Below are 144,179 nucleotides of genomic sequence, written 5' to 3'. Positions count from 1 at the left end.
CTAAACTCCTCCTTGGGAGTGTCTTCCGTGTGCTCCAATGAAGGGAATAAATTAGCAAGTCAGGCCAAGAGTACACGAGGTCCCTTCTTCCCAGTGAGGAGCTTCTCCCATAAGCAGTGTCTGGTCTTCAGGAGCATAAATGAGGACCCCTCCCTTGCCTCCCGGCTGTTGAGTTGAAGGTTGGCTGCACGGAGCCAACTCCAAGTCCATGTTCCAGCAGTTTCAGGAAAAGGGGTTGGACCTGAGGGTCTGTGGATGGCCTATTTCAAAGGCAGTGGAGAAAAGGAACCCCTCTTACACTGTTGCTGGGAATGTAAATTGATACAGTCACTATGGAGAACAGTATGGAGGTTCCTTAAAAAACTCAGCATAGAGCTACCATATGACTCAGCCATCTCACTCTGCGGCATGTACCCAGAGACATAATTCATATATTCATAATATATGATTATAATTCATATGAATTATAATGAATATATGAAAAAAATTTTCATATATGAAAATATGTGGAAAAATATATGAAAAAATATATGAATATAATTCATCATAATTCAAAAACATACCTGTACCCCAGTGTTCATTGCAGCACTAGTTATAGTAGCCAAGACCTCTAGAAAAATGGTACGAATGACCTTATCTGCAAAGCAGAAGTAGAGACACAGAAACAGAGGACAAATGTATGAATACTGAGGAGGGAAAAGTAGGGGGGTGGGGTGGATTGGGAGGTTGGGATTGCCTTATATACAGTACTATGTGTAAAATTGATAAGTAAGGAGAATTTCCTGTCTAGCACAGGGAATTCGACTCAGTGCTCGGTGGTGACCTCAAGAGGGGATATATGTATATATAGAGCTGGTTCACTTTGCTGTACAACAGAAACTAACACAGCATTTTAAAGCCACTATACTCCAATAAAAAGTAAATTTAAGAAAACAATCAACCCACAGACAAAGGCAGGGAACACGAAAGTTTTATTCACCACTCTCTCCCCAGGGCCAGGCATAACATGTAGGTGTCCAGCGGTTGCAGACTAAACCAAGGCTCAAATGGTGCTTTATGAACCAATAAACTCTTATTCTATGTCAAGGGAAAATGTAGCATTGCTGCTTCTTAGGCTAACCATAAATAACTAGACATATGTGCTCACTGCATTTAAATCACAGCCACTCCAAAAGTAATTTTAATTTTGTAAGCCTTTTCCCTTTAAGTCATAAAAATTTCTTTCTTATAAAAATTATTTTTCTAGAACTCTAGGAGGTTACTGTACAGTAAGAACATTAACCAAGGAAACAAAACTGGGGCTACTATTAAAAAAAATGATCTTTGGATAAGCTCTATTTTCTTTTACCTAATAATTAGGTATTTCCAATGGAATGTTGATAGTCTAAAATACAAAATATTAAAATTTTAAATATGCAACTAGGAAATTTAAAACATGAAGAAACTTTGCTGCCATGTGAAGAAAAGGATTCTGAGAAATGTGCTCAGGTATTTGTATTTGATTGTCTTTAAGAACTGCTCAACCGTCAGGTATCTTAGTTGTATATCAGAATGCAAGTAAATTGATTTCTTGAAACCACTCTTAAGAAATAATGACAAGAAGTCAGCCATCAGTACGCCACGCATAACAGTGTAATTTATTCATGCCTGACTACCCATTTTGATGTAGAAGAATAGAAAAGGAAATTCAGTTTTGTCTTAAGACCGTTTACATTAGAAATCATGACTTCTCAAGGCTGCCTTCTGGTTCACGGGATATTTATATCTGTCAATCTACTTTTTTTCCTTAAGATTTTTTGTCTGTTTTCGAAAACAGAATATCTCTATCATTTCTAAGCATGTTAGAAAAAATTATGCTAACTATGCAGATAACTGAAATGAAAAGTTATATTATTCTTACTCCCCCAGGGTAATCACCATTAAGACTTTGATATATATCTTCCTTCTAGTCTTTTTTTTAAATACTTATTTGGCTGTGTCAGGTCTTAGTTATGGTATGTGGGATCTTTTGTTGTGTCACACAGACTCTCTAGCTGTGGCACTCAGACTCATTTTCTCTCCAGCTGATGGAATCTTAGTTCTCTGACCAGAGACTGAACCCACGTCCCCTGCATTGCAAGGTGGATTCTTAACTACTGGACTACCAGGGAAGTCCCTTTAATCTTTTTAGAAAGCATAATATAACCCATATTTTTAGGAAACAACATATTATACATACTGTACTTGCAATATTCTTCTTAAATTTGATATTTTTCCATGTCAATTATGTCTGGAATAAATGTATCACTCTAAATTGTTTTGCAAGATTCAGATTATTTATGGGCAATATTATGACATTTCGGGTGAATATCAGCAGGAAAAGTCTGGACACAGTAACATAAAAGACATAAAGATGAAATTAATGCTAATATTCCCTAATCTAAGAAGGGTGTATTTTTCTCCGACCCTGTGTGGTATAGTTTGGATTAAATAGAATGAATACATTAAAAATGACAATATTTTTGTTTAAGGTCTTGCTTTCTCTCCTTGGGCTTCCCTTAGTGGCTCAGCTGGTAAAGAATAGGCCTGCTATGCAGGAGACCTGGGTTTGATCCCTGGGTTGGGAAGATCCCCTAGAGAAGGGGATGGCTACCCCACTTCAGTATTCTGGCTTGGAGAATTCCATGGACTGTATAGTTCATGGGGTTGCAAAAAGTCCAACACAGTTGAGAGACTTTCACTTTCACTTTTCTCTCCTCTACTGGAGTTAAACAGGGTACATGCTAAGTTGCTTTTGTTGTGTCCACTCTCTGCGATCCTATGCACTGTAGCCTGTCAATCTCCTCTGTCCTCGGGGTACAGTAACTTTTACATGAGAGTTGATTCTATATATTTAATTTTCTAGCAATTATTGTTTTTTTAAATATAAAGGATTTCATTATTACTGATAATTTGTCTCTGGAAAGAACACACTTCCTATCAGTCCTTCATCATCATTTTTATTAGAATCATTTCTTTTGAATTTGTTTTCCTATGATCCAAATACGGTTGGATCATTTGGACAATTTGCTGGGTTGTGGGCAAAGAGGAATGACATGCTTTGACATTTAAAGTTAGTGTTTTGACGATGAGAATCCAAAGGAAAATCTAGAGACACACACACAGCAAAATATAAATCCTGGGAGGCTGTTTGTTCAAGAATGACTTCATCAGGGAATTGCCCTCTCTGACTGGTGCATCTGAGGCAATGCCAGGCCTCCCACCAGCTACAGACACAACAGTGGGCAGAGCCAGATTTTAATCTGTCTCTAGTGTGGAGATGGATTAGCATTGGTTGAAAGTGAAAGTGAAAGTTGCTTAGTCGTGTCCAGCTGTTTGTGACCCCATGGACTATATAGTCCATGGAATTCTCTAGTCTAGAATAATGGAGTGTGTGGCCTTTCCCTTCTCCAGGGGATCTTTCCAACCCAGGGATTGAATCCAGGTCTCTGCATTGCAGGTGGATTCTTTACCAGCTGAGTCATAAGGGAAGTCCAAGAATACTGGAGTGGGTAGCCTATCACTTCTCCAGAGGATCTTCCCAACCCAGGAATCGAACTGGGATCTCCTGCATTGCAGGTGGACTCTTTCCCAACTGAGCTATTAAGCATTAGTTGAAGGAATTGAGATTTTATTAATATTTTGAGATGTATGAATTATAACTTCCTTTTGTAGGTGCGGCATGAGGTGGACTCAGCAACTGCTGCTTCACCTTCAAAGCACCATCTGGAGACTTCCCTGGTGGTCCAGTGGTTAAGACTCCAAGCTCCCAATGCAGGGAACACAGGTTCCAACCCTGGTTGGGGAGCTAAGCTCCCACATTCCACCTTATATGGCCGAATAAATGAAGTGTGAAGTTTCAGTGGAGGTCTTTTTTTTTTTTTTTTTTTAAAGACTGTCTGCTGGTGAATATGTTTCCCTATGTCACTTGCCCGCATCCCCCTTTCTACTCACACCAGCAGACACATGGATGACAGTATGCAGTGCTGGCACCCTTACTTCGCTATTGTGAGCAGCGCCTTCCTTGTACACAAGCCTTGTACACAAGGAAACAGAACAGAGATTGAGGGCCACCCTCTCTGGAGCTCAGGAACATGTGCTTAGTGAATCCAGGTCATCAGTTCATTCACCACCACCCTCACCGCGCCCCCCTCCCCGACCCCTGCCACAAACACACACACACACACACGTCTTTGTATATTTCTGGCTGAACCTGAAGCTCCAATACTTTGGCCACCTGATGCGAAGAACTGACTCATTGGAAAAGACCCTATTGCTGGGAAAGACTGAGGGCAGGAGGAGAAGGGGGTGAAAGAGGACGAGGTAGTTGGATGGCATCATCGACTCAATGGACATGAGTTTGAGCAAACTATGGGAGATAGAGGAGGACAGGGAGGCCTGGTGTGCTGCAGTCCACGCGGTCACAAAGAGTTGGATACGACTTAGCGGCTGAACAACTTTTACCACCGTGCTGATGATCCCAAATGCAAACAGACTTCCTATTAGAACAAATAGGCACACCATTGGGATAGCTTAATAAAGCTGGCTGCCTAGGTAAAAATAAAGTGCTATGTATCTACATAATTAAGAACACTGTCCCAAGATTAAAATATGATGCTGCATGTGTATATTGGTTAAACAAATCTTATCAAATTAATATCCAGAACCAAGAAGTTCAGTGACAAATACATGGATACTTTAGCTTGGCCTAAACATTTTCTACCACTCCTCTTCCAGGTGAGAATTTTAATTAATTTTATATCTAACTAGGCTTCCCAGATAGCTCAGCTTGTAAAGAATCTGCCTGCAATGCAGGAGACAGAGACGCTGGTTCAATTCCTGGGTTGGGAAGATCCCCTGCAGAAGGGCTAGGCTACCCTTTCCAGTATTCTTGGGCTTCCCTGGTGGTTTAGACAATCCACCTGTAATGTGGGAAACCTGAATTTGATCCCTGGGTTGAAAATATCCCCTGGAGGAGGGCATGGCAACCCACTCCAATATTCTTGCCAGGCGAATCCCCATGGACAGAGGTGCCTGGTGGGCTACAGTCCATAACGTCACACACAATTGGACACGACTGAGCGACTAAACGCACAGTACATATGTCTAACTTCCCAGTGCGTCTTTATGGACAAGCAAAAAAGAAACATTTTAATTTTCCCCTTTTCCTACTCAAAATATTGTATAAGTTGACTGCTCCATGCTTTGCTCTTTTATTTAATATGTCTTAGCGTGCTTTCTGTATTAATATAAAGGGAACATACTTGTTCATTTATGAAGAACAGTTTATTAAGATATAATTCACAGACCACATGATTCACACATTTGAAGTGCACAATTCAATAGTTCTTAATAGAGTCACAGAATTGTGAATCCTTTACCATAGTCGGTTTTACAAAATTTTTATTGCCTGCAAATTAGTCTTGTACCCTTTAGCTGTCCCCCGTCAACCTTCCCACTGTCTCTTTGTCCAAGGCAACCACTAATCTACCTTCTATCTCTATAGATGTCTGTTCTGGACATTTCATACAAATGGAATCATACAACATGTGCTTTTTTGTGACTGATATTCTTTCATGAAATGTAGTGTTTTCAGTGTTCATCCGTGTGTAGCGCCACCTTTTTCTTTTTCTTTTAGGTAAGAGCTGCATCATACTTTAATGTGCAAAGGTACCACAGCCTGTTTAAGCATTCCCTTATTAGATGTGTATCTTTGCTCTTTCAAGCCCTGCTGCAGTGAGTTACCTTGAGCACATGTCATTTCCTGTGTGTGCTGGTGCATATGTTTCACCCATTCCCAGAACTGAGCTTTCTGGAGCAGGTAGTAAACACAATTGTTATTTTGTTACATGTTGCAACTCACTCTATTGCACTGCCACCAGCAATGTGTGAGCTCCCTACCAGCACATTCCTCCTGTCTTTACCAGCAGAGCTTATTGCCATACTCTGAATGTTTGCCAATCTGGTGGGTTTAAAAAAGAAAGCATCTAAGTCTGTGTGGTTTTCATGTGCATTTTTCTGAATATGGTTGACATTGATATCCATATATATTGACAACTCTTGTGATTTCCTTGTTGGAAATACATTTTCTTGGCTTCGTCACAGTGAAGGTTAGAGTCCGTCAGCTACATAACTTGGTTTCCTGCAAGCATTTGATTTTCACATCTTTTGCATCATCCAACAGAGACTTTGGAACAACAGAGAATTTTGCACACGTTATATGCATATTTTCCATGGAGGGAGTTGTTAAAGAAAGGCAGCCATTTGACTCTCAAAGAACACTAGTCCTTGAGAAGACTAATTCTCAAGAACTGCTAGTCCTTGAGGTTTAATCTGCATATCCACCTAAGACACCCTAGGGTGTGAAAACAGGACAGCAGAAATTCTCAGTGGGTGACCCTAGGTGTCCTGAAAGGAGCAATGGTGAAGGTAGGATTCCTGGGCAGGCCCCCAGGACTCTAACATTAATGTTCTCAAAACAAAACCAGAAGGAAGGCTGTGCTAACTTGTAAATGGATTGTCCTGTTGCTTCCAGAGAGCCAGGCATGACATAGGAGAGCTGGCTTTGGAATAATGACTAATTGCTAGCAGGGGCCAGCTGTGCTCTTGAGGGGGCCCAAGGGTGATAAGGAAGTCCCCCCGCCCCCAGAATCTGCAGTAGGAAGAAGTATAAACTAAAAGCCAGACCCTCTTTGGTCAGTCTCAAAAGTTAAATTGGAATTCTGTTAGAAATCACATCATTTATTGTCCGGCAATAACAACTACAATAACAGCCACAATAATAAGGCATTGATTCTACTTATTTGTGGTAGTCATGTTCTATGAAATCACTGCAAACAATAAATTAGCAAATACTGAAGCATTGCAGCTAAGTGTAATACATGGTTTGGTTCCTATAAGCCTTTGCTCACATCCCTGAATTCATAACTTTGTTTTATGTGTGAACTCATGGCCAAGGACACTAACTCATGTCTGAAGGAAGTATCACTAACATACACGCTTAGGAACACTAACTAGATTGCACTAGATAGTTCTTCAGTACTACATTTGGGGGCCATTTTAAGGAGCAAAGTCACCAACAAAAGCATGAAAATGCCAAAGACAGGACACTAAATAGACCACTAAAAAGACACTTGTTTCTAGTATGAAAGCTGACACAAGAAGATAAGGCATGACCTTGTTTGACATCAGCTGAGAACAGTGAATAGAAGATGACTTAAATCTTTGTTGCTGTGAGCACGTCTATAAGCAACATAAGCATAAAGAGTATTAACTTGGGGGTTACAACAAACTGCAGCTAGTAGGCAAACTTGCAAGTAGGGGAATCCTCGAGTAAGGAGCAATGACTATAACTGTTATTAGTGAGAGAAAACACTCCCCCCATATTAGTATTATAGGAACACTAAGCTGGTCTGAGAAGCAATGGAGAAGTTAAGCTGACCTGTGACATAGGAGGGGCCTTGAGCCAAAGGTGGAGCCAGTCTGGGGACTGATGCTAACTTTTTGGGGACCTCTGGACAGGTCATGAAAGTTCATTGTGCCTCAGTTTTCTCATCAGCAAAACTGACACAATTCCTGATCACTTCAAAGTGGTGGTTTGAAGCTAAAATGTATACGCGAAATCCAAGGGATTAAATGAATTAGAAAATTAAAAAAATCCAGGGGTGGTTATTTTTGTGTGAGAGTAGTAGAGGCCATTTTTATTTTCTTCCTTGTATCTCTGAATTATGTCACACCACCCTTATGGCAGAAAGTGAAGAGAAACTAAAAAGCCTCTTGATGAAAGTGAAAGAGGAGAGTGGAAAAGTTGGCTTAAAGCTTAACCTTCAGAAAACTAAGATCATGGCATCTGGTCCCATCACTTCAAGGGAAATAGATGGGGAAACAGTGACTGACTTTATTTTGGGGGGCTCACAAAATCACTGCAGATGGTTGCCGGAGCCTGCCGGCAAACGAACTGGTCGAGAACGCAATTACCAGAGTACCTAGGAAAATAAGACTCAGAAAGATGGGGTTGAGAGGGACAGAGTGCGCTTGCGTCTGACTCCGCCAACTTTATTGAAGAAAACCACGCCTATATATACGCTAACAGGAGTTACTAAGAATAGATCGAGGGTTTGCATACGTGCAGAGCTACAGATGTTTTAAATTCCCACACTCAAGATCAGTAAAGCATTAATTACCCTAGCGCCCAACATGATTAAGATCAATAGAACATTAGATAGAAAACAGGTTTCATCAATAGAACATTAACTAGATAGAAAACAGGTTCAGGCATGACGAGTTTATCAGCACCAGGAAAAACAGGCAAAAGGTCACCGGGGTGTTTTTTCCTCGAAGGAGACAAATGCCAGTCTATACTTTAACAAGAAGGGGTGGCAGGACAAAGAGAGACCCTTTGTTCTCTCTTAGGGCCGTAAGGGGCCTGTACGTTCAGGCCGGCTCTCTGCAGATGGTGATTGCAGCCATGAAATTAAAAGACACTTACTCATTGGAAGGAAAGTTATGACCAACTTAGATGGCATATTAAAAAGCAGGGACATTACTTTGCCAACAAAGGTCCGTCTAGTCAAGGCTATGGTTTTTCCAGTAGTCATGTATGGATGTGAGAGTTGGACTGTGAAGAAAGCTGAGTGCTGAAGAATTGATGCTTTTGAACTGTGGTGTTGGAGAAGACTCTTGAGAGTCCCTTGGACTGCAAGGAGATCCAACCAGTCCATCCTAAAGGAGATCAGTTCTAGGTGTTCATTGGAAGGACTGATGTTGAAGCTGAAACTCCAATACTTTGGCCACCTCATGCGAAGAGTTGATTCATTGGAAAAGACCCTGATGCTGGGAGGGGTTGGGGGCAGAAGGAGAAGGGGACAACAGAAGATGAGATGGCTGGATGGCATCACCACCTCAATGGATATGAGTTTGAGTAAACTCCGGGAGTTGGTAATGGACAGGGAGGCCTGGCGTGCTGTGATCCACGGGGTCACAGAGAGTCGGATATGACTGAGTGACTGAACTGAACTGAACTGAACTGAATCTCTAATAAAATCTCTGTGCAAAAAGGTAAAATGGTTGTTTGAGGAGGATTTACAAATAGCTTTGAAAAGAAGAGAAGTGAAAGGCAAAGGAGAAAAAGAAAGATATACCCATTTGAATGCAGAGTTCTAAAGAATAGCAAGGAGAGATAAGAAAGCCTTCATCAGTGATCAATGCAGAGAAATAGAGGAAAATGGTAGAATGGGAAAGACTAGAGATCTCTTCAAGAAAATTAGAGATACCAACGGAACATTTCATGCAAAGATAGGCTCAATAAAGTACAGAAATGGTATGGACCCAACAGAAGCAGAAGATATTAAGAAGAGGTGGCAAGAATACACAGAAAAACTATACAGAAAAGATCTTCGCAACCCAGATAATCATGATGGTGTGATCACTCAACTAGAGCCAGACATCCTGCAATGCGAAGTCAAGTGAACCTTGGGAAGCATCACTATGAACAAAGCTAGTGGAGATGATGGAATGCCATTGAGCTATTTGAAATCCTAGAAGATGATGCTGTGAAAGTGCTGCACTCAATATGCCAGCAAATTTGGAAAACTCAGCAGTGGCCACAGGATTGGAAATGATCAGTTTTCATTCCAATCCCTAAGAAAGGCAATCCCAAAGAATGCTCAAACTATTGCATAATTGCACTCATCTCACACTCTAGCAAAGTAATGCTCAAAATTCTCCAAGCCAGGCTTCAACAGTACATGAACCAAGAACTTCCAGATGTTCAAGCTGAATTTAAAAAAGGCAGAGGAACCAGACATCAAATGGCCAACATCCGTTGGATCATTGAAAAAGCAAGAGAGTTCCAAAAAAACATCTACTTCTGCTTTATTGACTATGCCAAAGCCTTTGACTGTATAGATCACAATAAACTGTGGAAAATGTTTAAAAAGATGGGAATACCAGACCACCTGACTTGGCTCCTGAGAAATCTGTAAGTAAATCAAGAAGCAACGGTTAGAACCGGACACTGAACAACAGACTGGTTCCAAATAGGGAAAGGAGTACGTTAAGTCTGTATATTGTCACCCTGCTTATTTAACTTGTATGCAGAGTACATCATGAGAAACGCTGGGCTGGGTGAAGCACAAGCTGGACACAAGATTGCCAGGAAAAATATCAATAACCTCAGATATGCAGATGACACCAGCCTTATGGCAGAAAGCAAAGAAGAACTAAAGAGCCTCTTGATGAAAGTGAAAAACGAGAGTGAAAAAGTTGGCTTAAAACTCAACATTCAGAAAACTAAGATCATGGCATCTGGTCCTATCACTTCATGGCAAATAGATGAGGAAACAGTGGAAACAATGACAGACTTTACTTTTTGGGGCCAAAATCACTGCAGACGGTTATCGTAGCCACGAAATTACAAGATGCTTGCTCCTTCAAAGAAAAGTTATGACCAACCTAGACAGTATATTAAAAAACAGAGACATTACTTTGCCAACAAAGGTCTGTCTAGTCAAAGCTACAGGTTTTCCCGTAGTAATGTATGGATGTGAGAGTTGGACTATAAAGAAAGATGAGCACTGAAGAATTGATGCTTTTGAACTGTGGTGTTGGAGAAGACTCTTGAGAGTCCCTTGGACTGCAAGGAGATCCAACCAGTCCATCCTGAAGGAGATCAGTCCTGGGTGTTCATTGGAAGGACTGATGTTAAAGCTGAAACTCCAATACTTTGGCCACCTGATGCGAAGAACTGACTCATTGGAAAAGACCCTGATGCTGGGGAAGATTGAGGGCAGGAGGAGAAGGAGATGACAGAGGATGAGATGGTTGTATGGCATCACCAACTCAATGGACATGGGTTTGGGTGGACTCTGGGAACTGGTGATGGACAGGGAGGCCTGGCGTGCTGCAGTCCATGGGATCGCAAAGAGTTGGACACGACTGGGACTGAACTGAACTGAATCTCTGGTATGTATAATATTTATAATAAAAAAAGGTAAAGAGGTAGTAACACCCATGAGTGTAACATACATTTATACAAAACTGCTTTGAATAAAGGTACTGTTTAAAAGTGTCATTTTCCATGCAATAAATCAACGGAAACAAAGGGCTAATAAACTGAAGTGAAATTCCGACTTGCTTTGTCATGCCCAGAAAAACAAGTTCCACCTGGTTTGTGTAGCAATCTTGTCAGAGCTGTTTGGCTCAGGCTTGTTTTTATAATATTAACGGGAGCCATCGTGCCCTCTGCCTGCCTGCCTTGTGGGGCTGCCAGAACCACCCTTGCCTTCATTTGTACTGAAAGAAAAACAGAGAGGGTGGGAGTTACTGGGTTCTTTCCCTCTGTAACAGCGCCGTGTAGTATAAAGGGGATCTAAGGGCCTGGAGAAGTCTGTGCTATCTTTCTCCCTGATTTAGTAAGGCAATCTACCCCCCTTGCAGTGGAAGCAAGAATCTTAACCACTGGACTGCCAGAGAAATCCAGTAATGCAGTTTTTAAAACGGAACACTGGTATATTCTTTCAATTCTAGGAACTAACTTGATCCACTGTTTTAGAAGCACACGTTCTTCTCGACTGAACAAAGAACAGGTCTGTCTGACTCAAAAGTGCACTGCCTTCCATAAACAGTTTTCACCCTGTTCTTTTGATAGGACATGTGATCCTCTTTGCTTTTCTAATCTAAACTGTCCTGTGTGGGGGCTGAGGGCAGTTCCCCAGCCTTGATGCGGTATGAGCGATTGTTGACTCTCCATGCTAGGTAATGTGATCCTAAAACAGATTAAAGAAAGCCTAAGCCTTTTGGTTCTGGCCCCGGCTTACATAAAGCACAAACCTGGTTAATACATTCTATTAATCACTAAGCAATTAGGCCCCTTGAAAAATTCATCAAAAGTATCACTGCTGAAAGATTTAAATCAGTTTTAGATACACCAGAATGGGGGAAAGAAAAGTGCAGAACCAACAAGGAATGATCTATGTGGTTATTACTATTTAATAATTGCATGTGTGCATGTGTGTTAAGGCTCTTTAGTCACGTCTGACTCTATGTGACCCTATGGACTGTAATCTGCCAGGCTCCTCTATCATGGGATTCTCCAGGGAATACTGGAGTGGGTTGTTGTTTCCTCCTCCAGGGGATCTTCCTGACCCAGGGATTGAACAGGCATCTTTTATGTCTCCTGCATTGGCAGGCAGGTTTTTTACCACTAGAGCCTGCTGGGAAGCCCCATTTAATAATTAAGTAATATGAAATTATTTATTATAATTGTTATAAATTATTTTATATAAGAATATATTTATATAGTATGAATTACTTTCTATATTACACATTACAATTATTATAAATTATTTTATTAGTAAGAGAAATAAAGTTACTGAAGTGAGCATTGTTTAACATTAATTCCATTAATACAACTGATATACTGTATTGGGTGGATTTAAAACCTGAACTAAGGGTGTTCATGCAGATTCTCTATGTAAAAATCTGCAGTGTCACAATAAGTTTTCAAAAGGTCACTTGAGAGGAACCCAGAAATGTTAGCCCACTTGATGTGGGAGTATATAAACAGCAAAAAGTTGGGGTAATTAACAGCCTACCTGGAATATTTTTGTAGCCCAGACAAATTACTTAGAGCAGTCCAGACAAGATCTTCTCCTAGTGTAACAGAAAACAAACCTGACTCCATACTAGATCTGTTCCTTCAGCTCTAACCTTTGTGCTCATTGCCTGTACTTAGTCCTGGGGCTCTGCACCTTTGTAAAAAGATGTTGCCTTTAGCCTGAAATAAACACAATAGCCCATTCTCAAGGCTCTGACCTTTAAATCACAGTCCAACTCTCACATCTATACATGACTACTGGAAAAACCATAGCCTTGACTAGACAGACCTTTGTTGGCAAAGTAATGTCTCTGCTTTTAAAAATGCTATTTAGGTTGGTCATAACTTTCCTTTCAAGGAGTAAGCATCTTTTAATTTCATGGCTGCAATCACCATCTGCAGTGATTTTGGAGCCCCCCAAAATAAAGTCTGACACTGTTTCCACTGTTTCCCCATCTATTTCTCATGACGTGATTGCTAAATACATAGATGGGGTTTATAGGAAGAGACAGTTCTGGCGCTGGATGACAATTAGAGGGAAATGTTTTCTGTAGCTGGGACTTTTTAATGAAACTTTACTCTTAGTGCCTTTGTGATAAGAACCTACACAATCACAGCCACCATCCCAACCTAGCCACCATGTGAAAGAATCCACCTTGTTCCTGTGTGTGTCTACACTGAGTTATAGGGCTTAAAGAATACAACTGAATACAGGGTAACCTCTGGAGGGGAGTGGTCAATAAAAGCCAGAAGATGTTATGCGTTTTCTATATTTTAATTTCTATAAGAAATATGCACTCATGTTTGCTTCCTAACTAAAAGTGAAGTCGCTCAGTCGTGTCCAACTCTTTGCAACCCCATGGACTGTTGCCTACCAGGCTCCTCTGTCCATAGGATTTTTCAGGCAAGAGTACTGGAGAGGGTTACCATTTTAGCTTAGTAACTAAAAATAAACATAAATCCAAAATAAATTTTGAAAAATTTCTTTGGGAGGAGATAAAATATATGTCTCCTCTAGTCCTGCCATAGCTTGAGATCTGCTGCACCCACTAGGGTAGTGGTCCCCAACATTTTTTGCACTAGGGACCAGTTTCATGGGAGTAAATTTTTCCACGGACGGGTTGGGTAGGGAAGGGGATGGTTTCACTCACTATTCACTTACTTCTGTGTGTCCTGGTTCCTAACAGGCCATGGACAGGTGCTGGTCTATGGTCTGGGGCTTGGTTGCTTCTGCTCCAGGGTATTCTTTCCTCTGCTACATGCCTAGAGGGTCAGTGGGCGCAATAACTTGGATGGAAGGAAGCACATTTTTGTCCCATGACCACAGACCCAGGGTCCTCTGTATTCACATTTTCTCTCTAGATTTGCTGACTACCCTAATTTCATTTATTTTCTTTTTTTTTTAGCTGCACTGGGTCTTCATTGCTATGTGTGGGCTTTTCTCCAGCTGTGGCCAGTGGGGGCTACTCTACCTTATCATTGAAGTGGCTTCTCTTGTGGAACATGGGCTTTAGGTACACCAGCTTCAATAATTGCAGCATGCAGGCTCAGTAATTATGACACACGGGCCTAGCTGCTCCTCAGCATTTGGACTCTTCCTGGACTAGGGATTGAGCTCTTGTCCCCTGCACTGCTAGGGGATTCCTATCCTCTGCATCACCAGGGAAGTCCCCCTAATTTCAGTATTAATAAACCTGTTTTGGTTGAAAGTGACAGAGACCCAAATTGAATCACTTTATTCAAAATTGGAAAATATTTTATCATTGCAACTGCAACAAAACAGGTTTGGCTTTATGCAAAGTTGGATTTGGCACTTAAACAGCAGCAGCAGCAATTTGTTTTTCTGCCTCTCAGCTCTTCCTTCATTGGCATGGATTTCATTCCCATATGGAGCCCAAGATGGCAGCCAGTCCCTGCAGGCATATAATTCTACCTTATACTTCCACCAAGCAACCTCAGTGGAAACAAAAAAATCTGTCTCTATTTAGCTACCGAGAAAGTCCAGGTGTTTAGTGTCATTTCTCTGGCTTGGGTTATGTACAATCTCTGAACCAGTTGCTCAGGGAAAGGGAATGGGTTGCTCTGATTGGACAGGTCCAAGGCACATGCCTACCAGTGGATTGGGAGCCTGGAAGAGGTAGTACCAATGGATTCATTAAAAGAAAGGAAAGGATTACTGGAAGGCACAAACAAGGAATGTTCACCAGTTTCCTTGACAAGTAACCACACCAAATAATTCAAGTTTATTATCATTACTGTTAATGATAAGTTTCTGTCTGCTGAACATGCTGACTGTCAGATCTCAAACAATTGGTCTTTTCTCTCCAAACTTGGGAGTCTCAGGGAGGCCTCAGAACACTACTGTCCATTCTGGGAGGAGTTATCTATCAACCCCATATGATTTGGGCTGAGAAGGAATGATTTCCCAGGCAGGGAGAATTCAACGTGTCTTTCATCCCTTCTATGTATCACACATGGGTTTGACCCAGATCCTGCCTACAATAATTAGCCTAGAGAGGGTACCCTAAGAGAAAGTCAATCTTAATACAGGTTGATAAGGGAAGACTATAAAAGAGTAGCCTCCAAGTCAGCTTAGGGCGATCAGGACATGGTTCAAAGAGAAGACAACAGTCTAGCTAGGTCCCTGTTGTTGTTCAGTCACTAAGTCATGTCCAACTATTTGTGGCCCCATGGACTGCAGCACTCTAGGCTTCCCTGTCCTTCACTATCTCCCAAAGTTTGCTCAAACTCAAGTCCATTGAGTCGGTGATGCCATCCAACCATCTCATCCTCTGACACCCTCTTCTCCTCCTGCCCTTGATCTTTCCCAGCCATCAGGCTTTTCCAATGTGTCAGTTCTTTGCATAAGGTGGCCAAATTATTGGAACTTCAGCTTCAGCATCAGTCCGTCCAGTAAATATTCAGGGTTGATGTCCTTTAGGATTGGCTGGTGTGTTCTCCTTGCTGTCCAAGGGACTCTCCAGAGTCTTCTCCAGAACCGCAATTCGAAAGCATCATTTCTTTGGTGCTCAGCCTTCTTTATGGTCCAACTCTCACATCCATACATGACTACTGGAAAACCTATAGCTTTGACTGTATAGACCTTTGTAGGCCAAGTGATGTCTCTGCTTTTTAAAACACTGTCTAGGTTTATCATAGCTTTTCTTCCAAGCAGCAAGCATCTTGTAATTTCATGGCTGCAGTCACCATCTGCAGTGACTTTGGAGCCCAAGAAAATAAAAGTACCTAAAAACAAGCAAAGATTATGCAGAGAATGTGTGGGTGGTATTCTAGGTGGAGAGAACAGTATGTGCCCAAGCATAAAGGCAAGGTGATCCATGGCACATTTTTGGAATTATAAGTAGGCCAGGTGAACCACAGCTCAGGGAGTGTGTAGGAAAGTGACCTGAGACAAGGCTATAAGGAACAGAAATGAGCTTGTCAGCCATGCCAAGTCTGGATGTTTGAAATTTACTTTGAAAGCAAACATTAGCTATTGACAGTTTTTAGGCGGAAGAAAAATATGACCAACTGTGGCTTTGTTTATTTGTTTAATCATTCCCTGGAGGGCAGATTACAAAAGAATAAGATGGGAGGTAGAGAGACCAATGCAGATTACTTCAATGCTCCTGGCAGGTTTTGATAAGAAGGACGAAAACAAAAGACTGTGGGGGTAGAGAAGGAGGAGTGGATGAGCACCGTACAGGAGATGGAGCTGATAAGGCAGAAAAACTAAGGAGCACAAAGGGAAAACAGAGAGAGGAGAAAGAGTCTGGGAGGGTTCTCAGTTTTCTGGTTTGGCTGACTGCTTGGTTGATGCTGTCTTTCCAACAGAAACCAAGGCTTCAGAGGAAGAAGATAAATACGGTTGGGGACATCCAGTTGGAGATGTGTAATAGATCCAAGGGCCCAAAGTTCAGCAGAGCCATCAGGCCTAGAAATGTAGATGTCATCAGGGACCAGGAGTAGCTGAAGCCATGTGTGGATGGTTCAGTCAAAGGGAGAGTGTAATATGAAAAGAGAAGTTCAAAGAACCCTGGACGTCACCAACATTTAGAAGTCCAAGAGAAAAAGAGGAGTCAAAAAAGAGGCAAAAATGAAAGGACCAAACATGAAAAGGAACAGTGAGGATGTTTGCCTCACCAGGGACAGAAGATGTTCTTCATTGTTGTTTAGTCACTCAGTCATGTCTGATTCTTTTGCCAACCCATGGACTGTAGGCCACTAGGCTCCTCTGTCCATGAGACTTCCCAGCTAAGAATACTGGAATGGAGTCCCATTTCCTTCTCTGGGGAATCTTCTTGACCCAGGGGTCGGACCCAGGGATCGAACCTCAACATAATGGCCAGTTGAATATAATTTCCCTTATTTTTTCTTTCCTATGGGTTGTTATTCGGTGATTTTTGCTCACTTCTGAATCTCTGACTGTCTTCTAGACAACTGAGATCACAAATACATAAAGCATTTCAGTGGCACTTTCAAGGTAAACCTTCTCTTTACAAATAATCCATTGGATTTGAGAAAACTACTCAATTTCCCTTCAGAGGCAGGAAGTGCTCCTTTACTTGGCCCACAGGGACCATCTTCCCTACTAACCTGGAACTACTGCAGTAAAGAAGAAATGGATATTTACATTTGGGCCATCTTGTTAGATTGTAGGTAAACTAATGTATTTATCATCTAATTAGCACTGGGGAAGGCCTTGGGCTTGACTCTACTCCCAGCTCTTCAGGTAGTAGCTATTTGGCCATGAGACCCTCTCTGCCTGAATTTTCCATTTTAGCTTTCTTAATATTCAAAAGAATGCTACAGGCAGTCTTATTAATGCTCTTATTTTACATCTGAGAAAATAGACTCAGAAAATTGTGTAAGTTGCCCAAATGAAAAGAGAGCAAGTACACCAAACTTCTGAGCTGCCTTCATGGAAGACTGTGTGAGCTGTCAGGGTGGCTTCCTGGGGCTTCAGTAATAAAGTTCCACCACTGAGAGGCTTAGGGCTTCACTGGTGTATCAGACGGTAAAGAATTTGCCTGCAATCCTGGAGACCACAGTTCGATCCCTGGGTCAGGATGATCCCCCTATAGAATGAAATGACAACCCACTCCAGTATTCTTACCTAGAAAATTCCATGGACCGAGGAGCCTGGCGGGCTACAGTCCATGGGGTCGCAAAGAGTCAGACATAGCTCAGCAACCAACACACTGAGGCTTAAACAACAAACAGTCATTGTCTCAGTTCTGGTGGCTCCAATGTTGAGTTGTTCGAACTTCCAAATGGGCTTGCATGTAACTTTATAAAGACACTAAAGGACTTTAGAATGTATTTAATTTTAGGGGGGGAAGTATTAATTTTTAATTGGATGCCTGCTCTGTATTCCCTAAACTACTTAAGAATCCTGCCACATACTCCAGGACATCTGGTATTGCAATCTTTTCAAATGTTAAACTCTTAAGAAGTTTGGTTCACAGTGCCTGTGGGCCTGCTTAACTTTTAGCATGGGTTCAAAAGGAAGGTCGTCTTTATTTTTAAATTGCTTCAAGGTTTATTCTTAAGGTTTTCCCCTTTCTTATGGAATTTACATAGTCTATCTGGAAAAGAAGGTCTTAGGTTTCAGAAATATAATTTGGAACATAAACCTTCTTTAAAATATTTTTTTAAAAAAAGATTTGATGTTTCAATTTTTCTTTGGTAAGAAATTAGACTACCTCGTACCACAACTTTTACAGGCTCTTTTGTTTGTTTTTTTAAGACATTGCTAAATCTTTGATTTTCTGATGCTGGGAAAGATTGAGGGCAGGAGGAGAATGGGATGAGATGTTTGGGTGGCATCATCAACACAATGGACATGAGTTTGAGCAAACTCCAGGAGTGGGTGCTGGGCAGGGAAGCCTGGTGTGCTATAGTCCATGGGGTCGCAAAGAGTCGGACATGACTCAGAGACTGAACAACAGCAAGATCTTTGATTTTCACCCAGAAGATCTGTAGACAGAGGGCTGCGGACATAGAGGATAAGGGTTAACTGGTGAAGAAATAAGGAAACAAGGATTGAAGAGAGGGTGATGCAGTCTCAGCTCCCTCCCCCGTTCCTTCAGGCAGAAGGATCTATTTCTTCAGCTCCTGGGAAGTTTGGCAAACAAGCAGCCCTCAGCTCTCACTCCTCTTCGGGAATTGCCTGGCCTGAGTCACCCATCCATGCCCAAGCACTGGTCCCTATACAGGTAATTGAGATATAGTTGATTTACAATATTACATTAGTTTTAGGGGTACAGCCTAGAGAGTCACAATTTTTACAAGTTATACTCCATTAAAAGTTATTATATGTAGGATATAAGTTTAATAAAAATTAATATAAATAGAAATCTATAATATTTAAATTATTAATGACATCATTCAAGATGCTCCTATTCTTATTTCTTCCGCACTTGATAAAATATTCTCAGAGAAATGTTAATATGTTTCAGTATGATTATATATTTTTTCTTTTCCCTTACATTTCTTCTGATTTTTGCTTTATGTATCTTTGCTTCTTCATTGTTAGGTGTCTAATGGTTTCCGATGTCTATCTTCTTCCTGAATTGTACCTGTTATCATTAAAATATGCATCTTTGTTTCATTTTAAAATAAATAAATTTAAAAAATAATGAAGTTATTATAAAATAATAGCTATATTCCCTGAGCTGTACAACATATCTCTGTAGCTTATTTACTTTGCACATGTTCCTGGGTTGTGCTCAGTCGTGCCCCACTCTTTGCAACCCCATGGTGGACTGTCGCCCACCAGGATTTTCTGTCCATGGGATTTCCCAGGCAAGAATACTGGAGTGGGTCACCATTTCCTTCTCCAACTTTCTGCATAGTAGCTTGTATCTCTTAATCCTCTGCCCCTGTCTTGCCCTTCTATGCTTCCTTCTCCCCACCAGTAACCACTAGTTTGTCCTCTGTATTTGTGTCTGTTTCTTTTTTGTTATATTCACTAGTTTGTATTGTTCTTTAGATTCCACGTGCAAGTGATAGCATACAGGAGTTGTCTTTCTCTGACCTGTTTCACTAGCATACCTTGCAAATCCATCCATGTTGTCGCCAGTGGCAAAATTTCATTCTATTGTGGGGCTGAACAGAATTCCATTGTATATACATACCACATCTTCTTTATCCATTCATCTCTTGATAAACACTTAGGTTGCTTCCATATCTTGAAGGTCAGATTTTTGCATCAACTCAAGAGGACCCCCCAAAAGCCTTCTTAGGTCATGACTCTTTGTGAGTTAAGGCCTTGTTGCACCTGCATTGCAGCCCATCTTCTCCTTCTGCCCCATTTTGCTCTTGTTTCTTACTCCTACCCTAGCTGTTGGCCTTAGGAATATTCCCTTAAAAATATACTGTATGGTAATTACAGTGTATGCTTCTGGGGAAACACAACCTGTCACAGGACCCCAAACATGGAGACTCCAAGAGAAAAAACCCACTATGGGGATACAAATGGAGTAGGATTCTAGACTATGGCTATAGTGAGACAGCAGGAAAGATTGTGTGGGAAGCTGCTTCTAAAGTAATCTTTTTATTCAGCATCTCAAGGAATAGTCCTGGAATCCAAGTAGAAGATTTGGTTTTTCTATCTATCTTCCTCCAAAAACCCCAAGGGGAACTAAATAGCTGTGATGCACACAAAAGAATGAAGATGGTCTAGGAAAAACTTAGGCATTAAGATCTAAAGGGAAAGCCTATTGGCTAAAATGGGGAAAGGAGAGCAAATGTATATAGTTTAACTGTTCCTAGCAAGGATAAGTCAACAAAAGAACTTGAAACTGTATTGTAATTCAGCTCAACTAAAACCTTGACATTTTCTCAGTTTTATAAGATGTTGTCTTGCCCTTGAGCCCGTGGCTTGGTTGTAGCAAACAAGACACAATAAGAAGATAGCTAGACAAGCCCAGGCTATGAGACAAGGCCAGCAATCCCAGGCATAGTTTGATGGAGAGATGATCTTTCTTTTTACCCTTAGGTAATGACATAAAGGGCTTCCCAGGTGGCACTAGCGGTAAAGAACCTGCCTGCCAATGCAGGAGACACAAGACATAAGAGATGAGGCTCGATCCCTGGATTGGGAAGATCTCCTGGAGGAGAAAATGGCAACTCACTCCAGTCTTCTTGCCTGGAGAATCCCATGGACAGAGGAGACTGCCAGACTGCAGTCCATAGGGTCATAAAGGGCTGGACATGATCCAAGTGACTTAGCCCGAAGTGATGTAAAACCTGACCTGAGACAATGATCAGGGCCTGCTCTGTGTGTGTCTGGGTGTGTGTTTCTGTGCGTCTGTCTCTGTATGTGTGTGTCTGTGTATATATATGTCTCTGTGTGTGTCTGAGTTTGTGTCACTGTGTATGTCTGTGTGTCTATCTCTGTGTGTATGTGTGCACACTTGTGGCTGAGTGTGTATGTATACACATGCATGTGTGTTCGGGGTCGGGGGGAGCAGTGTTCAGTGTTCCAGGTAGGTTGGGAAAGGATTACCCAGCATAAGGGAAGAGGCGTCTGCTCTTCCTGGACAGGTTATATCCTCTGGTCGTTGCTTCACTTGGAGTTTTCCCAAAGGCAGAACTACTGCAGGTAGTTGAACTGAGAGGTGATCCCTCAGGAGTCAGAGAGCAGAGACAGGAAAGAGGACACGCTTATGGGAGGGTGTGTGATCCATCACTTCTGTGGAGGAAAAGACATTCAGTTCCTTTGGCATCTCCTGCCAAGTGTTGCCAATGCCTCCCAGAATTATCCATGCATTTATTTGGTGGATACGGTGTCTGGAGCATTTATTTACTCACGGGCTCCCCTCCCACACTACCTGAGGGCTGCCCCTGTAGACACTGACTCCCCACCATTCCAGGATATTCTTGCAGGTTGTGTGAGCAGCTGTCCAGCTTGGGAGAAGACTCTGAGGTTGAAAATGGAGCAACACAGGGTATATCTCTGAGATAGGATGGTCTGAGTTCACAGGGAACCCTCCACCTCAGTGAGGTTGAAATCAGAGTGGGTGGTGGGCTGGGATACAGGCCACCACAGACCCCTTGTTAGTGTTACTTGCTCGGTCGTGTCCAACTCTTTGCGACCCCATGGACTGTAGCCCACCTGGCTCCTCTGTCCATGGAATTCTCCAAGCAAGAATACTGGAGTGGGTAGCCATTCCCTTCTCCAGGGGATCTTCCCAACTCAGGGACAGAACCTGAGTCTCCTTTGAGACTGAATCTGAATTGCAGGCAGATTCTTTACTGTCTGAGCCACTAGGGAAACCCATACCACAGACCCCTACTATAGTCAAATAAACTGCCATGGGCCCAAGGGAAAGGAGTTACATGTTTTTAAAAGGTACTTCTTCACAAATCATTGCTGAGCATTTATAATGCAAATTAAAACTGTATTAATAAAGAAGGTTTATGTTGCATTCTTTTCACTCCAGAATAAGCCACAATGGTTGCTGGGTTTTAAGTAAAGAAGAAAGTGGATGCTTTATATTTGGGAAGTTTGAAGAGATCAGTAAATAATAACACCTCTTTCTTCCCCTGTGGAGCTCTGGAGCAACTGAGAAATAAGAGCCAGGAGAGTAACAGATAAGAGATAAAAAGTGGAGATGGATTGGAGATCATGGAGTTAAGCCTGTGGCCAAAAGGGCAGGGCTGGTGAATGTTCTGTTTCTACACCATGTCTGAGCTGTGACACCAACCACCTGAGCAGATGCATGTATCTGGCGTCATTGCCTTGCACTGCTCTAGCAGAGACGAAAGAGGGTGAAGCGCCAGTCATTGCAGCCTTGCAGATTTTAAATAGGTTCATTTTCCTCGCTGGAGGAACTTGCGCCATAAAGGTCAGGATCCCGGCCATCCTCCAGTCAGATAACTCAATTCTACGCAGGCGTGTCCTGATGGCATTTCCTCCAGGTGGAACAGGAGGCGATGTGAGAGAAGATTTCTCTCAATAATCCTGAAAAGTAAAAGAGGTCTCAGCCAAGGGTAAGGTCATCTTCTGGAAGTCTTATTCTCTGACTCCAGCATTAGCTCAAGAGGGGTCTGGGTTATTTCTTTTGTGGGATCTAGGAAAGAACTCTGGGTTGTCAATCTGGAAACCGAGTTCTGGAAAATGTAGTTCTGTTGCTTGGTCTTGTTGGTCCATTCCAGGTCCAGATAGATATCAGTTTCAGAGTAGCTTAATTGAATTGAATAGACACTGGTATGATTGATGAGGTCGAGGAGGACTTAATAATGAAAATGACTTGTTATTTACTAACAGGGTGCGGTATACCTATATGAGAGAGAAGCCCACAGAAGTGCTGGCTTTGGCCTTCTACAGATACACTTTTGCATCCTGGATCTGTTGCTTTTTACCTTGGGAAATCTACCAGGCCTCTGTATGCCTTCATATTTTTGTGGGTAAGATTATAATTCCTACCTTGGAGTTTTGTTGTAAAGATTTGTTAAAACAATGTAACTAAAATGAATAAGTACTGCCTTGTAGGCGTCCAATAAATGGCAGTGATTACCTCTTTTACCTAAGAAGGGAATTTTAAAATACTGTTAAAAGACACTTGGTTTGAGAATAGGAGCTTTCCAAGGATTATCTTTGAGCAGTTAATTAACAACCCTTGAAATCTCCAGGTGTTTCTAGGTAAGCGTGGGAGTAGAGTTATAAACTCATCACAAAAAGCGCTCGCAGGCCTGCATATTTGGAAAAACATCACTCAAACCTTGTCCCCTCTGTTCCTGTCACCCCTGAGCACATTGGCTCTACCTGGATTCACCTCCTTCAACGAGGCCCAGCATCTTCACTCAGTCCTCAAGGAAGAGATGAGAAGAAAATCACCACACCAGGCAGACACGTGTGTGTGTGTCTATATTTAATAAGCAAATGAATGAGGAAAATAATGAGCTGATGGCTGACTAAATTGCATCAACAAGGAATACACGACTTCCCTAGTGGTCCAGTGGTTAAGAATCCACCTGCCATTGCAGGGGACACAGGTTGGATCCTAGTCCAGGAAGATCCCGAACACCTCAAGGCAACTAAGCCTGTACACTGCAACTACTGAGCCCTCGAGCCTAGACCCCATGCTTCTCAACAGGAGAAGCCACCACAGTGAGAGGCCCAGCCACGGTGACAAAGAGTAGTTCCTGCTCGCTGCAACTAGAGAAAGCCCGTGTGTACCAACAAAGACCCAGCGTAGGCAAAAATAAATAAACACATTAAAAAAAAAGTACAAAAAAATTTTTTTTTGCCCTATGGGAAGTTTACCCTAGAGGACATCCATCTGAAAACAGTCAGGTAAGCTGCCAACACCTTGGGTAGCTTTCCCTACGTTCACATGTGTCCCATTAAGAGGCAATGAGAAAGATAAAAGGATGGAGAGGAAGAGAGGATGGTGTCTGATGGTCGCCTGTTCTGTATCTGTGATCCCATTTCCTACCTACAGGGTGTAGCGGGAATTTCACCCCTGCCCAGGGATCAATCTCATCTCTGGGAAGGGGGTAAAGGCTGATTAAGATTATGAACGTCTTCCACTCTCCTGGCCATAGAGATTGGTGCAGGGATGGGCAAGTTACACAATTTCCATCAAGGAGATGGTAAACCCCACAGCTTGCGAAGTTACTCCAGAAGGTATATTATAAAAATGTGAGGTCTTAGGGGACTTCCCTGGTGGTCCAGTGGTTAAGATTTTGCACGTCCACTGAACGGAGCATAGGTTCAATCCCTGATCAGGAGAACTAAGATCCCACATGCCAAAAGTCCAAAAAAAAAAAAAAAAAATGGAGAGAATTTTTGAACTGAACAAAAATGAAAATACAACATATCAACTTTTAAAAGTAATATGGGAAAAGTAAAAATTTTTCTATGTGAGTTCTTAGACTGCTGCCATCATTTTGCCACTAGAGATGCTGGGCAGATTGGAGGATGCTGCTACCCTGGAGATCCTCTTCTTAATGAGACTGAAGTGTGAGTCGGAACCTTGTCGGAGAGGCTATCTATCTTGAGACTTTTAGTTACAGAAGTCAATAAATCCCCTTCACTGTCTAAATTAGAGGTATTTTTCTATCACTCGCAAAAAAGTCCTGATTAATACAAAGAATCTTCTTTCTTCCATGCCAGATAGAGGGTTGAAAGTGGACTGTGTTAAGTCACTTCAGTCACTTCTGATTCTTTGCGACCCCATGGACTGCAGCCCGCCAGGCTCCTCTGTCCATGGGATTCTCCAGGCAAGAATACTGGAGTGGGTTGCCACGCCCTCCTCCAGGCGTCTTCCAGACCCAGGACTGGGACCCGCGTCTCTTGCATCTCCTGCATTGGCAGGCGGGTTCTTTACCACTAGCACCACCTGGGAAGCCCCACTAATCAGCTAACTTTGACATAAAATTCAATAGAAGTCAATGTCTGAGAGTACCATACACATGGGGTTCTGACCTTGAAAATGAACTTCTAAACAATTTGAAAGAATTTGGTCAGGATAAACTTAGTTACCAGTGGCAAAAGTGTTACCCTGAGTGGTTTTCTGTGAAATCCTTCAAAAATTTTCAAGTCTGTGTGGCTCATTACTTAATAAGTTCTGCTTAACAAATCACTGGAAGTTAAAATAATCAGGATTACACATAAGGTATTTCAATCTTACATATTATGTTGCTGTGGTCCATGGGTTTGCAAAGAGTCAGTCACAACTGAACAACTGAACAAAAACTATATCGTTGAGTGACTGAACAACAACAACAATATCACATTGAAATCTGGGGGCATCTAGATATGACTGAGAAAAGTTTTTAAAAAGAGCTTTTCAAAAAATGTTTAACCCTTGAAAAACTCAAAAATTCTGGTCATAAATGACCAGAAAGAAAATCTTTGTTCCCAAACATAAGACTTTAAGTTGAAAGGTACAGGGTAAAAAAAATTCCAGTTCTGATGATTAAAGACTAGAAGTACAAGTATTAAAAGAAGAATAAAAACCACACATGTGTTTTTAAGAAAGTACATCTAAATGCTCAGACCATGAAGATACAGAATCTAAAAACACCATATTCAAAAACTGATTCAAAGATAGCTAAAGAGGTTTTTTTAATTTGTTTTATCTTATTTGATTCAGATATTAAGTCTACATCTGATTATGGTCAAACTGCCAAGGTCTGCTGAGCATGAGGGAAACAATAAAATTGGAATCCATCTGTAACAAATTCATATTATTTCTTGCTGTATTATAGTCGAATAACAGATCTGGTTCATAATTTTCCTCTAAGAAGAGAGCCTTTGAAGTTGAGTAAGGATTTCGAAAACAGAGGAAGTTAAACTAGGAGAAACAGAAAATTAAGAGCTATTTCCTGACTATATAGACCATGAAATATATATTTTAAAGCTGTAAAGGTGGCCCCATTCTTTGTCAATGTGTAAAGGAGTGGCAAGATAGATGAACCCAGAAATGATCATACCAAGTGAAGTAAGCCAGACAGAGAAAGACAAATATCATATGATATCACTTATATGTGGAATCTAAAAAACAAACTTATTTGCAAAACAGAAATAGACTCACAGACATAGAACAGAAACGTATGGCTACCAAAGGGGAAAGAGGGGGAGGATAAATTTAGGAATTTGGGGTTAAGAATATATATACTACTATATATGAAACAGATAACCAAAAAAGACCTACTGTATAGCCCAAGGAACTCTAAATTCAATATCTTGTAATAACCTATAATAGAAGAAAATGTGAATATATATGAAAATATGTATATTTATATACATATGTAAAACAAAGAAAAATAACAATTTTTTAAAAGCAGTTAGTGTAACCCTATTCCTGTTCGTATGTTATGGAGTGGTCTTTAAAAAGTTCTTCCATCCAAAAATAGAGATTAATTTACTCACAAGCTGGGAAGAAAGTAAGGTTGGTGTAAGAAGTAAAGTAATAAACTGAAAGCATGTTTTACAGATTGATGCTGAATTTAAATTTACCTGGAGATGGTGGTGTTGGTGGTTTAGTCGATAATTCATGTACGACACTTTCGACTCCATGGACTATAGCCCCCCAGGCTTCTCTGTCCATAGGATTTCCCAGGCAAGAAAACTCGAGGGGGTTGCTATTTCCTTCTCCAGGGGATCTTCCCAATCCAGGGGTTGAACCCTGGTCTCCTGCATTGCAGGTGGATTCTTTACTGACTGAGCCACTAGGGAAGCCCTACCTAGACATATTGCCATTTTAAAAATATTGGTTACTCTCATCCAGCAAAAAAAAAATCTGAAGCATCTCTTCTTGGTTTAAGGAAGCACTGCTTCATTTTAATTTTTACTTTTGGTTGGAACTGTTTTTGTTTTTGATCTATCAAAGTATGCTCTTTCCAATACTCCCTAGGAGACTGGACTAGTGGATTTTCAGGAGAAGGTGGGTAGATTTGCAAAGGGAACTGGGAGCCTGTAGGAACATAGAGAAGCTTACAATTCCCACCTTGGGGGCTTCTGATTCTCTCAAAAAGATTGAGGTTATCTGCAAGGGGAATGTTGCCAAGAAGCTGCCCAACCAGTGTGAGCTTCAAGTCCCAATATCAGGGCCTCTATCACTGGTTCCATCAGAGTGCATGGCCCATCCTGGCAAGGAATCTGCTTTGCGGGGGTGGGGGGTTCTGTTGTTGAACATGTAAGCATAAACTGGGGCATTCAAAGAAGCAGCAACCTCAGAAAACGAGATCCATCAGTAGACCAAACAGATTCTCCAGATTCTGTTGGCAAGATGTTTGGAAGCTGTGGCCCAGCTGGTCTATGTAATAACCCTTGAGTATTCTTGGTAGAGGCCCCAAGAGAGAAAGCAGACTTCCTGAACATCTGGGCTACTAAGTCCCAAGTGATTAACCTAGTTATTAAAGGAGGTTTGACCTCATTTGAACCTTAAACATGATAGAGCAAGTCATACTAATTAAAACAATATAATGCTCTGATCTCAGCAGGTACTAGATACTCTAGAGCTGTCATTATGTTAGACCCATAAATGGCCAAATGGGATATGTTTGCTTCAGTACAACTGTTCTCACTGTATTTGCAGCCAGGTCACAATGGTAGGACTACATGTAGATTTGGTCCAAATTAATCTTACATTGAGTTCTTTTTTCTCCGATAAAAACATGATATAAACTATCTTTCTATTGTTACTTAAACCTCAATGTTTATCCCACCTAATGTTTTAGTGTTTTAACTAAAGAAGCTAGAGGTTTAACATTTCTGATCAAACAGCCTTTAAAAATAAAAATCATTCATGTACTACTTATTTAAATTGACTTATTTAGCTTCTCTTGTCCATTTGCACGGGCAGTCTCCTTGAATAGAACCGTCTAGAAATCTATCCCTGTAGTATAAAACTATACATGAATTTTTAACGGGGAATATTAATTAATTTTTAATCATGAGTTGAAAATATGAAGAAAGGATAAATTAAACTTTATTAACAATATATTACATGATATATGTAAAACATGTAACTTTATTACATGATATATGTGGTATTGGAGAAGACTCTTGGGGGTCCCCTGGACTGCAAGGAGATCAAACCAGTCAGTGCTACAGAAAATCAGTCCTGAATATTCATTAGAAGGACTGATGCTGAAGCTGAAACTAGAATACTGCCTACCTGATGTGAGGAACTGACTCATTAGAAAAGACTCTGATGCTGGAAAAGATTGAAGGCAGGAGGAGAAGGGGACGACAGAGGATGAGATGGTTGGATGGCATCACTGACTCGATGGACATGAGTTTGAGCAAGTCCTGGAAGCTGTTGATGGATAGGAGACCTGGCGTGCTGCAGTCCATGAGGTCACAAAGAGTTGTACACGACTGAGTGACTGAACTGAACTAACTGAACATGATTTATTAATAGAATAAAGCCATACAATTAATCATATAACAACATAATTATTAACTTAAAAATTAGTTTATTTAAATAGTTTTAATTTTGTCTCTGGTTGCCTACATCTGCTATTCTATGTTATATGGCTACTATTTTCTAGCATTTGAAGTAATTGTTAAAATTTCTTGAACATTCTTACTTATTAAATTACATTTAATTAACACTTTAGGATAAATTGCTTCACACCATTTTTATTTCCCCTCACTTTTAAACATTTTGTGGCAATGATGCCTCATTTGATAACATTAGATAATCAGAGTGACAAATTCTATTTTGAAAGCTAATTGCACCCCTTTGCTGTAATTAAATACATTTCTTTCAAGTCACAGATTTGATTTCCTAAGAAACGACTCCAGCAATGACAGCCATATAACAGTTTGAACTCATGCAACATCATTATTAATATTTCATTTCTAATTTATAACCAATTTATCCAAGAGACTTATAACTGAGATCTTACTATATTTTACAAAGCATGCTAATGTGGGGTCTAGAAGATATTCAGACAGATAATAACAAGACACAATCTCTCCACAAAATACTGAAGTCCTATTTAGCACTTTTTGTACCAAGCTTGAGATGGGAGTGTGTGTGTGAAAGTAGCTCAGTTGTGTCCAACTCTTTTCCACCCCATGGACTGTAGCCTGCCAGGTTCCCTATCCATGGGATTCTCCAGGCAAGAATACTGGAGTGGGTTGCCATTCCCTTCTCCAGGGGATCTTCCCAACCCAGGGATCAAACCCAGGTTTCCCACATTGCAGGCAGATTCTTTACCAACTGAGCCACAAGGGAAGCCCAAGAAAACTGGAGTGGGTAGCCTATCCCTTCTCCAGGGGATCTTCCCAACCCAGGAATCAAACCAGGGTCTCCTGCATTGCAGGCAGATTCTTTACCAACTGAGTTATCAGGGAAGCATGGGTGAATAAAAAAGAAAACTGAAACAGGCACGAGAACAAGGGGAAATATTTCACTGAGGTTTCTAGGGAGGTTTCACTTTTCCCAACCCCTCAGACTCCCACACCCAATTAGAACTTCAGTGTAGATGGTTGTGGAATTGGGGAGGTGTTTCCCAGGTGGCACAGTTGGTAAAGAATCTGCCTGCCAATGCAAGGAAACTCAAGAGACCTGGGTTACATCAACGGGTTGTGGAGATCCTATGTAGTAGGAAATGGCAATCCACTCTATTCTTGTTGCCTGAAAAACTCCATGGACAGAGGACCCTGCTACAGTCCATAGGGTTGCAAAGAGTCAAGTACAACTGAGCGTGTAGATGGTGGGAAAAGATCAATCAAATTCTCGTTCAGCAAATGTTTATTGAGAACCCAGGACACACCAGGCACCCTGTGACATCTTGGCAGTACCACTTGTGAGCAAAACAAGGACACTCTTCTTTGTGACCTCAAGGCCCAGTGGAAGACACAATGAGCATGTGAAGAAAGATAAGACAGAAAATTAAGGATATTTTCAGTCTGGAGGAACAGGAGACGTTGCCGAGAGATGACTTTTAAACTAAGACAGAATGAAGACAATATTCCAAGCAAAAGGAGGGAGGCTGAGTTTCAGAAAATGAAGCAGATAGAATCCTGTGATTCTTTGCCAGCATTAGTATCTTTCACCCCATCTTTCAAATTTATTCTGAAGGACCTGCCCTCCCCTCTCTTTTCACTCTCCTTCCCTCCCTTTAGCTCCACGGAAAAAATGAAATTGCAAGGCAATTACATATATAAAATGAGTCATAATTTTAGCCAGAAGAGAATGAGGTTAAGAACCACTGTGAACTCCATTCAACCTGAAAAAAGTATGACTGTTATATAAGGCTGCCGAGAAAAAAAGCAGACCGAATTCATCCATCGTGCCAGCACAAATGAACACAAATATCCCCAAATCCCTCTTGTAATGACTCCCAAGTAACCACTGCAGGATTTCTTGGTAGCTTCTCTGCTCTCCTTGTTTTCTCTTATTTCTTGAAATTAGGTCTGTTGAAACTTAAAGGAGTCCCCTATTCACTTTTGGAAAGTGCACAATTGTTAATCTTGTTGATTAGCTGATCAATTGATCTTATTAATTTATTAAGGGAAATGGTCTCCTATTAACACGGTTTTTGTCTGATTCTAGGTCAGCGTTGCTTTTAGTGTGATAAACAGTCTTTTCTTCAATAACTACCCTAGAAGGCTCTTTTGCCCTTGATCTTGCATGAGACATGGATTGTAATTTGTACAACTAACCTAAGATGCAAAGAGACTGCAGAAATACAAAGATGGCAGCAACAAGCTCCATTCCAAGTAAGTTGGACCTCCAGGAGACAGGCTTTTTTTTTGTCCTTTGACCCTATTTATTCAAGTCTTTCTTTCTTTGTACTGGGAGGCAGAAGGAAAGTTTGATAAGGACTTCATTTAAGTATCTGCCCTGATATTCCAGTGGAAAATAAAATGACACCTATCATATAGATGCATCAATGTGCTGGAGTTGAAATTTTCCACTTCACTTGGTGATATATATATATATATATATATATATATATATATATATGAGGCATAAACTGTGAGCCAGCCTATACCAATAATATAAATAATTCCACAGGAAAAAGGTAATTCTTTATGCTTGGGATTGCTCTCTTTTACTTTTTCTAAGCAAAACACCAAAATTGCTTTGCTAAAAGAGTACTAAAAGCAATTTATTGCTTTACTAAAAATGAGAGGATTGATAATGGACATACTGTTTACCCACTTTGGGAGAGGTAATAATTTAAGATATGAAAAGTTAATATTAAACTTTAAAGGAATAGTTAAAAGACAGGGTCAGAAAATATATGCTTAATGTCATAGTTCATGTTTTGGAGCTGGAGCAAACTTTAAATCTGATCAATATCAGCAATTAATTGACATAGTCTTGGAAAACAAAAGAGTGCTTTCAGTGGACCAGAAAGCTGATCAAGAGGCCTAAGGGTCAGCACTGTGGATTAATCATCAGAGGAAAACAAAGCTTCATGTTGGGAGCAGTCCCAGAAGAGCTCCCAGGTGAAAGGCAATGGATCTAATGAGCAGCGTACAAAGAGGGTGGAAAATTAGAAAGACCTTCCAAGAAGGAGTTGGTTATTTGGAAAGCTGGGGGATTTACTTGCGGGAAGAACCTTGAGTGTGGACACTAATGCTGAAGAGGCAAGATCTGTGATTTACACATCCCCATGGGCCCTGGAGGGCTTCCCTGGTGGCTCAGATGGTAAAGAAACTGCCTGCAAAGCAGGAGACCTGGGCTCGATTCCCTGGGTTGGGAAGATCCCCTGGAGGAGGACATGGCAACCCGCTCCAGTATTCTTGCCTGGAGAATCCCATGGATAGGGAACCTGGCTGGCTACAGTCCCTGGTGTGGAAAAGAGTTGGACATGACTGAGCAACTTATGCGCGTGCACATGCACGCGCGAGCACACACACACAGACACACACAGGCCCTGTAAGCTTCCAGACTTAGAGAAGCTAAAGGAAGATTTCTCCTGCCGACAAGCCTTTTCCTATTCACTCTCATGTCTCTCTACAGCATTAGGTATAACTGACAGGTGGCCAGAGATTTTCAATACAAAGATCATCAGGAAACCAAATATTATCAAGTATTAAGGGAGAAGCACTACAGTAACAAGGGCTTCCTCGGTAGCTCAGCAATAAAGCATCTGCCTATCAATACAGAAGATGCAGGTTCAATCCCTGGGTCGGGAACATCTCCTGGAGAAGGAAATGGCAACCCACTCCAGTATTCTTACCTGGGAAATCCCAAAGACAGAGAGTCTGGTGGGCTATAGTCCATGGAGTCACAAAGAGTCAGACATGATTTGGTAACTAAACAAGAACAACTACTGTAACAAAGCACCAAATTCAACAACAACAAAAAAGAATGAACACCTGAGGAAATAGAGCAAATTAGGCAGAAAAAATATTAATTTTATAATAAATTAACATCCTCAGAAAGATTTGAGAGGATGTCATAGTTAAGAAATAACTACATATCCTGGACATTTTAAATGTAACAAGCAAACATTAACATTAGTAGAACAAAACTAAAAAGTGAAGTTTACCCATGAAGGAATGAAAATCCAGTTTGCAATAGACTTGAAATGCAATTGAGTCTTTGCTTGCAAGGACATGGAGCAGTCTTTCCCTTCATTTACATCTTGTATATACTTCAATTAAAATTTGTAGTTTTTTTCTAAATTAAATAAAAACGAGCTTTGACAAGAAAACCATTGTCTCATAAAAGAAAACTTACACGCGTTAACTCCCTGTTGAACAAAAGCAAATTATATTTAAAATGGAAGGAAAAAAACTAAAAAATGGCAGCCGCAGAGGCTGCTAACCTGCATACGCTGTCATTTTGGGGACAGGAGAGTAATTTTATAATACAAACTTTTTTTCATATTCTGGGTCATTGTGGAAAATAACAGCAATGACTTTCGCATATTTTGACAACAACCCACAGGAAGAAGGGAGAACAATTCAGAGCACACATACACATATGTATGTATAAGAAAAAGGTTTCATAGAAGAACACTTATCATGGATTATGAGCTCTGATGTTTACTATTTCACTACATTTGTAATAATTTATTTTTCATCTAAATGCACTTCCTAACCCTCCATGTATATAGCTATCAGTTTGAGAAGTGTAATATTAAGAAACTTTATAGAAAGGTATTTTCCTGTCCCCTCCGAAATCCTTCATCATTCATAAGGTAAGTGCTGGTTCCCTGGCTTCTTTAAGTTCCCTGGAACCTCTGGTGTATTCTACTGCGATCTCTGTATATCCCCTTTCTCCTGAAGGACAGATATTCTGGTTTCACATTTTATAGGCCTATTAGATTTTTAGGTATACAAGGCTTTTTATATATCTTTTGAAGATCATATACTCCAACACTTATGATACAAGAAAGCTGGTCTCTGGGTCTTACTCCTCTGCACTGGGGCAGAGAGCTGACCTGAGCATTAAACCTACCCCTTAACACAGGGGCCACTTTCCTGGTGGCTCAGATAGTAAAGAATATGCCTGCAATGCAGGAGACCTGGGTTCGATCCAGGTCAGGAAGATATCATGGAGAAAGGAATGGCAACCCACTCCAGTATTCTTGCCTGGAGAATCCCATGGACAGAGGAGCCTGGCAGGATCCATGTGGTCGCAAAGAATCAGGCAGGACTGAGTGACTAACACCACCACTACCCTAACATAGGGAAAGCTTCCTTCTCCAACCCATGATGCAGCTCTCTGGAACCATCTACATATGTGTTGCTAGAAAGAGGAGACAATGCAAAGTGACACAACCCTAACATAACTAATACTTTATCACCTAGATGTGGGAAGGGGAATGGAATTTTTTATCCATCCAAATGACCACACATAACCATAAAGACATGTCTCTCATTTCATAACATACAGTAATTTTATTTTACCTCTAATTTTTATTTTCAAAATTTTCAAACTTACAGAAATATTGAAAAAAAAGTACAATGAATACATATCCTCCACCTAGATCTATCAATTGTAAGCACTTTACCAATTTGCCCAACAGTTAGGTAGATAGATGGTTCAGACAGTAAAGAATCTACCTGCAACGCAGGAGACCCAGGTTCAATTCCTAGGTGGGGAAGATCCCCTGGATAAGGGAATGGCTACCCACTCCAGTGTTCTTGCCTGGAGACTCCCATGGAAAAAGGAGCCTGGAGGGCTATGTCCATAGGGTTGCAAAGAGTTAGACATGACTAAGCAACGAACCCTAGATAGATAGATAATGTATTTAAATGTGCACACATAAACATATATACTTATACATGATATATTTTATGTAGTAGGTTTTTTGCTAACCATTTGACACTCAGTTTCAGGTTTCATGAAACTTCAGCATGCATTTCTTAAGAATAAATATGTTCTTTTACATCACTGGTCCCCAATCTTTTTGACACCAGGGACCAACCAGTTTCATGGAAGACAATGGTTCAGACAGTAATGAGAGCAATAGGGAGCGATGGGGAGCAGCAATGAAGCTTCACTAGCTTCCCTGGTTCACCTCCTGCTGAGTTGCCCAGTTGCTAACAGTCTGAAGCCCAGGGGTTGAGGACCCCATCCTACATGATCCAAAATCATATGAAACACTTCAGAAAATTAGCAATACCACAAAAACAATATCTAATTTATATTCAATCACTTGTCAGGGTTAACATGCTTTCATCAGTGATGGTAGTGATGGTTTGGCATAAGGAACTACTGGTAGGATGGCAGGAGATCCAGCAGTCTTATTATTTTTAATTACTCCTAATAGGAAATAGATTGGAAGGGAGCAGAGGCTCACAGCATCAATTGGAGGGATAAGGATCAGATTTGGAGAAGAGTCCCGAAAACTGGGCAGCTCCAGAGAGCCATGAGGCAAGACATACAAGAATGTTCTTTGAGCAGAAATAATTGTGAAATCAGAGAGTTGCAGACCACCCCTCATAACCATGAATGAATTCAACCAGCTCCTCTTTGTCTTGAAAGTATGGAAGTGTTAGTGGCTCTGTCATACCCAATTCTTTGCGACCCCATGGACTGTAGCCCACCAGGCTCTTCTGTCCATGGGATACTCCAGGCAAGAATACTGGAGTGGGTTGCCCTGCCTTCCTCCAGGGGATCTTCCTGACCCAGGGATCAAACCCACGTCTTTTATGTCTCCTACATTGGCAGGCAGGTTCTTTACCACTAGTACCACCTGGGAAGCCTCCCCAACCCCTCGCCTTATTACCTAATAAGGTAATTACCTAACAAGGCCCCTTGCCTTATTACCTAACAACAACATAATATTCAGAATCCTTGGCAGAAGCAACTGCTGGCTGGGACTAGCTCTTGTCCTGAGCAGTGGCTGAGAGGAGGCAGAGGGAGAGAGGATCTGAATGTTTCTGGAGATGGGGCACCACTTCTACAAAGACAAGACACAATGTGAAATTCTCCTCATCTTGTGTGGGGGCAGACAGCTGGTCAGCCCAAGAAGGCAAACGGTCACCACTCTTCCTCCCACTCTGGTTCCAGCCAATCTATTCTCCTCACTTAAAGTATTTTTATTACTTCTGGGGTAGCCACAGGCCCCCAGATGTAAAATATGCTTTCTTCATGTTTGGGTCCACTACACTCCCTAACTCCAGGAGATGGTGAAGGACAGGGAAGCCTGGCATGCTGCGGTCCATGGGACGACAAAGTCAGCCATGACTTAGTGACTGAACCACAGCAACAGTTTCTAATAACTAGAACTCATAACTTCAATTCATAAAGTCATTCAAACTTTTCTTGAAAAAGAAAAACCTTTTCTTGTTCACGAGCATCTACTGGGTGGTGAGCAGCGTACTAGGAGCTGAGCAGGTGCTTAATGAACGTTCCTGAGTGCCTCAGGGATGACATTCATGCTGAGGACTTCTCTCCAGAGGTCAGTGATAGGACCCGATATGGATGGAGCATTTCCTACATACCAGGTGCTCTCCTAATCCTTGCATTTATCCTTCTCAATGACCCGCTGAAGGAAGTACTATTTGAGCTCCTTTCTCTGGTGAGGAAATCTGCCCACAAGCTAGTATGAAGTCACAAATCAAGAATTCCAATCCAGCTCTGACTCTAGAGACCTTTCTGTAAGCCTCTCCACTGTACACCTCAGTTTTGTAGTCAGCCTTTCCCAACTGGGGCTTCCCTGGTTGCTCACAGTGAAGAATCTGTCTGCAATGCAGGAGACCCAGGTTCAATCCCTGAGTCAGGAAGATCCCCTGGAGAAGGGAATGGCTACCCATTTCAGTATTCTTGGTTGGAGAATTCCATGGACAGAGGAGTGTGGTGGGCTATAGTCCATAGGGTCACAAAGAGTCAGACACAACTGAGTGACTAACAATTTCTCCAACTGGAGATGATGGCTGCGTCTGGGCTTCTGTTTTTGATCAGCTGCAGGATCGGCCTTGGAGGATTTTGGAGTGGTAGAATTGTAAACTCTCAGAGCTAGCAGAAAAACGCAAAGATCATCTAGTCCTACAACTGAATTTTACAGTGGAGACTGAGGTCCAATAGACGCTATGAAAGTGAGACTGCTTGTTACTAAGAACATTCCACATATTTCAGATCCCCTCCTTGAGAAATCAAGTTCTGAAAATGTTCTTTTGCACCAATTATTCAAGTTTAGATGTGCGCGTGCTAAGTCGCTTCACTTGTGTCCAACTCTATGCGACCCTATAGACTATAGCCCGCCAGGCTCCTCTGTCCATGGGCATTCTCTGGGCAAGAATATTGTAAAACATTGCCATTTCCTCCTCCAGAGGAGCTTTCTCACCCAGGGATCAAACCCGCGTCTTTTACATCTCCTGCATTGGCAGGCGGGTTCTTTATCACTGGCACCACCTGGGTATCTCACTAAAATAATGAACTTTGAAAATAAAGTGCAAAAGAAGTCACAGTTCATAAAAGTACTCATTATTTTTCTTGGGCAGATTGGTCTTTAGCTGTGAATGACATACTGCCAGTCCACATATCTGCTCCTCGTGTATTAGCAGTAACAGTAATTGAAACAACAAAGACATTACGTTTTTATACACTGCCTTCCATCTCACATGTGTAAGCCATCATCAACTCATTAATCTTCAGAACACTTCTTTCAGGTAACTTCGGCAGGTGATTTTATTATTCTTTTTATGGACTGAGAAGCTGCAACAAAAGTACAGTGACATGCCCAAGGTTAAACACATTTAAAGATAAAACTCAAGACTTCTAAATCTTTCTTCCAAGTTTACAAGCATCCATCCTCTGGTTAATTAATATTTGGGACATTTAGGTCATGGAGCATCTTTTATTAAGTTAGTAGATGATAAAGAATCTGCCTGCAATGCAGGGGACCCAGGTTCAACTGCTGGGTCTGGAAGATCACCTGGAAAAGGAAATGGCAATCCACTACAGTATTTAGCCTGGAGAATTCCATGGACACAGGAGCCTGCCAGGCTACAGACCATGAGTTCACAAAAAGTCAGATACAACTGAACAACTAACACTTCCATATACACCTTTCTAAATGATGCTGGGTTTTGGGTTTTTGGTTTTTTTTTTTTTGGTAAGACAATAGATTTATTGGGATTAAAATTTAAATAGCCAATTTATTCTTCATATGGATATATTATGTGATGTTTTTAAAATTTCCTTACATTCTAGCTTCAAATTCATTTCATTTTTAATTGGGCACAGAATTTCAGGAATTAGTGATGTTAGCAAAGATAACTCAGAGCAAGAGGGGCAAAGAAGAGGCAGCTTGAAATTTAAGAAAAATGTGTTTAAGGGGCTCTGGACTAGGCCATGGGAAGAATGACTTCCTCTTTGAACAAGGACCTTCCCTTTTTCCTTCTTCCCTTCCTTCTGTTCTTCCTCTTAGTCATGGAGGGATTCTATGAACTGTTGACATCGTTGTTCTGTATGCTAAGTCACTTCAGTCGTGTCCGACTCTTTGCGACCCCATGGACTGTAGCCGGCCAGGCTCCTCTGTCCTCGGGATTCTCCAAGTAAGAATACTGGAGTGGGTTGCCATGCCCTCCTCCAGGGGATCTTCCCCACCCAGGGATTGAACCCACGTCTCTTACGTCTCTGCATTGGCAGGCGAATTCTTTACACTAGCACCACCTGGGAAGCTCCGTTGGTGTCATTAGTGTGTTGCATTTCAGAAGTGAAGCGTGGAGGAAACAGCCTCAGCAGGGCAACTCCCCTAAGCTCTTGGGGCTTCACTGTCTCTGGCTGTAGGATGCGGTGGTTGGTAAAGTGATGTCAGGGATCCCTCTGAGTTCAGTCAAACCAAGATTCTTTCTCCATTTACCTCTTCTCGACACCTGCTCGTGTTGTATGGTTTCAAAGAAGGGCATATTGTGTACATGTCAGCAAAGATACTTTGCCTCTATATATATTTGAATGTTCCATGAAGCCAAGTCTTTGTCCAGTGGCCCATTATTTATTTTATTTTCCCTGTTTTCCTCTCTTTCTTTCCCTCTCTTCTGATCCTCACTCGTGGAATCCCGCCAGTCTGAGAATCCAACAACCTTCAAAACTCTTCTCAGATGTCTAAATTGTACCTTAATTGAATTAGATATTTTCAAATAGGGCTTTTTACATGAAATAATAGAAAGGCAAAATAGGCTGTTTTCCATCAGGTTTATTGTCATCAACTTTGCCCCTGTTTCAGATTCAGCTTCCCTCTAAGCATATTCTCACAAATGCCACAACCAAATTTCCTTCTTTTGAATTTGGATTAACTGCTTCACTCATGTAAGTAAGCACTTTATAGTGATTCTAATAGCAGTATAGTAATGGATTTTTTTTTCTCAAAAGAGAATTATAGACAGTAATATCCTCATAACAAATCCAGGATACACAATTATAAATGGATTAGCCCAAATCTCAAATATTTGAATAGTTTTAGTGTTATCAACTCCAAACTTGTTTCATAACAGGACAATGAATTGAGAGATGGGTTGTTGGGGCAAAGAATTAGCAACTTTATGTGGAAAACCAGCAGACTGAGTAGGTGGTAGGAAATTAGTTAGCATCCCAAAGAACCAACTTGTTTTTTTAATCTGTGATTTTGTTTTTAATTCTTAAGCCTTACGATCATCTATTTTACAAACCTAGTTCCTCTACTTTCATGCTTCTAATGAGTTGACTAAAGCACTATTACTAGTCACATAGTAGTTCTACAGTTGTGTTTCTGAATGCCTGTTTAAGAGAAAATCCTTTTGAACTCTGTGGGAGAAGGCGAGGGTGGGATGTTTCGAGAGAACAGCATTGAAACATGTATATTATCTACAGTGAAACAGATCACCAGCCCAGGTTGGATGCATGAGACAAGTGCTCGGGCCTGGTGCATTGGGAAGACCCAGAGGGATTGGGTAGAGAGGGAGGTGGGAGGGAGGATCGGGATGGGGAATACACGTAAATCCATGGGTGATTCATGTCAATGTATGGCAAAACCCACTACAATATTGTAAAGTAATTAGCCTTCAACTAATAAAAATAAATGAAAAAAAAAGATAAAATCCTGAATTATAACTTAGTCTGACTTTGTAAAGATCACACAAGCAAAGTGTACTAACAGATCTTGTCACAATGATTTTTAAAAGCATCTGATCTTAAAGATCCCCTATAAAATGTAGGAAGTGCTAAATATTCTTTATTTGATGCTATACACAAGCCACACTAAAATTCCTTTCATTAAGTAAAAGGTAATATTTTAGATAGAGAATTTTAATTACATTGGTACAGTTAAGATCATAAAGATAAAGTGGGCCTTGTTAGTGTATCTTTAGCCTTTACCTTAACAGACTAATTAAACACAGGTGAATCTTGCTCTGTTCTATGAGACAGCAAAGGAATCTTCTTAGTATTTAATACATTAATATAACCAGTTACAGAAATCTAAATAAAACCAATCTTCTACAGGTTTCGAGAAAGCATTCACCATCTCCCTAAAAAATTTAACAGTCCTTATTCAAGTTCAGTCATCTCTTTAGATGGGGAAAACAGTGATAGTACTTGTTGAACTGGAATTACTATCAATATTTTAAAAGCTGACCTTGTTCATTTAGCCACAAGCAAATCTTATTTAAATCAGGATTGCCCAACAGAAATATTCCATCAGCTCTTCATGATCTGAATTCTAGTATATGAGATCCATTTAAATACGGTACACATAAAAAGGGGCTTCCCTGGTGGCTCACACAAAGTCATGAGATATTTCTGGTTTGTAATAAATAAGGTAGTGGCTAACTATTACTCATTAGTAGCTCTTTAGAGCCGAGAAGGAAATGGCAACCCACTCCAGTATTCTTGCCTGGAGAATCCCAGGGACGGGGGCGCCTGGTGGGCTGCCGTCTATGGGGTCGCATAGAGTCAGACATGACTGAAGTGACTTAGCAGCAGCAGCAGCTCTTTTGAGATAAGCTATCAGGTCTGCCTTTTCCCCCTTCTTCTTAATGCCAGCAAAGATCATTTTTGTTCCAGGTATGTAGTTCCTGGGATCATCCAAGTATTCCATCGGCGTCTCCTCCCCCCAGGTGAAGTCTTTGTTCTTTTTGGCATCTGTGTAAGAGAATCCAACAGCCTGACCTGTTTGTCTTTCTGCTAAACAGATGACGGAGATTTGTGCTTGTCTTCCTTTCACAATTTGGCACTGGACACCCTTCTGAACAAAAATCTTCCTTCTCTTCTCAGCACCACCCATTTTAAAATCATCTTTCCCCATTTGTGACTGAGGGTTCCCGCTGGTAAGCCAAATGTCCCATTCTCTAAGCCCAAGGACACACCGGTCCATGCCCAACTGCACGTGTTGGTGCAACCTTCAAAGAACCATCTTAACCCAAGTTAGAATTCAGGCTTCTTTCATGCCTAAAGTGGAGGGAGTGTGGCTGGTTGTTGCAAACTAATTGGTGCATGAGTCCTTTGTTCTTGTGGCTGTCCAGGTAGGTCAGATCACAATATTGCTGTAAGTCTCCAACAAGGAAAAATGTTATTCTTCGTTCTGCAACCTTTTATCTCTGTATGGAAAAGTTTGTTGAAGAAGACTCTTGGGAGTCCCTTGGACTGAAAGGAGATCCAACCAGTCCATCCTAAAGGAGATCAGTCCTGGGTGTTCATTGGAAGGACTGATGTTGAAGCTGAAACTCCAGTACTTTGGCCACCTCATGAGAAGAGCTGACTCATTGGAAAAGACTCTGATGCTGGGAGGGATTGAGGGCAGGAGGAGAAGGGGACGACAGAAGATGAGATGGCTGGATGGCATCACTGACTCGATGGGCATGGGTTTGGGTGGACTCTGGGAGTTGGTGATGGACAGGGAGGCCTGGCGTGTTGCAATTCATGGGGTCACAAAGAGTCGGACACGACTGAGCGACTGAACTGAACTGACTGAATCTTTTCTAAAAGATTCTTTCTAATCTGGCACTAAAAATTTCCTGGATTGATACAGCCACTATGGAAGACTGTATGGAGATTCCTTTAAAAACTAAGAATAAAACCACCATACAAAGCAATACCACTTCTAGGTACATATCCTGAGGAAACCAAAACTGAAAAAGACACATGTACTCCAATGTTCATTGTAGCGCTGTTTACAATAGCTAGGTCATGGAAGCAATCTAGATGCCCATTGACAGGTGAATGGATAAAGAAGCTGTGGTACATTTATACAACGGAATACTACTCAGACATAAAAAGGAACACATTTGAGTCAGTTCTAATGAGGTGGGTGAACCTAGAGACTATTATACAGAAAGAAGAAAGTCAGAGAGAGAAAAACAAAGATCATATATTAATGCAGATATATGGAATCTAGAAAGATGGTACTGATGAATATATTCACAGGGCAGTAATGGAGACACAGGCAAAGAGAACAGACTCGCGGACGAGGGCAGAAGGAAGGAAGGAGAGGGTAAGATCAGTGGAGAGAGCAGCATGTAAGCATATACACTATCATATGTAAAATAGATAGCTAATGGAAATTTGCTGTGTGCCTCAGGGATCTCACACTGGGGTTCTGTAACAACCTAGAGGAGTGGGAAAGGGTAGGAGGTGGGAGGGAGGTTCAGGAGGGAGGGGACATATGTACACCTGTGGCTAACTCATGTGGACATATGCAGAAATCAAACCAATATTGTAAAGCAATCATCAATCATTTAAAAATAAATAAACATAATTTTTAAAAAAAGTTTCCTGGAAAAGAGAGTATGAGCTAAACTACATCTCTTCTCACTCATTTTGTAAAAATTATATATGAACACATGCTTAATGTGAAAGATTAAAAATATACAGAAATACATGGAATAAAGTGAAAATCTGCCCTCATCTCAAGATCCCACCTCACCATTCCCTTCCTCCCCATTATACGGTGTATTTTTCTAGTTCTGTTCCTCTGTATTTTCATATCATATATATACAGAGAGAGCAGCTATGTATTCTAGAAACTCTTCCATGTAAGTATAATAAGATTAAAGGATTAAGTTATGAGAAGCACTTAGGTAATAAGATACAGGGCAGAGTTTGAAGGAGGGGTCAGGAAATCTTTGTACAACAAGCCTGTAGAGGGAGGATTGGGCTGCTGAGGTGCTGAGAGCTTATATGGTGAGAAGCACTAGAAGGACTGTTTCAAAAGCAAACGTGACCAACTGCCCAATTTTTCCATCTTCTTTTTCAAATCTTGAGGCTGAGTGGTTGGTTGTATTTCTGGCAATAATTAGACTTTAATTTTTTTCTATTTTTAGCCAACTGCCACTTAAAACTCAGTAATTTTTTAAAACATAGTATCTATTCTTTCCTTTTTCAGACAAATCCAGCTAGATATGTCCTCAGGTGGCTCATATGGTAAAGAATCTGCCTGCAATTCAGGAAACACAGGTTTGATCCCTGAGTTGGAGAGATCCCTTCAAGAAGGAAATGGTAACCCACTTCAGTATTCTCATAAGAAGTCCATGGACAGAGGAGCCCGGTGGGCTACAGTCTATGGGGTCGCAAAAAGTCAGACACGACTGAACAACTAACACTAAACTCACTAAATAAAACTCAGTAATTTTTGAAGACACATTATCTGTTCTTTCCTTTTTCTGATAAATCAAGCTAGATTTTTTTTTTATACTACATATGAGTTTCAAGTATGGCTAAGTTGAGATGGATGGTCTTTGATGAATGATTCTTTTATTTATTTATTTGGCTGCCTTGGGTCTTAGCTGTGGCATACGGGATCTATACTGTGTCATGCGACCTGTGTTGGATCCTGTGGGATCTTTCGTTGCAGGGCACAGTCTCTCTAGTTGTGGTGTGTGGCCCATAGCGGTTTCAGAGTGTGGGCTTAACTGCTCCGAGGCAGGTGGGATCTAAATTCCCTGACCAGGGATTAAACCCACATTGAATGGCAAGGTGGATGCTTTTTATTTTTCTTATTATTCTTTAAATGAAGTATTTAAAAATTTTCTTTCTTTATTTATAGGCAGTGCTGGGTCTTCTTTGCTGCCCAGGTTTTCTCCGGTTGCAGAGAGGGTGGACTACTCTCTAGCTGTTGCGGGGCAAAGGCTTCCGATTATGGCGGGTTCTCTTGTGGAGCATGGACTCTGGGTGTGGGCTTCAGTAGTTGTGACTCCTTGCCTCTAGAGCACAGGCTCAGTAGTTGTGGCTCATGGGCTTAGTTGCTCAGTGGCATGTGGGATCTTCCTGAAGCAGGGATTGAACTCCCGTCTCCTGCATTGGCAGCTGAATTCTTTACCACTGAGCCACCAAGGAAGCCTGCAAGGTGGATTCTTAACCACTGGACCATCCGTGAAGTCCCAGAATGAATGATTCTTGTTTTGAGCTCTCTTTCTTTAACTGGTAGAAATTTCCTCTTCCTCAACCTCCCCTTGCTCTTTCTTCATTACTCTTCCTTCTCTTCCAGTATTCAACTTATTTTTTTTTTAGAGTAGGGGATGTGTTTTCTTTATTTTCTTTCCATTTTGGACTCTCATTCAATTCAAGCTCGGTCTTATTTAACCTGCTAAGTATTTTACACGGAAGCTTAGAGAATGCTGATCACACTTCCAAAATATTTGAGCACAAACCACCAGGATGACTGAAACTATTGCCCTCTTCCCTAAGAAGCAATATAGTGCCGTAGATAAAATCGTGAGCTGGGAGTCAGACCTGGGTATGTGTCCAAGTTCTGCCACACACTAATGTCAGGATCTCCAGGGGGTACCTAACAAAGTCTCAGTGTTTTCTTCCATAAAACAGGAAAATACTTCACTAGGGTATGTTGCTTTTTTAAATAAAATAATATATGCAAACCACTGATTCAATATACAAGTGCTATTTTTCCATTCTAACATTTTGATTTAGAGAATAGTCCAGCAAAAATTTCACACCATCCATTCAGTTAACCAGGACAGAGGAGGAGAGAGTGACACAGGCAGAAGGTCTGTCTAAAAGGAAACACTGTTTTATGTTTCTCTTTTATTCACCCAGAAACCTGAGCTTGCCTGACCTAGTGCAGGGAGAAAAGGAAGCCCTAGAAATATGACTCCTGCTTCACAGGCAAGGGATGATGGAATATATGGTAAATGACTCTGTTTGTTTACTAAAAGCATAACCACAGTTTCATAATAGTAACAAAATACCTTCCTGAACGTCAGTGAATATCATTTTGAAATCCTTCTTTCATTTTCCTGTTTGTATTCCAGTAAGCGCGTGCTGTGAATAAGTAAAAACTAGAGTAAGCTCTCTCTCTCTCTCTCTCTCTCTCTCTCTCTCTCACACACACACACACACACACACACACACACACACACACAGAAGTACTGACTTATTTAACTGGAAAGAATAGGAGTGGGCTCAAGCACCACTAGATTTGGGGTTTCTCACCATTGTCTCTTTCCTGAGCTGTATTGGGTTGTTTGATGGCCTCCAAGACAGAGCTGATCTGAATTCAGCAAACTTTATGCTTGTATCATCCCAACTCAGCTTCTTTCTGAGGATACAGGTGTAAAATGCCTAGAACAGACTCTGCTTGGGTCTTCGTTGGACCATATCATGGCCCTTGACCCAATGGCTGGGTATGGGGGAGATAGGATGTTCTGATAGACAGGTCCTGTGGCCAGTGTGGACAAGGATTAATGACCAGTAGTTCTGCCAGAAACACACAGAAATGAAGAGGGACTTTTTCCCAATGTCACAGTTAGGTTTTCCCCAGTTCTAAATACAGCTTGTTTATACACAGGTGTGATAAATGAGGTACTCACTTTAGTTAATGCTTTGACACTGCCACAATTTATATGAGCTTGAGAAATATGCTCCTAAGCAAGGTGTGACCCCATAAGGACTGCTAGGGTGGTGTGATTTAGAAATTATTTACAAAGTATATAAAATAGATAATACATAAAATATAGAAAATGTTTTTATATTTGTGTATGAATCCTAGTAATGTTCACAAGATCATTAGAGACTCAACATATAAATGAGAGTAAACTAGCAAGATGCAAAAATAAACAATCTTCACCAGAATTTTAAAAAATTGACTGTTCTTCATTAAATGAAGAATTTAATGACTTACTTCATTAAATGACTTACTTCATTAAATGACTTACTTCATTAATGACTTACTTCATTAAAAGTTTCTAGACAAAAAACTGTCTTTACTAAGATAAATACAAAAGATTAAGCTTTTCAAGATCTAGAGGAGAAACAGAGAAAAACTAAAAATGACTTCTCTTTTTTGACTTTGACCATAAGTCTCAATTCTGTTCACTTGATGCTTCTACCTTTGAAAGAGTGGAAAGAGGGAAAGAAAAGAAGGAAGAATTGGAGGGAAGATAAAGAGAAGAGTGGAGAGGAGGGTATTTGGGATTAATTTTTACCTTCTCAAAAGTGGGATAATGAAATGGAACAATGTAGGTCCTGGTGTAGATGTTATTGTGTTTTGAACACCAGCTTGCTCTCCCCCATCTGAAGCACGTTTACTCAAAGTCCTTCCTCACTCAAACCCTAGCTGGGGTTGACTGTTCATGGCTTCACTCTCAGCTCTGGGGATGGGCCGTGACCAACTTGAGTCAGAATATTTTGTCTCCCAACAGGTAAGGGATGTTTTAGAGGTAGTGATGGCAACTAAACCAGTATGGCCAACACGATGAAAGATGTTCCTAGCATTTTTGAAAAGATAATCATTCTTTCAGGCTTGATTTGGTGATTTGAGGCAGAGTAGCTTAGGGCGGGGGTATCCATGGATGATGAAGTCAATTCAGGAAGGAAGAGAGTTCCAGAGAGGCATAAAAATGGAGGAGCCTACTGACACCTGAATCTGGAGGAAGCTGCATGAGAAGCCAACTCTACCTGCAGAGTTTCAATCATATGACTAATAAATGTTGTTCTTTATATAAGTTTGGGCTTCCCTAGTGGATAAGGAATCCACCTGCAATACAGGAGACCCAGGTTCAATCCCTGCGTTGGGAAGATTCCCTGGAGAAGGAAATGGCAAACCACTCCAGTATTCTTGCCTGGAGAATCACACGGAAAGAGGAGCCTGGCGGGCTACAGTCTATGGAGATGCAGAGGTGGACATGACTGAGCGAATATCACATACACACAGAGTGATAGAAAAATTCTCTCAGGTTCAACTCTTTGCGACCCATGGACTGCACAGTCCATGGAATTCTCTGGGCTAGAATACTGGAGTGGGTAACCTTTTCCTTCTCTGGAGGATCTTCCCAACCCAGGGATCAAAGCCAGGTCTCCCAGATTGCAGGCGGATTCTTTACCAGCTGAGCCACACAGACACACATATAAATTAGTTTGAGTCGGGTTTCTGTTTCATTGAAAATGAAAATGACCTTAAATGGTTTTCTTGGAAACACATGAATATCATTCCTCTTTACATCTCTTCCCCACCGTGTCCAGCCTGATGCTTTTTCATGCAGTGGTTGTTCACTGAATGCATTAATATAACGGAAAGCTCTCTGGGTTGGAAGTTAAGACCTGCTTGTCTAAATTGTAGCGTATGTAATACAAAAATATGTGACCAAGTAGCCATCCAGGCTTCTTAAGTGGGTCAATGGGTAAAGTATCCTCCTGCAATACAGAGACCATCTGCAATGCGAGAGATGCAGGTTCGACCCCTGAGTCAGGAAGATCCTCTGGAGAAGTAAATGGCAGCCCACTCAGTATTTTTGCCTGGGAAATCCCATGGACAGAGGAGCCTGGTGGGCTACAGTCCATGGGGTTGCAAAACAGTTGGATACAAACTAGTGACTAAATCACCAAGCAGACACCACCCACCTGTTGGGTTCCATTTGAGATATGGAAGGATTGGACCAGTTCCCATACTGTTGGCCCTTGCTTTCTGTGAGTTTCTCTTCTGCGGATTCCACTAACTGCAGATACCAAGGGATTACTGTATGCACAATGCTACAGCATTTTATATAAGGCATTTGAGCATCCTTGGATTTGAGTATCCACGGAGGACTGCTGGAGCCAATCCCTTGCAGATACTGAGGGATGGCGGATATTATGCCACTCTCCTTCATTGTGGAAGTACTGATAGTTTATATCTTGGGTCCATTTTGATTTTATTTGGTCAATACTTTCATTGTACTAGTAAAGTATGTTAAATCTCTCTCTGTGCAAATGTAGAAAATGAAGAGGAACTGAAGAATCTCTTGATGAGGGTGAAGGAGGAGAGTGAAAAAGCTGCCTTAAAACTCAGCGTTCAAATAACTAAGATCATGGCACCTGGACCCATCACTTCATGGAAAATAGATGAGGAAAAAGTGGAAACAGTGACAGATTTTATTTTCTTGGGCTCCAAAATCACTGCGAACGGTGACTGCAGCCAGAAAATTAAAAGATGCTTGCTCCTTGGAAGGAAAGCTATGACAAACCTAGACAGTGTAAAAAGTAAAGACATTACTTTGCTGACAAAGATCCATATAGTCCAAGCTAAGGTTTTTCCAGTAGTCATGTACAGATGTGAGAGTTGGGCCATAAAGAAGGTTGAGTGACAAAGAATTGATGCTTTTGAACTGTGGTGCTGGAGAAGACTCTTGAGAGTCCCTTGGACTGCAAGGAGATCAAACCAGTCAAACCTAAAGGAGATCAACCCTGAATATTCACTGGAAGGACTGGTGCTGAAGCTGAAGCTCCAATACTTTGGCCACCTGATGGGAAAAGCTGACTCACTGGGAAAGACTCTGATGCTGGGAGAGATTGAGAGTAGGAGGGGAAGGGAGCAACAGAGAACGAGAAGGTTGGATGGCATCACTGACTCAATGAACATGAGTTTGAGCAGACTCTGGGAAATAATGAAGGACAGGGAAGCCTGAAGTGCGGCAGCCCATGGGGTCACAGAGAGACAGGACTAACTGACTGAACAACAACCACCATTCAAATGTATTAATTCAACTAACATTTATTGAGTGCCTGTTACTTGTCAGGCACTATATTTGGCACTGGATTACTGTGGAGAGTGAAATGACGTGGTCTATTGTTTCCATGCATCTTACAGTCCAGAGCTATGCTGATTAATGCAGTGGCCACCAACCATAGGTGGCTGTTGAGCACCTGAAAGGGGTCTAGTCCAAATTGAGATGTGCTGTAAGCATGAAATAAACACCAGGCTTAAACGAGTAACCCCAAAGAGTGTCTCCTTAATGATTTTTTAAGCTGATTACAAATTGAAATGATAATAATTGGAATAGATTGAGTTATAAAAAATATACTATTAAAATTAACTTGGCTTATTTGCTTTGTACTTTTTATTGTGGCTGCCAGAAAATTTTAAATTGCATACATGACAGTGCTAGTCTAGAGCAGGAGACTGGTGATTCTTCAATTTTAATGTTGTCTATGAATCCTCTGAAAAATCTCGTTAAAATGCAGATGTGGTTCAAGGAGGTCTGGGATTGGGCCTGATTGAGATTGTGTAATTTTTTTCTTTACAAGCAAGCAGGTAATGCTGATGCTACCTCCCACAGAGCACACCTTTAGTAGACTAGAAGTGATCTGTAGACTTACCAAGTGGGAAATTAAATGTGGATTGAAATACATGATTGAGGAAAAAATATCTATAGGAATGAACTCACTGTAGAAAGAATGACTATTAAGATAAAAGAGGGGGCTTCCATGGTGCCTTGGTGGTAGAGAATCCATCTGCCAATGCAGAAGACACAGGTTCGATCCCTGGTCTGGGAAGATCCCACATGCTATGGGGCAACTAAGTCTGTGTACCATGACTGCTGAGCTGGGGTCCTAGAGGCCAGGGAGGCACAACTACTGAGCCCCAGGTGCTGCAACTTCGGAAGCCCGAGAGCCCTAGACGAGGCTGTGTACAACAACCAGAGAGTAGCCCCCTCACCGCAACTAGAGAAAAGCCCTCACAGTAACTAAGACCCAGTACAGCCAAAAACAGTAATAAAATAAATGAGTAATTAATTAAAAAAAAAAAAGGTAAACTAGGTATCACAGAAGCAAGAACTGAAACAAATGTAGCGTGAGGACAGTCTCTCTGTCAAACTTTAAAAAATTAGAGCTTGATGTTTTGTGAGAGATTTAAATGTGCTATAAGTACCATGACTGGTGTATGTACCCCTCTACTCCTACGCACGCGTGTACAGGATTCAATAGTTGAATTTAGCAAATATCCGTTGAGCTCACTTGGTGCAGGTGTTGTCTGTCAGCACGTAGGGCAGACCTTAGGGAATAAGAAGATGAACATGTACTTCTCAAACAGCTCATCATGGAGTTAGAGAAAGATAAACACCGCTGACCTAACACAGCACAAGCGGCACTAATCTCATAGTAATGCAACCTGGTGCTTTTGTTTGCTTTCACCTTTCTCTTAATGGACACGCCCTGATTTCCCTGTGGGTCATCTACACCCACCTTCCAACACTTTCCCTCGTGACCTCCACCCTCGGAACCTGGGATGCAGCAAGTGAGTCAGGTCTGGACAGACAGCAGGTACTGTTGAGGACACCTTGGGCAAGGAGGGACATATAATGCCTCAAGAGGAAATGAGATTTCTGCAGCAGAGTTGGAATTTTCAGTGGGATAGGAGTCTTCCAGAACCTCCAGCCACCTTGCTGCCCTGGAGGTGGGGGGAGGGGAGGGTCAGGATGAAGCAAATGCCATCACCAAGGAAGTAGATCTGAGGAATGAAGACAGTCATTTGGAGTTCTGTGTCTTACTATCCCTGAAGGTGTATATGCTCCCTTTAATTCATAACCAATAAACTTTATTTGCTTAAGTAAGTTTAACGTGAATTTTCTGTTCCTTGTAACCCAAGGAGGCCTCACTGATTAACCAATAGCATGAACAAAGCAGAGAGAATGGGACAAGTAATTTTGCTTGGGAGCTTCCCAGAGCACTTGACATTGAGTTCAATGCCTTAAATGACAAAGTAAGATCTAATGGATGTTTGGGTGATGGGACTGTGCTCCTTGTTATAATATTTATGGATTCTGCAAACTGAGCAGGATTTCTAAAAATGCCAGGTCATGTCCACAAGAATATGTTCTTAGTTTCTGGGAGAGGCTCTCTGAGTGGCAAGATGACTTTCCTGCCAAAAATATCAGCCAGTTCCTCATGAGGGCTTAAATGTCACCTCTCGGAGTTGTCTTCCCTGACCTCCCTATCGAAAATTCTTTGTTCCTCTTTTCTCCCAGTCATCCTGTTTAAATGTTGGAAGAGCATTTCCAGCTTTGGAACTATCTTTTTGTTTATTTATTTACTGTTGTTATTCAGTCAGTAAGTCAAGCCCGACTCTTTGTGGCCCAATGGACTGCAGCATGCAAGCCTTCCCTGTCCTTCCCTATCTCCCGAAGTTTCCTCAAATGCATGTCCATTGAGTTGGTAATGATATCTAAACATCTCATCCTCTGTCACCCCTTTCTATTTATTATAATGTCTTATGTTATGGTATAAGCTTCCTGAAGGTCAGGACCACTTTTGTCTCAATACATGCTATAATTGTAGCATCTAGCACAGTACCTGTCCTCTGGTGGCTCTTAAATATCAGTCGAACTAATGTTCAATTAATTAGAGCATTAAATCCATGTTCAGTTTCCAAATATTTTATAATGATGTACAGAAAGTATAGCAGGTCCAGAGGGGAAAAAAAAAAAAACAAAAAGGATTCAAAGAGAGAGAGAAGTAAGTTCAATAAGGAACTCTAAAAAGTAATAATACAGTTCCTGAAAGGAGAAGGCTTAGGGGTCATTTGCTTATTTCCCAATTATATGAAGGTTCTTTATCAGAAAAATGCAGAAGTTTCTCTCTATTGTTAAAAATTCTCTATTGCCTTTTACATTCTTCTCTTCTTCCTTCTTGATGACTGCCATGTGGATGTGATGACTGGAACTGTAGCACCTATTTTATGACCTTGAATATGGAAGTCACATATGAAGAAGCCACACACTGAGAATAGCAGAACAGAAGGAGAGAAGCATTCTGGGTCCCTGGTGGCTCAGACGGTAAAGAATCCACCTACAGTGCAGGAGACCTGGGTTTGAGCCCTGGGTTGGGAAGATCACCTGGAGGAGGGCATGCCAACCCACTCCAGTATTCCTGCCTGGAGAATCCCCATGGACAGAGAAGCCTCGCGGGCTACAGTCCATGGGGTTGCAAAGAGTTGGACATGACCGAGCGACTAAGCACACACAATGATTTCATGGAGTGGTTGTACTAACCTTGGAGTATCTGGTTCATACTCCTTATTTGTAGAATATGTGTAACCTTCCCATTTTACAGCCACTATTATTTTGCATTTTCGGTTATATGCAGCCAAAATTAATTCTAGTTGATACTCTAGGTTTTTTCTCTCTTTTTTAAAAATCATATATATAGAGTCTCTATTCCAGAATATCTTTGAAAAACAACAGAAAACTAACTATGCTGGAGAGTTTAATATAACTGCCTGAATTCAGAATTCTTTACAGATATACTTAAAAGATGGATAGGAGAGTCATATGAGTTGGTAAATTACAGAGGTATAATAAAAGTATTATAATATAAAAGCTAAGTATTCAGAGACTCATTCTTAAAAAAGTAAACAAGTTCAAAAATGGATTTGAAAAGATTTTTAGGCATATAAGTATGTGTCAATCATAAAGGAAATCAGTTCTGAATATTCATCGGAAGGACTGATGCTGAGGCTGAAGCTCCAATACTTTGGCCACATGATGTGAAGAACTGACTCACTAGAAAGTAACCTGATGTTGGGAAAGATTGAAGGTAGGAGGAGAAGGGGATGACAAAGGATGAGATGCTTGGATGGCATCATTGACTTGATAGATATGAGTTTGAGCAAGCTCTGGGAGTTGGTGATGGACAGGGAAGCCTGGCATGCTGTAGTCCATGGGTTCTCAAAGAGTCGGACATGACTGAGTGACTGAACTGAACTGAAGTATGTATAGCTAAGCAATGTTCACTGCCTTAACTGGAAATTATCATTAATCAAAATGAACCGGGAATAAAAAGAAATATGTGATCACTTTAAAAAGTCAATTAATTTTAGGCTATTTTAATGAAATTCTGACAAGCAAGAACTTGGAATGGATTCTTTTAAGATATCTTACAATTTTCAGGCCCTTGCTATAGTTTAGGTATTCTGTTTTGTCTTCCAGGAAATGAAGAAGGGAGTAGAAAAATAAAAATGACTAAAGGGAGAGAAGACAGGTCATTTGGAAAACAATTTTTAAAAAAGATAGTCTAGCCTGGAAAAGAAAGAAGTAAAAGTGGAATTTAAAGTATTAAAGCATTTCATGAATATGAAAGCTGCTCAGTTGTGTCTGACTCTTTGTGAGCCCATGGGCTATAGAGTCCATGGAATTCTCTAGGCCAGAATTCTGGAATGGGTAGTTTTTCCTTTCTCCAGGGGATCTTCCCAACCCAGGGATCAAACCCAGGTCCCCCACATTGCAGGCAGATTCTTTACCAGCCTGAGCCACAAGGGAAGCCCAAGAATACTGGAGTTGTGTAGCCTATCCCTTCTCCAGGGGATCTTCCCGACCCAGGAATCAAACCAGGGTCTCCTCCATTGTAGGCAGATTCTTTAACACTGACATATCACGGAAGCCCTGATAGCTTCCCAACAGGAAGGTTCCCAATCACTGAAGTGGAACAAAGTTTAACTACCTTAAACTGAAGAAAGAATACATTACTAGAGTGTTTATAGAATCCTATGTCATGGAAAGAGTTTGAAAATGTCACTTCCTAGAGCTCTTTATGAAGTCTACAGTGGATGTGAAGGTTTCCCACTGTGATGTCTCAACCCATGATCAACCATATACATCCTTTCTGAGTTGATACCTGGGTAGCAAAGGACTTCCTAGAAGGACCATAGGATTGGGATACACAGGATCTCTTAGAATTCTGATTCTTTCCTTGAAACTCAGTAATTAGACAATTTCTTGAAATATATTCCAGCTTTTTTTTTAAAACAAACGGCAGACACTGTTGATTGTCCACCCGTAGCAGATTCTGCTGGTGCCCTGAACTTACCCTCAGGCATTCCCAAGTCCAGGATATGCTGACAGCATCTGCGGATCTCTATCTTAGGGCTTTCTCTCTACCAGAGTGTAAGGCAGTAGTTTGTCCCTATTGGGTTTAATATGTAACCCAGGCTCAAGTCTTCCAATTCTGCTTTCTGAGTCTTGCTAGCTCCACAATCTGAGGAGGGCTCACAGAGTATCTGATTTGCCTTCATGGCATCTTGCATAACTCTGATCTGCAAATAAGAAGCCCATTTTCCTGCAGAGTGGAAGCAATGGGCATGTGACTATAGGATCCTTGGGTACTACCATATGCATGCCACCGGGCAGAATTCTTAAAGAATTCTGAAAGGCCCAGCTAAGGAGTCAGCTTGAGGTTGATACTTTTCTGGGTGGGACCCTGTACTTCAAAATATGGGATATGCTTTAAACCAAAAGTCAAATGATGTTCTGTCCTCAGTTGTTAGAGGGAAAATTTAAAAATTCTTTTCAAATGACCTGTCTTCTCTCCCTTTAGTCATTCCCAGCCCTAGTGAATGAGCTATGATTGAGCTAAACTTATCAGGGCAATTTCATTTGATAGTTATTGGTTTAGGGAAAGTAGGCAGAGTACATCTTGGAAGATAAGAAACATGTACTGACATGTAGAAGCCAATTTTCCTCTCTGGCTTTGGATGGAGTATTGTGTAAAGATAACAGTGGAGGAAATTCCCTGGTGGTCCAGAGGTTAAGAAAATGCTTTGCAATGCAGGAGACACGGGTTCGATCCCTGGTTGGGAACTAAGATTCCACATGCAGTGTAGCAACTAAGCCCATGCTCTGGTGCCCACATGCCACAATTAGACAGTCCATACATTCCAACAAAAGATCCTGCATGACACAGTGAAGATCCTATGTTCTGCAGCTAAGACTTGACACAGCCAAATAAGTAAATAAATGCTTGGAGCAGTTGCAGCCATTCTGTAACCAGGAAGAGAAAGAAAATGAACACCGTGAGTGGCAGAGTAAAGAGACAGAAGGAGCTGGGTTCTGATGACACCAGTGAGCCCTTTGAAGAAATCCTGGAATTGCCTTCCTCTGGGCAGTTTCAGTGAGATAACAGATAATTTTATTGTTTTAGCCACTTTTAGTCAGAGATGGGTAATTTCCAGTGATGTCTGTAGTGGACACTGTTGATTAGGGCTTCTCACATTTATTCCTTTCCATGGCTACTTCTGTGTTGATGGTGTCCACCTTCCACTATACAGGCCAAAAATGCTGATATTTCCTGGCTTCCCTTGCAGCTAGGATATGACCTTATGACCCAATTCTGGCTGATAGGACTTCAGGAGCAGCCAGTTGTTGGCTTTCTGAGAAAGAATTTCCTCCTTAATTAGAAGTGACATTTAGGAAACATTCTCCTATTCTTTGGCCACACACTATTGTGTTCTCATGTGACATTTGAAACTGTGGTGGCCATCTGTGACTGTGATGATCTAAGGAGAAAGCCAGAGTGAAAGATGTAAAGACTCAGGTCCTCAGTGACCTGGCAGAGTCCTTGAACCCATCTTAGATCTGCCCTGCCTCTTGAGTTATATTTAAGTGAGGTACATAAATATCATAATCTAAGTTGATTGTTGTTGGATGTTCTGCTCCTTGAGGCCAGAGCCATCTTAACTCAGAGATCTAGGGCTGTTACATCGCTTCAATCACTGTCTTGTATGTGTGTGCATGCTCAGTCACTCCAGTTCTGTCTGACTCTGTGACCCTGAGGACTATAGCTCATCAGCCTCCTGTGTCCATGTGATTTTCCAGGCAAGAATACTGGAATGGGTTGCAATTCCCTCATCCAGGGGATCTTCCTGACTCAGGGATCGAACCTGTGACTCCGGCAGTCTTCTGCATTGCAGGCGGATTCTTTATCAGCTGCACTACCCTGAAAGCCCATCAATCACTGTCTTCCCCTCCTAATCCACCAGAAATGAAAGAACAAAAAAGTTTCTGTTGAACTTCTAAACATCAGCTGGTCCTTGTTTTACATTTTAATGATGATGAAAAATGCTAGTAGTATATAGCTTGCTATACAATCACAAACTATTTCTGGGACCCTCCACAGAAGACAATCATTAGGTATTCATGAAAATTACAAAGACATCTCCTCTCAACAGTCCTGTAATTTGGAGAAATAACAAAACTCTAAAAGGAACTGTTGGATGTTTTCATTCAGTTGGCCATTACAGCTTCTGAATTGAGTTTTCCTAAAAAAGAAGGGAAATACAACCAAATTCCCTTATTCTTTCAGATGCTGTAAATAAAAATATACTGAAAACCTGTCTAAAAGAAAAGCAGTTATGCATGTATTAATTTATTTAAAAAACAAAACATCATAGAGACTGGAGATATTACTGTTTACTGTAAGCAAACATGATGAGAATTTAGAATTTAGAAGGAACATTTTCTTTTAAAAGTATATATCATACCCACACAGCCACTTAGCCCCCACACACCTACATACTAGTAATATCAAAAGAGATAATGAAGATGTTAGGATGTTGCTGGAATTCTACAAGTCTGCTTTATGATTATCGATGGGGAATAAAAAAGATTCCTGCCTTGGAAATTACTTATTTTCCAGAGGCTTTTCCTGGTTCTAGAACTACCACTTTGATGGTATACTTTCCTCAGCATGCAGAATGATGGTGGTCTTTTCTTATGTAAATCTTCAGGATTTTATCCTTTGATAGGGCTTCGACAGATTAGGAAGCAACTGAACTTCTTCTAGCAAGAGCAGGTTTCCTGGGTCAGGGATCCTTTGCTTTAGGTAGTTAAATTGGCTTGGGGCCCAAGGTGAGTGAGCTTTCTTTGCTCCTCGCCTCATCACTCCAGACAGCTCAAGTTCAGGCGGCTTCACAGATCTTGAGCTTCTCTTGGGAAATCGAGCCCCTGCTTTTGCCCAAGGTTGGCTCTTGCACGTCACCTTTCACCTACTTTAAAGACAAGATTTGCATCGCATGGTGGTTTACTATTCAAGTAGCTATTTCTAGCTCCTTCATTACTTCAAAACAAAACGAAATCCTCCAAATGTTTTACTTCTTGTGGAATCGAGTCTGACTTAAAAGTTTTAACTTCGTTCACAGACCACTAAATAATATGTTGCATTAAAGAGAAAAAAAAAAAAAGCTCAACCCCACTACAGCTTGCATAATGAAAGCCATCTTTTTAATAGTGTATTTTAGTTGTTATTTTAGTGATTTGTATTTTGCTTTGTTGGCTTGCAAGAAGGCAGCCTACCTGCACTCTTTTCCCCATTCGTAGTGTCTAAAGTGAAATATAATGGCAAACTCTTCAAAATACAGAAACACGTTCAGTTTCATAAAAAGAAGTCCAAAAACAGTACTGAGGGGTCAACTTTATCCTTTAGAAAACAAGTATCAATCTTGTATATGCCTTCCCTGGTAGCTCAGACGGTAAAGCGTCTGCCTACAATGCGTATAAAGAGTGAGTGCACCGAGGTGAGATGGGCTATTTGCTGCGTTCGTTGAAGCCAAAGCAAGAATAAAAAACCTGCTTTGAATTCCTGAGCCCCTATCGCTTCAGACATTTCCCCAAATCATTTTATTTTGCAAAATCGGACAAATCGGTGCAAGAACGAAACACGTAATCCAGTTAAGAGGGAAGATAATGGCGCACTTTTTTCCAGATCTATATTAAGATTTATAGATTACAGCAACATCAGCGCTTGTAGTTTTTGGGAGGGGCGAGGCGGTGATCTTTCCAACCCCAGGGGAAGGGCCCTCCCGCAGACCGAGCCGGACGGCCCCTCCTCCGCCCACGTCGCGGCCGCACAGTCCGGCTCCCCTCCCCCGCCGCCGCGGTCCAGTGCTTCCCCGCCGACCGGTCGCCGCCCCGCGCAGGCTGCGGCTGGGTCCCGTCCGCCGCGGCTCGGGCGAATGACCCGTAGTAACCCCGCCCCGCCCCCGGCCGCCCGCCGCGCTCCCGGCCGGAATACGATAGGCCCAGCCCCGCACGCGCCACCGCCCGCGGGCCAATGGGCGGCGGCCTCTCTGCATATGCAACGAGCGCCGGCCGGGGGTGCGCGTCCCGGGCGGTTCGGCTCAACAGACGCTGGTCTGCCGGCGCCGGGGTGCGAGTCCGCGCTCGTCGCCGCGGCCGGGGCTGGGACGAGGCGGTGGCGGCGGACCGAGCCGCAGACGGCCGTCCCCTCGTAGTGCGACCGCGGCGGCAGCGTCAGGGTCCCCAGGAGGCGGCCCAGGGCGCGAGTGCTCTGGGGGCGCAACCCAGGCCTGCGTGGGCCCGAGGAACCGGGGCCCCGGCGTCGCGGTGAGTGCGGCGCCCGTTGTGGGCACGGCGGGGCCTCCGCGTGCGGCAGGGCTGCGCCCCGAGGGCGACCCTGGCCCGGGGGAAGGATGCGGCCGGCCTGGAGGCCCAGGATCCCCGACGTGGCCGCCTATCCCGGCGGTGCGGGGGTACCGGGCCGCCCCGCGGCGTGGGTGGGAGGTGCCGCCGTGGGATCCGGGAAGCGGGTGAGGTGGGGCCCGGGCCGCAGAGCCCATGTGAGCCCGGGGGGAACCGCAGCCCGAGCGGCCGAGCTGTCCGGGGGAGGAAGGATGCGCGGGGTTCCTTCCCGGCGCTTTGGGGGCGGGGTGGGCTGGGGGTTGGCCACTTTCACTAGCCGGGTCTGACGCGGTCCTCGGGAGGAAACACCCCTGCGGTTTCCGAAACGGTGCTGGAGGGGCGGGCGGGGGGTGTGTTGCTGCGGGCCGTGAGGAGAGATTGGGGGGTATGAGGTGGGTCGACCTTGGTATTTGTTCTGGTCGCGATCGGAGGCGATGGGCCTGGGATGAATCCTTCTGGTTTGGGGTTGGGAGTTGAAGGTTTACTTTTCCCTAGGTATATTTTAATTATGCACCGGTAATGGAATGGGTAATTCCGAGCAACCCGAGCGGGGTAGGAATGATCCAGCCCGTTTCACAGGTGGGGAACCCGAGGCCCAGAGACATTGAGCTGGTTTGTCCAGGCTGACTTTAGAAAATGTGCTCTAAGCTATTGTGTATTTTGTTGTCTAGTCGCTAAGTCGTGTCCGACTCTGCGACCCCATGGACTGTAGCCCACCAGGCTCCTCTGTCCACGGGATTCTCCAGGCAAGAACGCTGACGTGCCGTTTCCTCCTCCAGGGGATCTTCGCGACCCAGGGATTGAACCCCCATCTCTCCTGTCTCCTGATTGGCGAGCGGATTCTTTACCACTGAGTCAGCTAGGAATCGCAGAGAGAATCACAACTTCTCTTCTTATTTGCCATGATTTGGGGACAACTTGATGTGTCCAAACCGCAGTTCTCTCTACCTGTAAAATGGGAATAACCACCACCTTAGAGAGTTGTTAACAGTTTTAGAGATACTATGCAGAAACTCTTGGTAGGAAACCTGGAATGTTATAAAAGCTCAATAAGTGTCAGCTGAGAGGGAATAGGCCTTGTGAAATTGATTGTAGTGGAATAAGATGACAAACAGCTGACACTTACTGAGCCTTTATAACATTCCAGGTTTCCTACGAAGAGTTTCTGCGTAGTATCTCTAAAACTGTTAACCACTGTCTAAGTTGGTGGTTATTCCCATTTTACAGGTAGAGAGAACTGCTGTTTGGACCCACCAACTTGCCCCCAGAGGACTGCAAGTAAGAGGGGAAGCTGTGATCAGACCCGCCTGTTTGAAAATCTCGAGCTCTCTTACCCAAGCGTTATATTATGCTGCCTCTCTTTGGTGGCTGGCTGAATAGTTGTCACCGTGGAGTTCTGTTTGAGTGGGCAGGAGAGCAGTCATTTGATGATAACCTTTTCCGGTTCCCCAGGTTTGTTTCAGGAGTTGAGGGGTGCTGCCGAGTTGCTCCTAAAATTGTGTATTAGAAGGTTATTACTGGGAAGAAGTGTGGCGACACGGGAGTGTACTGTATAGACTTTTCTATCCTTTTGTGTTCTGGAGTGTTCTTGTGCAGGTCTTAAAACTTAGGAATGAGTAAGGCTTCTTCAGTCACTGGCATTTTCCTTTTAGTCTTTTCCTAGTTCATTCTTTCTCTGTAAAAAGAGTTGGTTCTGTAGTAGGATGGTGGTGTTGGGTGTAGGGCTGGATGTATGGGGATGTACGCTGGATGTATGGGGTTGAGGTGACAAGTCACCTAGTGTCCTTGGGTCTCAGTTACTGGGTTTGTGAGCTGTGTGCACTGGATAATTTAAAGTTGTCCTTCTTGAAGGAAGGATGGATGGGGAAAATCAATCCCTGCCTGGTTTGGGGAGTCAGAGCCCCCAAAAGTCCCAATGTTTTTCTCGTTGCTTATGTGCTCCTCTGCTGTCTGGTTCTGTTTAACAATTCCTTAGTTAGTTAATTGCTCCTTAGAGCCTTTAATTCCTATTCTATGTCAGGCAAGGTGCTGGGAATGAAGAAAACAGAATTGATGCCATTTTTGCCTTTTAGAGGAAAGAATATGAAACAGGTCATCATATGAATAATAGATAATTGGAAATTACATGTATAATGAAGGAAAAGTAGCATGTGAATGAGTATAATATAGACTGTTGTGATTTAGATGGAAATCTAGTCTAGGGAGGGTTTTTTTTTTTTTTAAATTGTGGGTGACAGGTGCTTGGGTGACTAGGTACTATTTAAAAAAAAGCTTTTAAATTTGGGCATGATTTTAGATTTATAGAAAAGTTGCAGATATGGAGTATTCCTGTAACCATAACCCGGCTCCCCTGCTCTAATATTAGCATGTCACATCACCTTGGTTCGTCAAAACAAAAGATTTATATTGATAGTATACTTTTAACTAAATTGTAAACTATGTTCAGATATCACCAATTTTTCCACGAATGCCCTTTTTTCTGTTCCAGGGTTGAGTCCATGATACCAGCTGGCATTTTGCATTCATGTTATTTTAGTCTCCTCTAGTATTAAATGGTAATTTTAAAATTTCCCTTTTATGAGTTTACTTTTAATAATTTGTAATAGTAAGTGGTATAGAACACTAAGGAAGTAGATATATGAATATGTAAAATAAACTACTAATATCAACCCTTTTAGTGGTTCCAGTTTTGTTTAAATTAGGATTGCCCAATATCACTAGGGTAGAAAATTTCTTTCTAAACCAATCATCGGTTGATGGGCACTTTGATTGCTTCCGTGTCTTGGCTGTTGTAAATAGTGCCGCTAATATACATGTACTCAAATGTTCATTTTGAATTACAGTTTTCATCTTTTCTGGAGTGGAATTGTTGGGTCTCATGGTAGCTCTATTTTTAGTCTTTTAAAGTATCTCCTTACTGTTTCTCTAGTGGCTACACCAAATTACATTATCACCAACAGTGTAGTAGGGTTCTTTTTTCTCCTGTAGTATTTATTATTTGTAGACTTTTTGATGGTAGCCACTCTGACAGGTGTGAACCTCATCACAACCTCATTGTGGTTTTGACTTTCGTTTTTCTTGATAATGATGTCGAACATCTTTTCATGTGTGTGTTGGCCATCTGTATATCTTTTTTGGAGAAATGTCCATTTAGGTCTTCTGCCTATTAAAAAAATCTTTTTTTGATAGAGTTATGTGAGCTGTTTGTATATTGTGAATATTAACTCTTTGTCAGTTGCATCATTTATAATAAATACTTCTCTCATAGGTTGTCTTTTCATTTTGCTTACTGTTCCTTTTGCTGTGCAAAAGCTTTTAAGTCTCGTTTGTAAATTAAAAGATTTCTGCTTCTTGGAAGAAAAGCTCTGACAAACCTAGACAGCATATTAAAAAAAGCAGAGACATTACTTTGCCGACAAAGGGTCTGTCTAGTCAGAGCTGTGGTTTTTCCAGTAGTCATGTATGGATGTGAGAATCGGACTATAAAGAAAGCTGAGTGCCGAAGAATTGATGCTTTTGAACTGTGGTGTTGGAGAAGGCTCTTGAGAGTCCATTGGACTGCAGGGAGATTAATCCAGTCAATTTTTTTTTTCCCAATTATTTTTATTAGCGGGAGGCTAATTACTTTACAATATTGTAGTGGTTTTTGCCATACATTGACATGAATCAACCATGGATTTACATGTGTTCCCCATCCTGGACCCCCCCCCTCCCACCTCCCTCCCAATCCCATCCCTCTGGGTCATCCCAGTGCACCAGCCCCGAGCACTTGTCTCATGCATCCAACCTGGACTGGCAATCTGTTTCACACTTGATAATATACATGTTTCGATGCTGTTCTCTCAGATCATCCCACCCTCGCCTTCTCCCATAGAGTCCAAAAGTCTGTTCTATACATCTGTGTGTCTTTTTCTGTCTTGCATATAGGGTTATCGTTACCATCTTTCTTAATTCCATATATATGCGTTAGTATACTGTATTGGTGTTTATCTTTCTGGCTTACTTCACTCTATAATGGGCTCCAGTTTTATCCATCTCATTAGAACTGATTCAAATGTATTCTTTTTAATGGCTGAGTAATATTCCACTGTGTATATGTACCACAGCTTCCTTATCCATTTGTCTGCTGATGGGCATCTAGGTTGGTTCCATGTCCTGGCTATTATAAACAGTGCTGCGATGAACATTGGGGTGCACGTGTCTCTTTCAGATCTGGTTTCCTCGGTGTGTATGCCCAGAAGTGGGATTGCTGGGTCATATGGCAGTTCTATTTCCAGTTTTTTAAGGAATTTCCACAGTGTTCTCCATAGTGGCTGTACTAGTTTGCATTCCCACCAACAGTGTAAGAGGGCTCCCTTTTCTCCACACCCTCTCCAGCATTTATTGCTTGTAGACTTTTGGATAGCAGCCATTCTGACTGCCGTGAAATGGTACCTCATTGTGGTTTTGATTTGCATTTCTCTGATAAAGAGTGATGTTGAGCATCTTTTCATGTGTTTGTTAGCCATCTGTATGTCTTCTTTGGAGAAATGTCTGTTTAGATCTTTGGCCCTTTCTTTGATTGGGTCATTTATTTTTCTGGAATTGAGCTGCAGGAGTTGCTTGTATATTTTTGTCTGTTTCTTCATTTGCTATTATATTCTCCTATTTTGAAGGCTATCTTTTCACCTAGCTTATAGTTTCCTTTGTTGTGCAAAAGCTTTTAAGTTTCATTGGGTCCCATTTGTTTATTTTTGCTTTTATTTCCAATATTCTGGGAGGTGGGTCATAGAGGATTTTGCTGTGATTTAATCAATTCTAAAGGAAATCATGATTCTTCATTGGAAGGACTGATGCTTAGGCTGAAGCGCCAGTACTTTGGCCACCTGGTGAGAAGAACTAACTCATTAGAAGAGACCCTGATGCTGGGAAGGATTGAAGGAGGGAGGAGAAGGGGACGACAGAGAATGCGATGCTTGGATGGCATCACTGACTTGACTGATAAGAGTTTGAGCAAACTCTGGGAGATAGCAAAGGACGGGGAAGCCTGGCGTGCTGCAGTCCATGGGATCGCAGAGTCAGACAGGACTGAGCAACTGAACTGAACTGAACTGTGTTTTTATTTCCTTTGCCTTGGGAGACTGATCTGAGAAAATACTGCTGTGATGTATGCAAAGAATGTTTGCCTGTGTCCTCTTCTAGGAGTTTTATGGTGTCATGTCTTATAGTGTTGCTCAGTCATGTCCATTTCTTTGCCACCCCGTGGGCTGTAGCACGCCAGGCTCTTCTGTCCATGGGATTTTCCAGGTACGAATACTGGAGTGGGTTGCCATTTCCTCCTCCAGGGGATCTTCTCAACCCAGGGATCGAACCCACATTAATCATCTCTCCTTTATTGGCAGGTGGATTCTTTACCACTACCGCCACCTGGGAAGCCTTGTCTTATATTAGATCTTTAAACAATTTGGAGTTTATTTTTGTATATGTTTGGAGGAATGTCCCAACTTGTTGTTTCCCCTGTAGCTGTCCAGCATTCCCAGCACCACTTACTGTAGAACCTGTCTTGTCTTCTGGGGAGATTTTTGAATTGATTTGGTGAGATACTACTAGATGACAGTCTTGCGTTCTGATGCTGTAGTTAAATGCGCCTATAGCCAGGAGTTGGGGAACTTTTTTGAGCAACAGTACTTTTTCCATCTCAGTGTCTGTTCCTCTTCAGAATGTCACTCCAGCTCACATTGCAAGATGTGAAAATGAGAGAAGGAATTTTTTTTTTCCAGGAAGTCATTCTGCCTGCCTTTTGAGTATTTACAGCTTATATATTCCTGTAATATTTTAACTTTCCCTTTCAAATGAGCAGTTGGGAAGCAAGAAACTTTATATGGGTTTTGGACTAAAAGCTGGGATTTGGATGTTTTCAGGAAAGCTAGGCCAAAAAAAGATGACAGTTTTTTCTAACTTTAGGTAAGTAGCATTATATTTATCAAAAGTATCTGATGTAGTTTACACTTTACAGAGTGACTTAAAATTCTGATCTCTTAGGAGTCAAATGATGACGTGGTTTGGGAAATACTTGCCATTAAATGTGTGACTATTTCAGTTGAATGTGTATTAAACCAGTACAAATAATTCATTGCAATACCTTTACTGATTGCCATTTGCAAAGTACTGTGCTAGATGTATGATGTGGAATAAATGAAAAGATGAACTTGTAAAGTCCTTGCTTTCAAGGAGATGTCAACTTAATGAATACTAATACTCAGATTTAATTTTTTTTTTTCCCTTTTTTGAGCTAACATGAAAGTGCTTTCATGTTAGCTTATTTGACTCTTAGATCCTTATATCGTTAGCGGAAATACTGAGAAAAGGGAGATTTACAGGCAAAATTGCCAGATGTGGTAATTAATAGTAGTATATGGATTGGGAGAAGGGGAACTTGAATGATGACTAGTTTACCATTTTGGTGCCATCAGTGGAGGGATGATGGGTGAGATTGCCTGTGGAGAGACTAGAAAGAGAACTGGAGGAGGCTGAGTTTGCCCGGGAGATGGGCACAGTGGCCAGTCATGTGAGATGGACGGCCTGAAGCAGGTGTCCCTGCTGCCGTGGAGAAGCACTCACCACTGTGGAATGCTCCTGTGAGAAAATTGGAGCACCATCTGTTGGATTTAGCAACTTGGAAGTCACAGCTGACCTTGGCAGGAGATACTGATATGGTGGTAGGGATGGGGTGGGGAGCAGAAGTAAGGGGAAGATGGGGAAAATGGGGATCGCAAGAATAGGAAACTGCTCCGGAGAGTGTTGATTGGTAGCATGATATATATGTGTGGCTGATTCATGTTGAAATTTGGCAGAAAACAAGAAAATTCTGTAAAGCAATTATCCTTCAATTAAAAAAATAGATAAACTTAATGAAAAACATGCTGATGGGAAAGTGTCTGAGTGGGGTAGGTTGAGCATAGATGAGGAAGCTGTTACTTGTTGGTGCAAAATGGAGCCTTGAGCAATTTCCAGAAAATTGCCAAGACCTGTTAAATTCCTAAAAATCAGCCACTTTTCACTGACTCATGACAGTCTTTTTAGAAAACCTTACTACACAGCATTGTGTGAATCTGATTTAACATGTGACTTAGTCTTGATTTTATTCACCTTAATATAGTATATACTTTCACCTGACTTTCAATCATAGTTTTTCTTTTATAAAGGAGGAGACATTATAAACATTAAATCTTGTGATTTCTTCTCTGTGCTATTTTTAGTTTCATAATAAATGTTTTCAGACTGCTTCTGTTCTCCTGACATTTAAAGTGCCTAAATTCTTTTTGTTTAAAACTGTAACTTCTATTTTTACTGAAATATGTTTACTTATGTTTCATGTTTCCCATTTTGAGGAATAAAGAATTGTCAGCTGATTCAGTCGGTTTAATTAATCTACTAATTTTTATTTGGAACTGAAGATACCAAAATAACCAATGTTTTGGAGAAACTGGCTAACTACAGTTATCCGCTTGTTTGTGAAGGTATTATGAGGATATGTAGGGGGCATTGATTTATTTATGTATGTATCTTTTTTTAAAATTTGTTTTCAATTGGAGGATGATAGCTTTACAATGTTGTGTTGGTTTCCGCCATACACAACTTGAATCCGCCATGAGTATATATGTACCCCCTCCCTCTCGAACCTGCCTCCCACCCGCACATCCCACTCCTCCAGCTTGTCGCAGAGCACCCTGTGGCCCCGTTGAGCCCCCGTGTCACCAGCAGCTTCCCACTGGCTGGCTGTCCTGCATATGGCGGTGTGTGTGTCTCAGTGCTGCTCTCTCAGTTCGTCCCACTGTCGTCTTCCCCTGCTGTGTCCACCAGTCTGCGTCTGTTCCTGCCCTGCGCATGGGGTCATTAGTTCTGTTTTTCTAGATTCCATATATATGCATTTAGTATACTACAATTGTTTCTCTCTTTCTGACTTGCTTCACTCTGTATAACAGACTCCAGGTTCATCCACCTCAGTTCAACTGACTAAATTTGTTCCTTTTTACGACTGAGTAGTATTCCATTGTATATATGTACCACAGCTTCTTTATCCCAGTCACCTGTCAGTAGACATCTAGGTTGTTTCCATGTCCTGGCTATTGTAAATAGTGCTGCAATGAACATTGGGAATACGTGTGTCTTTTTGAATTGTGGTTTTCTCAGGGTATATGCCCAGTAGTGGGATTGCTGGGTCATCTAGTAGTTTTAGTCCTAGTTTTTTTTTTTTTTTAAGGAATCTACTCAAATTAGTGCATATCTTGCAAGACACTGGGAATTTCAAAATGAGTAAGGATCGTCCCTGCTCTCAGAGAGCTCAGGATTCATGAAAGGAAATGTATGAACGTTATAAGGGAAGAAGGTATCCGAGCATATGTGTTACTGTGCAGTATAGCTCATACAGACAGAACAGGGCAGGAAAAAGGGGAGACTTGACGGGGGGGGGGGGTCTTGTTTTTTTCTCTCTTTCAGAAGTAGTTTATTGGCAGGAAGTAACAAGGTATTGTGAATCCAGCACGTGAGCAAACCCATCATGTAAGTAAAAGCATACAGTACTTAAAGGGGACTAGGAAATACTAATTCCTTAAGAATGAGAGTGTTCAAGCTGTCTGAAGATACATAAAAGGTATGGTTAATGTTAAGTGAGCCGTACAGAGGTCAGAGAGGTCCTATTGGCCAGGGTCTCCAGGAAAAGATCAGCTGAGCAATTGAGACATAGATTGGATTTGAAAAAAACAGTTGGGTTTAAGGTAGAGGTACTCTAATGGGGATGTCCAGGGCAATTGGGGAAGAGCAGGATTGACAAATCAAATTGAGGCATCCTCAGTTCTGGAGGACTAGAGAAGCTGTGAGCATAAGTCACATCCCGGGGGAGAAACAAAAACACTGGAGCCTTGGAGGATAAAGACTATTAAGACCTTGCCTAGGACTCATTTATTGATTCCTTCAACTCGCCAAGTACAGTTGAGCCTTGAACAACACGGGTTTGAACTGTGCAGGTCCACTTGTGGATTCCCCGCAATGCGACGTGTACTGCAGCACCACGCTGTCCGAGGTTGGGTGAATCCCTGGATGTGGGACCATGCCCGGAGGGCCGACTGTAAGATTACATGGTGATTTACAAAACCTTGTGTTGTAAGTGTCAAACGTATGGTAGCAAGGACGGGACTAGGAAGGGAGGCTGGGCAGCCGCTAAGTGCAGTCTGCATTTCGGGTCTGGCCCGCGTTGACTCTGACACTGCTGTGACGGTGGATGTGACGCTGCCCACACCGATCCGCGTTCACGGAGCGGTCCCCTCGTCTGTGAGCCGTTCTTGCTCAGCGCTCTTGTGAGCCGCTTTCCCATCAATGCCCTTGTGCTTTCACTTCCCTTCCCATCTCTCTCTTTCACTTGGCTCAGGACTTTTTCTGTTTCTGCCTTGTTTCTTTCTTCAGCTTCTTTGAACCTTTATCAGTTAATGTGTGTTTCCCCCTGTGCTTATGTCTTTGCTACTTGTAATTTACTAGGGTATTTGCATGTGTTTTATTAAATTCTGGGCTTCGCTTGTGACTCAGCTGATAAAGAACCTGCCTGGGTTCGATCCCTGGGTTGGGAAGATCTCCTGGAGAAGGGAAACGCTACCCACTCCAGTATTCTGGCCTGGAGAATTCCATGGACTGTATAGTTCATGGGGTCACAAAGAGTCGGACATGACTGAGTGTCTTTCACTTTGACTTATTAAATACTAGTTACACTGCTGCATAAATCTTTTTTAATGTGTATATTTTATTGAAGTCTAGTTGATTTACAGTATTTCAGCTGTACAGCAAGGTGGTTCAGCCCTACGTTTTGAATATTATTTTCTAAATTGGTTTTGTTAGCATAAAACAGTTTGTTTTTCTGCATCGCTGTTTCTGGGTTATAAAATATTCATTATCATTTTGGCCAGAATTATGAAAAGTTTCTACTTCGATCAGAGAAATTTCTTATTTTCACTTATTTTCATCATGGTTGAAGTGATCCTCATTCTGGTTCTTGACTTTGGCTTTTTTTTTTTAACCATAACATTAACAGTCAGAAATCTTCCTCTTCTCTTTGAAAACTGACTTGATCCCTGAAGTTATTGCCTCTTGTTTGGAAGAAGGTTGGGGTAATTGAGTTCCTTCTAAAATGAAGTAGGGAGTTAGTTTTAGTTCCATAGGAAACCAGAGTGAACCTGAGTGAATTCATCTTCGAGCTGTACTGGACATTTTTACAGAAAGATAATTGACCTCTGTTGCAATTATACCAGGAGTCATTTTTCTTTTGTACTGTAACTTGTCCTACTGCTAGTATGTTAGAGTTCAAGAACTGGAGTTCGTCATTGACTCTGAAACTGGGCCTGACTTCTGGACTGATGCCTGTGTACTCTCTGGCCTAGTGCCCGGGTAGTTCACTTCTTAGAGATGAAGAATATTTAGCTTGTATAACATTTTTTTGAGGTGTAAAAAGATGTTGTCTTCAGGAGCATCTTGAGGTGGAAGGGTTGTGAGAGGTAGTGGCTGATAGGGAGTGAGGTGAGAGTTCAGAGAAGGAGCTCAAGTATAAGGAATGAAATTGGCATGGCAGAGAGGAGGGACAGAGGGCATCCAGGTTGGAAAACACTATGGAAGTTCCTTGCAAAACTGGGGCTAGAACTACCATGTAATTCAGCAGTTCATCTGAAGAAAATGTTCCATATTAATTCAGAAAATATACGCATCCCCTTGTTCATTACAACACTGTTTGTCCCCACTTTTAATCCCCACTTTTAGCACAGAACTCCTAAGACTGTTGGAATTTCCTGATTGCTCAGAATCTTATTCAAAAAAGCTCCTTTGGCTCACACCTGAGTTTATGTTAATGAAGTGACTTAGGACCTGGTCCCTAGAGCACCTCAGGATGGGGCTGGTCACCAGAAAGACCCAGGGATTAGAGGGCTTGAACTTCAACCCTTCTCATTGAGGATTTGAACCCCTCTCCCCATCTCCTGCAAGGAGCGAGGGGGCTGGAGACTGAGCTCTGTAAAAACTCTTGAAAAGGGGATACTCAGTAAGCTTCCGGCCTGGTGAACATTTCTGTCCAGGTGCTGGGAAGGCTGCACCCCTGGAGGGAGGTTGGAAGCTGTGTGGTCCACTCCCCCACCCTGGTCCTTTGCCCTTTGCATCTCTTCCATTTGCCTGTTTCCATGTTGTATCCTTTATAACAAACTGATAAACATAAGAGTGTTCCTGAGTTCTGTGAGCCATCCTAGCAAATTCTTTTCTTGTTACTTTTTCAAATTTATTTTTAATTGGAGGCTAACAGATGACTGAACCCCAGGAGGAGTTTGTGGAAATCCTGATTTATAGCTGGCTGGAGACTTGTAACTACCAACCGGGGAACAGTCTTATGGGACTGACCTCTCTTATGAAATAGATTATAAAACTTAGACCAATTCTGGCTTAAAAATTATCTCCAAAACTTTTATCAAAGAAGTATATGTACACAGTGGCTAAGACTCTGCTCCCAGTGAAGGGGACCCAGGTTTGATCTCTGGCTTGAGTGTGAGATCCCACATGCTGCAATTAAGAGTCCACTTGTTGTAACTAAGACCCATCGCAGCCAAATAAATATATAAATAAACATTTAAAAAAAATTCCCACAAAACTTGGGAGGCGTTGTTCATGGCCTTGCAGTGTTGCGGAGCCATCTGCTGCCAGTGGGATTCTTACTCCTTTATTGGAAGGATGACTGTACACCCTCATTTGTCTAGAACGCCTTCAAATTCATCTTAAAATAGTACATGCTTTTACTCTCCAAATTATCCTTCTTTGCTGATTAATTATAGAATTACCTGATTTGTAAGTGACTTGGTGGTGGTATTTTGGAAGCTTTCTTACACCTGGTGGTCTGAGAATTCACAAGGCTGTGTCTGGAGTTCAGGTGCCCCCCGCACCCCCACCCCCCCAATTCATTGGCTCAGTACTTAGCAGGCCCTTTCAGTTTGAAGGCTAGTGTTCATCAGCTCTGGGATAGGTTATTGCAGAATGCTTCAGTAATTTCTGCCTCTTCACTCTCTTTGTTAGTGGAACTTGGCCTTTGGGATTAATTTGACACCTGATTAAAAAAAAATCTTCTTAACCTCCTGTTCTCTACCTTATTGCTTTTGCTTTCCTTTCTGGAAAAATATTCCCAGCTTCATTTTCTAATATACCTATTGACTTTCAAGCTGTAGGTGTTACTCAGTTACAAGGACTTCTTTTGTCTTCTGTATGCCATCCTATTCTTGTTTCATCCATAAGATGGTCTCTCTTATCCCTTTGAGGAAATTAATTACATACACATATTTGAAGTGTTTCCTGTGTTTTCCTACCTACATTTCATCCCTCTGCCCCTTTTTTTTTTTTTTTTTTTTTTAAATATTATTTTATTAGTTGGAGGCCAATCACTTTACAACATTTCAGTGGGTTTTGTCATACATTGACATGACCTCTGCCCCTTTTTTTGTCTTCACCTCTTTCATTGTGATTTTCTGTCCCTCAAGTACCTGGTGATTTAGAGCTTTATCTTCTGTTCAGATGTTTGTTTCTGATATATCTTTGTGTTTCTAGATTTTTTCCATGAACAAATCCTTAACGTTGGGGTTAGGTTTAACATTATGAGGCAGATTATGATTATGCTGTTCTGTTGCATAAAAATCTGAATGGCTCTTCAGAGACCTGAATAACGTCTAAACCATTTAGCATCTAACATGGCACACGGGATGGTGGACTGAGGTGCAGTGTTTGCTTCTCAGAACTGCTGTCATGCCACAAATCTGATAGCTTAAAACAACAGGGATTTATTCTCTGCTGCTGCTACTGCGAAGTCACGTCAGTCGTGTCCGACTCTGTGCGACCCCATGACTGCAGCCTACCAGGCTCCTCTGTCCATGGGATTTTCCAGGCAAGAGTACTGCAGTGGGGTGCCATTGCCTTCTCCGAATTTGTTCTCTAATAGAGGCCAAAAGTTTGAGTCAGCGTTGCTGAGCCGAAATCAAGGTGTTGCCAGGCCTGGGCGCCCCCCAGAGGCTCTGAGAGACGAATGAAGCTTGTCACTCTTCAGCGCCTGTGGCACCCCTCCAGGCTTCCAGGCCAGTGTCTTCACGGCCTTCATATCTCTGCTTTGTCTTCTCTTTGCTTTCACTGTCAAATCTACTGCCTCCGTCTCTCTCAAGGACACTTGATGGCATTTGAGGCCCAGGAGTGTCTCATCTCAAATGCCTTACTTTAATAACACTGGCAAAGACCCCTTTTCCAAGTAAAGTAATGTTCACCGCTTCCGGGAATTAGGACCCGATACCTCGAGGTGGTTAATCAGCCTATGGCAGATACTTTTCTTAAATGGCCCTTTTCTTGAATACCTCTGCCTTTGCTGATACCATTACTGTCTGCAGTTTCTTCTCTTCTTGTCTCCAGTTCAGTTCAGTCCCTCAGTTGTGTCCGACTCTTTGTGACCCCATGGATTGAAATATGCCAGCCTTCCCTGTCCATCGCCAACTCCCGGAGTTTACGCAAACCCATGTCCATCGAGTCGGTGATGCCATTCAACCATCTCATCCTCTGTCATCCCCTTCTCCTCCCACCTTCAGTCTTTCCCAGCATCAGGGTCTTTTCAAATGAGTCAGCTCATTGCATCAGGTGGCCAAAGTATTGGAGTTTCAGCTTCAACGCCAGTCCTTCCAGTGAATATTCAGGATTGGTTTCCTTCAGGATGGACTGGTTGGATCTCCTTGCAGTCCAAGGTACTCTCAAGAGTTTCCTCCCAGCACCACAGTTTAAAAGCATCAGTTATTCCGCACTCAGCTTTCTTTATAGTCCAACTCTCACATCCATACATGACTACTGGAAAAACCATAGCCTTAACTAGACAGACCTCTGTTGTCAAAGTAATATCTCTGCTTTTTAATATGCTATTTAGGTTGGTCATAACTTTCCTTCCAAGGAGTAAGCGTCTTTTAATTTCATGGCTGCAGTTAGCATATAAATTAAATAAGCAGGGTAACAATATACAACCTTGACAGACTCCTTTTCCTATTTGGAACCAGTCTGTTCTATGACCAGTTCTAACTGTTTCTTCCTGACCTACATACAGATTTCTCAAGAGGCAGGTATGTGGTCTGGTATTCCCATCTCTTTTAGAATTTTCCACAGTTTATTGTGATCCACACAGTCAAAGGCTTTGGCATAGTCAATAAAGCAGAAATAGATGTTTTTCTGGAACTCTTGCTTTTTCGATGATCCGGCGGATGTTGGCAGTTTGATCTCTGGTTCTCTTGGTTCCTTGGTGCATCCTGCGTAGCTCAGTCGGTAAAGCATCTGCCTGCAGTGGGGGAGTCCTGCGTTCAATTCCTGGGTTGGGAAGATCCCCTGGAGAAGGAAATGACAACCCACTCCAGTATTCTTTCCTGGAGAATCCCAAGGACAGAGGAGCCTGGTTGGCTACAGTTTGTGGGATTGTAAGAGTTGGACACAACTTAGCTCTATCTTTCTTTTCTTTCCCCTGCCTTTTCTAAAACCAGCTTGAACATCTGGAAGTTCATGGTTCACACATTGTTGAAGCCTGGCTTGGAGAATTTTGAGCATTACTTTGCTAGTGTGTGAGATGAGTGCAATTGTGTGGTAGTTTGAGCATTCTCTGGGATTGCCTTTCTTCAGGATTGGAATGAAAACTGACCTTTTCCAGTCCTGTGGCCACTGCTGAGTTTTCCAAATTTCCTGTTATATTGAGCGCAGCACTTTCACAGCATCATCTTTTAGGATTTAAAATAGCTGACCTGGAATTCCATCACGTCCACTAGCTTTGTTGGTAGTGATGCTTTCTAAGGCCCACTTGACTTCACATCCCAGGATGTCTGGCTGTAGGTGAGTAATCACACCATCATGATTATCTGGGTCATGAAGATCTTTTTTTGTACAAAAATGTATGGGTCAGTTAATCTTTGTTGAAGAGATTCAGCATTTATTGAGGGTCAGTTCAATTCTAGGATTTGTCATGTTAGAGTAATTAACAAAGCAAGGTAAATTTAGTATGCACCTGTGTCAAAGCTTCTCCAGGGCAAATTTCTCAGAAGGAATTTGCTAAGTCATAGGAATTTACGTTTTTAGCTTTTGCTGCCAAATTGCTCTGCATAGTGGCTGCACTTCCCCCAGTAATGCCAAGAGCTGTCTTGTTTCCTGTGTCTTCACCAATACTTGTGCATTTTTCATTAAAAAAAAAAAATCTGGTAGGGGAAGATTATACTGTGTTAATTTGTATTTCCTTGATGACTGGTGATGTTGACCATGTTTTTCATAGTTAATAAACATTTGGATTTTTTCCTGTGAATATACATAGCCCATTTTTTTCTAGTTAGTTGCCTTTTATTTATAGAAATCTACAAATGTGGGTATAAATTGTTCATAGTGTTGTAGCTGTCCTTACTTATATATGAGGAAACTTGCACAGAAATAAGTTAAATTGATAAGACCCTCCCCCCTCTACCTCTATGGACAGATGGATAGATGGTTAAATAAATGAACATGTCTAGAATCATACCTAATGAAAAACAGAGCAGAGATTTTAGACTGAGATTTATCTAATCTTAAGGCCTGTCTCTTTTAAAGTATATTTGGCTGTCTTGTAGGGAATGAGGAGATTAATAGTGAGGCAGTGCTGTGCTGAATTTTGACTCAAAATATTTAATCATCTACTCTGCTTAACTGTCACCTGTACTTACTGGCTCTGTGAGTTTGGGCTGATGTTTGTTAATGTATTTTTTTTTTTTTTAAATAACTAATGACAGCTAACCTATCTGCTTTAAAAGTGACTAAGAAAACATTGAGATAGTATTAATAAATTACTATATACACAGTGAAATACTATTATATATTTAATTCTTCTTGACTGTCGTAACAATGAATGAAAATCTCAGTATACTTTATAAAAAGTTTTGGATGTATCTTTTTTTAATAGACTTTATTTTGACGAGTAATTTCAAGTTCACAACAAGATTGAGCAGAAGGTAGGAAGATTTCCCATATATATATCCTCTGTCCTCCCATATTGCACAGCCACCCCATACTCATCATCCTGCACCAGAGTGGTACATTTATTACAGTCAGTGAACCTATTACTGATGCATCACTATCAGTTTACGTTAGAGATCACTCTTGGTGTTGTGCTTTCCATGGGTTTGGACAAGCATGTAATGCCATTTTTCTACCAATATAGTATCATATAGAGTAGTTCTACTGTCTGAAAATCCTCTCTGCTTTCATCCCTCCTTCATCTTTAGCCTGTGGCCACCTTCCGGTCTCAATAGGCCCAATCTGTCTCAATAGCTTTGCTTTCTCCAGAATGTCATATAGTTGGAGTCATATTTATAGTATGTAACCTTTTAGATTGACTTCTTTCACTCAGTAATCTGCATTTGAGTTTCCTCCATCATTTCTTGGCTTAATGACTCATTTCTTTTTAGTGCTGGATAATATTCCATTGCCTGGATGTAGCAGTTGTACATTCACTTGCTGAAGGACATTTTGGTTACTTTGAAGTTGTGGCCTTTACAAAGCTGCCATAAACAGTTGTGTGCAGCTCTTTTTTGTCTAGGCATACATTTTTCAACTCTTAAGTAAATATCATTTGCCGGATCACATGGTAAGAGTATGTTGAGTTTTGTAAGAAACTGCCAAACTGTCATCCAAAGTGACTCTCCCATTTTGCATCCCCACCAGTGTTGAAGGAGAGTTCCTGTTGATGTGCATTCTTGTAGCATTCAGTGATATTAGTATTTTGGATTTTCGCTACACTAATAGTTATGTAGTAGTATATATAATAGGCTTTTTTTTGGTAAAAGTTTACATGATAAAATGTCATTTCCTAGTATAATAGAAGATGACTCCAGAAAAGCTCAGCAGAAATATTTCTGTGAGGTTTGGAGGTAGAAATATTTCCAGGAAAAGGTTGATTTTGGCTCTCAGATTAACTGAATGAGGAGTAGTAATGCTTGCCTTCATGTGTTTGTTTTAACAGGTATTGAAACAAATTCACACATCTTGAAGGTACTAGCACCTCCTACCATTGTTAACTGGTAAAATGTTTAATTTTTTCAACTATAAAATTTCTATTAGGTATAAAGTGTATTAAGTTAAAACCAAATGTGGGTAAATTATCAGAAAGAAATATTTTCTATTTTGTGATTGTAGAATTATGAAAGCTATGAGATAGTAGCTTTGATATTAATTTTAATTCCATATGAGCCCCATTGGAACATTGAGCCGTGTTGTTCAGCAGTACTGTTTAACCTGCCTTTCCTCAATTTGAATTTCATTAAGTATCTCTGCAAGAATTTGAACTTAGTGTCCTTTTAATTTTTCAAAGTTCAGCACTCTTTAGACGGTAGTAACATTTCAACGTGTGCTGGTCCTTTGAAATTTGGGCTTATTTAAAATTTTTAATTGGATGTTTTAACAGAAATTGTAGGTTGAAGGCTAGGAAAATGGCTATCTATCTGTATACACTAATATATAGCAAGAGCTGCCTGTTAAATAGTTGTCATGGAGTAAAATATAGCATAGTTTTTTTCTTTCCTTGCTGTGACTTCTGAAGTGAGTTACAGTTTGTGAAATTTTGGGGCAAGAGTTTAAAGATCAAGTGTCTGGAAGTTTTTAGTATTTTGAGAAATGAAAATAAAATTGGATAGAATTGTTACAAGGAAGAGTCTAGTGGTCAAATGCTTTGAGACTGTAAAAACAATAAATGTTTTATCTATTAGAATCATGCTTATTAACATTTAGCTTCTATTTCAGAAGATCAGTTCAGAATCGTTGCTCACATCTGTTGTGTTCACTGATTTTACACTACTGATTTTTAAGAAAATTACACAGGTAGTGTTCATTATTAAAAACTGTACGCAGTATGAAAGTGAAAAGTGAAGTCGCTCAGTTATGTTTGACTCTTTGAGACCCCATGGACTGTAGCCTACCAGGTTCTTCCATCCATGGGATTTTCCAGTCAAGAGTACTGGAGTGGGTTGTCATTTCCTTCTCCAGGGGATCTTCCCGACCCAGGGATCGAACCCGGGTCTCCTGCATTGCAGGCAGATGCTTTACTGTTTGGGCCACTGGGGAAGCCCCTCTACACAGTGTAAGAGTGTGTAAGTAAAAGGGGAACTTCCCTGATTCTGTTTTTTTAAGTTGTACAGTTGCTTTTCAATGTTTTAGTGTCTGCTGTAGAGCAGGGCGAGTCAGCTATGTGTGTGTATACATCCCCTTTTTATTGTATTTCCTTCCCAGTTACCCTGTTCCCTGATTCGAGCAAAAGCTCGAGTTACCCCTTACCAATCTGGGGTGTGTCCTTCCAGACTTCTTAACATGCATGTGCAAGAGTGCTGTCCTTTAAGAAGCAAGTGTGATGGGAAAGGACTGTACCTTGCCCATTGGTGTGCCTTCACTTTACTTCAGGCAGTTCTTTGCCTCCATCTTCTTAAGCAATATACTTGGTTAAATGAGGAATGCTTAGAAGTGACCAAATATATCAGAGCATAGTATTTTCTCTATAGATTTCTTTCAGCAACAATAAAAGGGAAATTCTTTGGAAACCCCACATTTTAAATTTGTAGCTAAGAATAGATCAATGGAGTTCAGGTTTATATTGAAATTGTAGAGTTAATTTACTGTGTATTGAATAATAGGTATTAAATAGTAAAGCACTTATATAAATGACTACAGTTAGTATTGCCTTTATTGAGAGTCAACTAGATCGGGATACAGAAAGAAGTGATTTGGGAATTTTAGTTCATCTCCCTAGGGTGGAGGAGAAACAAGTGCTATGGCAAAGTGACAGAGGTAACTGTCTCATAAGTTTGCCTAGATTTGATCAGGTACCCAAGAAAGGGAAAGTAAATCCATTGTTCACATAGGTTAATTGTTCAGTCACTCAGTTGTGTCCTACTCCTTGCGACCCCAAGGACTGCAGCACGCCAGGCTTCCCTGTCCATCACCAACTCCTGGAGCTTGCTCAAACTCATGTCCATAGAGTTGGTGATGCCATCCAACCATCTCATCCTCTGTTGTCCCCTTCTCCTGTTGCCTTCAATCTTTCCCAGCATCAGGGTCTTTTCAAATGAGTCCGTTCTTCACATCAGGTAGCTAAAGTATTGGAGTTTCAGCTTCAGCATCACCAGTCCTTCAAATGAATGAATATTCAGGACTGATTTCCTTTAGGATGGACTGGTTGGATCTTCTTGCAGTCCAAGGGACTCTCAAGAGTCTTCTCCAACACCACAGTTCAAAAGCATCAATTCTTTGGTGCTCAGCTTTCTTTATAGCCCAACTCTCACATCCATACATGACTACTGGAAAAACCATAGCTTTGACCAGATGGACCTTTGTTGGAAAAGTCATGTCTCTGCTTTTTAATATGCTGTCTAGGTTGGTCATAACTTTTCTTCCAAGGAGCAAGTGTCTTTTAATTTCATGGCTTATATTCACCATCTGCAGTGATTTTGGAGACCCCCAAAAAAGTCTGTCACTGTTTCCATTATTTCCCCATCTATTTGCCATGAAATGATGGGACCAGATGCCTTGATCTTAGTTTTCTGAATGTTGAGTTTTAAGCCAACTCTGCTCTTTCACTTTCATCAGGAGGCTCTTTAGTTCTTCTTTTTCTGCCTTAAGGGTGGTGTCATCATCATATCTGAGGTTATTGATATTTCTCCTGGCAATCTTGATTCCAGCTTGTTTTTCATCCAGCCTGGCATTTCACATGATGTACTCTGCATATAAGTTTAAATAAGCAGGGTGACAATATACAGCCTTGACGTACTCCTTTCCTGATTTGGAACCAGTCTTAATTGTATGATGACTGTAATTAACCAGGTTAATTGTATTATGAAGTAAATGGAATTTCATTGACGATTTGAGAAACCCAGTGTCTTGAATTCTAAAACTTAGAATTCCACCTCTTCATGTTTGGGAGCTACTTATATTTAGAAGTTCTAAGAGTTAGGAAATGATGTAAAAATTGATCTATTTCACATGTATAAATGTCCTTTGTGTAGTTGCTGAGTTGAAGCATTTAAAACTCCTCTAAGAAAAATCAAGAGAGGCAGATTTTGATTAGAATTTTATTTTAATGCTAATTATTATTAGTATTATTAGTTAATATTAGTTATTAGTAGTCCCCCTAAAAATGACATGTAGAGTTTAAACGAAGACATTAACAAATAGAATTGTATGTGAATACATTTAGATTCATTATCATTGTTACTCAATAGTAATTTAAATCTATGTTACAGATTCACAGCAAGTTGATGACTTCTTCTTGTTCAGTTACATTGATTAAAAAAAGGGAAATTCTGTCTACGATTCTAATGATTCATACTTAAATATTTTATAGAGTAGCAAAGTTTTGATGGCCTTCACTTGATCCAATATTCCACATTTGGATGGCAGCAGAAAGTATTAGTTGCATGTATAGTCGTGTAGCAGGGAGGAATTATTCAGAATGTTTTTTTTTGTATGTGAAGTTGATTAGAAGTTTGGAAGGAGATGGGACAGTGTCAGGGTTGCTACTCCCTTGACTTCACATGAAAAGATTTCTTAGAGTCAGGCCAAATACGTCTCGTAGCTATCGAAAGTAGATTCCTGTTTGTCACACCTTCTACTTTTAAAACACAAACTTGTTTTTGAACATTTATGAAAAAGCTGCAGAGGGCAGGAAAAACTGGGCACATTGAAGAAAGGAAGAGAGGAGCAGGAAGACTACTCTTAGTCGTAGTAGCTTTTAATTTTGAAACCTGTTCAGATTAGTGGTAAAATAAATGAGTTTATGAAAAGAAGAAAGCATTTTATGGAATGGGACTGGAGTGGGATCCAGAGAGTGGGCTTCAGTAGTTCTTTGTTGTAAAATCCAAGGACATGTAAATCTTTGCATGGAATATTAGATATGCAAAAAAATACTAGCATATGTATTTTCTTAAACATAAATTTGTATTCATCTAACTAAAGCTCATGGAAAGAAATTCGCAAAATTGACTGGCTGGCTAAGGAGGCTGAATGGACTGGTACCAATTCCAAATACAAGATGTGTTAAGCATAGTTATTTCCTATTATTATTTTATAAAGTACTCAAGGATATACATGTGATTTCAGCTTATTCTAACTTTTGAATCTTTATTGTGTGCTTAGTCACTCAGTTGTGTCTGACTCTTTGCGGTACCATGGGCTGTAGCCCGCCAGGCTCCTCTGCCGATGGGGATTCTCCAGGCAAGAATACTGGAGTGGGTTGCCATGGCCTCTTCCAGGGGATCTTCCCAACCCAGGGATTGAACCCAGGGCTCCCACACTGCAGGCGGATTCTTTACCGTCTGAGCCACCAGGAAGCCCTGAGCCACCAGGGAATCTTTATGAAATCAGTAATAATAGCAGCTGGGGATTGTGTACTTATTATGAGGCAAGTGTGATATTCTTCACATGTATTAGGTGTTTATGTGATACAGATATTTCTCTCCCCATTTTACAGACGAGGAGACGAGGGTAGGTACGGGTGACATTTAGTATGAATGTTCATTAGAAGGACTGATGCTGAAGCTGAAACTCCAATACTTGGACACCTGATGCGAAGAGCTGACTCATTGGAAAAGACCCTGATGCTGGGAGGGATTGGGGGCAGGAGGAGAAGGGGAGAGAGAGGATGAGATGGCTGGATGGCATCACTGACTCAATGGACATGAGTTTGAGTAAGCTCCGGGAGTTGGTGATGGACAGGGAGGCCTGGCGTGCTGCAGTCCATGGGGTCGCAAAGAGTTGGACACGACTGAGCGACTGGACTGACTGACTGACATTTAGTAAGTAGTTGAGCTAAGTGTCAAGCCTAGTCTTTTTGGCTCCATAGCCTAACCTCTCAGTAAGAGTACAGTTGAGGTAAAACAAAGTATTAATATTGGTACCCTCAGTTTTTTTAATAAACAAACAAATTTAAAATGCTACTAAAACTTGCATTGTATTTTGTAGTTTATGTAGAGTGCTTTCACCTACTTCTCTTGTTTTCTCTCACGGGAGTTTTGTGAGGTATTTGTTACCACCCCAGTCTTACAGTGAATCTGAAGCTTGGGGATGCTGATTGACTTGGCCCGTGTTACACAGCAGGTGAATGAGGGGCCATCATCACACCTAGAGCTTAGCTGTAGTTGTGAAAGGAACAGGTCTGTTGAACAGTTTTTATGTGCAATCAGACCAGTGTTGCAGGTAGTAGGACCTTTGGTAGATCTTATAAAAAGTGTGCAAATGAAGCAAGTACCTGTCTGCTTTGAAACTCCACATGAAAAAGACATTTGTACCAAAACCAGCTATACTGATAACTAGCATTTATCATGCCTTTGCATTTTCCCAGAGTCCCTTATTACCTGTGCTGTGCTTAGTCACTCAGGTCATGTCCAAATGTTTGCGACCCCAGGGACGGTAGCCCGCCAGGCTCTTCTGTCCATGGGGATTCTCTAAGAATACTGGAGTGGGTTGCTGTGCCCTCCTCCAGGGGATCTTCCCAACCCAGGGATTGAACTCGGGTCTCGCGCATTGCAGGCAGATTCTTTACCGTCTGAGCCACCAGGGAGGCCTCCCTTATTATCTGCTGCACTTTAAATTTCGTGCATATGGGGAAATAAGGTACAGAAAAGTTATTTCATTAATATCACACTTACGGATCTCAGGCTGTAATTGGTTTGCTTAGTTTAGGAAATGATTAATTGTAGGATGACTGGCTCATTCTGGTTTGCCTGGGACTTGCGTGGTTTTAGTACTGAGAAGTCCTGAATCTCAGGAAACCCTGAAGTCCTAGGCAAACAAGAGTGGTTGGGTACCCTGATTGTCCCACTTTGTGATGGATTGGGGATAGGAGTAGGGTTGCCATACAAAATGCCAGGTATTGGAATTTCAGATAAGCATTAAGTAATGTTTTACTATGTGTCCCAGATATTGCATGGAGATACGTTCGCTGAAATTTGTTGTTTAATTGAAATTCAGCTTTAACTGTACTGAGTTTTTGTTATTTGTTAAATCTAGCAACCCTAAGGAAGAGTGAAGGGACATTCCAATGGATAAATCCACTTTACTGCCTTTTTGCATGTGGACCTCAGGCTTTTATACATTTATCTGTGTAAGAGAAGATCACCTGGCAGTTTCCTTTTCCGGGATGCTTGATTTGTTCTTTTAGCCAGGTGGCCAGACATGTGAGAGATCAGGATGAATGTATGAAAGCTGATTTTGCCAATGCATTAAAACTCGTGTGTGTTGGTTTGAGCAGTTCTCCTTTACTCGGCAGGAAATTTAACCCAGATCTGAACGCCTCTCCTTACCAGCTCAATCTCATAGACCACCCACATCATCTTTAGACTTTGTGTGAAAAAGTGCTTCTGTTAAAATCGTACACTCATGTGATTCAGAATGAAAAGGAAGTAAGGGCTTTCCGTACTCCTTTCTTACACATGTTCTTTTTCCCACCACGGAGACAATCTCGTCTGATTGGAAAATGTTAAGTTTTTGAAATGAGTTTGTAGATGTCGTCTCATTGAGGATTTTTCCTTGTTTGTTTTGTTATTTAAAACGGAGAACTCTTTTTCTACTTCTTTTCCCTTTAGCCCCCAAAGGAGAGGGGAAAGTACCTTATATAGAAGACAGAAATGGGTTCACAGGTCATTTAAATCTCCAATGTTTGGTGGTCTGTTGGTACTTTTAAATCATTTTAGGAGTCCTTTACATCAGTAAAATATAGTTTTGAAATAGAACTAGTTTAATTCCATCAACATTAGTGGTGAGCAAATTAGGACTTAGTGACCTGAACAATGACTTATAGTAATTGGTTGCAGAGCTGAGATTGGTGTAGGTGTGTATTTGAGTATTCTTATGCACAGAGGTATTTATTAAAATCCTTGTTCTCTGTCAGGCAGGAAAAGATGAAGATTCCTCTAATTTCTTTGTTTCTTATTTAATTTTATGCCAATACCCAGCATTTTTTCTTTTTTGATAAAACATCCGTCTTGGACTTTATTTAGAAAAGGAAAGTGGAATAAAAGTAGTAAATTTAGATAAAGTACTTCAATCAAGGTTAGGGAAGTCAAGGGTACTGTATTTGTAGTTCAAGGTGAATACCCAAGGGTCCTAAGTTATTTCAACTATTAGTATAAAAGGACTGAAAATCTAAAAATTACAGTGGAGGGCTGAAGATTATGTAAAGTTGTCTCTGTTCAGCAGCTTTTTAATTTTTAAAAATATTTCCAAAAATTTTAATTTTGAAATTTAATGTTTCTTTTTCTTTATTGAAGCATAGTTGATTTACAATATTGTGCATTTCAGGTATATGGCAAAGTGATTCAGATAGATATCTGTATTTTAGATTATTTTCCATTGTAGATTATTATGAGATACTGAATGTAGTTCTCTGCTCTACAGTGAATCCTTGATGCTTATCTATTTTATGTATAGTATTAATAGTTTGTAGCTTTTAATCCCATACTCCTGATTGATCCTCCCTCCCTTCCCCTTTGCTAACCTAAGTTTGCTTTCTATGTTTTGAGACTCTGTTTCTGTTTTGTATAGATCCATTTATATTATTATTATTTTTATCCTTTTGAGAAAGCTGAATTTTTTTTTAAACAGTTGATTTACATTGTTATGTTAGTTTCAAGTATACAGCAGAGTGATTCAGTTTTTATATATATAAAGAATACACTTAAGAATTCAGTTGTATATGTATATATAAATATGTGTACTCACTTGTCGATATATGTAAAGAATGTATAACAGAATATAAATACCTTTTCAGATTCTTTTTATCGTTTATTACAAGATACTGAGTAGAGTTTCATGTACTATGCAGAAGGTCCTTGTTGGTTATCTATTTTATGTAAATAGTGGTGTGTATATGTTATTTCCAAGTGCCTCATTTTCCCTTCCTCCCTTTCTCCTTTGGTAACTATAAATTTGTGTTCTCTGTCTTTGGGGTCTGTTTCTGTTTTATAAATAAGTTCATTTGTACCTTTGGTTTTCGATCTGCATATGAGTGACACCTGTGATGCTCTCCTTCTCTGACTTAGTCTGGTAGTGTCTGGGTCCATCCATGTTGCTGCAGATGGTGATACTCTTTTTTATGGCTGGGAGGTAGCCCATGTGTGTGTGAGTGTGTGTGCTGTACCCATTCTTCTGCCAGTGGACATTTAGGTTGCTCTTCTTTGGGACATTCAGAAGCACTAGTTCATGGCTATTGTAAGTAGTGATAGCTGCCATATGGGAAGCATATGTCTTTTTGAATTAGACTTTTCATCATTTCCAGATACACGCCCAGGAGTGGGGCTGCTGGATTATATGGCAGCTCTGTTTTCAGTTTTATACTGTTCTCCGTAGTGGCTGCACCAGATTGCATTTCCTCCACACCCACTCACTCCATTGTTTGTTACTTGTAAATTCTTATTGCGGTTTTGATTTTCGTTTCTCTGCTAATCAGTGATGTTGAACATCTTTTCACATGCCTATTGGCTACCTCTGTCTCTTCTTTCAAGAAATATCTATTTAGGTCTGCTACTCCTTTTCTGATTGTTTCTTTCTTTTTTTTTTTTTTTTTGATACTGAGCTATGTGAGCTGTTTGTATAGCTGTTTGTACATTTTGGATATTAATTCCTAGTTAGTCTCATTGTTGAAAGTATTTTCTCCCATTCTGTAGGATGTCTTTTTATGGTTTCCTTTGCTGGGCGAAAGTGTTTAATTAGATCTTATCTGTTTATTTTATTTAATTTGCCTTGGGAGACTGGTTAAATTTATTTCTAGGTTTTTTTTTGGACACTTTTTAAGCTTTTTATTCTGTATTGGTGTATAGCTGATTAACAATGTTGGGATAGTTTCAGTTGGACATTGAAGGAACTCGGCTGTACATATTACATGTATCCACTCTCCCCCAAACTCTCCTCCTATCCAGGCTGCCATATAACATTGAGCAGAGTTCCATGTAGTATACAGTAGGTCCTTGTTGGCTATCCTTTCTAAATATAGCAGTGTGTACATGTTCACTGATACAAAACTTTAAATGGGATTTTTTTAACTGCTTTTCAGCTTTTAATTTAAACATATTTATGGTGAAGACTTGAATTTTCCTCCTTCCTTCCTTCCTCTTCTTTTCCCTTTCTTCCTTCCTTCCTTCCAATGTGTCTTTAGGGCCAAAAATTTTATTTTCTGAGATTAGAATAAATAAAAGCCTCGTAGTTTTCTTAAAAAGAAAAGACCAAACTATTATTTCCTCATCAGATTTCCTAGTTGTGAATTGAAAGTTCATTTAATCCAGATGGTACATGACTCAGTCCTCTAAAAATGTTCTTAATAGACTTTCTGGTCCAGAATCTCTTGACCTTTTTAATTTGTTGTATTAAGGAAGTACTTACATGGATTAATGGGCTTGATTTTTAGCTGTACAGTCTAATTATATGCATAAAACAGTAACAGCTGTGAGGTCAGAGTTCAGATTTTAAAAGTTGTTAAAGATTTTATTAATTTTTGAGGTTTTAGAAAGGAAAAATCTTTTTTAGTAAAGGAAGAGTGAGAATAAATGCAGTATTGAGTCAAGGTAATAAATTAGCTTATATGTAAGAGTTAAAAATTTTCAGTTGGGTCTGGGTGGTGTGTTTTTGTTTTTGCAGCAGTGCACACAGTAAGTGAATGTTAAAACCATTGTTCTGAAGCAGATGTGTATGTTTCATATTTTTATTAGGATCTTAGTATTGGGTGACAGAGAAGCAAACATGTTCATCATAGCCAGGTGCCTACCTAAAGAAACACTTTCCTGACAGCAAATCATAATTGCTGTCTGCATTTCCCATTACAACTCAGTAAAGTATGGTTCTGGGAAGGAAATCTTTCTTTCTGCCCTTTTGACCCCAGTTTCTCATTTCAAAATAAGTAATTTGGATAATTTATCAGGACTCTTTCGATTCTGTAGGAATGTGACTGCGACTTTTGTGGAAAGGAGAATTGTAAGTAGGCGGAGAAGGCAATGGCACCCCACTCCAATACTCTTGCCTGGAAAATCCCATGGACGGAGGAGCCTGGTAGGCTACATTCCATGGGATCGCTAAGAGTCGGACATGACTGAGAGACTTCACTTTCACTTTTCACTTTCATGCATTGGAGAAGTAAATGGCACCCCACTCCAGTGTTCTTGCCTGGAGAATCCCAGGGACGGGGGAGCCTGGTGGGCTGCCGTCTATGGGGTCACACAGAGTCGGACATGACTGAAGTGACTTAGGAGCAGCAGCAGCAGAGGGCCTTTTTATCTTCCCCTCCCCCCTTTTAAACTAATAATAAAGTATTAGCTCTAGAGTTTGGGGAGTGTGGGGAATTAAAGTTCAGGTGGGCTTTGGAGTCAAACATGTTGGTTAAAATTTCACCTTTTCTGTTAGATGTGTCTTTGGACACGATCTGCTTGAAATTGGGTTTTAGTGACACTTAAAATGAGATGATACAAAGCTTCCTACACTGTACTTCCTTGCTTGGTATTCAGAATTGCTTCCCATTAATTGCAAGCTGGGTGAAAATTATAGTTACTACTTCATGCCACCAAATACAGATTTTTGCTTTTCATCGCTGTGCAATTCACTTACTTAAACTTTGTTAGAGATAAAATGCTAAGCTGAATATTTTTCCAGATATGAATAGTTATGTAGTCTGGATGCATATTTGGGTGTTGTAGGCTACACAGAAGACAGACAGGGGGGATAGAATTGGGTGGTGGGCAAGGTTAACCAAGACATCAGTTAATTGTGGGCATCACAGTGCCCCCTCTGGAGCATTTTCTTGTCACCTTCTCTCCCTGTGTGGGTCACTCCCTCTGCCCCTAGTGAATTTGTAGGAGAATTTTCAAGTGTAGGGGTTCTTTCTCTGCTCTGGAAATTGGACTTTCAGATGCATTTTCTTGGTGGCGGTGAGTGTAGGAGCCAAGACTCTCTGTATTGGCAGGGTGAACATCAGGGTTATTGACCTAGTCCCTCCTGTGGCTATGGCAAGGTCGTGGATTCAGAGCAACTCCTGATTCCGTTGTCAGGTCTCCAGCTTGTGGAGGTTGATGGGTTGAGACACTGTTATGTGGCATCTCTCCTGAGCCTGTGACGTTGTTGTAGATGAGCCGCGTCCGAGCAGGCAGAACCATGGAATATCACAGTGTGAAGGTGGTCCCTCTGACAGCCTGTGCCCCTACCCCATATATTCAGGCATCTACAGTTTTTTTTTTTTTTTTTTTTCTTTTTTACTTTTATTGAAACACGTTGTCTCTGGAACTTTTCATATGAGGATTTCTAGCTTTTTGTGGGGAGGGGGAGTTAATACAGTTTGTATGACTATGATATTACTAATACCCCTTGGTAACAATTTAACATCAGAATTTCATATATTCCTGTAGCATATTATTTGAAGGTGATTTTGTAGGTGAGTGTTAATCTCCATTACTTTATGTGTAATTATTTTTATAACTCCAACTTCTGTCTTTTGTTTTCTGACAATTACTCATAGTTCTCTCTGCCCTCCTGCTGCCTCCACTCTGTCTCCTGTGTTCTTCTCAAATAATAGATGCCCCACAGGGAAAGATTTTCCTTTAACCTGATCATTGTGAGTTTAAACAGAAGCTAAGTAAAATTATATAAGATGTAAATAACTTATTTTGACCTAATACAGTTGACCATCTATATAGAATATTTAAAAAACATTTCAGGTATTTGAACCTAACTAGGTATAATCACACTTTCACATTTAAAGATTTAGTGTTGACGAATCTTTCATTGCATAAATGATGATGGTGCTGGTGCTCAGTCGCTCAGTTGTGTCTGACTCTTTGTGACGCCATGGACTGTTTCCTGCCAACTCCTCTGTCCGTGGGATTCTCCAGGCAAGAACACTGGAGTGGGTTGCCATTTCCTTCTCCAAAATAATGATGGGTCATCTTCTAAAGTTAAGCTTGACTCATCTTGTTATTTTAATTAACAGTTGTGAGAGTATAGTAAAGGTGGACGTTATTATAGTCTTCAAAGATTAATGCACTTTGACCAGTTATAGCTTTTTTCAATTTTTTTATAATTAGCATGGTACGTTGAAGTCCCTCTAGGTTAACTACATGTACATATAACTTATTTTTAATGGCTGTATATCATCCACACTGTGGATGTATAAGTTCTTTAACCATTCTTTGATTTTAAATTGTTAAAAAAATTTCCAGACAATTTTCCTATCTAGTAGGATTTATTCAGCAGTTCAGATTAGGCAGCATCCAGTCTAGCAGACATTAGAAAGGAGCTCCAAAGAGTTGTACGAAGCAGGAGATTTTTTTTTCCCCCGGCTGACCATGCGGCATGCAGGATCTTAGTTCCCGACTAGGGATTGAACTGTGTCCTCTGCAGTGAAAGCGCAGATTCTTAACCACTGGACCTCCAGGGAAATCCCAGCAAGATATTTTTATAGATCACAATAAGTGAGAGAAAGGAAATTATGCTGAGCATTTGCTGCTTGGTTCAAGAGGGTTACTTTCCTTTATATGGAGCAAAGGGTGGGATTGGACCTGGGTCAGGTAACTTGTGCTGAGCAGTCAAGGCTGATAGGATAACACACGCCTGCTGTTTCTGGGAAAGCTGAGCACAGAAACTTAGCCAGGTTGTACTTTGCTGACATGGGGTTTAGCATGAGCTACTCCGTCTTGGGCCTAATCTGGTTAACTTCAACAGTTTTTCGCCTTTGAAGCAGTACTGTCTGCATCCTCTAAGCCTTGCCTTCCAACTGTACTACTTACCATAATTCCTTGTTATATCATCTCTCCTTTTGTTCCTTGAATACTAGAACCTCAGGCTTTCTCTCACTCGTTACTCCTATCCTATCCTGAGCCTCAGTGGTTTCAGCCTTTCCGCTCCTTGGCCTCCTGTCCTTAAATGATCTCATTCCAGTCTGCCTCTGCTTCCCCTTTCTCTGTTACTATAGCTACACCTCCCCACGAGCAGTAACTAAACACCCTCAGCAGTCCTAACTTCAGACACTCTACGCAGACTACTTACTATTACTACCTCCTGTGGTTCCAACTTACTCCTGTTTAGTACCTCAACTCCAACAATTCTGTAACCCAAGCCAGGATCTAATTCTCTTGATCTGTTTCCTTCTCCTAAACCTTTCCCTCTTCATGGCATTCCTTTCTCAAGCTAAAATTCCCTTATCAGTCATTTTATTCACTGTCTTGGAAATAGTTTCTTTGTTACCCGCCCCCCCCCCCCCCCCCCCCCCGCCTGCCACTTTACCCTGTTTTGCTCTGCTGTTGCCTAATAGAATCCCCTCGTTGGTTCAGGCAGCTCTCGCTGCTCGTCTGTGCGCTCTGCCAGCTCACCTTGTCAGGGGCGCACACAGTGGCTTGATCGGTTTCACTTCACATCCGTGACTACCGACCGCACGTGGGCCTGGTGAGCTGCCAGGTGAGCTGCTGGTGTCTCCTACTCCATCACTCTCTTGTTTTCCTAGATGACTGTCTTACACTTTCTCAATTTTTCAGTCGTTTCCTTTCTTTCTCCCTCTCAGCCAGTGTTGCGTCCTGTTACTCTGATCACATAGAAGCACCCAGAAGAGGATCTCCCACCAGCTCCTTTGCACCCACATGTCCCTGCCTTCCTGTTCCTGTCTGAGGCCAACCTCTTCCACTTGGGTACTATGTTCACCCTCTCTCCTACCAAGATGTTACTGTCTTCTGCACCCTTCATATCTGTCATCTGCATCCATGGATATGGAGAGCTGACTGTACTGTGTCATTTTATGTAGACAGCTGGAGTATCCCAGGAGTTTCCTGGAAACAGCCCTCCTAGGATTCAGAGGAATGACTGTAATCCTTATCTTTCCTCTTTTGGGTCATAGCCATCACTGTCCTTGCAAGCTGTACTATCTCTTACCATAATATTTATTTTATTAGCCACCCTACATGGCCTGTGTGATCTTAGTTCCCTGAGCGGCAATCGAACCTGGGCCCTGGCAATGAAAGCACCAAGTCAAGCCACTGGACTCCCAGGGAATTCCCGTCTCTCTTTATTTTTAAAACAAAAGGAATTGCTTTGTCCTGCCCTATAACTCATTTCTCTAATCCTCTTCCTAGAGATCTCTTCTTATTTTTTCTTTAACTGTCTCCAGTTGGGCTCTGATCTTTAACATCAGTTCTTTTCAAAGTCAGTAATGACCTTCACATTGTCAAATCCCGTATCTTAATTCTCAGTCCTCCTCTTTTTTTTTTTTTGATTAAAAAAAAAATTGTTTTCCCTTGTGGCTCAGCTGGTAAAGAATTCTCCTGCAATGTGGGAGACCTGGGTTGGGAAGGTCCCCTGGAGAAGAGAAAGGCTACCCACTCCAGTATTCTGGCTTGGAGAATTCCACGGACTGTATAGTCCATGAGGTGGCAAAGAGCCAGACATGATTGAGCAACTTTCACTTGACTTTCTTTTCACTTTCACTTTAAAAAAATTGTAGTAATATATTACAATTTACCATTGTAATTACCCTTAATTTCATTGGCATTAAGCATATTCACATTGTTGTGCACTGTCAGCTGTCTCCAGAATGTTCCCATCATCCAGCAAACATCGCTTCTGTTCCCTCGGCCCCTGGCAGCTCTACTCACTGTCTCTGTGACGGTGCTTATTATAGGTATCTCATATAAGTGGAGTCAGATATTTGTCCTTTTGTGTCTGCCTTATTCCACTTAACATGATGTTTTCAGGGTTCATACATATAGCATGTGTTAGAACTTCATTCTTTTTTTAAGGCTGAATAATATTTCATTGTGTGGCAGTCACATTTTGTGTATACACTTAACCTGTCTTGAATATTCAGCTTGTTTCTTTCCGCTGTCATGAAATGCTGCTGTGAACTTCAGTGTACAGATATCTGTTTGAGTCCATGCTTTCAGTCCTTTTGGAAGTATACCCACAAGTGGAATTGCTGGATTGTATGTTAACTCTGTGTTTAATTTTTTAAGGGACATCTGTTTCCAGTAGCGGCTGTACCATTTTACATTCTCACCAGCATCAGTAAGTGTTCCGGTTTCTCCACTTCTGCCTCTGGGCCAGTGCTTGTCATTTTCTTTCTTTTTTTTCTTCTTTTTTGATAATGGGTGTGAAGTCTCCATCTCATTGGTGCCTCCGTTTACATCTGTCTTTGTTGACAACACGTATAGAGCGGATTGGTCCTCCTGTCCGCCCTCCTCTTCCTCTGTCAGCAGTGGCTCCTCCTCTCCTGCCCGTTGCTGGCCCTTCTATTTGCCATTTGCACGTGTTCTCACTTCCGAGGCATCTCAGCCAGTCTCACAGTTGAAATATCATAAATAGGCTGAGAATTCCCAAAGTTATCTCTCATCAAACAGAACTAGTTTTTTTTTTTTTTTTTGGCAAAATATGCCCTCTTGTAGTCTTCCCTTCTCAGTAAATGCTGTTCAGTGTTTTTTTGATGTCTCAAGCCCCAAACTTCAGGGTCACTTTTGACTCCTTTTTCCCTCTCACTGTATCCAAAGCTGTACCTTCAAAACAGAGTCAAAAGCAGGTTGTTTCTCACTGCTTCCTTCGTCCCCATTCTGATCTAAGCCACTATGACCCTCTGATCCCGTCAGGGCCCCCGCAGCGGCCGCAGTCCCCCTCGGTATGGTAGATCAGATGGCCGCACTCGTGCCAGCTCTGTGCTCACAGTGGTGCTGGCCCTGCAGGATCAGGTCCCTCTCAGCATCCTCTCTGCCCTCATCTCCGATCACTGTTACCCTTCCTCCCTGGGCTCCGCTAGAGTGCTCTTCTCCCAGATGACTATCTGCTCACAACCTGTGAGATGCCGCCTCTTGCAGTTTTATGATGCAGCAGTCGTCTGCTCTCCTAAATTTATTCCCCTGCACCTGCTCTGTTTTTCTCAGTGGCTCCGGTTACCTCTTGGTATTTAGTTATTTGTGCTTCCCAGATTTTGTTCATGACTATGACTTCATCCTCTGAAAGAGTTCTGGGTGTGGAGTCTGTGTTCAATATTTGTTTGGCAAATGAATGATTGAATTCTTGTTGTTATGTGCTTAGTAAGCACTTGCTTTTCTGTAGAATAGTGTTCTGAATGTGGGGATTGCCAAGGGGGTGTGTGTGTGTGTTTTAAATACTGCCAGATTACTTCAGTGCACTCTGGATATTGTAGTCTTTTACATGTTTGTGAAACTGTTGGATAAAAATTAGTATGCCTTCATTTTAATCTTGATTACAAGTTTAGGATAACATATTGTCTGTCTGTTTTAGCCATCTGCTTTTCCTTTTTTGGGCTTCTCTGTATGTGTTCTTTGCCCAGTTTTCCTTTTTATTGCTTGAATTTAAAAAAAAATTTATTGAAATTCTTTGTATATCTTGTCATGGTGTTTTTTCCCCCTAAATCTCAAAGCGTAGTTGATTTATAGTGTTTCAGGTGCAGAGCATAGTGACTCATTTATATATATTCTTTTTCAGATTCTTTTCCATTATAGATACAAGGTATTGAATATATTTCTGTATGTTATACAGTAGGTCCTTGTATTTTTTAAATCTATTTGGGACCCAGCAATCCCACTCTTGGGCATACACACCGAGGAAACCAGATCTGAAAGAGACACGTGTACCCCAGTGTTCATCGCAGCACTGTTTATAATAGCCAGGACTTGGAAGCAACCTAGATGCCCATCAGCAGACGAATGGATAGGAAAGCTGTGGTACATATACACAATGGAATATTACTCAGCCATTAAAAATAATACATTTGAATCAGTTCTGATGAGATGGATGAAACTGGAACCCATTATACAGAGTGAAGTAAGCCAGAAAGAAAAACACCAATACTAATACTAATACTAATACCAATACTAATGCATATATATGGAATTTAAAAAGATGGTAACGATAACCCTATATGTAAGACAGAAAAAGAGACACAGATGTATAGAACAGACTTTTGGACTCTGTGGGAGAAGGCGAGGGTGGGATGATCTGAGAACAGCATCGAAACATGTATATTATCTATGGTGAAACAGATCACCAGCCCAGGTTGGATGCATGAGACAAGTGCTCGGGGCTGGTGCACTGGGATGACCCAGAGGAATCGGGTGGAGAGGGAGGTGGGAGAGGGTTGCAGGATGGGGAACACATGTAAATCCATGGTTGATTCATGTCAATGTATGGCAAAAACCACTACAATATTGTAAAGTAATTGGCCTCCAACTAATAATTGGGAAAAAAAAAATCTATTTGGTATATAGTAGTGTCTATCTGTTAATCCTAGATTCCTAATTTATCACCTCCCACCCTTTCCTCCTTGGTAACCATGTTTGTTTTCAAGGTCTGTCTATTTTTGTTTTGTAAAGAAATTCATTTGTATATATTCTTTAGATTTTCCATATAAGCAATATGTGTTTGTTCTTTTTTGATCTTTTTAAATCATGTTTCACCATAATGTTGAATCTGTAAGAGTTAATAAGAATTAATCTGTAAGAGTTGATAAGAAAATTTTGAAAAATGTGACTAGTGAAGGCCTTATCAGATACTTAAAGCAGTAGTTCTCAAATACTAGTGTACATTAAAATCCCATGGTTGCTGTTTAAAACCAAGTCTGTCAGTAGTTTTCAGCTTGCAGGTATTGGGAAGCTGAGAAAGGGAAAGATGGGTCTGAGGAATCTCCACTAAAATATGCTCTAAGGTAATTTTGAAGGATTGGTCCGTGGACCACAGGTAAAGGAGCGCTGCTGTGGATCTGCCCCTGGTGTGGTGTGGTGTTAGCAGAGCTGTGGGCAGGAGCATCCAAGAAGCGGAACAGGGTTGAGAACTGAATCCAGGTGTGAACCGTAACTTCTTATTGAAGGTGACACTTTGGTTAATTGAGGAAATGATGGTTTATTTAGTAAATGGTTCAGACAGTTCATCTGAAAGAAAAAGTTAGCTTTCTCCCTTACACAATGGAGAAAAGTAAACTCCATGTTGATTAAATACAAATATTTTGCGAATACTAGAAAAAATATAGGGCATAGGGGGCTAGTGGTTTAATCCTGGCATGGATGAGGCCTTCTTAAACTAGATTGGAAACCTCGACACTGTGAAGGAAAAGATTAATAGACTTAATGGTTCAGATTTGCTTTCTGGAAGGTGATAATCATATTCTAAGGTGTGACAACATAATACAGTAGCTGTGACTGGTTTCCTAATGTGGATGAAAAATGTTGCAAAGGATGTTGTGGCCAGGAAGCCACAAGCCTCTGCGACTGCCTGAACTGAATCCTCAGGAGATTCAGGGTAGAGAAGAACCCAATACTGGCTCTAGGCAGTTAAGGTGCATATCAAAGGAATGATTTCAGTGAGCCGGGCTCTTGCATCTTCCTATGCATTGAAAGGCACTAATAAATTCATTAACTTGGTGTTTGTTTTTTCTTCAATTATCAGAAATCTTTTGATGTGCAACTACCTGGTTTGTTTCTGCAGAACTCATATATACCCTGGCTCCATCCTGATCTCTCTGCAACAGTCCTTCAGAGCTGAGAGCCTGTCTCCTGGGCTTCAGTCCTCAGTATGTCTGCAGAATAAAACGTAAACACTCGACTTTTTGGTTGTGTGTTCTTTTTATTTCACTCAACACTAGTCTACAGTTTTCTATAGACACTTGAGCAGATAGGAAGGATGTAATTGACCAGAGTTTTGTTATTTTACCTGGTTTATCTAAAACCCTGTAGAAAAGTCAAATGTCTTACTTGCATGTGACTGTTGCATCGAGGCTGCATTTGACACTACTTGGCTCTCCTCCCTTGACTTTCCAAGTTCTCCTCCTTCATTGATCTTTTCCGTGGGATTTTTCCCCTCTCAGCCTTGGCATTCCTCCAGTTTTCTCTTCTTGAACTTGTCTTGGAGATCTCCTCTGTGTTCTCTTTGGGCAGCTCTGACTCCTTTTAGCTTTCACAGCTGGTGACTGTGGACATTTGGATGACTCATGGACATCTTAAACCCATTATGTTCAGATTCGTATTCCCCTCCCTTCCCCCAGTCTTCAGCCACTGACCAGCCTCTTCATTGTATTTCCGTCTCGGTTGAAGGCCCCACACTGTTTGCCCTCCTTTTGCTGCCTCTGCTGTAACTTGCGGCTTTGTCCTGTCCGCGGTTCAGGTACAGAACCACCTCCGCGTGTTAAAGCAGGAAGATTTCAGTCGTTGGAAAGGCTGCAGGACAGCTGCCACCTTTGCCACCCTGCGGGCGGTTAGGAGCCAGGAATCCTGGCTGCTTGTTCCATGCCACACTCAACACAGCCTCCTGACCCGTGGAGGAAAGGATTATTTGTTATCTTTTATGTAGTTTCCTTCCGTCCAGTTCCTACTGCCTTCAGGGCATCCTCGGCGTACAGTTGTTTTCTAATATTGTATGTGTCTGTACTTTGGAACGTAAGCTAAGTTTCTTCCTCAGCATCAAAGGCCACAACAATTTGACCTTTAAGATTTGGGGTCTTTAATACCCTGCCCTCGTCTCCTCGTCCCTACCCAGCTCTCCTGGGTGGCTGGTTGTTTCCTGAACTTTTGGTGTTTGTTCACGCTATATGGTATCATCTATTTGAAATCTCTCTTCCTCTGTCTGCACTTTGAAGATCATAGTAAATTACTGTTTGGGCCAAGCAGACTTTTCAGAAAAAGCCTGAACCCACCTCTTCCTTTTACTGTACTCTTCCTGAAACTGCTTATTCTCAGTGATTAGTACTTATTGAGGTTTTATAGTTTCAGCTTTTATATTTAGGCCTAGGATCAGTTTTAAGTTACTTTCTTTGTATGGTATAAGGGGTTCATCTTTGCTATTTTACATGTAGCTGTCCAGTTGTTCCAGCACTGTTTGTTAAAGAGACTGTTTTTTCCCTGTTGAGTTTTTTGCTGTCTTATTGAAAATCAGTTGTCCATAGCACAGAGGTTTATTTCTGGACTCTCAGTTTTGTTCCATTAATCTGTATGCCATTTTGCTAGTAGCCCAGTGTCTTGATTAATACTGCTTTGTATTAGGTTTTGAAATTAAGATGTGTGAGCCCTTTAACTTTGTTCTTTTTCAGAAGTTTTGGCTGTTTCAGCTAGTTTGAATTTCCATGTGAATTTTAGGATCAGCTTACAGAATTCTGTTAAGTCAGCAGAGATTTTGATAACCTTCGTATTGAATCTGTACATCAGTTTGGGGAATGTTGCCATTTTAACAAATAAGTCTTAAAATCCATAAACAGAATGTTTTTTGTTTAGGTGTTTAGTATCTTTAAACAATGTTTTGTGGTTTTCATGGTACACGTTTTGTACTTCCTGTTACATCTCATCCTAGGTGTTTTTGAAAGGGTTGTAAAAAATGTTTTCTTACCTTCACTTTTGCTAGTGTATAGAAATACAGTTGATTTTTTAATATTTACCTTCTGTCATGAAGTCTTTTGCTGAACTCTGTTCTGTTAGGTTTTCAGTGTATTCATTAGGATTTTCTGTAGTGCAGTCATATCATCTGTGGATAAAGGTAGTTTTTTTAAATCACAGTATTTTAAAATTCAAGATAGAAACATGCAGTATTAAATTTCAGAGTACTTAATGAGGTCACATCATTCTCCTGGGTTATTAAGTGCATCTGTTCTCTGCAATTCTGGTATCCCGGAAGTGGTAGGGCCATTGTTTCCATTGTACCACTTGTCTGTACAGAAATCTTCAGTGGCTCCCCATCCCCTTTCTGGCAGAAATCTAGATTCTTTGGACTCACTCTTCAAGGTACTACCTGACACATTGTCAGAGAAGAGAGCTGGGAGTGGTGAGCAGAGCCCAGAGGTGAGTCTGGAGTCTTTGGCCTCTCTCAGCTATGTCTGAGCAAGTTCAGAGGGGCTCCTTATCTTGTAAAAATTAATTTGTGTTTTAATTTTTGAAGAGTGGTTTCCTTTAGTTCTCTGAGCACAGTTGTAATAACTACTTTGATGCCTTGTCTGCTGAACCTGACATCGACGTCTCTCGAGGATTTCTGCTGCCTGTTTGTCCCCGGTACTTGTGGGTCATACTTTTCTGTTGATTTGCATGCCTCCTAATTTTTTGTTGTGAACTGGACATTTTAGATATTTTGTAGCAGTTCTGAAGACTAACGTCCCCCTCTCCTTTTCCACACCTTCCTGTGTTGTTTGCTTGTGTAGTGACTTAGCTGACCGATTTTGGTGAAGTTCACCTTTTCTGCGGTGGGTATCGTATCCTCTGATGATGCTCCTTCAGGGCCCAGCCTTGGGAACACACGCAGTTACTTGGAAGTACCCTCCTCGGGGTGACGGCACGGTTTTTTGTCGGGCTCCCTTTAACTGTCTGTCTCCATGACCTGCCCCTGTGGCGCCACACTCAACACAGACTGTCCACTGCTAGCGAGTTGATTGCTTTCTCGTTTTGGACAAAGCCCTGGGCCCTAAGATGCCCCACACTGTGTCCAGTTATATTAGATGCTCTTCGTAGGAGTTGTGTTTGAGGCAGTCTTTGAGCTGCCCTGGCTCCAGGAGGGGTCTTCCTCAGTGTCTCTTTCCATGATTCTGTTGAACTTCTCTGGATGCCAAGCTTCCCTTCGGCATGTTTTCTATTGTGGACCTACCGGCTTCATCTTAGGTGCTCACGACCAGTGTCTACGTTGTTTTCTCCAGTGCCATTAAGCTTGAACTTGTCTGTTCTGTGTTCCAACTCAGTCCGTCCTCTTAGTGACTGCTAGGGGGCTCTGTATCCTTTCAGCCTGCTTCTCTGGCCTGTGGAGCACCTCTGTCCCATTGCTCCAGGGGCACCGTGTCCTCTGCTCTTGAATGGGGTCCTGGCCTTGGCTCCAGCCACCGGTGGAGCTGCTCTCCCTGCATCGACCTGATGAACCACAGTGCCCAGTATTCGTGGCCTGCTGTGTCAGCAGTAGAGCTTCTGCCCTGAGCAGAGATGGAGTGAGGGGATTCCTTAGGGCTCTCGGCCACACTTTCCTGGAGTAGAATTTCTGCAGCGCGGAGGTGCAGAGCGTCAGAAATCACAATCCTGGAGGTGGAGCTGGGTGGAGTGGTTGGTAGTTTGCTAGATGATAGTATCACCTACCCACGGTACAGGGCTGCGTCCTTTGCCTAGCGCCCTCTCCCCCACTCGGCTCAGGTATCACTGCCCATAGGTGCCCTCCCGCATCCGAGAGTGGCCTCTGCAGCCTTGCCTGCTCACCTCGTGTTTTCCTGACCTCATGGGGTTCCTCCCACCGGGTGCTCCCAAGGATGCATCCCCACCATGCGGGGAGAAGCTTAGGCGGTTTCCTTCTCTGTTCCAGTCCCTGTCTTAACACATGGAAGAGTCTCAGTAAATCTGAGAAATGCAGCATATAAAATGATCAAAGTCTGCTGCTTTCTTGCTTTATAATGTAATCTGTCTAAAGTGAAAAATATCTAGAATCTCTGTGGAAGGGGAATTTCATGCGGTTTGCTAGCTCCAGTTGCTTGCTGCTGCCTGGAGTGAGAGAAGGGGGCGCCCTGGGAAAGAGCAGCAGCTCCAGGGGCCGGGAGAGAGGAGAATGTGGCCTTTGTACTGAGTGTTTGCCATCCTGAATGTAATGAGACCCTGAAGAACAGCAAGTGGGTGCAGTGTTGGTCTCCATCCTGTTGTAGGTCTGCTGGCTTGCTTTCTCCTCGCCACTGGGAAGTCTTTGTGGTTACTTGGGGTTAGGTTGGGAAAGCCACCTGTTTACAGAATGAGGTGGAAGCTTTTCTGTAGAAATTCCGTGGTTAATAGATAACAGCACAAGATGAGTGTCCCACAAATAGCAGGAGTGGACAGTATGTTGCTGGCAGCCAGTATATCAGTGGCTACTTACTGGGGGGTGGGGGGGGCAGTCCTCTGCCTAACTAATGTAAAGACTTTTCCTTTAAAATTATTGGAGAATGATTTTTGACCAATAACTTTCTTTCTTTTCCTTCTAGATTCTTACAGAAAACTGTTAATTCTCCTTTTTGAACACTATGAATAACCACGGGTCTTCAAAACCGTCTTCCATGAAGCTGAAACACACCATCAACCCCATTCTTTTATATTTCATACAGTTCATAATATCACTTTATACTGTTTTAACATACATTCCATATTATTTTTTGTCTGAGTCAAGACAAGAAAAATCAAACCGAACTAAAGCAAAGCCTGTAAATTCAACACCCGACTCTGCATACAGATCTGTTAACAGCTTGGATGGTTTGGCCTCCGTATTATACCCTGGATGTGATACACTCGATAAAGTTTTTATGCATGCAAAAAACAAATTCAAGGACAAAAGACTCTTGGGGACACGTGAAATCTTAAATGAGGAAGATGAAGTGCAACCGAATGGAAAAGTTTTTAAAAAGGTAATGTGGTCTTTCACGGCCTTTGAATTGGCTCTGAATAAAGAAATGGTAGCAAGGGAGAAATGCGACCTGCTTCTGTTGGAATTTGCTGATGTGGCAGGAGAAATGGATGTACTAGGGACTGGACTGCACTCTGTTCCCTTTCTGTACCCCTGGCTTGGATTTGTTCTGAGTTTTACAAAGACGTTGAGTGTAGAGCACTTCTGAGCTGCCCGAGTGTCTACAAGGCTTGGAATTGAAGGTCTAGGGCAGTTTGGGGTTTGAAACTGTATTCCCTGGTAGTTCCAGAAGCACCTGTGTGCTTGAGATTGCTCTGGATTTTGGGGTGTGACCTGCTTTTTCTGATTATAATGTAAGTTCCATTGGATGTTTACTGTCTTGGTACTTTGGTTGTGACAAGTGCCTTGGTTTTTTTTTTTTTTTTTGGAGAATTTCTTTTCACAAATATTAAGCCATCCATTATTGATTTGAAAACAGAGAATAAGACCTCCTTTACTAGCAGTGTCACATCTTGGCTCAGAGCCCGGACTCCAGATCCAGACTGTGGGTTGAGATCTTGTCCTTGACCCCCACCAGCTATGTGTGACTTTGGAAAAGCTACCTAACAAATTTGCCTCAGGGTCTTTATCTTTAACATGGAAGTAATGATCCTTCCTGACATTTTATTAGCATTCCTGATGAGCCAGGCTGCTTTAAGAGCTTTACATTTATCAACTTAGATAAGACGTCAAAAACCCCGAGGGTTAGTGTGATGGGGGTGTCGCTCCTCACAGATGACGGCGCTGCCACACAGAGGGGTCACTGGCCGGAGGGCGTCAGGCTCGCTGGGGGTGCAGCGGGGCCAGAACCTGGGCTGGCTGGCTCTGTGCTCCTTAAACTGATCCCAGCTCAGAGTTGTTAAGAGAATGAATGGAGAAAGTGAGAGAGAGATTGTGTGTGTGTGTGTGTGTGTGTGTGTGTGTGTGTTCTGTAAGTATGTATGTGGGACAGTTTGTGGTGTCGAGTGTAAACGCTGTAGCTTCCATCATTTGGGAATTCACTGGGCAGACCTGCATGAGTGAGTGCAGGCCCGTGGGGCAGCCCTGTGAAGAAGAGAAATGGCTTGAAAATGCTGTATATAGACTCGGGTGTGTATGTTTCTTATAAACTTCTTGAAGCTCTGGTAGGTGAAAACTGAAGATAAAGTTTTTTTTAGAGGCAGTAAGTTGATCTGCAGTTAGTTGAGAATTTGGCTAGGTTATAGGTTTAATACCTGTGTAGGTGAAGTTGCTTTTCTCTTGAACTACCTTTTCCAACTATGTCCTGACTCCAGCTGCCTTTTTTCCTGTTGGTCATGAAGGAGGTCCCAGACCTTGGAGGAGAGTCCGAATAAGCACAGCGATGGAACGAGATGCTCACGTTTCCTCCTGTTGCTGCAGAATGTGTGTGTGTGGAGTCGGGGGGTAGTAGTGGTGGTGGGGTTGAGAATGATACTGTTTTAGTTAATGGTCCATGAATTTTTGCCACTTACCACACAAATTCCAGTCATCTTTGAAACATAAAGGAGATGTCAAGCAAGTTAATATCAGTAAGTCCTAGAAATTAAGAAAACTCTCTTTTAACTCTGGACAACAGAATCTGTATGTGTTCCTAACCTTCAAACAGACTGATGTTTTATCTAGTTTTACATGGAACAGTCCTGACTTGTACTTGTTACTCATACATCAACAGTGCCCCCCTTGCAATCTCAAGAGTGATTTGGATAAATTCTGTGTTCACTCTGCTTTTAAGGCATTTTTCGTATTTCTTTTGCTGACTTAGTTTTGCCTCACTTAAATGATTTTTTTGGGGGTGGGGGTGCTAAGTTAAAATCTAGCTGTGGTTAGTTAACGGCACATTTTGAGAAATTGAAGTCATATAGTTAAACATGTCTGATTACTCGTCTCTAGCCTATAGATTATAATTTGCAAAATACTTTATTATAGTGGCGTCTGATTTTTGTCATATTTAGTCACTACTTTTTATGGTTATAAACACCATCCTTGATTCTGAATTTGAGAGATCTGGTAGTTATAAAAGGTAATGAAAACACTTTTTTTTTAATGAAAACACTTTCTAAGTGCTAAAGGTTTTCATTCTGCCTTCTTTTCTGTGCTTTTTGTATCTAAAATAAACATTCACTTTTGTCCTTGACAACTCCTACTGCTATTTGAATTCAAAGATAGGGTTCTCTTACTTTTAATGTAGCATATATCACAGAAACCCTATTTTAGCAGAAAGCTTTATTTTTCTCCAGTTTCCCCCACACACCACTTGTGTTTTATGGAGTTAGCACTATCTTTCAGTCATTCAGTACTCACAGCAGCAAACTAGTTCCCAAGTATTTGAAAAGCAGAAAAATATGGTGAATATGAAATTCTTCTTAATTCAAGTATCCATATAATTAGGAGAGAATAAAATCCTGGAGCTATCATAGTTGTTCCTTAAATGTGGCCAGATAACCCAGTGGTCACAAGCAAAGCTTTTATGCCCTGTGCATGTTTTTGTATGAGTGTTTGTATGTATGTGTGAGTGTTATGTGATTTTTCCTCCCTCCTTGACTCTGGTGCATTTGTATTCATTGTTTATTCAACAGAGAAATATTTGAACCCCAGGAGAAGAGTTAGAAGGCAAGAAAAACTATTTTCAATTAACAGTCTTTTCTGTCTCTACCACATCACTGTCAGAGGGTCTGCCTAACACTGACATTTGCCATTAAATTTGCATGTGATTCATCAAACTTTTTCCAAAAGCCTTTATATAGACTCTGATATAAAAAATATGTAATATTTCTTCTTGTTTGAAACTAGACTCATTAGGAAAGTAGGTTTTGTGTGTCATAAATGAAGCAAATATTTTCTGTTAGCGGGTTAGCCGAGACTCCAGTTTCTGTTGGTCTGCACTCTGGACCGGGGTATCCCCACTGAGCCTTAAACTAGGCTCCGCCACCTCCACCCCTTGGTTCCTTATTTAACAGCCATTGTCTTGCAGCTGTAGCAGAGCTGGCTATGAAAGAATAGTGGGAAGGGGACCTTTCACAGCCTGCCCTTCAATGGAAGAGTGGAGTTGCTTAAGCAGTGTGGCCTTTGCTCAGAGTTCTTACTGAGAGTGGGAAATATTTTTGCTGAAGTGTATCATCATTTAATAGTTTCCATATTTGAAGATTATCTTATGTTGGAAAAGAAAGCTAATGAGCAAGATCCAAAAGTTGTCTCCCTGTTTTGGGAGACTGAGCTTTGGGGATTAACCCTAGAGTGTATCTGGCATGGTTGAAACAAAGATACTGAAACCTTTATTTCAAATCTATGAACTCTGAAGCTTTGTTTCCATTTTATCTTAACACGTTTGTTTTGAGCTCTCAAGGGAAGGTAAATGGAAGCAAAGGCGGTGGTGATGATTCTGCTGAAGTTATGTCCATGATAGTGTGGGCATATCACACTAGTGTGGGCAAGCTGGTACTGTCAGCTTCACCGAGACAGGTCTCGGGGGGATGAGCAGAAGAACAGAAGGCAGAGAAACAGAGGCTGCTGTGTTCCTGAGACCCAGCAAGCTTGTCCAGGACTGTTGCGCTCTCATTCTGAGTCTCGTATGGTTTTAGAAAGCTATGGCTGAGTGAAGCATGTAGAACCAGTGTTGGTAGCTCCTGATTTCAGACTTCCCAAAGCAAGTGCTTGTACTGATGTTTTTTGAAATTAATTAACAATGAAGTGATCATTTTCTGGAACAGTTTTGAAATACATGCACTTGTAATAGAACAGAGTTGCAAAGAATAAAAAAAATTTTTTTTTACAGTGAAACAGAAAACATGAAACCAGCTTAAACATTTAGTGATCTGACTACTACATTTTTTTCTGTATGTTTTACATACCTTAGAAGAAAATGGAATCATGCAGTCATAGTGCTTAGAAAGAGAAGTTTCACTGTGTTACTCCTTCTGAATTGATCAAGAAAGATACTAGAAATACTCGTTTCTGTTCTTAGGAGTTGACTTAGCTTTTTTCCCTCTTAGTGCCTGCTTTTGTGTTGTTTAATTCTTGAGTCACATTTTTATCCTGTTTGCACATGTATGACTTTTGACTTATTAGGATATTTACATGCTTGATTTAAAATATAAAAAATAATGGCTGATCTCTTGGTCAGAATTTGTGGTTGGTTATTATATTAATACTCTCCCCTGCCAGAACTCTTGGTGTTCCTTTCCACACTAGCTCCTCACCCTGTCATTCCGTTTATTAAAGGCTCTGCTGTGTACCAGGTGGCTCAAGGTGAAAACCAGGAGTCTGATTCTTTTTTTATTTCCCTCCTTACTGCTCTTTCCACTCACACACCCCCCCCCCCCCCCTTTCTTTTAAGCAAGCCTTCTGCTTCCGCTCTTGCCTCTACTATGAATACAGTCCATTCAAGCACAGACTTTTTACACTTGTTAGTCAGGCCACCTTCCTCGCCGGCCCAGTAACACCCCACCTCCTTTGTGGAGTGCAATTGGAGTGTTGGTTTAGTACAGTACTTAGATTCTGGAGTGAGTCTGCCTGGATTCATATTCTAGTCTGTCACTTATAGCTGTGGGATTTGAGCAAATTATGTTTACTCCCTTGATGCCTCAATATTCCCATCTGTAAAATAGGGATATTAGTAACTATCTTAGAATTCCTGGGAGTGTTACTTGCAGTATGCCTAGCACATAGTTAACACTAGGTGAGGTTAGCTGCCTTCTTATCATCATGGTTATCACCAACTGTCCAGATCTACTGAATATTTTCACTCTCTCTAGCTTCCTCACAATGATTTCTTTAGAATGATGCTGATTTGCAGAGAGAAATGTAAAATGAAGCCAGGCATACTTTGTCAAAGGTAGGAAGTATATACTTTTGAAGTACCTCTATTCTGCATGGTTAAAGTAAAAGTTCTAATGCTGATAGAGGTTAAACACAGCTACCTGAAAAGTTAATTTTTATAGACCGTCTCATTCTCCAGGGCCCTGACTGGTTTAAGTATTGTGTGATTTTGTTTTATAGCATGTTCTGTATCGTATCTCCATTTTATTTTTATAGTCCTCTTTTGGGATAAGAGGCCCTCCTCATCAGCGTAGTCCAGGCATCTGATTTCATAGGTTCCTGAACAGAAGTAAACCCCTGAGTCCCTGAGGCCCAGGCAGCCACAGTCTGAGTGATCACGCACGTAAACCTCAGTGCCATGTCACACCTGTCATGGAGTAAGACCACCGCCAGTCCAGTGTGAGAGAGCAAAGTGACCGGAGGGGTCCTCTAGCCGCCGAGTGGGCTTACAGATGAAGAAACTGCTCAGACTCCGTGGTACACTAGTTGTGTATTTTCCTGACTCAGTCAGGACAGTCAGACACGTTTATGTCTCGTGGGTCACAGAAGAGAATATTTACGAGGTGGGAGCACAGCACGTGTGCGACTGAAGGGTGATCAGAACAAAAGAAGCCATGGAAGTTAAATGGTCAGGGGCATATAGACTTAAAAAAAAAATCTTTTAGAAAATGAGTCTTCTGGAGGAGAGGTGGAAGACTCCGAGGCCCAGAGTGAACTGGAGTTGTTTAGTCACACCAGTTCTTTCCACACATTTAGCAGATCATTGCTGGGTGCCCGCTGTGTGCTAACAGTGGCCTGGGTCCTGGGAGACACTGCTATCTACTGCAGTTAAACAAGTACCTGCGTGAGCAAGACACACAGGTTACTCTTCGCTGGATCCTACATTTGTATGGGAGGAAGAGAGATGATGAGTAAGGTAACAGACTTAATTGTAAAGAGATAAAGCTTAATTGTAGAGAAACGAAGCTTGACTGGAGATCGGGGTAGCCTCTCCGAGTCAGTGATGGCCTAGTGGAGGCCTGAAGGGCGCGGAGGAGCCAGCTTTGTGAAGATTGGTAGGAACCCTCTCTGCAGTGGGGCAGGATGGCGCAGTGGCTCTGAAGTAGGAGTGAGCCCAGCTGGGTGAAGCATGAGGGTGCAGAGTTCATAGTGGCACTCAGACCGGAGAGTGAGTGCCTCCGTAGATTTTGTGTCCTAAGCACCTAGCTTGCCTCGTCCTGGTTCCCGCGCTGCCTGCTGAAGGACAGAAAGCACAAAGTTGTATGTATAGGCAGTGAGTCAGGACGGAGGGTTTGGGATGGGCCCAGAGACACTGCCAAAGTCTAGGGCCGTTAGGACTTTGTAAGGCAGAGTGTGGGGCTTTGGATTCCATTCCCACGGGAAAGGCAGGACACTTGCAGGGCAGTACGTGGATTTATGTTTGTAAAAACACACTACTGTAGGGAGAAGGGGCTAAAGAGGAATAGAGTGGAAGTTAGCCAGTCAGCATTCATTAGTTCAGGAGAGATGGGCTAGGATGATAGGGTAAGATGGAGGTGGTGACTGTTTCCAGGGGAGTATCAGTTAAAGTCATCCTTAGTTGAATAATCAAGTGAAAAAGTAGGTTGAATATCCAGGTACGCATCAGGACTAGAGATGGCAATTTAGGAAGCTCTTCAAAGTCCTAGTGAGTTGGACTTTGTTCAGGGACACTTCAGCCACTGTCATATCCTGGGGACTGCAGATGGTGTGTGTACATGTACGATATTGAACTTGGTGATAGGAAAGCAAAGGAGATTCTGCTTAATTTCTAATTTCTCAGTGGAGTGTGAGATAGTGTCATCAGGTGGAAGTGGAGAAGGGAGAGAGAAAGAGTGGAGGACATTTGAGTAGAGAGGTTTCAGACAGGGTGAGAAAATGAATATACCAGGGAAGTGCAATAGGATTGCTGGATGGTGAGATCTGTGATCCTGGATTTAAGTTTGATATTCTTCAGCAGTGCTCAACAGTATAGGTGGGGAATAGAATATTTTAATCTCCAGGTTGGACTAACCATAGGGACCAAGTTAGGATCAGAAGCCTTTTCTAGCAGAAATTAGGTAAAATTACGTATAGGGAGAGTCCCTTAAATATAATCTTTATGGGAAAGATCACTCCTAGAAAATTCAGTGGTTTAAAGAATTAAATTCAGAATTCCCTTACACTTGAATTAAACTCTTAGCTTGATTTCTTTGCAGCATCTTTTGAGTTTATATATTTGGGTTATATATCTAGTGCTTTTTCAGAGCACATATATTCTCTGAAACTTATGAAACTCATTTAGATTCTAGAATCTAGGAGGTAGCTCATAGGCTTATCTTTGGAGTGTGAAATTCTGAAAAATTGTAATCCAGTTCCTACACGTTTTGGCCAATTCTCGTCTGCCTTCTTCCCCCAACAGAGCTCCTTTTGAAGTCATTGGGGCGCCTTGTGCTGAGCAGTTCGTGGCGGTGGAATGTGGAGGGGCTGGGGGGGGGGTGCAGTGAGAGTTTGGGGCTACTAAAATTAAACAAATTACTAAGGTTAGTTTCAGTTGCCTTAACCATCAAGTTCAATTCAGTCGCTCAGTCGTGTATGACTCTTTGCACCCCCATGGACTGCAGCACGCCAGGCCTCCCTGTCTATCACCAACTCCCAGAGTTTACTCAAACTCATGTCCATCGCCTCAGTGATGCCATCTAACCATCTCATCCTCTGTCGTTCCCTTCTCCTCCTGCCCTCAATCTTTCCCAGCATGAGGGTCTTATCCAGTGAGTCAGTTCTTCACATCAGATGGCTAAAGTATTGGAGTTTCAGCTTCAGCATCAGTCCTTCCAATGAACACTCAGGACTGATCTCCTTTAGGATGGACTGGTTGGATCTCCTTGCAGTCCAAGGGATTCTCAAGAGTCTTCTCCAACACCACAGTTCAAAGGCGTCAATTCTTCGGCACTCAGCTTTCTATATATAGTCCAACTCTCACATCCATACATGACTACTGAAAAACAGTAACTTTGACTAGACGGACCTTTGTTGGTAAAGTAATGTCTCTGCTTTTTAATATATTGTCTAGGTTGGTCATAGCTTTTCTTCCAAGGAACAAGCGTCTCTTAATTTTGTGGCTGCAGTCACCATCTGCAGTGATTTTGGAGCCCCCCAAAAATAGTCTCTCACTGTTTCCATTGTTTGCCCATCTATTTGCCATGAAGTGATGGGACTAGATGCCATGATCTTAGCTTTTTGAATGTTGAGTTTTAGGCTATCTTTTTCACTCTCCTCTTTCACTTTCATCAAGAGGCTGTTTAGTTCCTCTTCGCTTTCTGCCATAAAGGTGGTGTCATCTGCGTATCTGAGGTTATTGATATTTCTCCTGGCCATCTTGATTCCAGCTTGTGCTTCATCCAGCCTGGCATTTTGCATGATGTACTCTGCATATAAGTTTAAGTAGGCAGGGTGACTATATACGGCCTTGATGTACTCCTTTCTCAATTTGGAACCAGTGTGTTGTTCCATGTCCAGTTTTAACTGTTGCTTCTTGACCTGTGTACAGATTTCTCAGGAGGCAGGTCAGGTGGTCTGGTATTCCCATCTCTTGAAGAATTTTCCACAGTTTGCTGTGATCCACACAGTCAAAGGCTTTGGCACAGTCAAAGCAGAAGTAGATATTTTTCTGCCATGGACGATACAGTCCATGGAATTCTCCAGGCCAGTATTCTGGAGTGGTTAACCTTTCCCTACTCCAGGGGATCTTCCCAACTCAAGGATCAAACCCAGGTCTTCCGCATTGCAGGTGAATTTTTTACCAGCTGAGCCACAAGGGAAGCCCCTTATCCATCAAAGTAAGAATTTATTTCTTAAGTCCAACTTGGAATTGGACACTAGAGGGCAGTATTTAACTGTTTTTTTCATTTTTCTCTTCATCCAACGTACTTATTTCTATTATCGAAATGCGTTTTTGAAAATGAATATGGTTAGGTGGTTTTAAGGTGTGTGAGACATATGTTAATGACACAGGCATATTTGGGAACTGTCCATATATTTTTGCAGCAAGAGTAGCTTTCTGTCTAATCCATGTAAAATTAGGGATTTATGGTTTGATCTAAGTTGGAGAAAATTCCTAAAGACCCTTGAAAGGGGATTGCTACTAAGGTAAGACTTGGTGTTACCTGCACAAATGAAGTGTTGAAAGCCCTGCTGAGGCAGTGAGCATTCTACAGAGCGACTTTGGTGACTAGTGTAGCTGCCCCCCACCTGGTTGTATCAGTGGAGACTGTCTGTCAATACTTTGCATATCCAGAGTTAGGTACAGCAGTTCAAATTGAATGGCCATAAACGTTTCTGTTAGCTTGGGTCTGGCCAGTGTCTGTTTGTGAATCATATTGTACTATCTGATATTGAAATCCAATAATTCTTAAGTAGTAAAAATTTGTAAAAGCTTGGTGTCAGTAGTACTTGATACTAGATAGCAACACCCATGTTGTTTAAATAAATGAAGTCTGTAAATGAAATACTAATATATGTGCCTTTGGCCAGAAAGTTGACATTTAAGATCCCATCAAACCTTGAATTTTTTTTTAAAAGAAAAACAATTGCTCAAATGATAAAAATTGAGCAGAAGATTTGAGTTGTCATAGAAGATATCTCAAAATAGCTAATTTTCAAAGTAGAGTTTTCCCTTAAAACTCACTTTCTAGCTTTTTGTTAGAACAAAATAGTTTATATACAAACATAATTTTCTGTTGAAATTTGGAACACATCCTGGCGTCCTTCTAGAAATTAATATTTTGATGATTGAAAGCTCTTTGTGTGTGTTTTTTTGTTTGTTTTATCAGGTTATTCTTGGAAGCTATAATTGGCTTTCCTACGAAGATGTCTTTGTGAGAGCCTTTAATTTTGGAAACGGCTTACAGATGCTGGGTCAGAAGCCCAAGACCAACATCGCCATCTTCTGTGAAACCAGAGCTGAGTGGATGGTTGCTGCACAGGCCTGCTTCATGTATAATTTTCAGCGTACGTGGGCTTCCTTACCTTCTCGAAGCATGAACCTAGTGTTGTGGGAGAGATGATACTAACTTTTTATGATAAGTATTTCCTCCCGAGATAGAATTCTGATGTTAATTTTCACCTTTGTTACAACTTAAGACATACTGGTCTATTTTGGAAAAGGAACCAGTTGTGGAACAAATTACCCATGTAGTAAGAGGACGTGCACCTCTTCTGAGGGGACTTTCTGGGTCTGGAGAACTAAATCTACACCTGTGGGTCATTGCTCTGCTGCCCCTTCACAGAATTGTCCTTTAAAGTTAGTGTCATCTTGTTAGGCCATTTCTACATCTGACAGCTGGCCTCTAAAACACTTCCAATACTCAAACCTAGCTGCTAGTTAAACGATAGAGAATTTTTATGTTGTGTAACTAGAACACGACTTGTGGAAGTTGTGATGCCTGTGAGGTAGTCTGAGAAGTTTCGTTCAGCGGTTATGGTGTCAGTTGTGGTATTAAACATGGACATTGTTTTATACTTCAGATGAAATGGAAAAAATAATTTTAATCATCAAATTTCTTGTTGTAAATGCCTCCACTGTATTTTGTTTTTAAACTGGTGTACCTTTTTGTTTTCACAGGTTTAAGTTTACAATGTGTTTCTTTTAAGAAGCTTTAGTTATCTCTTAAAGTGACTTTGTTTAACTTTTTTGAGTTAGGTGGAAAGCATATAAAAGTCCTCCTCTTTATTATTTAATTTTGACATTTCTAAGACTGTTTTTCTTAAAATTTTTCTACTTTAGAATAAGTAGTATTACCACTCATTAGTGCTATTTTCTTAAGAAATAATATCTTAAATATGACAGTGTGTTATTTTATTGGTATATTTTTTATATTTTAGTGTCAAATAGTTAACATCTATATGACTTTGACATTTTAGAACTCAAATATAATTCCTTTCAATATCAGTTTCAGAGTAGCATCTATAGGTGAAAGAAAACAAATTTTAAAATGTTGAAATTTTGTGGGGGAATTATAGAAGAGTGAGTAGGCATCATGTTAATTAATATATTAAAATAATTTAGAATAACTCAGCACAATTAGATCACAAATTATGGATCTAACATTTTAGGGTTTAGATGTTCCGTCAGTGGTTAGAGGCTTTGTTTAGCTGCACTTCATACTTCTATGAAATGTCCAAGTATTTGATTTGCCCTTTCTTTTCCCTGTAGTTGTTACGCTGTATGCTACTCTAGGGGGTCCAGCAGTTGTTCATGGATTAAATGAAACAGAGGTGACCAACATCATTACTAGTAAAGAACTCTTGCAGACAAAGTTGAAGGTGAGAACTAGTTTTCTAATAACTGTCTGATACTTTAGAATTTTCAGTGTCATGAGTTCATTATTAAACTTAGTTCTTTTATGAGCTTTAAAATCTTTAATATCTCTGTAAATTTGGGGGAATATCATAATTTAGTCTCCTTTGGAAAAGAAAAAGTAGCTTTCATAGATATTATATGTCCATGTGGAAGGTGGAGGGATTACAGCTTTTTTACTTGTGTTCATCTATTTTCAAGTCTATTTTCAATAAATTTGTAATTTTAAGGGTTATTTTTAAACCAGTAATTCACTTACTTCTGAAGCATTGAACTTTTTAAAGGGAAGTTAACAACTTTATGAAACTGGGAGAAAGGAATTTTAGTCTCTGAACTCTCTGTGCAAACAATAATATCTGACCTTTCTTTTTTTATTTTTTGGAAACAAGCTTTTAAGAGCATTCCCTTCCTCTCTCCCCATATCTTTATTTGCCTTAAAAGCATGGGAACATTTGGCTACGTTGTAGTTCAGGCAATATGTGTTTATATGCCCATTTTTGCAAGGAATTAACTTTATTGATTAAAATTATACCAGAGAACAGGTATACACAATAAATCTAATGTTATAAAACAGTAACTTGTATTTCAAACTGATAGTTGTCCACATGATAAAAGGGGTAGTCATGTCAGTACCCTCCACTCTTGCTTTTTTGAGGCAAGAAATGAACAATTTGAAACATGGTAAACTACTCTTCTTGTGCCCTGGATTATTTGCCAAACTCGTTAATACAGAATAATGAAGAATACGCTTCCCAGATGGTGTAGTGGTAAAGCCTCCACCTGCCAATGCAGGAGAGGCGGGTTGGGTTCCTAAATTGGGAAGATCCCCTGGAGTAGGAAATGACAACCCACTCTAGTATTCTTGCTGGGATAAACCCATGGACAGAGGAGCCTGGTGGGCTGTAGTCCATGGGGTTGCAGAGTCGGACACGACTGAGCATGCACACACGTTCACTCATATTCAGAGAAAAATGCAGTGAATCCTTGTGTTTTTCCAGGACATCGTTTCTCTGGTCCCTCGCCTGCGACACATCATCACTGTGGATGGGAAGCCGCCTACCTGGTCTGAGTTCCCCAAGGGCGTCATCGTGCATACCATGGCGGCCGTGCAGGCTCTGGGAGCCAAGGCCAGCGTGGGTATGTGGCGGTTCCCCGCTTCCTTGTGTCTGGTCTGCAGTGACCATGTTCTCTAGATGTGATCCAGGTATCTGATTCTGAAGTTAGATCAGGTGACAAACTGGTTTTCTAGATCATCACTTGGGAAGAAAGTTCACCCTAAGTATACTATCATCTACCCTTTAAAAAAAAACTTAAGGAAAAATACAAAGAGTCATTTATGAAGGTTCTAAAAGTAGTATTTATTTGAAATTAATTTAAAATACTTTATACATGATACAGTTTTTCCTGCTCTCTTTTTTAGATGGTTTAGTTTTAGTAATAGCGTCATTAAACTTGTAGGATTTCACAAAAGCTGTCAGGATGGTGGGACTATACTTCACTCGGCTTCGAAGCGGGGTTATGCTGAGGTTAATTTTGTGCATGTTGCATTTAGGTGTTCGTGGGACATTGAAATACAGCTTTGTAGTGGGCAGTGGCGTGTACAAGTCTAATATGCTGCAGTTAAGTTTGGAGTCAAAAGATTTAGAAGCTGAGAACAGGTTTTAATTAAAGCCAAGGGAGTAGGTGACACCCACAGAGAGAGGTACCTCCAAAGGCCACCACGAATTGGCCGGAGGAGAAGGAAGAAGACAGGTGGTGTGTGGCTCATGGGGGCCGAGTGGAAGGAGCCGCTTAGAAGGCGGGAGTCTTTCGAAGGACCAGGTGCGCTGGAGGAGCCCAGGGACGCAGGGACTGCAAAAGTGCCATTGGATTTCTTAGCCAGAGTCGCTTCAGAGAATAGTTTCTAGAAAGTGGTGGCAGTGGAGAATGGTACCATGGGACAGAGGAGTGAATGGCAGGTCAGGAGGCAAAGACTTGAGTAGTAACAGTTGTCAAGAAATATATCTTGACAGGTGCGAGAGCAAGGGTGCACTTGGGAACAAGTTTAAAATGTTTTCCCTATTTACTGAAGAAGACCACGTTTAGGGTAGTTCCGAGATTAATTCAGGCAGAGGAGTGGTGCTGTCCGTGACCTACTTCTCTTTGTCTTTCTGCTGTGTCACCTGTCTGGGATATTGGCTGCTCTTCCTGGGCTTGTGCCAGCAGGGGAGATTCTGAGTATAGCCGTGTTAGCTTCACAGTGTGAAGTAGAGAACAGTTTTAGCAAATGCCTAGGTACCCTAGTCTAAGCACCCTTATTTCTTAGTCGAGTCACTGGCATAGCCTTTTGTCTCTCTGCCTCTTGTTTCCTTTTTAAGTTAGGTAGCCACACAGGAGCTAGTGTGGTCCTTGCTGCGGACAAGTCCCTGTTCACAATGATGTTGCTTTCCACGCGGTGTGAAATCCAGAGTTGTGGGCATGACCTTGGAGACTCCGCCCGATGGGGTCCTGGCAGCTACTTCACTTTCGTTTCCTGCCACTTTTCCTACCATTTTCTCACCTGGTCTTGCTTTATTTTTCTTTATAGCTCTTAAAATTATAGATTTGTATACCTCTGTCCAAGTAGGCTATGTCTTATATGTGCAGGGGCTTGATCTATTTTGTCGACCTTTGTGTGAGTACAATTAACAGTTGTTAACAAATGATTATAAAAAAATTGGTGATATAGCTAAATTTCTCAGGAGTATGTGTGTCTTCTCTAATACAGAAAACAAACCCCTTAGCAAACCAACGCCCTCAGATATCGCAGTAATCATGTACACAAGTGGATCCACAGGAATTCCAAAGGGGGTCATGATCTCTCATAGTAACATTATTGCTGGTATAACTGGGATGGCGGAAAGGATTCCAGAACTCGGGTATGTTATTATTTACATTAATTATTTACATTAATGTCATTTCTTAGTATATGATCAAATTAGTCCTTCACAGTCTGTTTATAGTTAGGCATTTCTTCAGAAAAGACATAAAAATTACAAAATAATTATAGTTGTGAGGTTTAAAATATATTTTGTAGGTATCATTGTTAATATTTACTTTTTACTTTAAAAGTGCAAACTTGACCTGATTTAATGGTGATTGTAGCCGTGAAATTAAAAGACTCTTACTCCTTGGAAGGGAAGCTGTGACCAACCTAGACAGCATATTAAAAAGCAGAGGCATTACTTTGTCAACAAAGGTCCATCTAGTCAAGGCTATGGTTTTTCCAGTAGTCACGTATGAATGTGAGAGTTGGACTATAAAGAAAACTGAGCACCGAAGAATTGATGCTTCTGAACTATGGTGTTGGAGAAGACCCTTGAGAGTCCCTTGGACTACAAGGAGATCCAACCAGTCCATCCTAAAGGAGATCAGTCCTGGGTGTTCGTTGGAAGGACTGATGCTGAAGCTGAAACTCCAATACTCTGGCCACCTGATGCGAAGAGCTGACTCATTAGAAAATACCCTGATGCTGGGAAAGATTGAGGGCAGGAGGAGAAGGGGATGACAGGATGAGTTGGTTGGATGGCATCACCGACTCAATGGATGCGGCTTTGGGTAGACTCTGGGAGTTGGTAATGGACAGGGAAGCCTGGTATGCTGCGGTCCATGGGGTCGCAAAGAGTTGGACATGACTGAGCAACTGAATTGAACTGAAATATTTTAATCAGTTCATATTGTTACTGTCATAGTCATTTTTATACCTCAGTATTATAATTCAAGTGAACAAATAATATATCCACTAAGGGTTTATTGAGCTCCTGCATTCAGTCTGATTTTTTCTTTCAAGATACAGTCAAGTAGTAGCAGGGGAGAGTGGGTCTCCTGGAACGGGAAGGAGATCAGTGAGAAAGCCAGATGGGAGGGAGTTTTAGGGAAGTGAGGATAACTTTCCTGGAGATGGAACCAGTATTGTGATGACTGATCTTGTATAGTGGTTGGATATTTTTTTTGCCTTTATGTGTAGCAATTATAAATACGTACATGTTACTGTGGAATTGAATTTGGGGATGCAGATAGAAATCTCTTATGTATGCATAAATTTCAGGAAAAAAATTAAGAGCAACTGGTTCCTTCTGGGAAGTTGCCCTTCATATTTTGAGAGTGGGAGCAGTTCTTGAAATAATAGGCACATGTATACATATACATTTTATTGTATAATGTATAATTTAACTTTCAGAACAAGAATCTCTTCCTGAGATTGCTGGCAGGCAGTTGTGGATTCTATTTTAACTGTCCTTTCTGATAGCCCATTAGTTGTCAAATCCCTCCATGGGGGACTTCTTCTGTGCTTCAGAACCCCTTATGCTTTTACCCCCTCCGAGTCCTGATCTCTTCTGCTCTAGAACTTTGCTTGTTTAGCGCCCAGTTAGGGAGCACCTTCCGGGAGGACTGGAAACGGAGCCACTTCCTGTGTGTGCCTCCTCAGCTTCCGATGGAGCTGTGTTGCAGTTCTTTTCCCCTGGGACTCCCAGGGTCTGTCATGTGCACACATGGAGCCCAGAGGGACCTTCGTGTGCCTTTTAATGCTTGCTCCCACTGGAGTCACTTTTCATGGAAACAGCACCTGACTGTTGCTTCTTGCATCTTCCTTTTCTTCTAGGGAGAAAGATGTTTACATTGGATATTTGCCCCTGGCCCACGTCTTAGAATTAAGTGCTGAGCTTGTCTGTCTCTCCCATGGATGCCGCATCGGCTACTCTTCACCACAGACTTTAGCAGATCAGGTAACGGAACTTCTGTGATTTGAGATACTAAGAAACCATAATTATCTTTAACACAATTTTCATTCAGTACGACAGTATACTATAAGGGTAACAGTTAATCATTTCAAAAGAACTTTCCTTTTAAGGTCTGTTTAGAATATGAGTGGATTAAAATGGGCTTCCCTTGTGGCTCAGCTGGTAAAGAATCCACCTGTAATGAGGGAAACCTGGGTTCAATCCCTGAGTTGGGAAGATTCCCTGAAGAAGGGAAAGGCTACCCACTCCACTATTCTGGCCCGGAGAATTCCATGGACTGTATAGGCCATGGGGTGGCAAAGAGTTGGACCCGACTGAGCGACTTTCACGTCACGTCACAGATTAAAATTATAAAATTTTGTAATGTGATTTTTAAGCGTTTCATTGAATTTTTTAAATGATGATCACTTTATGTAAACCTATTTTTCTCTCTGTAGTCTTCAAAAATAAAAAAAGGAAGCAAAGGAGATACATCCATGTTGAAACCAACACTGATGGCAGCTGTCCCGGTAAGAATTGACCATTAATCAATATTGAGTGCTAAAAAAAAAGCATCTTCAGAATGTAACTGCTAGTGGAAAAGACATTGTTGACAAGGTAGTTTATGTAGGATCTACTCCTTATTTGTTATCTATAGTACCTTGAGCTCTGAAGTATTTATTTGGTTATGTTTTATCTTTTTCATCTAGTTTATTAAGCAGTCAGCATAATAGTAGTTTCAGCTTCCATATGTTATTATCAACTCCTTTCCCTAAAGAGCTTCTTGCTGAAATCAGTTTTGTGATATCTGTTTGCTGTTAGTAGAGACCTGAAGCCCAGCAGGAGATAGGAGGAAAGGTTGGAGATCATCTCCTCCTAAGCAAATCACACCTCCCGAGTCCCTTAGGGAGAGTCTGGCCTGGACACCAGAAAAAAGTGACAGAGAAGTTGATGCCACTTTGAATTGCCCGAGAAGCACTGTGATGGCTCAGATGGTAAAGAGTCTGCCTGCCATGTGGGAGACCTGGCTTCCATCCCTGGGTTGGGAGGATCCCCTGGAGAAGGAAATGACAACCCACTCCAGTACTCTTGCCTGGAGAATCCCATGGACGGAGGAGGCTGGCAGGCTGCAGTCCATGAGGTTCAGAGAGTTGGGTACAGCTGAATGACTGACGCCGAAGCACTGTGCCCCTTAGCGTAGTGTCAGGCATAGGGCGGGACCTGGGGATAAGACCAGTAGAGAGGGGGCGGTAGTGATCTTCTGTGCCACTAGTGTACTTTTTACGAGACTTTCTGATTTTGTCTGAATTTTAACTGGATACCGAGTGTTCCGGATGGCTCAGCGGGTAAAGAATCCGCCTGCCAGTGCAAGAGACGCAGGAGACACTGGTTTTATCCCTGGGTTAGAAAGATCCCCTGGAGAGGAAAATGGCAGCCCACTCCAGTATTCTTGCCTGGAGAATCCCATGGACAGAGGAGCCTGGCGGGCTACAGTCCAGAGGGCTGCAAAGAGCTGGACACGACTGAACTACTACACACACCAAACGTTCACATTCGAGCTTTATTATGTAGCTTTTCCAAAGGCAAATATAAACAGTCAGTCGTTTTGGAGTTTTGGAGTAGGTATGTAGTTTCCTTAATAATATTTTTCTTTAAATTTTTGATTCATATAAATAATAAATATAGTATAAAATTGTGGAGAGAAACTATTTCAAGTTAATAGAGTGTGTGTCATAGTAATAGCAGTAGCAAGCAAAATACAGTGCAGACAAGGACATTTTTTCCTGGGTGCAGTATTAAAAATCAAGACAACCATGGTTTTTGTGAGCAAAGAATGTAGCACTTCATATCTTCATAAGATAAAGTTATGAGAATTTAAAAAGCCATTTCATATAGATGTTCATTTATTTAGTGAGTTTAGTTTTTAGCTCAGAATAAGTAAGATAACTTGGAGAAGGAAATGGCAACCCACTCCAGTATTCTTGCCTGGAGAATCCCATGGACAGAGGAGCCTGGCGGGCTACAGTCCAGAGGGCTGCAAAGAGCTGGACACGACTGAACTACTACACACACCAAACGTTCACATTCGAGCTTTATTATGTAGCTTTTCCAAAGGCAAATATAAACAGTCGTTTTGGAGTTTTGGAGTAGGTATGTAGTTTCCTTAATAATATTTTTCTTTAAATTTTTGATTCATATAAATAATAAATATAGTATAAAATTGTGGAGAGAAACTATTTCAAGTTAATAGAGTGTGTGTCATAGTAATAGCAGTAGCAAGCAAAATACAGTGCAGGCAAGGACATTTTTTCCTGGGTGCAGTATTAAAAATCAAGACAACCATGGTTTTTGTGAGCAAAGAATGTAGCACTTCATATCTTCATAATATAAAGTTATGAGAATTTAAAAAGCCATTTCATATAGATGTTCATTTATTTAGTGAGTTTAGTTTTTAGCTCAGAATAAGTAAGATAACTTGGAGAAGGAAATGGCAACCCACTCTAGTATTCTTGCCTGGAGAGTCCCATGGTCAGAGGAGCCTGGCAGGTTGCAGTCCGTGGGGTTGCAAAGAGCTGGACACAGCTGAGCACACACACACAAGTAAGATAAGTAAACAAAGCAGTATAAAGAATCAATGATGGCATATTACTGCCCTAAGGTTTTTAAGATCTCTCTCTTGCTGAACATCTATTAAAAATTACTTTTACAGAAATCTCATTTTTAAACAAAGTGTGGCTCTATTTTAAAAGTTTATTTTTGACAGAATGTCTCTTCTAAAATGTCTCTATTAATGGAAATAGTAATCTGATGTTAAGCTTTTAAATAAGGTAGCCGAGAGCATTATTGACTGTATTGTCATTTGTATATTTTTAGGAAATCATGGATCGAATCTACAAAAATGTCATGAATAAAGTGAATGAAATGAGCAGTTTTCAACGCAATCTGTTTATTCTGGCCTATAATTACAAAATGGAACAGATTTCAAAAGGGCACAGTACTCCACTGTGTGATAGGTGCGTAAAGGCTCTCCCTCTCCTTCATAATTTGATCCTTTGTTCACATTAATTATCTTAAGGGACTCTAAAAATTCCGTCTCGCATAAGAACATGAGCAGTTAAAGAAACTTTCGATGTTATTTGAAAATAATTGTCACCAAAAATTTTATTGTACTTTTAGTGTGTTATCTTTGATAGCCACTTACATGATTTTAATTATTTTGAGAAGTAGTTTCTCTTTGCTTTTAAATTTATTTCGATATGAATATAAAATGGCAACCAGATATTAAATGTTTTGTGACCTATTCCACCCCTCCCCCCATGGCACTAATAGAATAAGTATATTTAACTGTAAAGTAGTTGAGAAATTAGACAATAACAATATAACATTCAAATTAATTTTTATGGGGATATTAATATAGTTTTCAAATGTGTCACGCTTAAAGCTTTATTATAATTTTTTCCTGCATTTTACTAATCTCTCCAGTGAGATACATAACTGCTTTGTAAACCTATTTTATATATATTTTAATATACACATATGTTATATGTATATACAAAATACACACATGTATTTATACACACATATAGCATCTATTTATGCACACATGTTTATATGCACACACATATGTATTTATATACTTTTCCTGTAGCTCAGACGGTAAAGAATCTGCCTGCAATGCAGGAGACCCAGGTTCCATCTCTGGGTCAGGAAGATCCTCTGGAGAAGGGAATGGCAATCCACTCCAATATTCTTGCCTGGAGAATCCCATGGACAGAGGAGCCTGGCAGGCCACAGTTCATTGGGTTGCAAAGAGTCAGACACGACTAAGTGACTAATACTACTATATACACATATACACTATACACTATACACACACACTACTATACACACATATATATTTACATATACACATATATATTAGATATATTTATATGCACACATATTTTAAATTGTTGCCTTTGGTCTTTGCCTTTTTCAAAGTTATTAAAATACAGAACAAAACCCTTCCCCTCTTTTCATCAAGGTAGTAAGCAAAGCAGTCTTTTTATTTAGTGTATTTTCAGAAGCATTTCAATTAGATATTTGAGTTTTTTCCTTTTTAAATTTACCAGATACTTTGCATTAGTGAAATTCTATAGAGCTAAATTGCTATTTACAGATATGTATACATTTCTAATGAAATAAGCTAAAGCAAAAAAATAATTTGCTTTTAATAATAAACTTCATGAAGATACAGTAAAGTTATTCAATGTTAATGTGTATTATATAATGATGTAAAACTAATTATTCTGACCATAAGCAAAGGATTTCCATTACTATACAAAATTAAACCTGGCAATTTTGAATTCTAATATTTCTTACAGTTCTTAAGAGAAAACCACATTTTCTTGGGTCGAATAAATTTGGTTGGATAGACATTTAGATTTAAATAGTGGGTCAAGAGAATCTCTTAAATTGGCTTTGTGACTTTGGATAAGTCATTTGATCTCAACATCTCATAGGCATATCTCATTGTGTTGTACTTTGCTTTATTGTATTTCACAAGTAACTGTGATTTTGTTTTTAAACAAATGGAAAGTTTGTGGCAACCCTCTATTGTCAGATGGTTAGCATTTGCTAGGAATAAAGTATTTCTTAATTAAGGTATGCCTTGCTGTTTACACATAATGCTGTTGCACTCTTAATGGACCACAGTATAGTATAAACATAATTTTTGTATGTACCAAGATACCAAAAATTGAAGTGACTTGCTTTATTGTGATAGTCTCTCTATTGTTATGGTCTGGAACTGAACCCTAAATTATCTTCGAGGTGTTCCTATATATGAAAATTGGGAGATTAGTCTAAATGATATGGAAAATCCCATTCAGCTTTAAAAATCGGTGATTGGATTTTTGTTTTTTTTAGCTTTATTTTCCGGAAAGTTCGAGGCTTGCTAGGTGGAAATATTCGACTTCTGTTGTGTGGAGGTGCTCCACTTTCTGCAACCACACAGCGGTTCATGAACATCTGTTTTTGCTGTCCTGTTGGTCAGGGGTATGGACTCACTGAATCTTGTGGGGCTGGAACAATTACAGAAGGTTAGTTTTGTCTGCAGAGTGGTGTCTACAACAGAGGCTGGGGTACAACTCCTGGCCCTTTTGGTATGGGTTGTTTTTTGCAAATACATAGAAAATCGGTTAAAATATTTGTGTAAATCCCAAGTACTGTGATTGTGGAAATAAGTTTTCAGAATGTATTAGGTATGTCACTAGTTCATCTAGAGGAGTTTTTCGTGTTAAACTGGTAGGTAGTATTAAAAACTACTTAGCATTCTAGAAAAGAAGTTTTAGTAACAAGCATTAGCTGTATTGTATACATATATGACCTTATATCAGTTATTAAATTTCTTTTTATGTCGAAAAATTAATGTGTTTGTTTAGTTGTTTAGGTTTATTAAGGGTCAAATTCAGAAATGCTTGTTGAGGTGAGTGGTCTGTGTTAAAATCAGTGCAGTGATAAACTAGAGAGTCTAATCTCGGTCTGGAGAGTCTAACTCCCAGAGTTTATCATGGTGACGAGCGTAGGTGACTGGTCCATTACCGAGTGGTGCCCAGGAGACTCTGTAGTGCCCGTGTGCCCTTTTATAGAGGAGAGTTAATTTGTTCTCCAGTCCAGGAAAAAACTATGCTTCTCCTTTGTTTTCTCTAGATATTTGTAGACACTAAACCATTTTCCTTTCTTCGCCCTAAGTGATTTTGTGTACCATTCTTATGCCAGGTTTATCCTGCACTACTTCCATATTTTCCAGTTTTCCATTGTGTTCTCTATCATTTTCATATTTTTGGAAGCTGCTTGTAACTCTTGTTTTGCAGAAAATACACAAGCTTTCTTAAAAACAAGCATGTTCCGTTCCCAAGGAGCCTTAATTTCTTCAATTTTTAAGGTTTCCTTTGGTTGCGCTATTAAGCAGTGATGGTTTATGTTGTAAATAAATCTGTAAAGTATCATGTATCAACCTTTTATTTCTGGTATTTGAATGGTCCTTGGAAAGGAAACCTAATGCAGTAGTAATTCATAATAGTGGTGAATTCTTGCCCCAGATCTTTGAAAGTGAACAGTCTGAACCTCCAGCCTGGCCTCTGAACTCTTACTGTGTGAGTTTAAATAGGGTATGGAGCATAAGCTGGTGTGAGGGGAGCTTCAGAGGTCTCACTGGGAAGACTGGAGAGGTTATTTGTCCTGCAAAGCAGTGTTAAATTGAGTAGGAAAGTGGAATACTGTAAACCGTTGTGCTCCTTCATCCTTTAAAACAGGGAGGACAGAGTCATGAACCAAGCAGCTACTTAGTGGGTGTAAGAAAATGTGATGGTGTGGAATCTGGGAAAACTGGAGCAGGCCTGTCCTGTCTGTTAGGGGCTGCTGTTGTTGCTGTGCTGGAAATGTGGGCCCACGATTCTTGGAGATTCTGTACCCTTCTGTGAAGTGTCTTGTTTATGACCCCTTCAGATTAAAGAAAGAAAACCCCTCAGTGTGGGCTGCGTCTGCTTGTAAAGGTTCTCGGGGGATATCTAAGCTTTGGGATAAATCTTTGTAATTAAAAAAAAAATGTGGAGCAGTTTATTAACTACCATAATCAAATACTTTTCTTCATTTACATCGTAGTGTGGGACTATAATACTGGCAGAGTGGGAGCACCATTAGTTTGCTGTGAAATCAAATTAAAGAACTGGGAGGAAGGTAATAACCTGTTTTAACCACAGAGCATTAATTTGTATAGTATTAGAATTTTACTTCCTTTTCTTCTTTATTTCAGAATATAAAATCACCCATAAGTGCTTACTTTTGTCCTTTATAAATAGAAATATGTTTATCTAGAGCTATGAGTGAATTTATTTTAACTTGTTTCAGAGATGATTTTGAAGAATTGGTTTTTTGCTTGTTTTATTACATAAATGCAAGTAAGAATTATGGGGAAAGTTGAAGATGTATTAAATGAATAATGCCCATAAATTGCAAATGATCATATTTTATAGAAACAAAATCACAAAATTCATTCTATGGAACAGAAGATTTTTACCTATTCTTTTCTTTTTTCTTTCTCTGAGGGCTTCAACCCAAAATTATCAGAAGGAAATTTTTACTATAATTACATAAAAATCTCTTGCTCATTCCATTTAAATACTAGTCATTTTTAAAATGCTTGATCCTTTTAACATGTGCATATTATTTTCTAGTTTGTTTGGATGCACTTTTCTTCTATACAAAGAGATTCTAAGCCTTGGTTGTCACTTTTCAGCTGTCTTTTAGCAAAACTAGTGAAAATGTTTCATAAACTTGGAACCATTCTGAAGTTATCTGTAAGGAATAAATCTTCTAAATATATGCTCGTTTGACTTTATACTGAGATTGATTCTCAAAATGCACAATTTAACACTTTTATCAGTTAGTTAGTATGATATTTAAGCATCTCTACAGAATCCTTAAAGGAACTGACCTGCAGTACATATGTAACTGTTTTATACACTAGATGTTGGGATTTTGAGTTTATTTTTTATTTCTCGGAATAGTAGTTTGAAAGTAGACGTGCTTATGGCTAAACAACTGAAAATTTGTAGCTAGATTTAATGATGAATTTTGTTCGTAGTGTCTGCCTTACTTTGGGAAACCCTAATTGGATCAAAATCAGATGTCCCTATTTAGAAACTAGCAGTTTCAAATATTCACCTGGTGCGTGAGGGATAAAACTATTCAATTAATTCTAAATTATTCTGTTTATTAGGTGGATACTTTAATACCGATAAACCACATCCCAGGGGTGAGATTCTTATTGGTGGCCAAAATGTGACAATGGGGTACTACAAAAATGAAGCGAAAACAAAAGCTGATTTTTTTGAAGATGAAAACGGACAGAGGTGGCTCTGTACTGGAGACATTGGGGAGTTTGACCCTGACGGCTGTTTGAAGATCATTGGTGAGCCAGCTGATTACTGTTTTTCTTTAAGTAGATGTTCCTGTAGAGTCTTTCAAAAAAGAGATTGTATATTTAGAGAAGTTGTTTAATAGTGTAAGAATTCATCTTTCTGTAACGTTGGTATGGTCTCTATCAGGTCTGCAGTGTGAAAATGCACAGTAGGGACTGTATGGAATTACAAGGCTTGACATGCTGTGAGGCCTTAAGGTCTGTTCAGAAGTGGTATTTTTAATTACTACGAGATAACCCTTAAAGAGCCCAGTTCTTAGGAGGCAGTATTCATTTTTGCGTGCTGTGCTTCGTCACTCAGTCATGTCCAACTCTTTGCGACTCCATGGTCTGTAGCCCGCCAGGCTGATCTGTCCATGGGGATTCTCCAGGCAAGAACACTGGAGTGGGTTGCCATGCCCTCCTCCAGGGGCTCTTCTCAGTGTAGGAATCGAACTGGGGTCTCCTGCATTGCAGGCGGATTCTTTACCAGCAGAGCTGCCGGGAAGCCGCCATGTTTGTGTATGTAGAGGTTATCGGGCAGTACTCTTGCCTGTCTGAAGCATTTCCTTCCCTTGCCATTGAGACCTAAGGAATGCCTGGCAGCTCAGTACCAGGACTGACAGGTGAAAAACACATTCTCCTGCTTCTTCTCTTGGGTTCTTTGTCCCAGTTAATGGCACTTCTATCCCAGTCATGCCAGCTAGACACTGGCAGGAGATGACAGCCTCTGCAGCCAGCTCCCCATAGTTAATCTATATCCCACTGCTTTACCCTATAAAATACGCCTATCGTTCTGTCTCTGTCTCCCTGTCTCTGTGATTTTAGGTCAGGTCTGCACCTTTGGCTCCCCTGTTGCAGGAAGTGCCTTTCTGTTGCAGTGCCTGCTCCTGCTAGGTGCACCCTCTCGTGGCCGCCACGTGGTTACTAAACCCCTGTCTCACCGACTGCTCTCCTGCTGGAAGCCTTTGAGTGGCTCCCAGAGGGTGGCCCCGCTCGCCCATCTGCCCCCGTCTCCTTCGTGCAGACCGGCCCAGCTCTGTTCTTGGCCAGTGCCGTTCCTCTTGGCTGCTGCTCAGTCTTCTCTGAAGACGCAGTTCAGGCCTCACGTGCAGGAATTCTTCCCAAATCGGCAAGTTGGAGAGTCTGAACACCTAGCACTACCATGTTGTACTGAAGTAATACGGTTTTTCATCCTGCTTCTCTTTAGATAGAATGTGAGCTTTCACATGGCACTTGACCTATTCTTGACCTTTCTGGTATTAATGTATCCCGGGGACATACTCTGTTGAGCAGAACATACCTGAAGCCCTGAGGATTAGGTCCCTTAAGAAGCTAAGTTTTTAAAAGAAATGTATTCAGTGGTACAGAAATAAGGGCCTCTTTTTATTATGTGTTTTAAATTTCAGCCTAACTCTCATAAGGAACTTAACTGATCGCAAATTACTTAGGGAATGACCAGTATTTATGGGGAATGGCCAATATTTGTATGTATTAAAGCTGTGTTAATACTATCCTCCAATGTGCCCTGCTCCTGGCCTTGTTTTTGCACAGATCGTAAGAAGGACCTTGTAAAACTACAGGCAGGAGAGTATGTTTCTCTTGGGAAGGTGGAGGCTGCTTTGAAGAATCTCCCACTAATAGACAACATTTGTGCATATGCAAACAGGTAAGAACACAGAATTTACGCTGTTTAAAACATTTGGTAATGCAGAGGGCCCTTCCTTTCTCTGCAGGCCTTCTTTGTAAAATTATACCGGACCTCTTCCTTCTCATGTGTTTTCCTCTTCTCGTCAGCCACTGGCTGATTCTTGCCTTGTGATGCTCCTCTCCATATCGTCCTCTGTCTGATTTGTGTTTTACATCTCGGTGCAGAGTCCCATGTGATAGGAAGGTGAAGAAAATAACCCCTCCTTCCCGCCGCTTTGGTTCTCCGAGCTACTTGTCCCTCTACACAAGGAGGCTTCCCGCAACCAGTCTAGAGGAGAGGGGAGTAAAGAAGGGAATTGGCCGGCCAATAGTGCTCTGCTCACTTCTTACTGCCCCTTCTCAATTCGAGCCTGCCTGGGGCCCCAGGAACCCCAAAGGAGGGCTTTCTTTCCCCCTTAAGCTAGGTTAAGCTGTGTCTTAACACATAGCGTCTCTCGCCCATGATGATTCAGAGGCAGCTGGGAAGGAGAGTTTAAAGTTAAAATCCCAGGAATGCACTCTTGGGAAATGTGTTGGAATTTCAGATTGACACGCTGTTCACATTTTTCCGTAACACTACTGTTTGTGGCGGTCATTCCCCAGTGGTAGTGATTGGGTGTTTTGTGGCCAGCCTGGAAGACTTACTGCTGCAGTTAACATAATACTTATTATGAAAAAATAAAATCTGATATTAGAAGAGCCAATTTAGAAATAGACTTTGAGGTACAGCCCATTTTAGAGATTTACCATATTGATTTATAAATGATTCTGCCCTCTGTTAGTCATGAAGTGTTATTTTAGTGATGCTAACAGTTCTGGGTTTTCTGGTGTGATATTAACCAGAAACATCTTTCTTCTGATGAGGCTGTCGTTTCTTCAGGTGACTGCTTTCTGTGGGCATGCTCAGAGTTCCTCTGGAATACAAATTCTCATGATAACAAAAGAGTAAATATACATAATCACATTACTTGGACTTGTTGCCAGATTTTTTTTAGAAAAAGCTTCTTACTTTCATTAGCTTTTATTTTTGTTTAGTCTATTGATGTGAATTACTAACTTTTTAAAGATAAATTTTCTAATTTCTTTTAAAAGCATGATTCATGGTAGTTATTATATGCATAGTTGAAATTCATCATGAAATGTCAGATTAAGGTTTATCTAGCAATGAATTTCTGCCAAAGCATCAGAACGTGTTATGAATCAGACAGTTAAAGTGGCTGTTGCATGAAATAAAGTGTGGCAAATATGCCTTATGTGTGTTCTCTAAAATGGTAGAGAGCTGGCTACTAAATTTCAGTGTGATCAGTAGCCACAGTTAGCATGGTCTGGCATTTAGTGCCCTAACTAAGGTACCGCTTCTGTATTTCAGTTATCATTCTTATGTCATTGGATTTGTTGTGCCAAATCAGAAGGAACTGACTGAACTAGCACGAAAGAAAGGACTTACTGGGACTTGGGAGGAGTTGTGTAACAGTAGTGAAATGGAAAACGAGGTACTTAAAGTGCTTTCTGAAGCTGCTGTCTCAGGTGAGTGAGAGTGTTAACTGGTTCTGGGAACTGAGATGGGAAGAGAATACTTAAACTTGTTTTTGTTACAAGGTTAGGTTACATTTCCTGCTCAGAAACCAATCATATTTTCCTACCATTAGTCAGGAGAAGAACATGCTTGTCACCCCCGTTCAAGCCCCTCTGGGGACACACAAGGCCACCACGCCCGCCACTGATGTACACGTATCAGAATGTTCTCTTCTCACAGCTTTTGTTTTCCGGGTTGGCCCTTCCTCCACTCTGTTCTGCTGTTTCCAGGGCCCTGCTGGGCTTCCCAGATACCCCAGCCCACAGGGAGCCGTCCAAGACTCTCTCTACACTGTTAGCATGGTGGTGGTTGGCTGTACTCACGTGTCTTCTCCCCCTGTGTGTGTGTGTGTTGTGGAGTGGGCAGAGAGACGTAGTTTGATGTTGTTGGTTTAATAAAGCCAGCTATACTCTCTGGGGCATCAACGTTAAGTAAAATATAAGTGTGCATTTTTATTCTCCTTAGATATGTCATTTAAGATTATGAAAAATGTAAATCTCATTTAATCAGATGAAATTATTCTGACCCTTTATTTCAGCAGTAATTATGTTTTGTAGCATGTCAGTCTGAATATAATTTCCAGCTTTTCTAGGTAACTCAAAATCTTTGCACTGATGCTGACTTAAGTTTAGTTTTCTAATTAAAGTTAGAAACCTATATTATTTCTCAGTAAGGTGGAATACTGAAACAAGCATAATTTAAAATTTATATACTTTATAAAATTTATTTTTAAAAAATATGTGTTAACAGACATATAATTTACACACCAAACAACTCAACCATTTAGTCTACAATAGTTTTTTAGTATGTTGGCAGAATTGTACACATTGCTGTATCAGCTTCAGATTGTTATCACCTCATTGTCTTTGTCATCACCTCAAAAAAGAAATACTGTGTCCATCGGCAGGCACTCCTCATCATACCTCAGACCTCTCAGTCCTGGGAAGCCACTGATCTTTCTGTTTCTACAGATTTGCCTGTTCTAGAGATTTTATGTAAGTCGACCATGTAGTGTATGGGTTTGTGACTGGTTTCTTTCACTTAGCATGTAATGTTCAGCTCTATATTTTTGTCCTAGTGTGTACCAACACTTCATTTCCTTTTATTGTCAAATAATATTTTGTTATCCACTCATCAGTTAACACCTAGGTCACTTCTACTTTTGGCTATAAATGATATGTTGCTGTGAACATTTGTGCACAAGTTTTTGTGTGGATATGCTTGCTTACTTCTTTTGGGTAGACACCTGAGTAGAATTGATGGGCCTCTGCCAACTTTGTTGACTCTTGAGGAACTGCCAGGCTATTTTCCAGAATATGTTTTTCCCTAAATATTTTAGACTATTTTTTAAAATGGTGGCACCATTTTGCATTCCCTCTCAAGTTGTATGAGGATTCCAGTTTCTCCATCCTTACCAACACTTGTTAATCCTTTTAATTCTGGCCATCCTGATTGGTGTGAAGTGGCCTCTCATTGTGGCTTTGATCTGTATTTCAGATGGTGGTTTATGATGTTGAGCATATTTTCCTGCATTTATTGGCCACTGTATGTATTCTCTGGAGAAGTGGCTGTTCAGATTCTTTGCACAATTTTTAAGTGAGGTTATTTGTCTTTTTATTATTGAGTTTGTTGCTATTCAGTCACTTAAGTTGTGTCCAATTGCTTTGTGACCCCATGCACGGTTCATGCCATGCTCCTCTGTCCTCCACTGTCTCCTGGAGTTTGCTTAAATTCATGTTTGTTGAGTTGGTGATGCTATCTAACCATCTCATCCTCTGTTACCCTCTTCTCCTTTTGCCTTAAGTCATTCCCAGCGTCAGGGTCTTTTCCAGTGAATTGGCTCTTCGCATCAGGTGGCCAAAGTATTGGAGCTTCAACTTTAGCATAATCTTTCCTATGAATATTCAGGGTTGTTTTCCTTTAGGATTGTCTGGTTTGATCTCCTTGCTGTCCAAGGGACTCTCAAGTTTCTCCAGCACCACTATTCGAGGGCACCACATTCTTTGGCATTCCCCCTTCTTTATGGTCTCTCTCTCACGTCTGTAGATGACTGCTGGTAAAGCCGTAGCTTTGACCTTTGTCAAAGGACACATGGACCTTTGTCAGCGAAGTGGTGTCTCTGCTTCTTAATATACTGTCTAGGTCTGTCATAGCTTTCCATCCAAAGAGTAAGCGTCTTAATTTCATGGCTGCAGTCACCATCTGCAGTGATTTTGGAGCCCAATAAAATAAAATCTGTCACTGTATGGGTCTTTATATATTCTAGATGCAAATCCGTTATCAGGTATGTGATTTGTAACTATTTTCTCCCATTGTTTGGGTTGTGTTTTTACTTTCTAGATGGTATCCTTTGAAGTACAACAGTTTTAATTTTTTTATAAGGAACAGTTTCCTTTTTTTTCGTTTGGTTGCTTGTGCTTCACATTTGAGAAGCCGTTGCCTAATCTAATTTACAAAGAAATATTTTCTTTATTTTCTTCTAAGAGTTTGGTAGTTTTTGTCCTTATATTTGGGTCCTTAATCCATTTTGAGTTAATTGTTATATATGATGTGAAGAAGGGATCCAGCTTCGTTTTTAAGCCAAGTCTGTATTCGATTTACACCTGAGAAACAGTCAGTAGGTTAAATATGTTTAACTAGAGAAACTTTTAAGGCAGGGAGTTGGTCTCCCTTTCCACTGGGGGCTGGCTGGACAGAACTGGCAATCTGTAGGACAGACTGCTGAAGAAGCGGACTGGAGTCTTAGGCAGGGGACAAAGTCCTTGTCAGTGGGCAGCATTGCTTCTTCTTTGGGGGGCGCCTCAGCTCTGCTCTCAAGGTCTTTGAACTGACTTAGCCATATCTATAAACCACTTTCAAAGGAACACCTACATTAGTGTTTAATTGAATAACTGGGAACTCCAGCCTAGTCCAGATGATGCATAAAACCACCACAGTCCTCCTGTTGTCAGCTTGGCGCCCACGTACATTTCCTTAAACCATAGTTAATTTCCAAGTAAAGACAGTAACAAAGTCAGACTGTCACCTAACGTTATGCAGTTATTTTGTGTGCAACGAAAATGCATGAACCTGTTCTCCAGGTGTGTTTGCACACCCCCGAGTGATTTTTAACTCTGCTACTTTGCTATCCTGTAACTTAAATACTGTGATATAAAGTTAACTTATGAACATATTATAACAAGAGAATGGGGGGAAGAAAGCAAAAGGTATTTGCTTAGCATATACACAAACATATTCACATCAAAATAAGGAAGAAATACTCACAGTTTTTATTAGAGTCCCCGTTTCTCCACCTGGTCATGTGATTGTTGCTGTGTTCATTTTTCTAAAACCTGGTGGAGCTGACACTGCTGTTCCTGGCGGCGTTCTGAGCCCGATCACGGAGTGCAGTGCTGAGTGTTTATAGCTGAGCATGGGCTTCCAGGGCTTGCCTGCGAGTTTCCGCGCATCTCACTGCTGTCAGACTCGGGTCCCTTCATGCTCGGTCCCTACCCTACTGCTGCTTCTCATGGTGGCTTTTCCAGTTAGAAACCACTCCTGAAAGACTTGTAGTCTTTGAAGAATAAAACTTTGTTATTTGAGTTAATATATCATTTTTGTTCCCAAGGCACTTATATCTTGAACTCATTTCTTTAAAAATATATGTATTATTATGGCTAAGTGTTTACCCTTTTCCCAATAGTATAGCAGTTGAGAGCAGAAACTATTCCTTTTTGTATTTTAAAACAATGCTTACTAAAGCATTTTACACAATAATTTTTGCTGGTAAATATTTGTGAAACAAGCGCTGGAAAAGTAAATCAGCCTTGATAAGGAAATGTGCTTCTTCAGATCTCAGCCCCCGCGCCCCCATCCTTCCCCTCTTGAGGGTCTCCCTGGTGTGAGCAGCGTGAGGAACACAGTAGGGAGCCCACATGCTTCCTCAGAGCTCACGGCGACCATCCTGGCTCAGTCACTAGATTTCTGTTTCACCTTGATTATTTCTTAAAGTGGTTTTTAGACAGTTAATTATTTTGTTTTTGGCTGTGCTGGGTCTTTGTTGCCGTGTGGGCTTTTTCTCTAGTTGCAGAGGGCTGGGGCTGCTCTCGTTCCAGCACGTGTGAGCGTCTCATCACGCAGGTGTCTCTGCCGTGGCTTCGCTGTGGTGGTGCACGGGCGTAGGGCGCTCAGCTTTCGGTAGTTGCAGCTCCCGGGCTCCAGAGCGCCGGCCCAGTGGTTGAGGCGCAGGGGCTTAGTTGCTCTGAGACACGTGGAAATCTTCCTGGAGCAGAAATGGACCCTGTGTCTCTTGCGTTGGCAGGTGGATTCTTTACCACTGAGCCCCCAGGGAAGCCCTCTAAAGTGGTTTTTTAAAAACAAATTCAAAAGAAAACAAATAGGTATAAGATCAAAAGTGACACTTCCTTTTTTTTAAACCCTGGATACTAGCCCCTCAAGGCATATGGTTTATTTTATCTGTATCCTCATCCTACATATCTAGTTGCATGTAAGTTTATGTAGTGTTCAAACACAAAGCAAAATGATTTTTTTAAACCTAATAGTATATGGCAAGTATCTTTGTATACCCATACCAATAGATCTAACTTATTTTTAATGAATGAATTGTGTACATTTTATGCCTATATCATAATTTACCCAACTCATTCTGTTGATGGACATGTAGATTTTCTAAACAGTTTTTTTGCTATTATAATTCTTTTATATATATATATATATATCTGTATTTTGCTTCTGGTATTTCTCAGGGATAAATTGCTTAGAAGTGAGATTTATTAGCTGTAGGTTTTACATTTTGATGGGTGCGTGGAGTCTGAGGAAGTTAAAACTATTTGCTAAGAATTTTAATTGTATATTTTTCATGACTTTGTGTTTAATTTTTAATTTCTTTTTTCCACCATCTCAGCAAGTCTGGAAAAGTTTGAAATTCCAGTAAAAATTCGTTTGAGCCCTGAACCGTGGACCCCTGAAACTGGTCTGGTGACAGATGCCTTCAAGCTGAAACGCAAAGAGCTTAAAACACATTACCAGGCGGACATTGAGCGAATGTATGGAAGAAAATAGTTATTCTCTTTCAGCATCAGTTTGCTGCAGGGAGCTCAGATCAAATAGGAAAATACTTGAAATGCATGTCTCAAACTGTGAGGCAGAGTCCATTACTCATATTAAACCTAAACTGTTATTTCTCATGACATCACCATTTTTAACTGACAGGATTAGTAAAATATTAAGACAGCAAACTTGTGTCTGTCTCTTCTTTCTTCCCCTCCTCCAGTTTACTTTACCACCTAGGACTGCACTTGTCAGCATGAGGACTTTTATGAATCATATTGGGGAACAGTGATTTTAAAACCTCAAGTTTTTAAACATGATTTATATGTTCTGTATAATGTTCAGTTTGTAACTTTTTAAAGTTTGGATGTATAGAGGACTAAATAGGAAATATAAGAATTGGTTATTTGGGGGGCTTTTTTACTTACAGTATTTAAAATGCAAGGGTATGGATGTGAAATTATGTAAATTTCATTCAAATGCTTATGAATCAAATCATTGTTGAACTAAAGATTTGTTGCTGTATAATTATTGTCTTGAATGCATTTGAGAGAAATAAATATACCCATACTTCTGTTTTAAGAAATTGAGACCTTGTGAATATATGCCTCAGTGTCTTCTTTATATATTTATTTTTTCTTAGGGAAAAAAATGAAGTTGGGTTGGTGCTGCATGAAACAAAATAGCAATAGAGAGTTGTGGTTTCATAGTAAAGAAGGAAACGCAGCAAGGGCGTCCCCAGTGGGTCCTTAATTTCTAGTGGCTGACCAACAAAATAGCTAGTCTGCTAGTTAGCTATGGAAACTAGGAAAACATCTAAATTTTTAGAATTGGAACAATTCTAAAAGTTAAGGTAGAATTTAAAAACAGTAAATGAAAGGATGGAATGTTATTCTTTATTTTCACTGACCACAATATATATTTACATTGAATTGTCTGTGATAATGCCATGTTACTGATGGAAAGCTATTTCTCATTTTACCTTTAGTCGAACTGTGTAGTGAAACGTCTCATATTAAAATAAGGATTATTTTCTTGGATAGTTTGCACTGGGTGTATGTGTGTTAGGCACTGTAAAGTGTCTGTTGGTGGCTTATTAAAAATGCACCTTATTTTTTCTACCATAACCTTTCTACACTAGAAAATAAAGTAATATAGAATGCTCCTAATAGTAGCATTCTTAACTATGATACATGAGAATTTCACTTTATAATGAGGTGAGTTAATTTGTAGATTTTTCATGTCATCGTGGAAATTGTTTATGATTCTGAAAACATTGTATTATAGTATGTCTTTTTATATGTATTGCTTGCCTATTATTAAGAGTAATATTGCGCCAATTAAGATGTGTTCAGATTAGGATGTAAAAAAATCATAGATACCATGTTTTTCATGTCATATTAGGTATCTTTTTGAGTCTCAGTTACTTTAGGCACCAAAAGGCAAAACAAAAATACATATATATGAAGATATACAAACACAGATTTGTGTAAGATATGAGAGAGTTGTGGACCTGCACCCTTGGTTTCTGGTCATTTTAAGAACACATCATATTTGGAGATACTGCAATACAATATTTTTTGTTTTAAACTTTTCATGTTTTCTTGTATATATTTGTATTATGTTTTGAATGCTTTTCTTGTCATAGTTTAAATTTTCAGAGTTTGAAAAAACTGCCAAGAAGAAGTAAAAATAGGAAAAATTAAATGGAGTCTCTAAAATGTTGTGATCTGAAAATTAAAGTCACCTTGGGTGGAGAGAATTTGTTTCTGATGCTTTATCTTTAGAATAATTATTTGCTTTCAAATGATGTTTGGAAAGTAGAAAAAACGGTTTGGTGTTTCAAAGGAGAGACGTCAGTATAATTGTGACCTGAAATAGTGGCAGATGAATATGTAGCTTATCACTGATTCAGAATAAAAGTTATTTTTCAGAAACATCTAATAATGCTGGCTTAATCTGTACACAGTCCTGTTTTTCTCATTTTTTATGGTTCCTGGCGTTCCTAAAATATCAGATACCAAGTGTCAGATGACATGGCAGAAATGAGATTAAGTAGCATCTCCTTTCCAATTACTTTAATCCAAACTATCTCTAGTGACTTGGAAACTGATATGTTTTAATATTATCCTTTCAAGAATAAAAAGTTGGTTGATTTGAAAAAAAAAGGAGGGGGGGCTACCCAACAACTATAATTTGAATATAAGAAAAAGAAATACTGGTTTAACCAGAAGAACTTGAAACTTCCAAGAATCATCTAACAGTCTGTTTTCAGATATGTGTATCAATTCTAAACAGAATGTTTTCTGAGAACTGTTGTTTTCTGGAAGTAACAACAAGAAGTAAGAGAATTGTTGAATCTCTCCTGTAACAATCTTACTTATCTCCGACTCTGCAATCCTGTGGACTGTAGCCCGCCAGGCTCGCTCGCTCTCTGTGGGATTTTTCAGGCAAGAATACTGGGTAGGTGGCCATTTCCTCCTCCAGGGGATCTTCCCGACCCAGGGATTGAACCCATGTCTCCTGCATTACAGACTGATTCTTTACCTCTTGACCTATCAGGGAAGTCCAACAATATGTCTAGCAGTTTACAATCAGGTAGATGGGTGGCCAGCTCTGCTCTGCGATAGCCCCCCACCCCAATCCTCCTCCCCCTCTCCCCATGTCCTTTCCTGCGGGTATTTCTTAGCTTAAACTTCATTAGAAAGTTTTTATTGACAACAGAACAAAACAAAGTGTTAGCTACTTTCCGAATACTACTTGGTTTAAGTAATGAATTTGATGTCCGTGATCTCTAAAGCTTGATGTTTTTTTGGCAATGTTTAATCTGGAATGACTTTGTTTCCAAAATACACAAGATTTTATAGCTTTAAACAATTATTCCCTGTGGTACAACTTTGAAACTTAATAAATCTCTGTGTAGGTTCATTGGTGATAAGAATTATGTACATCTGTGATGTTTTAGAGGAGATGCACTTTTAAGCAATGTACATAATGGACCACACTGGGATGTATTGTACACTTTATATACTGAAAATCGGTTCACTGAATTCATTTTCAGTGTTTTCTTGGTTATTGCTCTTTGTGCCTGAAAGAGTGCACGTCAAAAAGAAGCAAGATAGCTATTATGTGGTATGAACTATAGATTTGTGACTTGACATGAAGTTTGGAAGAATAAAGATTGGTAAAAAAGTTTCTGATGTTAAAACTCAATATTTTGTTTTTCCAAAGAAAGAAAAGCTCTCTCCATAAAACTTAATTGGCATCCTGATACTCATTGAAAAAGGCGTTAGGGGGATTGTCTTTCTTGGGCTGGCAATCCATTTGAAGGGAGACTTGATTCCAGAAGTTCTGTTCTTGATGTACTTTGCTAGCATCTGTCCTCACTTGCCCTGAGCCCTCACCCCTCCTGTCCTCCCTTGGGTTTTGACAGCACGGGAGCCATGCTGTCTGCTAAGTCTGTAGTGATAAAAGGTTTTCTGCACATAAGCGTTTACATAGCATAAAGTCTTGAGATGATAAAGTTTGGCATTAGAATTTGTGAGGTTAAAGCAGTTCAGTTGCTCAGTTGTGTCTGACTCTTTGTGACCCCATGGACTGCAATATGCCAGGCCTCCCTGTCTATCACCAACTCCTGGAGTTTACTCAAACTCACGTCCATTGAGTCGATGATGCCATCCAACCATCTCATCCTCTGTTGTCCCCTTCTCCTCCTGCCTTCAATCTTTCCCAGCATCAGGGTCTTTTCCAATGAGTCGGTTTTTCACATCAGGTGGCCAAAGTATTGCAGTTTCAACTTCCGCATCAGTCCTTCCAGTGAATATTCAGGACTGATCTTTAGGATCTCCTTGCAGTCCAAGGGACTCTCAAGAGTCCTCCAATACCACAATTCAAAAGCATCAATTCTTCGGTACTCAGGTTTCTTTATAGTCGAAATCGCACATGCCTACATGACTAATGGAAAAATCATAGCTTTGACCAGACAGACCTTTGTTGGCAAAGTAATGTGTCTGCTTTTTAATATGCTGTCTAGACTGATCGTAGCTTCTCTTCCAAGGAGCAAGCGTCTTTTAACTTCATGGCTGCAGTCACCATCTGCAGTGATTTTGGAGCCCCCCAAAATAAAGTCTCATTGCTTCCACTATTTCCCCATCTATTTGCCATAAAGTGATGGGACCAGATGCCATGATCTTAGTTTTCTGAATGTTGAGTTTTAAGCCAGCTTTTTCACACTCCTCTTTCAGTTTCATCAAGAGGCTCTTCAGCTTTCTGCCATAAGGGTGGTGTCATCTGCGTATCTGAAGTTATTGATATTTCTCCCGGCAGTCTTGATTCCAGCTTGTGCTTCCTCCAGCCCAGCATTTCTCATGATGTACTCTGCATATAAGTTAAATAAGCAGGGTGACAATATACAGCCTTGATGTACTCCTTTCCCGATTTGCAAAGTGGCAGCAATAAAATAGCTAGATTTTGTGCTAACGTTAAATCCTGGGATTGTGGGAGGAAGTGTTCTGTCCTGCCTGATATCTCAGAAACCTGCCTTCAGCTGCCATTTATGTTGGTTTCTGATAAGACTGGGTATAAGTACCTTTGTACTAACTTAAGCTTTCGTAAAAAGTAGGTCCTTGAATGTAGTCTTGTAACTAATAGAACATCTGGGGGAACTTCAATGTTTGTTTTATTTGAATCAGTTAAAAAAGATTATTGTGCCTAATTCCTGTCATTAGCTTTGCTCAAATTATTAAACATAGGTAGCTTAATGTTTCTACCATCCTAAATACACCTTATACTTTTAGGGTGAGGTCGCTAGGTCATGGAAAGATTCTTCTGACATCACCTATAAAAACAGCAGGCTATATACCAATGTAGCCTGATTTGAGTCATGAAAATAGGTTATTCTTCAATTGGATTCCCCCCAAACTACTCCTGTCTCTGATTCCCTTCTCATTGGTTCATGTGCAGCTTGCAGACTGTAAGGGCATGTCTGTTTAGAAATCATTTCTCATCCCAGGACCTTGACATGGGACTGACTTTTATGAACAGATTCAAGTGTTTAAATTATTATGATGCATATGTGTGTCTACGCTTAATGTTACATGCATTTTTCTAGTCCCTCCAGGCTTCTAAAAACAGCCTTCAGCAAACCTCCATCAACGCCCCCTTTTACTGATACCTTTGAATACTGTTCACTTTGGTGGATTCATTGAGAAGCAACTTCCACCATTTGGTTGGGGTTCAGGCTGGGTTGGAAAGGGAGGGGACGGGATAGGAAGGCGCTGATGTATAAGACATTGATAACCCCCTAACAGCCCAGCAGTGTGGACCCTGGGACCCAACTCCCCCCTCCACCCCGCCCCCGTCCTGTGGAGAGCCCACCCCAGGCTCCCTGCACCCTTTGGGTACTTCCCAGGCAAGCCCAGGGCATGCTCCCCTCGTTTGCTTATGTACTTGGCCTGCCCTGCAAAGTAGCCCTCTGCTCAGCTGTAGAGCTGATGCCAGCATCACTTACCCTCCTCTGGGTCTCAGTGACTTTTTGCCTCAGGAGGAGTGCAAGACCTTGGGGAATAAAAGAAAAAGAAAAAATGCCCACAGATGTAGAAAAGATAGCTATTCTACAGCCAGTCACAAGTAGCCACCAGAATACGACTTAAACCTGTTCAGCTGATCAATAGCTCATCTTATTTTGAAAAGCAAAATTGAGAAGAAACTGAAAATATTCTTTTTTTTTTTTTTTCTGCCCATTAATTCCACTTCTAGGCATCTAAGAAAATGCCTGAGATGTGGCTTGAGAGTTCCTGCATGAAGACCTTTGTCATGATGTTGTTTATAGTAATACCTAAACAGCTAGGTGTTGCATAACATTTGTCTGATTGATTGTATAGGTAAGGAAAGTATTACTACCACTTCTTATATTTAATATTATGCATTATTTGGGAAAAGAAAGTGGGAATAAAAATTCAGTAGGTCCTTCTGGTCATGAAATTGTGTATGTATATGTATGTACAAATGTGTGTGTATGTGTTGTGTGTATACTGCATTAGAGAAGAGCCTGGAAGGAAATGTGCTCAGGTGGTGGTTTATGAAGTGTGACTACCTAGTTTTCTCTTCATATTTTATTAAAAACTTTTTACAATGACATTACTTACTGCTGTCATAAAAATCCAAGCTTATGAGAACAACTGATGGCTCAGCAGTAAAGAATCTGCCTGCAATGCAGGAGATGCAGGTTAATCCCTGGGTTGGGCAGATCCTATGGAGAAGGAAATGGCAACCCACTCCAGTGTTCTTGCCTAGGAAATCCCATGAACAGAGCAGCCTGGTGGGCTACAGTCCATGGAGTCGCAAAGAGTCAGTCACAGCTTAGTGACTACACCACCATGAGAACAACTAGTTTAAAACTTTATTTTTCTGATCCTGGAAAAATTAATAATTTTTAAGAACGAAGGCTAGAAATTGTCTCATGTTTTGGTAAAGAACTAACCAGAAACGTGTATTTTCTAATCTGGTATTTATATTAGTGTCCTAGGGCTGTCATAAAATAGGTGATTGGGTGATTAATGCAACAGGAATCATTCTCACATGTTTCTGGAGGTGTCAGCTGGGCCGGGTACCTTCCTTGTCTCTGTTTCTGGAGGTTTGCATGATGTTTGGCATTCCTTGACAGGTAGATGCACCCTCCAATCCTCTGTCTTCACATGGCATTCTCCCCAAGTCTTCCCATCATCTTCTGGGCCCAAATTTCCTCTTTTCATAAGGGCTTGGTCCTATTGGGTTAAGGTCCACCCTACGGACCTCTTCTTAACCAGACAATCAGTGATGTCTCTGTCCCCAAATAAGCTCCCACTGGCTTTCCTGATGGCTCAGTTGGTAAAGAATCTGCCTGCAATGCAGGAGACCCAGGTTTGATCCCTGGATCGGGAAGATCCCCTGGAGAAGGAAGTGGCTACCCAGTCCATTGTTCTTGCCTGGAGAATTTCATGGAATGAGGATCCTGGCAGCCTACAGTCCATGGGATCTCAAAGAGTTGAACACCGCTGAAACAACTTCAATTTCCTTTTCTTCTCTGAGGTTTAGGATGTAGGACTGTAGTGCATCTTTTTTTGGGAGGGATGCGGATGAGGGGGGACGCAGTTCAGCTTGGAGCTGAATTTGGGTGTTTTTTGGAAAGCTTTCTTCAGCTACACTCTTGCTTATCAGTCTTGTTCTGCTTGTTCTATCTTTATATTGTGATACGTGAGTACCTGCCCTATCTTCCACCCTTACATTAAAAAAAAAAAAAAAAGTCCCCTGGTAGTTCCTTCCCTCTTTTGAATAGCTTTATTTTCATGTCCTTCATCTGATTTTTTCCTCTTATTTACTGTTTCCTGACTCTATTTGAGTTTTACCATAACTGAATTCTGTGGACATTTTTGTCCTTCAAGCAGACCTTTTCTAGGCCCTTCATGTGCATAGGCCCTTCATCCAATAGATCATATCCATCCTTCTCCTTCCCCTCTAATGTACAACTTTATCAGTATCAGGTCAGATGGTACATTGTTTTTCAGATCATCCATTTAAGTAAGTGTAGATAATTCGCTAATATGTTCTTTTTAAAAAAAAAAAATTTGTTGGAGACAGTTGCTTTACAATGCTGTGTTAGTTTTTGCCATATAGCAAACTGACTCTGTTATCTATACATATATCACTTTTTAGATTTCCGCCCCATTTAGGTCGCCACAGAGCATCGAGTAGTTTCCCGCACCCTACAGCTGGCTCTCACTCATTACCTATTTTGTACACAGTAATGTATGTATGTTAATCCCAATCTCTTAATTTGTTGCCGCTCCTTTTGGCAACCATAAATCTATGGGTCACAGATACAGAGAATTTGCTAATCTTTAAAAGCAGCTGCCACAAGAAATGGAAAATCAAGAGAGATGGTACGTTCCTCCTCTTTTCCCTGAAAGCAAAAGTTCTCGTTGGCCTTTTGGTTTTGTCTTCGGCGGATTTTCTGATTCTGATTCTCAGCACAGGTGTGTCCTTGTCATGTCCCCTCTGTCCCCAGGCCAGCGGCCTCCCCTGCAGTGCCGACACCGCACGTCTTTAACGGACCTGACCGTGGCTCCATCCTACTGAGAGACCCTATTTTTATTTTTTTTTTTTGGGGGGGGGGCACTTTTTAAAAGAGAAAGTTTCATTTGAAAGTAATTACAGACATAAAATATTGGAAAAATGTTTTTAAAGAATGGCTGATTTAGCAGATGAATTTACACTCATTATAAAATTTCTGGCAATTCAGAAATATAGACTGAAAATGAAAACCCTTCATATACACACAGAATGTTTTAAGAGCATGTTATGGGCTGAATTGTATCCAACCCCCTCCCCCAACCTGCAATCCACCCCCACCCCCGACCCCCAACCAATTCATATGGTGAAGCCCGTGTTTTCTCAGCACTTCAGAATGTGACTGTTTGGAGACAGGGCCTTTAGCGAGGTAATTAAATTAAAATGAGGCCTTTAGAGTGGGTCTTCCCTATAGCTCAAATGGTAAAGAATCTGCCTGCAATGCAGGAGACCTCGGTTCAATCCCTGAGTCAGGAAAATCCTCTGGAGAAGGGAATGGCAATCCATTCCAGTATTCTTGTCCAGAGAATCCCGTGGATGGAGGAGCCTGGTAAGCTACAGTCTGTTGCAAAGGGTCGGGAACAACTGAGTGACCAACACTACCACTAATCCAGTATGGCTGGTGTCCTTCTAAGGAGAGATTAGGACACAGACACACACACACACAGAGGGAAGAACATGAGGAGACAAGCCAAGAAGAGAGGCTTCAGAAGAAAAAGCCTTGCTGATACCTTGACCATTGATGTCCAGCCTCCTGAATTGTGAGAAAACAGATTTTGGCCATGGTATGTGTTTTAGCAGCCCTAGCACGCTAGTATAGAACAAAATTACACCACAGTGTACATCTTGAAACTAGCCTTTTCATTGCGAGTGGACAGTGATCATCTTCCTAGGTCAGTACACATAAGTTTGGTGATGGTTTAGTTGCTAAGTCCTGCCTGCCAGGCTCCTGTGTCTATGGGATTTCCCAGGCAAGAATACAGGAATGGGTTGTTATATCCTACTCCAGGGGACTCTACACATGGAATCTCCAGATGGTCAGCACCAAAATCAGATTGATTATATTCTTTGCCTCTGAAGATGGAGAAGCTCTATACAATCAGCAAAAATAAAACCTGGAGCTGACTGTGGCTCAGATCATCAGCTCCTTATTACAAAATTCAGGCTCAAATTGAAGAAAGTAGGGAAAATCACTCGGCCACTCATGTATAACCTAAAGCAAATTCTTTATGATTATACAGTGGAGGTGACAAATAGATTCTAGGGACTGCATCTGGTAGACAGGACACAGAAAGAACTATGGACAGAGGTTCGTGTACAGGAGGTGGTGACCAAAACCATCCCCAAGGAAAGGAAATGCAAGAAGGCAAAGTGGTTGTATGAGGAAGTCTTACAAATAGCCAAGAGAAGTGAAAGGCAAAGGAGCAAAGGAAAGATATACCCAACTGAATGCAGAGCTCCAAGGAAGAGCAAGGAAAGATAAGAAAGCCTTCTTAAGTGAACAATGCAAAGAAATAGGAAAACAATAGAATGGGAAAGACTAGAGATCTCCTTAAGAAAATTAGAGATACCAAGGGAACATTTCATACAAAGATGGCCACAATAAAGGACAAAACCAGCAAGGACCTAACAGAAGCAGAAGAGATTAAGAAAAGGTGGCAAGAATACACAGATGAACTGTACAAAAAAAGATCTTAATGACCCAGATAACCACAAAGATATAGTTACTCATCTAGAGCCAGACATCCTGGAGTGTGAAGTCAAGTGGGCCTTAGGAAGCATCACCATGAACAAAGCTGGTGGAGATGCTGGAATTCTAACTGAGCCATTTCAAATGTTAAAAGATGAGGTTGTTAAAGTGCTGCACTCATTATGCCAGCAAATTTGGAAACTGAACAGTGGCCATAGGACAGGAAAAGGTCAGCTTTCATTCCAGTTGCTAAGAAAGGCAATGCCAAAAAATGCTCAAACTACCATACAATTGTACTCATTTCACATGCCAGCAAGATTGTGCTCAAAATCCTTCAAGCTAGGCTTCAGCAATATGTGAACTGAGAACTTCCAGATGTACAGGCTGGACTTAGTAAAGGCAGAGGAACCAGAGATCAAATTGCCAGCATAGAAAAAGCAAGGAAGTTCCAAAAAATCATCTACTTCTGTTTCATTGACTACACTAAAGTCTTTGACTGTGTGAATCACAACAAACTGTGGAATATTCTTAATGAGATGGGAATGTCAGACAACATTACCTTTCTCCTGAGAAACCTGTATGCAGGTCAAGAAGTAACAGAACTGGACATGGGACAAAGGACTGGTTTCAAATTGGGAAAGGAGTACGTCAAGGCTGTATGTTGTCACCCTGCTTATTTAACATATGTGGCATATAGCTTGTGAAATTCTGGGCTGGATGAAGCACAAGCTGGAATCAATATTGCTGGGAGAAATATCAATAACCTCAGATATGCAGACACTACCCTTATGGCAGAAAGTGAAGAGGAACTAAAGAGCCTCTTGATGGAGGCTTTCACCTTCATCAAGGAGGAGAATGAAAAAGCTGGCTTAAAACTCAACAGTCAAAAAACTAAGATCATGGCATCTGGTCCCATCACTTCATGGAAAATAGAAGGGGGAAAAGTGGAAACAGTGTCAGTTTTCATTTTCTTGGGCTCCCAAATCAATGCCAACAGTGACCACAGCCATGACATTAAAAGATCCTTGGAAGAAAAGCTATGACCAACCTAGACAGCATACTAAAAAGCAGAGACATCACTTTGCCGACAAAGGTCCATCTAGTCAAAGCTATGGTTTTTCCAGTGGTCATGGACGGATGTGAGAGTTGAACCATAAAGAAGACTGAGTGCCGAAGAACTGATGCTTTTGAGCAGCGGTGCTGGAGAAGACTCTTGAGAGTCCCTTGGACAGCAAGGAGATCAAACCAGTCAATCCTAAAGGAGATCAGTCCTGAATATACATTGGAAGGATTGATGTTGAAGCTGAAGCTACAATATTTTAGCCTCCTGATGGGAAAAGCCGACTCACTGGAAAAGACCCTGAGGCTGAGAAAGAGTGAGGGAAAGAGGAGAAGGGGGCGACAGAGGATGAGATGATTGGATGGCATCACTGGCTCAATGGACATGAGTTTGAGCAAATTCAGGGAGATAGTGAAAGACAGAGAAGCCTGGCATGCTGCAGTTCATGAGATTGCAAAGAATTGGACAAAACTTAGCAACTGAACAACCCCAGGGGACCTTCCAGACCCAGGGAAATAACCCACCTCTCTTGCATTGCAGATGGGTCCTGAATTGGAAGGTGAATTCTTTACCTTTACCACCAAGGGGAAGGAAGTGAGCCACTATGGACCCTGTGCTGGGTTAGGATTTTTGGTCATGTGTTCCCTCCCTCCATCCCTCCCCTTTTCTCCCTGATTATAAATCATAATTTCATATGCCTTTTGAGTCATTCTGTTTCCTAGGAAATAGACTAATAATAACAGAAAACCCAATACAGTTTCATGAATCAAGCAGAAGAGGAGCACATAGGTATTTTCTGTAGAACTTGAGGCAGACTTGATGTTGTGTATCTTGCCTTCTCTCCTCTGCAGCATTTATGGGAAGTGGCCCGGGCTGCGTGGGGATAACTGATGCTTCTGTCTGCAACCGTCTGCCATCCCTTCTCCTCCCATGAATCTGGAGCCCTGTGATGCTGTCCACTATGCCTGTGGATGGTCCTCAACGGTGACTTCTCATTTTCCTGAAGGGACAGAGACAGAGCTCATCTCCTGCAGACTCAGGGGACTCTGGGCAGAAGGAAAGTCTATTTCCAGAGGCAGAGAGAATGGTGGACACAGAGGCATTGTAGCAAGATACCCACGGCTACTGGTCACCTCCCTGCCTGTGATGTTGAAACCGATGATGGTCCTTGGGTACCACACGTTGGCTATGTGCAGATAGGAAAACAATGATACCCTTAGAATGGAGCTTTGTTAACTTTGGTTGAGAGTGGGCAATCTAGTTATCCTGTTCCTGACATGCCAGTCATTCTAGTAGTTTCTATTTTGGTTTGCATCTGATGATGAGAGCCACATTTTCCATTAAAATTTTCCATCCACTCATTTCACTTTTTTTTTAAAAAAACAACTTTATTGAAGTATAATTTATATACCATAAAATTCACCCATTTTAAGTGTGTAATTCAATGATACTTAGTCAATTTATAGAGTTGGGCAACCACCACCACAATCCAGTTATAGAGTGTTTCTCTGACCTCATAAAGATGTCCCACGCTCATTTATAGCCATTCTGAGGGCTTCTTTTGCTCCCTCCTGCCTCCATCCTGGAGTTTTAAATTCTTTCTCAAGGAGGGGGTCAGAATTTGCACTGTGGACCCTCTGGGACTTCCTTCTCTGTTAGTATGGCATCAGTGCAAACAATCTGGCCATTGGTTTTCTAAACTCCATGGCTTCAGAGGCTGGTTCCTTCCGGGAGACCTCAGACAGTGCCACCTCTCCCCTGGCGACTTCACCCAGAGCTCTTGCTACAGGGGACAGACACCCACTGGAGCCCCAGAAGGCTCCCCTCCTGCCTCTGCCCAGTCTTTCTATGGGGCTCTTTCACCTTGATGGGCTTCCCAGGTGGTGCTAATGGTAAAGAACCTGCCTGCCAAGGCAGGAGACTCAAGAGATGCAGGTTGATCCCTGGGTTGGGAAGATTCCCTGGAGAAAGGAATGGCAACCCACTCCAGTGTTCTTGCCTGGAGAAGCCCATGGACAGAGGAGCCTGGTGGGCTAAAACCCATAGGGTCACAAAGAGTCGACTGAAGTGATTGAGCACACACGCACGCTTTCACGTTGATGGGGAGATTCTGGGGGAGGAAAGAGGTGGCATGTCCTTGGGTACCACAGACAGACTTCTCTGGGTTCATGGTCAGTGCAGACTTCCCCACGATGCCCTCCCACTCTGCCTGGGGGAGTGGTGGTGGGTGGCTTTGCTTCTGTGGCTTCTCCCATCTCATGAGGCTGCACCGTCATCTTCCCACGATCTTCCTTCTGCTTTTGGCAGCCCTGGGAGCGGTTTGCCAGTTCTGCTGTTGAGCAGAACACCCGTAGATGGAGTGTTTCCCCCACCCCACCTCGGCAGGCAGTCGAATGACAATGCGCTGTGTTCCATGCAACCCCAGACCCCTCTTCTCCGTCCCACTTCATGTAGTTTTCGTTTGTAAAAGTCACCAAGCAGACCTGCCTCTTGTGAACTGTAGTGTGGACTGAGGTACTCTCACCAGGAACGGGGCTCCTTGAACTGAGCTACGTAGAATCTAAAATCTTTGTTTTCCCTGGGCACTTGGTCCACAGCCATCCCTTCACCTCTTGTTTGGGTACTTCACACACTAGTGCTCCACATGCATGCACAATCCTGAGGCTGAGAAAGATTGAGACTCAGAGACATTAAGGCAACTAGACATGGTCACATAGCAGAGATACTCACACACAAACGGGGCCCGTCTGCAGATGGGAATGTAACGAGGCTCATGGAAGAAATCT

The 144,179-nt window shown here is 41.1% G+C and overlaps 2 protein-coding genes across 4 annotated transcripts; one reads left to right on the top strand and one right to left on the bottom strand.

Annotated features, from left to right (window-relative positions):
• Positions 1-40,318: 40,318 nt before the first annotated feature.
• Positions 40,319-40,762, bottom strand: LOC136164111 (cytochrome c-like). Its single transcript, XM_065928917.1, has one exon. It carries the CDS (start codon positions 40,760-40,762, stop codon positions 40,319-40,321), a length of 444 nt encoding a protein of 147 aa, XP_065784989.1.
• A 16,863-nt stretch (positions 40,763-57,625) lies between these two features.
• On the top strand, positions 57,626-131,123 carry ACSL3 (acyl-CoA synthetase long chain family member 3). 3 transcript variants are annotated; one of them, XM_065930464.1, is made up of 15 exons: positions 57,626-57,857; positions 97,918-98,334; positions 108,017-108,194; positions 109,399-109,508; positions 110,541-110,679; positions 112,289-112,439; positions 114,164-114,287; positions 114,740-114,811; positions 117,156-117,295; positions 119,190-119,362; positions 120,927-121,001; positions 122,044-122,235; positions 123,778-123,892; positions 125,282-125,439; positions 130,392-131,123. In XM_065930464.1, exons 2-15 carry the CDS (start codon positions 97,957-97,959, stop codon positions 130,547-130,549), a joined length of 2,163 nt encoding a protein of 720 aa, XP_065786536.1. In that variant the 5' UTR covers positions 57,626-57,857; positions 97,918-97,956; the 3' UTR covers positions 130,550-131,123. The 3 variants fall into 3 exon arrangements, with proteins under 3 accessions (XP_065786536.1, XP_065786538.1, XP_065786537.1); XM_065930465.1 differs by lacking the exon at positions 57,626-57,857 and adding an exon at positions 89,996-90,014; XM_065930466.1 differs by lacking the exon at positions 120,927-121,001.
• The last annotated feature ends 13,056 nt before the right edge of the window (positions 131,124-144,179 follow it).

Source organism: Muntiacus reevesi, chromosome 3, assembly GCF_963930625.1.
Source record: "Muntiacus reevesi chromosome 3, mMunRee1.1, whole genome shotgun sequence".
Taxonomy (NCBI): Eukaryota; Metazoa; Chordata; class Mammalia; order Artiodactyla; family Cervidae; genus Muntiacus; species Muntiacus reevesi.
The sequence above is the reverse complement of the archived record's forward strand: the minus strand, read 5'-3'. Positions and strand labels throughout refer to the sequence as shown.

Coding starts and splice junctions, on each gene's coding strand:
- LOC136164111 (XM_065928917.1), bottom strand. CDS start 40,762: ATGGGTGGTGCTGAGAAGAGAAGGAAGATTTTTGTTCAGAAGGGTGTC.
- ACSL3 (XM_065930464.1), top strand. CDS start 97,957: ATGAATAACCACGGGTCTTCAAAACCGTCTTCCATGAAGCTGAAACAC. Junction 110,680..112,288: donor GGGAGCCAAGGCCAGCGTGG/GTATGTGGCGGT, acceptor TCTCTAATACAG/AAAACAAACCCCTTAGCAAA. Junction 114,288..114,739: donor CACAGACTTTAGCAGATCAG/GTAACGGAACTT, acceptor TTCTCTCTGTAG/TCTTCAAAAATAAAAAAAGG.